Raw genomic sequence first — 121,896 nt, 5'->3', positions numbered from 1 at the left:
ACTGAAAAAAAWTTTAATGACTAGTAGTTTACTTACTCTTTAGTTACAGTTGTAGTTAACAACAATACACTGAAGACTATATGAAAAATTATGAGAGATTTTATATATAAACCTAATTTTGCAATTCAAGGCTYTATTTGAAATTTCTAATCAATAATTAACTTATTTTTTCTAAACATATCAATTGTATTAAATAATTGTATTATTAATTTCAAGAGGTTTATTCATTATTAAGGATATGATTAAAAGTGATAGCCAATAAAATTCATTGTAATTTTTCATATGCGATAACACATTGTTAACTTAATTTTTTTATATAAACTTTCATATATTGTAGTATACAGTCATTTTATATAATAATATTAAACAATTCAAATAAAATATTTARCGATTTAATCGACAAATATACTTATTTAATAAATATTTTTTTGTAATTTTTTTATGTTTCAAACTAATTGCTTATCAATTTGATTGAACTTATCATTAATAGGTTTGAGAATAAAACTTGACATATAGTTCTGGGAAAATCTATTGTATAACTAAAATCWWTTCCAAATAAAATACAAAAAMACTTTTAAAAATTATTTGACAATAATTTTTGACATATCTTAATGAATATTATTGACATAATAATGATTAGTAGAAATTCATAATAAATTTTCTTTTGTAATAAACTCTAACAATTATGATATCAATTTTTGAGCGTTTAGTAAGTTTTAATGATATGTGAGTTCAAACATAAACATATCCGTGTTGTTGTTTTGATAATTTTTTTAAAAGTTAAATCTATGTTTATTTCTAACATAAWATGTATAATATGAAAACATATTTTTTTGTAAAATTTATTTATTAAACATATTTTTATTGAGAGAAAATATTTTACAGGTAAGGCATTATATTATTTAATAAAAAATAAAAATGTTTTTATTGCTTTTAAAATGAATTTTATTTGCATCTTATTTATTATTTATTCATCAATTTATAAAAGTATTTAGATATAGATTTAATTAAGAAATTTATATAATAAATAAATAAATAAATATATTTTTWWATTTRTTTAGATGACTGTAAAATCAGTGATGTTATTGAGTGGACACCGCAYTCACAAAGTCTGAATTAWTAGTAATTTTTATAATTATAAAAATCTGAATTAATTTTCAATCAATAGCTACAAACACTAGTCAATGGTTTWCTCTGAGCTGTAAATCTCMTATAATTAGCAGAATTGAGTTCAATGAATATAATCTTCAATTTCCGCAGTTGTGTTCATACAGTAGGACTTACTCGCAAAGGCTTACCTATAATGTATACTTAGCCAACAGGCCGTCCTCACCGGTGTCGACAGTAGTTAACAAATTTCATATCAATGAGTCTCGATGTAATGGTATATTTATTATTATTTTTAAAAAATATAATCWATAATAATAATTTAATTGATATGATTTAATTTTATATTATAATAACTATTAATTATAGGAGATCTGGAGTCAGTAKCCGTTGGTATTATTGAAAAATGCARTTACAAACAGTTGRTTGGTCTGTCATTTTTGGAGCTCACCGATAGTCACAATCAGTATTCACACAAATGCTGTTCTTTGACTGGTTTTACACAACAAGTCGGACCAAAAACTATGATATTTTCCAAAATTGATCCAAAATTACTGAACAAACTATTTTTTGCTAATAATACTGACCAATTGATGGMYATATTTAATAATAAATCTCATACAGTGTGCACAGCGATCTCGTATTTTACGTATTCTCCGGGACTAATGGACAGTCATCTAATTACKGAACAGTATTCACCACTTAAAGCCCGTAAATTTAGTAAGTCTTTACTTATATCATAAGTTATATRTTAAGTCTAAAACACTATTACAGTATATTATAAAATAATTTTATTGTTGTAAAGCAATTAAAAAGTCGTTTACTGAAAGTCTCAAAGAGTGTGAATTTTTATCAGCAAAAGTCATCAGAATTATAGACAAACGCACAGTTATGACACAGGAATCGTGTAATTCAATGTACATTAAGGATCAGTTTGAAGAGCAAACCATTAATTTTATTGTCTACACGACTACCAATGTGTCACATGAAGTGACTGTTCAAACACTTTACGAAAAGATCAGTCGARTTATGGGTATAACTAAATATTATAAGTTTTATRACAAAAAAAACTTTTAAAAAATTATTTATATTTYCTATAAMTTATAGGCAGTTCTACTGAAACATTGATCGGTATAGTGACTAAAGGACCGACCAATTTGTTAGGTGCCGCATATCTAAGTTTGGCCAGTCTACCTAATCTCAATAAATATGACTGTCTCAGTGAATCGGGTGTCAGTAAAGTGTTTGGAACCACTGAAAGAATATTTGCTAATCTGGACGTTCAGAATCTAATRAATCTSTTAGACTTGGATGAGATCATTGAACAAATTCGTGGCACAAGAATAGTCGATTGTTTGGGTTCAATAGCTGTCACATATATGCCGGGACTCGTATCTAATCAATYGGATATTAAAACAAATCTTTATTTAACTTAAATTAATTTTATTAAAATTTTACTATAAAATATTTTTAATGTTATTTTCTGATTTTTAATGTTATAAGCTTTAGTATTACAGTATACGGTATATTATTATTAACTAGGTTAAATAAGTACATTAAAAAAATATTAAAAATTTTAATTGCATATATAATGCAAGTGATAMTAATAATAATATAATGTTTTTATAATAAAATGTTAAATATACTGTTTTTAGACTAATCAAATAAAATTTACTAAAACAAGAAAATACTAAAAAAAATCATTAATAGTATTATTGCAGATAATTTACAACACATTTGCACTCGAGTTCATAGACTTTTACAATATAACACAAATARTTACATTTTAAAATACATTAAGCCATTTTGAATTTGATAATAACTAATAGATTTATATTTTTAAATATTTATATATCTGTATTAAAATAAATGATTAATCATACAATGAGTTTAACAAGTATTGTATTCAGTATTTTATTATTTGTCAGTTCAGGTATATCTACATATAAATTGCTTTTAATTATTTTTWAAAATAAAATTCTRTATAATTATAGTTCATCTATCAWTACAATCGTTTCAAACTTTAAAGTTGGCAAATAGTGGTTTAAATAAAGATTTTATTGCCAGCTATACATTTGATGATCTTAAAGGTAGGATTTTTTTATTAATGCAATATTTTATTTATGTATTATTKAAATTATGTTTTTTATCATTTAATGTTAATTTAAATTTAAGATACAAATAGGACTGAAAGAGATCTATTAATATGCGATTCCGGTAAAAATGGACAGATTTTGAAGTTAGAGATCGAGACCGACAGCTCAGAGTATCCCAGACTTTGCGACACAAATAGGACTTTACAACAGTTTAGGATATCGGTTAACATTACGGTTAGAGGCAAGAGATGGCCGGTTAGCACAATACTAAATGTACATTATTTTCAAGAAACACGGGTTAATGGTATTGCAAAAACATAAAATATTATTTATAGAAATAATACCTTATTATCTAAATGAAAAGGTAGTGCAAAGGTTAAAGGAATAGGTTATGTTGAAAGTGGTGCCGAACCCCTATTGGAAACATCTTTCTATGTGGTCTATGATGTGCCAAATCTGAATCCATTTTCCTGTTTCTCAATTGAAGGTCTGACCAGACAATCGGGTGTCGGAGAGATTATATTTGCCAATATAGACAATCGACGACTCAATAGTTTAATTGATAAGTATACTAATGATCAGTTAGTGGCTATGTTTCGGCGCTATAACGTTGCCGACTGTATTGGATCAACAGTACTCAGTTACACACCGGGACTCATCAATGAACACATACTCGAYGAATACTATCCCATATCTAATACATTAAAAAGAGGTACTAATTATTTATTTGTAGMAACACTTGAATAATATTACAAAATTTTAAAACAATTAAAAAATAACAAACATTTCAGATACAACAGAAACTATTGGACAGTTTTTAGACGAGTGCGAAGCGTTGCCATCAAATGTTGTCCGCATTGAGGAGACGGCCCGATATCAGACWCTTGACTCKTGCGATGCCATCGATCTCTTTGAYAGATACGAGAACGATATCAATGAGTTTGCCGTCTATATTGGCAACAATGCCAATCCTAACAGGACTCAGGCAAAGATCCTGTACTCTAATGGCTTTAGAAATAAAGGTTTTTGAAAAATTTAAATTATTATCAAATAATTTAATAATATTGTAAAATATTGATMATTGTATTGCTATTTAGGMAGTTTTTATGGCATAGCTATCGGCATAATAATAAAAGGTCCGTTAGGACTGTTAGGTGATGCTTATTTGGAAATACTAGACTTACCCAACTTTAATCCGTACGCTTGCGATTCAGAACCGGGAGTCACACAACTGGTCGGTTCAACTGAGAAAATCATTGCCAATCTTGATGTTCAAAATTTGCTATCAATTATGGATTTGGATTCAATTGTAACAAAAATCAGAAGTAACCGTCTGGTYGACTGTTTGGGTGGCGCGACTGTGTTGTACAGTCCGGGACTGGTGTCCAGTGATGTACAAARCGGTGAAATACATGCCGCTGTTAAGCCACAAGAGACCACATCAAAACCTAAACTAAAAAACTATTTCAAATATGACAACAAAAGAAAAATATTTGTCGATAAACTGGGTTAACAATTAATATAATTATTATTAATATATAAATTACATAGAAATAAATAAAATWATTTATTTAATACTTGAATTTTGTGTATTTAAAAAATATATTTATTTTTATGAGCAAATCTCTATTAACTGTAATTGAGTTTATGWGGCAGAAAATTATTTTTTTTTGTAAAAACTAGTTTCTTGAGCATTTACACAAAAAAATTATGTCAATTGTGTAATTTTTTAATGATTAAAATTATGTTAAYAAAATAACAGAATTTTTTTTAACATAAAATAATATGATAGATACTTTAAAAATCACTAAATAAAAATARTTTTTCAATTATGAAAACAAAATTATTAGTTTGTATACTTTTTAGTTCACTTTACCTGGATTATGGTGCCAGTGAATTAGATGACAAATATCTACCTGATAATTTTAATGAAAAATAYTATTATCAACATAGAGGTATATTATTATATAATTATTAATGATAATATTTAATCAATAAAAATATGTATTTTTTGYAYAGCATGTCACACAAATTTCTCTGAGACTCTAATCTGTAATCACGATTGTAAGGCCCGGTTAATWAAATTACAGTTAGACTATAGAAATATACCAAATCCTAAGCTATGCGACTATCAGCGCAATTACTCAGCAAATCTGATCTATGGTATCACCACTAAGTATAGTTGGGGTCCCATTACGACAATATTAAGTCATTCATTTATTAATGAAACGAGAAAAAATGGTAACACCATTGATATTTGACTATTACAGGTAATTGTYAAATRTTTTTATTAATTTTTTATTATTATTATGAATAGGAAATCTGTATCGCATATCAATCGGTTATGTCGATGACAACAGTTGTGAGACAATTAGAGGCAAAACATTTTTGGCTGTTTCGGAAATACCTAATTTAGACGACGAAATTTGCTGTACTGTAGACGGATTGAAACGACAAACTGGTGTATCRGAGATCATATTTTCAACAATTGATAAGCAATCGCTTCAATTATTATGGACAACACAAACGAAAAGTCAATTRATTGAATTGTTTAAAAATACATCGTTAGGTGTGTGCTCTGGATGTGCAAAGTATCATTACGAGCCGGGACTTATGGAAGAAAAAGCATTACATGAAAATTTTCCGATACCTGAGCCCGAAACTACCAGAGGTATAKACWAAGTAATTGTTGATCATATATATATACCCTACTAATTGATGATTTGTAACATTAGAAACTCAATATTATTCTGAATATACGGTCAACGAATGTGAGTCCAAACTCGTGGCTCATATACTGTCCATCAAAGAGATAATGAATGGTAGACTTAAAGACTCGTGCGATGCCATACAATGTCAACACATATCCAGTSACGACAACGTTATTGTTAAGCTCCACATTGAAATGTTGGGTTTAAATAATACAAAAGTAGTGTCTGATGTTGAAGTCAAATTAATCTATTTTAAAAGCAATAGAAATAATGGTAATAAAAAATAATTCATAATTAATTACATCAAAATAATTWTATTCTGCTTTTATTTAATAATAATTATTTTCAGGATCKTATACTTCAACAACAATTGGTTATGTAACAGATGGGCCAAAAAGATTATTGGGAACGGCATATCTTGAATTTATGGATTTGCCAAATCCGGATCCCAGTGCCTGTGCCTGTGATACAGGAATCACCAAATTATCAGGAAGTGTCCAAAAACTGTTCGCTAGAGTCGACGTTCAAAATCTATTRTCAAGTGTCAACTTAAAAGATGTTATCAAACAGATCCGTATTAATAAAATTGCTGATTGTATTGGTTGTGTAACAGTTGCTTATAGACCGGGTCTGGTTTCTAGTCATCTAATCGCTCACAGACCTAGTATTGTCAAAGAGGATGAACAAGCAATGGATGTAATCACTGAAATGTCTTTAGAAACCAATCAAACACCTAATGAACAAACAMTAACTCAATCATCAAACATTGAAACTAATTAATTATTTTAAAAAAAATAAAATTAATAAATTTACTTAATAAAGTTTATAATTGCTAAAATTTATTTAACTGAATATATATTAYTTATACAGTATAATTTAATATTTTAAATAAACTCATATCAATGCACAATATTATCAATAAATATAATAAAAATATGACAGATAAAATATTATTATRTAATGCTTAAAAATAATAGTTTTAAAAATATAAGTAATTAAATACTGTATAAAGTTATTTAAACAACATATGGTGAACAATAATTGCTTTSRTTTAAATGTTGCATAAATGTTAGRTAACTGTYCTCTGATACCGTCACAGCTTGTGTTATATCCACATCYAAATCGTTAATGAATCTATGCCAGGCCCGTCTACCCTCAGCAGTATCTATAAAACGYTTAGCAATTGGCATTGATTTACAAACATTAGCACATTTGTCGACATCGGGGAATAAGTAGTCGAAAAAYRTAACCTCATTGGGATATAAAGCAAACTTTGGAAAGTATTTTTCAAATATTTTGTCCGGTAGTGAWKTCTTGAGTCGTTTGATAGCTTCGGGAACCGTTGGTTTGACTCCTTTAATCAAATCATTGATGGGTCGGACAAAGCGATCGTGAATATAGCAAAGTTCACCAAATCCTATCTGAAATGTCTCTTTTATAGAGGTATTGGTGAAATCGGTTAACATATCTGTCTCAATGTTGGCAATCACTGTCCTATTYAATTGAGAGTCATATTTGATGCCCAATCCATAGTTTTCTGGCACAAGATTAAGATCATCAGATAATTGCCAGCTCAGTAYAGACATATCGGCAGTCGTTGCGTGATATAAGTAAAAGATCGGATCGTTTGTGGCATAAATCCGACTGAAGTCACCATTAAAGCCCCCGACATAAAGATGTCCTTTGAAGTGAGCGTTGTAAGCGACGTCTAATGCAAATTGTGACCACAGTTTTGAGTAAATTGGATTCATTTTATGAATAAAATCTCCCAAATTMAATAAAATACGGCTCACAGTRTCCAACTGTGTATAACTGGCCAACATTTTCAATCCAATTATAAAGGTTGGTCCATCAAAACCACGTTGAATGACAGTACTGATCCATTCGGGTGAYTCCCAAACTGGTATAAACTTATCGTCTATCCATTGACGTCGTAAACAATGTGGTTCGGGATGTTTAACCATCTGTYCAGCAAACGGTCCGTCCSGTACACAGTAATCGTTTTGTGCATTACCTGCGCGACCAAAATAGTCCCAAATAATACTTAGGTGTGGTTCGGCATAATCGGTAAAGTAGTTCCAATAGGGTAGAGTCACACTGGGATCCAAACGCATCATCTCTTTTTCCATTTCATTGATAAACCATCGATGCCAAGGCAAACCTTCACCATATTTGTGCACTTGTGGCCAACTTTTCAGATGAAATGCTGTCATATAATCCATAAAACCGGTCCCATAAAGACGTTTAAACATTTCAATCAGTTTCTGGACTTCTACTTTTGACATACATTTAATGTCTTTACGTACGTGTAATCGTTTGCACGGTTGTCTTATTGGTCYCGTTTTAGCAAATCTTTTAATTAAATATTGTCTAACATTTTCGATCTCTTGTTCGGTAAACTCGGACTCATGAGTGCACTGTCGGTAAATCTGTTCGGAACAATGTCTGCCATTTATATTAATGTTTTGGTWATGAAATGGTTGTTGTTTTTGGGACAAACAGTTGTGTATTTGAATAAATAAAAACAATATTAAAACTAATTGAATAACAAAACTCATTATGAACTAAGAATAATAAAGATAATTATAAACAAAATGTTTAAAAAGCTTAAAATAATTATTTTTATATGATTATAATAAATTATTTAAATTTTATATTATTTAATAAAACCTTTTAAGTAAACTTATAATTGATAAATAATTATAATTTTTCAAAGATTACTAATATTAATCTATAAATAATAGTAGTATAGTGACTTAAACAGCATAGACAAATAAAAACAGAGTATTCATAGCCTAGGGTTTGGTGTATATTAGCAAAATCCTAGGCTATGAATACTGTGCAGGAATGGGGTCATAAACGTTAGATTTAGGGGGGTAAAAAAGGGTTAGATTTTCGGTAGGGGAGGGAAATTTTAGTAAATAGTTTAGGGTAATAAAAGTAAGGGGAGAGGGTAATAAAGGGTTTATACAGTATAACACACACACATACATACATAAAACAAAACAACTTACAAACAAAACAACTTACAAACAAAACAAATACATACAACATATACAACATATACAACATATACAACATATACAACATATACAACATATACAACATATACAACATATACAACACATACAACATATACAACACATACAACATATACAACACATACAACATATACAACACATATACAACACATACAACATATACAACACATATACAATAAAAACAAAAGATATACAAAACATACACAACACATATGTAGCACAACACACACACACACACATACAAACACATACAAACACATACAAACACATACAAACACATGCATACACATACAAACACATACAAACACATACAAACACATACACACACATACAAACACATACAAACACATACAAACACATACATACACATACAAACACATACATACACATACAAACACATACACACACATACAAACACAAATAAGTATAGTTTTAAACAAAAATATCTCCCAATAAATAATTTGCAGTATTTTTCCCAAACAACATAAATAAAAATAAATTAATATATATATATATATATATATAATTAAATAAATGAAATTAAATAAATAAAATCAAATAAATAAAATTATAAATAAAATTATAAATAAATTATTAATAAAATAAAAAAAATATTATTTAAATTAAAAACTAAATTTTTAATAAAAAATAAAAATAAAAACTGTTAGGATAAAAAAAATCCTATTTGAGGTGTTTATATAGGAAAGTGCTATAAAATTTATTAGCGCTTTTCATACTTTAAACACCTCACTCTTGGTCGTTGCTCACCGGCAGGACAAAAACTAAAAATGCGGAAGACACCCAAAAAAAGTCGAGCTAAGCACTCGACAGAAAAATAAAATGCATACCCAGTCGATGCTCACCGGCAAGACATTAAAATAAAAATGCGGAAGACAGATAAGAGTGAGGGGGTGAAACTCGCGTTTTGTTTTATTTTTATTAAATAAAAAAATTATACATATATTTAATATATTTTTTTAAAAACTAAAATTATAATAATCCCATCAATAATATCATTCCCTGACCGCATACATACATGGCCAACGATAGACAAAATGTTAGCATAAATAGAAAATACAATCGTTAATTTTGAAAACAATATAAATTACTTAATTAAACATATACTAAACATTTAATGTGTCTGTACTTTAAATCAACATTTAATTAAGTTTTATCATAAGACAGCTGATGCTATATATATGCTACTAATGATTTTAAAAATATTAGTATTAAAACTAGTGGTAATGATTATATATGAGTACATCACTAACTAACTGACAATAACAGTAAAATAATTGTCACTAATATTTTTTAAATTTATAATGATTTTAAATATATTTTGTTGTTGTATTGTATTTATCATATTAAATATATAATAAATATATTTTTCTCTGAAAAAATAATAACTGATATAACCTTTAGCGCCACCAAACGTGTCAAAAACATACATTGAATTTTAATTTATTATTTTAAAGCATATTTTAATTTTTTATAGGGTATATATATATATATATATATATATATTTATATATATATAGTATTTTATATAGTAGACTATATATATTATTATTATATATTAATTAATATATTTCTTTATTATAATTTTAAAATATAATATAATATTCAATATTAATATGTTGTTGTAATTTGCAAGCTTAAAGACAAAATTTTTATATTTGTTGTATTGAAATTATAGTACTACGACACCAATAAATTAAATAAATACAATGTATTTTTTAAAAAAATGTTTATTGAAATGAAAAATAAAATAAAAAATACAAATTAAATATATTGATTAATTAAAATTTAAAAAATAATATAAAAATTAATGAAAATAGGGCTCAATTTGCTGAGCTCTTTGCAGTACTATAAAATTACCACAAGATGAAACACTTGTAGAAAAACAATAATTACCAATAATAGGAATGTTATTTAAAGTATTAAAGGTGTGGTATCCCATTGGCTTCAGATCAATAGGTCCATTATTGTCAAAATGAATACTCGGCGTTCCATTGGAACCATTGATGCCATCAGTTGATTCGTAGCCAGAATCAATTGATTGTTGTTGATGTTGTTGATCACCAAAAATGCTGTCTTCTAGTGGTTCCAGTGGTTCAAAAGGTGGTGGCGGAGGATAGTCAGTAATTGGCGTTGACGATAGTGGCGAAAATTCTTGTCCAGAATATGAGCCGTACATCGGGTCCTTGTCTTCATCAAGGTCGTAATACGATGTTGATGGCGACGGTTGAGGCAAATACGGATCAGGTTGTTGTTCACGAATAGTTTCGAGCATTGAGTTGGCCGTTTGCAGCATATTGTTTAGTTGATTGAGGCATTGGACCGTAAAATTTTCCGAACCCCACTGCTCATCCTCTTCCTCCAACAAATCATTGGCATCAGATTTAATAGTCAAGTCCATTGGTTCTGTAATTTAAATAAAATAAAAAAACATTAGTAATTATTAATACAATTATAAAATATTTAAAACTTACCATTATTTATATCTGTGTTGTCATCAAAGCTGTCGTCAATGAATGGGATGCATTCAGTTCTTAAATGTTTCATAATTTTAAAATTAACAATTACAGCAACAGCAACAAATAAATAAAAGTGATGTGATCTATGAGACGACTGGAAAGCAACTGTTAACGTGTTATTTGTTTACAGCCGTTATATAGAAAATTTTTACACTATTAATGCTACAGCTAGTATATTTAGTATTAGCTTTTGTTTTATTGTAGTTGAAATACTTTTAGTTGTTTTTATGATTGTAAAGATGCTTGTACTATTAATGCTACAGTTAGTATATTTAGTATTAGCTTTTGTTTTATTATAGTTGAAATACTTTTAGTTATTTTTATGATTGTAAAGATGCTTGTACTATTAATGCTACAGTTAGTATATTTAGTATTAGCTTTTGTTTTATTATAGTTAAAATACTTTTAGTTATTTTTATTATTGTAGAGATGTTTGTACTATTAATGGTACAGTTAGTATATTTAGTATTAGCTTTTGTTTTATTATTGTAGAGATGTTTATACTATTAATGCTACAGTTAGTATATTTAGTATTAGCATTTGTTTTATTATAGTTGAAATACTTTTAGTTATTTTTATGATTGTAAAGATGTTTATACTATTGATGCTACAGTTAGTATACTTAGTATTAGCTTTTGTTTTATTATAGTTAAAATACTTTTAGTTATTTTTATGATTGTAGAGATATTTGTACTAATAATGTTACAGTTAGTATATTTAGTATTAGCTTTTGTTTTATTGTAGTTGAAATACTTTTAGTTATTTTTATGATTGTAAGAAATGTTTGATATTAATACTAAATGTACGGTTTGTCTTAACTTTAGTTTTATGATTGTAAAAAATGTTTGCGTTAGTAGTATTATTAGAATTGTTAGTCTTAGTCTTAGTTTTATGATTTTAGAAAAAGTTTTAAATTATTGATACTACTAGTACGGTTAATGTTAGCTTTATTTTTATTTTAGTTGAAGTGTTTTGAGTTATATTTATGGTTGTAGAAAAAATGTTTATACTATTAATGTTAGTGTTAGTGTTAGTTTTATTATTCTAGTAAAAATTGTTAGTTTAAATTATGTTAAGCAAAAAGTTTATTTTATTATAGTTAAAATTTATTATAGAAAAGTGTAAGCTTAATGTTAGCTTTAGTTATATAGTGTATGTTTAAGTTATTTTTATTGTTAAGTTTTAAATTCTTTTAAGTAAAATTCTAGTGAAAAAATCTGTTATATTTTTGTCATATAATAAATTTAAAAATAATAAACCAAAGATCTGAAGCGGTATATTTTTGTTAAATTTGTATAAATAGAGAGACTGTTCAACATTTATTTTCATTCTGTTTTGAGAAGTCAACTCAAACGTTATGCTTTAATTTTAAAGTATTTTTATAAAATAAAAATTGCTTATTTTTATAGTGTCGCTGTTCAACTCAACCGTCCACTGTTGTATCATCTGTTACTTGAAATCGCTGGCCATCCATCTGAAATTTCATCTGACGCTTTAAGTTCAATACTCAACGACGACTTGGGCAACATACTCTGGGATTTTGCTCGTCTGAGAGGTGATCAACAACGAGAGTTTACCATTGAAGAAGCTCGTACAGTCATCCTTGGCCATATGTCCCATCAAAATGGTTTCGATGTTGTTGGCTACCAAACCGTACCTGGAGACGATCCACGTCTTAACAGAAGACGTACAGGTGGACCAGCAAATGAGCCGGAAGAGCTTAGAAGCCCCCCCCAAATTGGCCGAGAGCGAATCATTGGCAATACATTGTTAGCATCTAAACTTGAGTGTTCTATATGCTCATATATGATTGTACAGCCAGTACAGGTATTTTTTAATATAAAAAATTAAATATTTTATTTAATTGAAACTTAAATTGAAAAAATTATTTTATTAATATTAGCTTAAACCTTGTGGCCATTTGTTTTGTTTGACTTGCTTAAACAATTGGATACGTAGCAAAAGTGTTGGTCTGGAAATACCTGTTGAAGTCAGTTGTCCTCTCTGTCGGACTAATTTTAACATCTGGACAGACAAAATATTCTCATATTTATGGAATGAAATTCTTGGTTCGTTTGAAGTTAAATGCATTAACACAGAAAATGGCTGCGATCACAAAGCATCAATACTTGACATTACAAATCACGAGACAAACTGCCCCCTCGAAACTGGTTCTTATGTGACATGTAATCTTTGTATGGAAGATTACTTGGCTGAAGAAAAGAGCTTACACAACTGCATCACAGAGTTGTCAACTGTGACATATTCCTTAGAGGTATTATATTTTATTTTAATATGACATATTATTGATTAATTACTAATAATTTTTATTTTAATAGAAAAAGTTGGTCAAACAAAATGAAATGTTACTTAATACTCTTCGACGCATAACATTATTGACTGAAGGAATGCAAAAAGTATTGCGGTCTCATCTTGGCCTTCAAAATCGCGTTGTTATTTTAGAAAAAGTAATCGCAGGGACAAAACGCTCTGCAGACGAAATCAGCGAAACCGAAAATCAAGCAAATAAACGAATTGATTCTGGCACTCAGACAGGAGACATTGAGAAAGTCGAACTAAACATCGAAATTGCTACAACTGATGACGAAAACGATTTAGAAGTGCTTAATTAATCTATATTTTATTAACAATTTAAAATCATATTTAATCTATTGATTATAATTATTTTTAACCACTATTATTATATATTTTTTACACATTATACAATCATTAATTTAATTAATTTTTATAATTACACTTTATTATTTTTACAATTATTATATATATTTTAAACATTTGATACTTATTTTATAAACTTTAAATATATTTTTATTATATAAATACTATTTTAATAAAATTTTAGTATTTAATCATTTAATAATTATTTTAAAAAAATTTAATTGTAACTTTTTTTTAAAAAATAAATAAATTTATTTAAAAAAAACATTGTGTTCTATTATATTTATTTTATCTTTTATAAATTATTAACTAATTTAATTATGAATAACCAACTTTGGCGGGAAAATTTAATTATTAGATCGGTTTTAAATGGTATTTTAAATGAAATTACTACTAATCAATCTGGACAAGGTAGTAGTAGTAGTAATAGTGATAATAATAATAATAATAATCAAGTGATATTTGAATGGCAACGTATTTCACAATCAAGTGTTCGTCAAAGTATTAGGTTTAGAAGAACTGAGAAATCGTATCAATACAACATTAAACATAATTTTGGTACATTTGAAGATTTATTTCAAATAGAAAATAATATTGATAATTTTTATGAATTATTTATCAACGAACAACTTCAGTCAGCCGGAGATAGCGATGTTTTCAGTGTTAATATTGAACATTCAGCTCTTACGCGCCATTTGTTTATACCGCCAACAAGTAAGTTAAATTTTAATAAACAGGCCTTATTTAATGCCATATTTGAGGTATCCCAAAGTAATACAACATTTTTATTAGACGGGAAAATAAAATTAACTATTAACATTACAAAAGCTATTAATGGAAGAGGTAGATGCGTAGCACCTATTACAATAAGTAATAAAGAAATCCGTGATAAAAATGTATTTTTAATTAAAAATAATGATAACTTCTGTGCTTTACATGCAATAATAGTGTGTATTAATAAATTTAAATCTAAAGAAAATAAATATAATTGGCAATGTATTCAAAGAGATACTAATAAAGAACGAACAGCTCAAGTGATTAATTTAGTTAAATTATGTAATTTTGAAAATAAAACTTGTATTACACTAAATGACTTTCCATTAATTCAAAGTAAAATTAATTATCAGATTATTGTTATTGATGATAAAATCAGAAATAATAGATTGTTTGTAGGTGATAACATAAATTTACCTAAAATATATTTACGCTACAAAGAAACAGAAACTATAAAACATTTTGATTCCATATTGCATATAAAATCGTATATGGGCTGCCATTATTATTGTGAGTATTGTCATAAAGCTTATTCTCATCCATATACACATATTTGTAATAACATATGTGATTTGTGTTTTTCATTTCCTAAATGTAGACTATTAGAAAAGATTAATTGTAATAAATGTAATATAAATTTTAATAATAATAAATGTTTTGAAAATCATATAACAGGTAAGAATCCTGTTTGTAGGAACATTAAAAAATGTTTAAAGTGTTTAGTGACTTATAATGGATTAAAACATTTATGCGATAGTCATAAATGCAAAGTTTGTAATGAAATATTTAAATTGGAAAATCATTATTGTTATTTAAAAACAGAAAATTTAAATAAAATTAAAGAATCAGATAAAAAAAACAAAATAATAGTTGCATTTGATATCGAATGTCAACAAAACAAATTTAATGACTTATTTGAACATAAACCTGACTTATTAATTTCAAACACTGTGTGTGATATATGTTGGAACGAATCAACTCAAAATAAAACAATTATTTGTGATGTTTGTGGTGTTTTTAATAACGTGTTTTTTGGTTTAAATTGCATAGAAGAATTTGGAAATTATTTATATTCTAAGTTAGCTTTAAATGCTGAAATAAATAAGTGTTATATTTATGTATTTGCACACAACGCTAAAGGTTATGATAATCATTTCGTCTTAAATGATTTATTTAAACGAAATTTTATCAATCCAACTGTAATTATGAATGGAAATAAAATTTTAAAAGCAGAAGTCGGAAATATAAAATTCCTAGATTCATTACTGTTGTTTCAACAACCTTTGTCAACATTACCAAAAGCGTTCGGATTTGAAAATATAGTTGTTAAAGGCTTTTTTCCACATAATTTCCATACAAATAATAACATTAATTATGTAGGAAAGCTACCAGATAAAATCTATTTTGGTAATGATTATATGAAACCAACACAATTAAATGAGTTTAACAAATGGTATGACGAGTCTCTTCGATTATTTAATATAAATAACAATTACAATTTAAAATATGAATTAATTAAATACTGTAACAATGATGTATTAATATTATTAAAATGTCTGCAAGCCTTTCGTCAAACTTTTAAAAATATTACAAATATTGACCCAATCACCAGATGTTTTACATTAGCATCAATTGGATTAGAGTTTTTTAAAAGTACTATTTTACCTAAAAATACTATTGGTGTTACGCCTATTAAAGGTTATCGGAAAGGAACTTTTTCAAAGATAGCTAATGCATGGTTAGACTATCAGCAGTTTATTAATAAAATTAGTTTAGATAGAGAAATTAAAATAAATAACTATTATGTAGATGGATTTAATAAGAAAAGTAATACTATATACGAATACAACGGTTGTTATTTTCATTGTCATACTTGTATTTTTAAAGATAAAAGAGATGACAAATGCATAAAAACAAATAATGAAAATGTATTATGTAGTCCTAATGAAATTTATAATAAAACTTTAGAGAGAAAAATTGAATTAAATTTAAAAAGAAAATTTAATTTTATAGAAGAATGGGACTGTACACTGGTTAAAAAAAGAAAAGTGGATAAAACAATGGATAAATATATAGAAAAACGTATAAAATATTATAGAAAGCAAAATCTTTATGGCGGTGTTAATATAAGAGAAAGTTTTTGTGGTGGTAGAACAAATAACATTAAATTTTATTGTGATGTAACTAATGATATTAATTCTAAAATTCTATATTATGACTTCCGGTCACTATATCCCAGTGTTTTAAAATACAAATATTTCCCTGTAGGACATCCAATTGTTATATCAGAAAATTTTGATTATACATTAAAGTCATATTTTGGGTTTGTTAAATGTATTGTAGAAGCACCAACAGATTTACGTATGCCAGTCTTGCCTATGAAAATTAATAATAAATTAATATTTCCTTTATGCTTTTTGTGTGCTAAAGAAAAAAATAGTTTAAATTGTACTCATAAATTAGAAGAAAGATATCTAATCAATACATGGTCTACAATAGAATTAAATTATGCAATAAGTTTAGGTTATAAAATTATTGATATTATAGAAGTTTATAATTATGAGAAAAAAACAGATAAAATTTTTTCAAAATATATAAACTTATTTTTAAAATTAAAACAACAATCTGATGGTTGGCCATCATGGATCCAGAACGAAAATGATAAATTAAAATATATCGATAATTTTTTTAAAAATGAAAACATTAAATTAGATTATAATGATATTAAAAAAAATTCTGCATTACGTTTCATAGCAAAATTATTTTTAAATACTTTATGGGGAAAATTAGCTCAAAGATCTAATTTAACTCAAACAACAATATGTACAGAATATCATCAATATTGGGAGTTAGTAAATGATAGAACAAAGAGAATTAAAGGAGAGTTACTTATTAATGAAAATTGTTTAATTGTTACTTGGGAATATATTGACGATGAAATGGGAAATGTTGGCAATACTAGTTTGGCAACGGCCGCTTTTGTGACATCTTATGCTAGAATTGAATTAATGAAATTGATTGATCAAATAGAAGTTATTCCCGGTAGGTTATTATATATGGATACAGATTCTGTTATTTTTAAATACACAGAAGGTGAACCTAAACCTAATACATCTGATTATTTAGGAGGATTGGCAGACGAAATACTAAAAGATTATGGTGATAAAGCAATATGTACTAAGTTTGTTAGTTTAGGTCCTAAGGTTTACGCCATGGAAATCTGGAAAAATAGTAATGAAATCAATCCTATTGTGCCTATTAAAGTTAAAGGAATAACATTAACAGAAAAAGCTTTAGAACTTATAACAATAGAAGAAATGATTAATATGGCAAATAATTATATTAATAATAACGACTCACTAAAATTAATACCGCAAATGTTAATTAGATCTAATAAAAAACATGAAGTTTATACTAAATACTATGATAAACTGTTTCGTGTTATGTCAGATAAACGAAAAATAGATGGAAATGATACTCTTCCATATGGTTATATAAAATAAATATCAGTATTAGATTTGTAATCAAACATGGAAGTTGTAGAAGAAAAACATTTAAAATTTAAACATCCTTTTACTTGTTTATCTGCAGGTCCATCAGGCTCTGGTAAAACATATTTAATAAGAGATTTGTTGAGATTTCATAAATTAACTATTAACAATTTGAATAAAATTGTGATAAATGTTGCATGGTGTTATGGTATTTGGCAAAATCTTTACGATGAGTCAGTAGAAAATGTTAATTTTAAATATATTGAAGGAATACCTGATACAGAAGACCTAGAAAATATAGACATTATAATAATTGATGATTTAATGACTGAAATTAAAAACAGTAAAATTATTATTGACTTATTTACTAAAGGATCTCATCATAATAAACAAAGTGTAATAATATTAACACAAAATTTATATAATAAAGGACCAATAGTACGTGATTTAAATTTAAATTCACATTATATAATAATATTTAAAAGTCCAAGAGATAAAATGCAAATAATGGCGTTAGCAAAGCAAGTGTACCCAACAAATTTTAAGTATTTTATGTCTGCATATGAATTGTCGACAGCTAGAGCACATGGTTATTTAGTATTAGACCTCAAACAAGATACACCTGATAAAATTAGGCTAAAATCTGATATTATTCCAACAAAAGAAAATAATTATAAAATTAATATTACTGGATTTATACCAAAATAATGTCTAATAATTTAAGAAAATGTATGAAAACTATGCATCTTTATTGCAACGCAAACTGTGGTAAAATTAAAAAATCTATTTTAACAGAAATGTCTAAAAATGATAACTACTTTAAAGCCATGCAAGAAATTATTTTCAACTTATCTAAAAATAATATAAAGATGACACCACAATCACAGAAAAAAATTAAAAAATATAAACCATTACTTAAAAAAATAATTACTAATCCAAAAACCAAAAAAAAGCGATCAAAATTAATAAATCAAAGTGGAGGCTGGTTACCTATATTAATCCCATTTGTTGCTTCTGTTATATCAGATCTAGTAAGTGGATAAAATGAGTTATGCTAAAAAAATAAAATTAGTTCCTTCAGGTCAGAATCAAAGTGGTGGTGCTATAGAAAATAGTCCAGAATCTGGTTCATTAATAGCAAATGTAGAAGAAAATTCTAATAAAAAGTCTAAAAATACTTTTTATGATAAAATTCAAAGATTTTTAAAAATAATATTAAAACTAGCTAATAATCTTGGTTATGATAGTGATTTACGTATTAAATTAAACAATGGCAAATATTTGGATAAATCAAATATTGTTGATTTACTCTCTCATGCTATGTCAGTTGGTAAAGTATTGTATGGAGAAAATGAATTCATTGAATTATTAGCTAATAGTAATGTAAATCCTGATTTAGTTATAAATGAAAATGTCAAGTTAAAGTTATCTCAATATTTAAATAAACCAAAACAAAATTTCCCAGAATCTAATGTTAAGACGTTAAAGCGAAAATATAGTGATGAAGATAGTAATAATAGTAAAAAACGTAAACTTTATGATATAAATGATAATAACATGGACTCTGAAACTTCAATGCCTAACCTTAAAAGGAAGCGTGAGATGGAGGCATATGAAATGGATAAATGGCGATTAAAACAAGAAAATTATAATAAAAAACGAAGACATGAATCTGATGATGAAGAAGAAGAGAATAAAAATAATAGCGATTCAGAAATTGATGAAACGTTAATAGACAGTAGTCGATGGGAAATTCCAAATGGATAATATTTTAAATAAAATATATTATAATCCAAAAAGTGCTGGATCTTTCTCAAGTGCACAAAAATTATATATAGAAGCTATAAAACAAGATCCTAATATAACCCTAAGTAATGTTAAAAAATGGTTAAATAATCAATTAGTATATTCTCTTCATAAACAAGTCGTTAAAAAGTTCAAAAGAAATCCTGTAATATCAGAAAATATAAATGAAAATTTTCAAGCAGATTTGGTTGATATGAAAGAATTTTCTAAATTAAACAATAATTATACTTATATTTTAACAGTTATTGATGTCTTTTCGAAAAAAGCCTGGGGAATACCTTTAAAAAATAAATCTGGTGATGCAATTGTCAATGCAATGAAAATAATATTTAAATCAAATACTCCATATAAACTACAAACAGATAAAGGCAAGGAGTTCGAAAATTCGTTGTTTAAAAAATTAATGAAAGAATATCAGATCAATCATTTTGTAAGTGAAAATCCTGCCATTAAATGTTCTGTTATTGAAAGGTTTAATAAAACATTAAAAAATAAAATGTTTAAGTATTTTACTAGCATTGGAAAAAGAAAATACATCGATGTATTACAGTCTATAATAAATTCATATAATAATACATATCATAGATCAATAAATATGACACCAAATAATGTAAATGAAAACAATTTTAAAGAAGTTTTCAAAAATTTATATGGTGTTAATACGAAAAGAGAATTATTGAAAAAATTTAAAAAACCAAAATTAAAAATAGATGACAATGTACGTCTTAAATACGATTCTAAACCACTAGATCGCGGTTATTATCCAAATTGGACAGATAAAATTTATAAAATAAATAACATAACTTTAAATAAAATAAAGCCATTATATAAAGTCACTGATGTAGACGGGACATTATTAAAAAGAAGATTTTACCCTGAAGAAGTTCAAAAAACAAATAATCTGTATAGAGTTGAAAAAATTTTAAAAGAAAAATCAGTAAATAAAATAAAATATTATTTTGTTAAATGGTTAAATCATAATTCTAAATATAATAGTTGGATTAAAGCATCTGATATATTTCAAGTTAATAATGGATAAAATTTCAATTAAATCTAACGATTTTACTCGACCAGATGTCGTTCTATTTACAGTACAAATAATTAGTTTGTTTATCGTTATTTGTGTAAGTTTAACAAATCTAACTTACGAATGGGGTAATCAAAATTTGTGGACAGTTATTCTCACAGGTTCATTAGGATATATAATGCCAAATCCAAAAATAAAAACATTAAATGAAAATAAAATTGATATAAAACCAACAAATTTATAAATATGAAAACATTCATCTTGTTGATAGTCATTATCATTTGTGTTCTAATAGTAGTTTACTTTAAACAAAACAAAATCATAAATAAGTGCGCTGGAGGAATTATAATTCCTGGAAATTCTACAGAATATATTGATTTTTTACCTAATATTATAAATGGCACAAGAAGAATTTTATATAACATTACCAAGTAATGTTAGAAACATTGGTGAAAATGAAAATACAATGTCAGATTTTACTACATTTTTAAAAGATACTCAAACTTTTAAAAAAGAAGAAAAATGGAAAGTTTCTATAGCTGAAATAAGTTATACAAAATCTTGGTATAATAGTTCACAAAATATGGAAGTCAAATTATGCAACGAAAAAGGTGTTATTATATCTGTTAATGAAATATTTAAAACTTTGAAACAAAATATGAATCAAATCAAAGAAATAAAATATAATACTACAATAGGTGAATTCGATGCAGTTGATGAACCTAAAATATTAATTCATAAAGGATACTATGAAAACCCTGAACTATTTATAAATGAAATAAATAAGCAAATGCATAATGCGTTGCATAATGTAGCTTTGACATATCCATATATAAAGTTTAATGAATACACTCAAAGAGTTGAAATTAAATCTGGTATATTGTATACATTAAGAAAAGATACGCAAAGAGAATATTTACAATATTTCCCTGTATTTGGCAAAGAAATAGAAGATATACTTGGATTAACATATAATGATGACAGTATGGGAGAGATATCTTTTCATAAGTACTTATGTAATCATGATAATATTTTTTTTAATTCTAATTATATACACTGTTTAGAAAACATTGTTACTAATGATGAATATCCTTACAAAAAGTATAAAGCACATAGATGTGTTCAGCTTAATGCTGGACTTCATTCGTTATTTGTGTATTGTGATATTGTTGACCATAATTTAGTTGGTGACGCGTCTGCGCAATTGTTACGAGTGGTAGAAATACCTCACAGTTATAAATTTGGTGAACAAATTAATATAATTTACAACAGTTTACATTTTGTACCGTTAGTAAATAACACTTTTAAAGAAATTAGAATTAACATTAAGGAAGATACAGGTAAAGATTTTCCTTTTGAATTTGGTAGAGTTATAATCAAACTTTGTTTTAAAAAATATGGATAATCCATACATTCTTTATTATACAAATCAAGCCGGTAGTGGTTTAAGTGGATTTGAAGGATATCAATATCAAAGAGGTCATGGATTTTTTGGAGATCTATGGAATAAAGCTATTAAGCCTTTAGGAAGATATTTAGGAAAGCACCTACTTGGTATAGGAGCTGATGTTGGTAGAGACGTAATTGAAGGTAAAAGCTTTGGAGAGTCAGCTAAAAAAAGATTCTTAGAAACTGGTGCTACTATATTAACCGATGGTGCTGAAAAAGCTAGATCATATGCACAGGCTGGTTCAGGTAGACGTAGACGCAGACGTAGACGACCAAAGAAAAAAATAGAAGTTAAAAAAGTTAAAACTAAAAGACGAAAAAACACTAGAAAAGTAAAAGGTAGGAAAAGAAAATCAGTTAAAAAACGACATTCAAAGAAGAAAGATCAACTTTTTAATTTTTAAATTATGGCTGCAATTCATAAATTATCCAGTGTAACAGCATTGAGTGAATTTGATATATTTGGAGTTCCTCCAACTCAAAATACTATAGAAAAAGATATTTTGACAGAACATAGACCAGCATCAGCAATTGATTCTAAAGCTTATATTGAATTTAATTTATCAACTGGAATTGACGAATATCTTAGACTAGATAAAACATATTTATATATTAAACTACAGATTAATATTGAAAAAGTTTTAAAAGCAACTGTTGTTGCTGCTGATTGGGAAAAAGTTTCACCAGTTAATAATTTATTTAATTCTTTATTTAAACAAGTAAATTTGATGATTGGAGATAGAATTGTAACATTATCTCATCAAACGTATCCTTATAAATCCGATTTAGAAATAAAATTAGGAAAAAATAAAGAAGCAAAAGATTCGTATTTATCATCAATTTTATGGATAGAAGATAATTTGGACGACTTAGAAGGAATTAACTTAAATAGAACTAGTTACATTAAACCATTAACAGGTGAACCTGATTTATCAAAAGGTCGAGAATTAGATTTAATTGGCAAGTTACATATTCCTATGTTTGAACAAGGCAAAGCATTACTAGGAGGGTGTAATATTTCGTTAAAATTAATCCCCAATTCCCCATCATTCTATATGATGTGTGACAGTAGTGTTAGAATATCTAATGTTGAATTTAAAGATGCTTCTTTATACATTCATCGGTCAAAAATTAACCCAGCCGTCGTCGAAGGTCATAAGATGGCATTATTAAAACCAGCAAATGTAAGATATCCAATTAGAGAAAGTTTTGTTGTTCCTATTACAATAAATAAAGGAACTATGGATACTATCATTGATAATGTACACAATGGCCAATTACCTAGAAGAGCATTCGTTACAATGGTTGATCATAGTGCATTTAATGGCTCTGAAATAAAAAATCCTTATAATTATAAAAACTACAATCTAAATTATCTGGCGTTCTATTTAAACGGTATACAGTATCCAGAAAAAGCTTTTACTCCTGATTTTGACAAAAATCTTTATGTACGGGAATATATAAGTTTATTTGAAGCAACCAATCAGGACAATATTGACAGTTGTATAACCTTAAAAAGACAAGACTTTCCAAAAGGAAACAATATATTTGCTGTTAATTTTAACCCAGATTTATCTTCAGGTTGCTGTGCAACAGGTTATGTTAATCCAATTAAACACGGTAATCTAAGATTACAACTAAGATTCAAAGAACCTTTAGCAAACGCTATAACGGTTTTAGTATATTTGGATTATGACGCATTACTTGAGATCGATTACGATAGAAACCCTATTTATACGTTCAATTAATGGATACTCTAACAATAAACAAACTATTAAAAACATTTAGTTGTTTTAAAGGAGTCTATAGTTCAGACAATATACCTAAGTTTGACAAATTACCTATAAACATTATTGTTAACACTGATCCATCTTATAAACCAGGAGAACATTGGGTAGCAATTTCAATAAACAAAGATGGTTATGGAGAATATTTTGACTCATTTGGATTACCTCCGCTAAAAGAAGATATATTTAACTATTTAGAAACTAAATGCAGACTTGGTTGGACATACAATAAAGTAACATTACAAAATATTAAATCTACTACATGTGGACATTATTGTGTTTTGTATATAATTTATCGTTGTCAAAATCTATCAACTCGCGCATACATTTCAAAATTTAGTAGAAACACTTTAGCAAACGATAAACTTATGAGAGAAATATTCAACAACTTTTCGTTAGCTAAGAAAGATTAACTAAAATGGATTCGGATAAAATTAGAAAAATCTGTGCAATTGTTGATATGCAAGGTTTTATGATTAGAAGTAATTTTTATCCTAGAGAACTTGCAATTGTTAATCATAAAATAAAGACCTCTTATGAAATTGAATGCAATATACAAAAACAAGAAAAAAAGAAATTTTGGAAATCATTACTTTATCAAACAAAAAATATTCATGGAATTACACTAAATAACAGTTTACCACAGTATTATTACCGAACAATAAAATATGACAATTTGGAGAAATTTCTAAAATCAACATACTTTTATTTAAAAACAGATGACAAACCATATTTAGGTGTAAAGAATCCTCAACTATTATATATTTTAGAGAATTTAGAAATTCCCTGTGTTGACCTATCTCCTGATGATTCATCTCAAGAAATATGTCCGCCGTTACATTTATTCGATAAATTAATAACATCAAATCAATATTGTTATTTACATGGATTTATAAATAAAGATAAAAGTTCAAAATTAATGAGATGTGCTTTAAGAAAAAGTTGTTTTATTTGGGATTATTTACAACAAAAAATTTTAGCTGAAAATTTATTGCATATGACTTTACTAGATGACAAATGTAAAACAACAAAAAAAGTTTCATTTGCGTCTGCTCATACTTTATTATAAATACAAAACATTACAAACAAATTGTCTTTATTTTAACTTTAGACTAACTAACAACCACACATAAACATTATTTGCAATGGATAAACAAATTTTTGAAACTATTTTCTCAGCAAATTTGTCAGAATCTGACAAATATGCTAAAAAAGTTTTGAGTTTAAAACGTAAGATAAGTGATCCTGAATTTCTTTTGGTCGACATTAGAGGTTCATATAAAAATCTACCAGCAAGACAAGGCATTTGTTTAACTGCTTTTGAATTTGATTGGCTAGCACGGTCATTGGCATTTTCAGGACAAATTAACGACACTGATAATCGTATACTTAAGAGTAAAAAATCGGCACGTGAGCTAATTATAAAACAATCTTCATCTACAAACAACTTTGTTATAATGCAAAACGTTAATGACCAAGGAAGACATATTACTTTACACAAACATGAAATAACTGTTTTGCTGGAAAAATATGGTTGTTTTTTTGATTTAATTGAAAAAATGGAATCTGGAGAAAACGATAATCATCTCTGCAACGATCACAAAGTTGGACATTGTGCACCCTTTGAAGTTTCGAAACAACCTAATTAATAATTATTTTTTTAATAATATTTAAACATTTTATTTTTAATTATAATTTTATAATCTATATATATTTTTTAATATTTTTTTTATTTTTAATTTTAATATGTAATCATTTTTTTATTTTAATCAATAAAATATTTTTTTGTAAAAAAAATCAGTTAGAGGATGTGTTATGTTATGTAATTTAGGTAATTAATACATTGTATTAATTGCGATTTTACAAAACATTTCTCATTGTTTAACTTCATCAGTTATCACATTTTCAGTAACTACCAATGAAATCTTCATAACTTTTACCACTCTAAAACCTTTAAAATTTTCCCTCCCCCTGAAAACTAAATCTCCCCTCCCAAAAAACAACTGTTTTATAACCTTGAACAGTTTTTCTAACTTCGAGTTTTACTAATACTAGCCAAACCTTAGGCTATGAATGCTGCTCAGTGAATGGCTATTGATCGTCTTCGTTCACTACTACTAATAATATATTGTTTAGGCCTGTAATTAGTAATATCAGTAATATTATAGACTATAAGTAACTTCTATCATAGTATTACATTGCATTATAAAATACAGTATTACTAAACCATTAATATTTAAACTATATATTTTATAAATTACAAAAGTTTAATTAATTTAAATAGATCTGTTAGCAATATTGAAATGTTATTGACATTATAAATTAACATTTATATTATTTATTAAAAAAGATTTAAGTTTAAGTATTTATTTTAAAAAACTCACAAAATAAATTATTAATTAATTAATTATTCAAAACAATAGTTTAGAAARTTTAGAAATATTATGATTTTATGATTGAGTATATATTTCCAAAAAAATTCCAAAACTATTTTTTAATTTGTATATATATTGACTAATAATTTATTAAAATTCAAATTAATAATATTGAGTTTTATTATAATTTATAATGATATACTGTAAACTTTTATAATACTACAGATTATAAATGATAAATAATTTATTTTAATTTCCATACAAAAACTGACTAAACAATTACAGATATTTTTAATTTTTATAATTTTAGATTTTAACGACAGAACAACTCTGAGATTTACAGTCATTTAATAGGTTAATAAATATACTTAACTATCGCAAGTCATGACTATTATACAGAAACCATCGCTGAAGGAACCGACCGACGATGAAAAAGAGGCTATCATTCAAATGAGAGATGCATTTCAATCAGAAGTTACCGAAAACCCAGATTTGTATTACAAGAAAGATGTGGAGCGGGTGCTRACCAACGACTGGGAAGTACATCGGTATCTGTTGGCAGCCGACGGCAACATMAGTGCTGGACTGACYCGATTGACTAATTCAATGAAATGGCGCAAACAGTGGTCGGTATGGGATATGTGCGAACAGGACTTTCCGCGAGAGTTCTATCAAATGCTACGCTTYGGTCGGGCGGACAACGGATCCGTTTTGGTGATAAGCAGAGCGCAGTTTTATATACCTATCGATGAATGGCGAGAGTTGTTCAAAAAGTTTTACATATTTGTCTTGGAATCGTTGGACAGACAAAACACTGGCGATGGCGTAACAATACTATTTGATTTGCGTGACTGCGGTATCTGTAATGTCGATCTCGATTTCATCTGGTTTTTGAAACCCATTCAAAGCAAATACTATCCAATGCTATTGAAACTACAGCTTAACTGTGACATACCGTGGGTACTGAACTCCATTTCCCAACTCATACTATCACTAATGCCCGAAAAGACGCGCAAAATCATGCTTTTTGTCAAACGAGAAGAACTACAACAGTATATTAGACCAGAGTATATACCGGTTTATTTAGGCGGCACTGGAAGTGATAATACATCGTGGAAACCGGACAACTGCTTGACCGCCGAGGAAATGGTCACTCAGAGACCCGAAATAACTGATAAAAGTTTGGCTAAACTCTTAAAACATATAAATCCTTTGATTAAATTATGCGATCCATAGTTTACATATTGAACAAYATTTTAAGCGCAYTGTTATTACTTTTATGTTTTTATATTTATTCAATAGTTTACAATTTTATTATATTTTAATGAAAACCAAATTAAGCATTACATATGTTTTSTATAAAWTTGAARTTACTTATTTATTAATTTTTAAATTTGTTTAATAGTTAGTCAATAACTGAAATCATGTAACATTACTGTAYAGTATAATCACAATGTTTTTATGTATAAATTGTTTAATAATAACAATATTTTTAAAAATCTGTTCATAAGTACATATATATATAAAATAGATATTAAGAAATAAAAATTTATTATACAATTCGAAAAATCAAATTATTCGATAACATTTAAAAATTGACTGAAAATTTTGCAATWAATTTCCAAACATTAGTTATGATGTTATGATARTATTTTGCTARCATTTAATAAATCTGTTATTTTAATAKTTCACAYATATTTTCAAAAAAATCTAATTTCTGATAAGTAATCATTTGTTTATTATAAAAGCTGATTATTAGAAAAATCATTTAAAACTATCAATACTTTAAAGATTAATYTTTATTAAAATRTGATTACGATWACTATAATTAAAAAYCATATCAYGTACTGTACTTACTATATTGATATATYAATATTTTAAATTAGAAATTAGTAAAAAAACTTTTAAATTTGTATTATTTAAAAAATCTAATACTATTGATAATAACAATGGGATCATCACCTGAAACCGTACTCTTGGAAAACTCTTCATTTCATAACCCAGTGCTTAATGTTAGCGATGCTAACAAAAAACAATYGGTAGGTTYTGTAATAAAATTATAAAAACAAAAAATATGTATAATTTTTATTTTATTTGTGCCAACAATAAGGTCAATGCTATAGTTAGTGAATATATATTATCAATAACTAAAGTTAAACGACTTAAACAAATGTTTGCTGAAGAAATGAAATTGGGATTACAGTCTAAACCTTTGCGTAAGTCATGCTTTTATATGATCAACACTTTTGTTACCACCGATTGGATCGACGGTACAGAATGTGGCGATTATCTGGCCATTGATATCGGTGGCAGTAAYTGTCGTGTTGTGCTCTGTCGGCTAAAACCCGATAGTGAACCGGAATTTCGGATTCAACACTACGGGCTAACTATAGCACAAAGACAGGGATCCAGAGCTGAAAAAGTAGGCATAATTATATAATTTTAKTGTCTAAATTGTTTTTGTATATAGTTTTTCGATCTATTGGCTCAATATATTGGCGACTTCATCGGCAAACAAACAGATTTAAGTGACAAACGTCTACCACTGGGCTTCACATTTAGCTTTGGTTTTGATCAGTTGGCTATTGATAAGTCTGTAATACTGCARTGGGGTATACAAACCAACTTTCCTGATGCTAATGGTAARTGCGCCGTACAGTTGCTAAGAGATGCTATTGCYCGACAATGTCTTAATGTGGATGTTGTGTCCATTTCCAATGACATCACTACTACACTCATGTATGGAATGTTTTTAAAAACTGATACATACGTCAGCTATATATTGGGCTCAGGGATGAATGCCGCTTATATAGAAAGAGTGGATTGCATGGAAAAGTTAGATCCGATTAAAGCGTTTGGAAGAAAGTTAGACGAAGTAATAGTTAACATTGAGGCCGGTTTTATGGGCGATGACGGCGCCATTGATTTTGTTAAAAGTCGTTGGGATTTAGCCATAGACGAGGAATCTATGATACCTCATAGTCTTGGGTTAGATTTTTTAATTTATTGTATAATAATTAAAATAATTAGATTATATAAAATTATAGATTTGAGAAACTAATCGGCGGTTTTTTCATCGGAGAGCTTGTCCGCCGTACTCTCGTAACTTTGGCTAAAAATAATGTGTTTATTGGCGGACACATTACCGACTGTCTCAGTGAAAAGTTTACAATTAAAGGTCCGGATGTGTCGGCTATTGAAACAGAAAACTTATCTAAAGATTCAGTAATTAAAATACTTCAGCGATTAGGCTATAATTCGTCAGAAATAACCACAGATGACATTGAAATTGTTAGATATGTTTCAGCTTTAATCAGTGTCCGTAACGCACAGTTAATCGCTTCGAGTATAATATCATTTTTATTACTTTAATAATAATTATATATTGAATTAAATAAATTGTTTTACAGCTATTGCAGCAATTGTTGAACGCATAGACAAACCACTGATAAGAGTAGCATTTGATGGTTCTCTCTATAAATATCACCCAAAACTTCATACATTGATCACCGATTTTATCGCTCAATTAGTTCCCATTAACAAAAGGGTTGAGTTATTTTTGGCCGATGATGGCAGTGGTAAAGGTGGAGCTCTGGTGGCAGCTATGGCGGCAAAAACTAAACAATTTGTTTAGTTAACCATTTAGTAAATATTAACAAAAATTAGCTCAATTTATAAATAAAATGATAGACTAATTTTCAAATTAAATAAACTTTATTACTATAATATTAATAATAAAATAATAATTATGTTAAATCTAGTAATGTTTTAAATAATTATAGTAATTATTATTGATTACATTTAAATGGTATAATTTATAAAATTTATATATAAGACTTTTCAATCAAATGTCTAAACGATAAATAAAAAAATAAATGAATTAAATGAAAACAAGTTTAGATAACATTAAACTCAATCTAAAAAATAAATAAACTGAAAAATTTTGTAAATTAATTAATAAAAATAAAATTTGAGACAATGAATGATAGACACAAATAGTGCAATCAATTTGATGAATAAGTTGTCTCTTTGGTTAACTGCTGATTGAATGCCATTTTTTGTTGAATTTGTTATTATCAACGGTGTAGTCGTAGTGACCGATGTATTGACCGATGCATTCATTACGACTTCAGTCGCAACGGAATCTGATTTTGATGGCAATGCCGTTGACTCAACAGATTGTGTCGAGACTTGAGCTGAAGGCAATAGATCATTGACATTACCACCATCAGGATTAGCTCTCATTTCTGTTTTTGGGACATTTGATTTAGAATCCGATGGATTTGTTAATGAATTTTCTTTAGGAGGCGGTATTTGTCCTTTGATTGGTATAATGCTATTATCGCAGGGCAACCATTGTTGACATATAGGATCATTGATGACTTTGATGGCCACCTCTTGGCATTGTTTGAGCAAAATGTTTTTCATGACGCACTTGGATCTAACCACTGGTTGATAGTTATCCCGAATTAATGACTGATAGTCTTCTGGTACTTCACAAAGGGCTGCACTCTGATCAGTAAAATCAAGTGATTATAAAAAATAATGTATGAAAACAATGAATTCAAAAGACAGTAATCCTTGACTAACCACTTTGTTGTCAATACACACGCTATCCATAGAYGAACAACAGTCGATCAAATTGGTGTCCTTTGAGCTAACTGTCCAGCTTTCAGTCGAACACTTTTTCAGTTTCTCTTTAATTTTGATGGTCTCGTCATTGCATTTTGGGTTCCACTCGCCATCGCACACAACTGTCCTTATTATCAAAGCATATAACAACCAAACTAGTGTTACAACCGATAACATCGACATTATCTTTGGCTGAACAGTAACTTTACAGATTTGRTAAATTTATTCAAAAAATAATCGTTAAAACATATCCTTTAAAATATATTGGAAAATAAATTTTTCATTTATAAGATCTCAATCTTATAGTTTTATGTCTCGCGTAAAGTCTATTAAATCTCAATAAATAATTTATTCAATAACTAGTTAGATCCATGTAATAAAATGTGTATCAATAGTTAACACGTGCAACAATACTCTCTCTCTCTCTCTCTCTCTCTCTCTCTCTCTCTCTCTCTCTCTCTCTCTCTCTCTTTACTAAAYAATGCWTTCACGCGCTATATAATATACAGTGTATTATAAAAAGTATATTTTATTAAATTATTTTTTATTTAATAAATTAAAATTATTAATAATCGCGCGACACATTAAAAGTAATTGTTTGAGTCACAGATATTTGACACAAACATTTCCAAATTATATAGTAGTATAGATATTTATATTTCTCTCTCTCTCTCTCTCTCTTAACTAAAAATTTTTAAAAATTCATTAAACAATGTTTTGCTCGCAATGCTATTATATTTGTAATACAGTAAATAAAYATACTGTAATATTTTTTTAAGTTATTACTAATAATAATAATTATTAATCGCTTTAAAAAGTATAATTATCAGATTCAGTGAATACTTTATTTTTAATAAATGTAGGAATAGGGKTGAGAATCAGTTATAATAATTGCTGTTTATTAAGCAAATTCTGTACATTATTTTATGTAATTTATATTAATTTTACAATATTTTTATTAGTTATAATAGTTTCTAACGTTTGATATTTTAATACTTTGTGATTAATTTAAGAATTACATGACAAAAAAATATTATAAAAAATATACTCTATACTGATAAACAATCATAAAAATTTAGTAAATTGAAACTGAATATAATGGTGTTATTTAAGTTGTTTATCAAATTGAATTCATATTATAATTATAGAAATATTAATGGCTGTTCTTTACTATAGCTGCCACTTGTTGTTCACGCGATTAATATTTAATACAATTTTAATGATAAATATACTAATGTCGCGTGAATTACAATTAATTTTTATTGTAAATAAATGTTAAATTAAAAAAATAAAATTTTCTACATAACAAATAAGTTATTAAATTAATTAACAACTTTAGGTTAGGTTAAGTTAACATTTTTGTAATACCATTATAATTAGCTTAAGGTTGAGAGGCGAACACCAGGTTATGTAATGGGACAAACACTAATACTTTTTAATAATTTATAATACCATAATACCAATACAGACATAACTTTCAATACAGACATATGATAGAAAACATTCTCTAATATAATGTATAATAAATTAATTGTAATTCACGCGACATTAGTATATTTATCGTTAAAATTGTATTAAATATTAATCGCGTGAACAACAAGTGGCAGCTATAGTAAAGAACCACCATATTAATAGCTATTCAACATATTTTGGTTGAGTCTTACTAACAAATCATTAATTAATATCTTAGTTTCTAACATTTATTCAACATTTAAATAACAACTATTACTATTCACCATATGTTGTTTAATTAATATTACATATCATATGTCACAATAATCATAATATGTACATTAATATACATGATTACACCTGCAAATTAAAATTTAATTAAATAAATATTAAAAAAAATAATTTTATTGATATTTTTAAAACTAAACCGTACACCATTGCATAACGTATACTAAATTGATATTACCAGTCGATATCATACACTTATTAAAGCATTGAATCTAACTATTATAGTTATTTATAATTATAATTTTAAACTTTATTAGTAATTTAGATATACATTACATATACATAATAATAAAAAATAATAATTATTGATAAAAAATATATTTCATTTTTAAAAACAATTTGATTTCGAAATTTAATAAATTGAAATTTATGAAATGGTATTATTTAAATTGTTTATTATAGATATTAATTTTAATGTCTATTCAACCGGATTTGGTATCATTTTGATTATTTTGCGATCAAATCCATTGAATTTTAATTATAATCTGAAATCKCTTTCTTTTTCTCATTTTTTCGATTATTCTTAACTTTCTGTTAGGAATTTATCGTCCATTGACTTCTATCATCAAATTTATGAAATTTATGAAATTTATCAGTTTTTTTAGTCACTTTTTTCTGATGGTTATCGTTGTCGTAGTCATCAAATTTAAACAATTTCTTTCAGTTATTTCCAATATTTTAATGATCTGTCAAATCCTTTGGATTTTATTTTATCTTTAAATTAAGTCTTTGTTTTCCTCATTAACACCTTTACAACAACTATTGTCAATATATTTATAAATAATTAAATATCCAAATCTTCTGCAAAAATATCTGAAATATCAATATAATGTCACAAATTATTTTAAATTGTCACTTAAGTTCAAAATTGTTTTATAGCATAAATTTTTGTAACACATTACATATTATTGTGTTAATATTTAAAAAATCAATACATATTTGACAAATAATATTTGTTAATCAATTCGTGAATTAAATTATTAGATATTAGATATACTCATTTAAAAATGATCTCTACGGTATTGTGTATTTTTAAAAATTGATCAATTATTATTTGAATTAAACAATAATTTTTATCTTAAATATATTTGTTATTTGGATTTTTGTTGTTGATAATAATTAAAGTATTTTTATAATAATTTATTTGTCAACAAAAAAATTAATTAAACAGTAGAACATATAAAACAATTTTGTATTTATCGGTTAAATATAGTTTAAATTTGTTTTTTGTTTTATTAAATTATTATAGATTTAGATTTATCCAATTTTGTATATGATTTACTACTGACCCTAAATCCTAACGACTCCATTGACTCAAGATTTTGGACGTTCAGGGGTTCCGTTTTTGGCATACCTGTGCTCTTCAATGCCTTTAAATTTTCTTTTCTTTCATAATATTCTTTTAATTTTCTTTTTTCTCTGTGTTTACGGCGTTCATCAAAACCTTTTGCATTAATTAAATTTTTAAATATAAAAGAATTCAATTAAACTTATATTAAATTATATAAATATTATTAATTGTTTTATAATACCAGTGCTCGTAGACTGTTGATCCTGAATCCCGTTTTCAATATATTCACCAGACTTTTCTAATTCAATTAATTTTGAATTTTCAATTGGTTTTGTTTTATCAGTTGAATTAAAATTTCCATTCATCTGATTGTTATTAGGTTTGTATTCATTTAACTTATTTTGTTTATTGCAACCTATTTTTATAAATGTAAAATAAAATAATAAATATTTTTTAAATAAATAACAAAAAAATAATATTTTTTTAAAGATTACCTAAATGATTGACATTTTTTGCTTTACTCTTTCTATTGTAGACCATAAAAGCCAATACTATAAGTAAGGCAATGATTATTATGACAATAAATACTAGAATCACAATAAGGGACAGTAGGCTTCCCGGTGATGACGTTTGGAAATTGCAATCAATTAATTTTTTCAAAATACACTTTAAAAGCAAATGAAATGATAAATGTTTTTTTTTAAATTATACATTAATTAAAAATATATCATTTATTACATTTTTGTAACAATTATAACAATATTTGAGTTGTTTGTGTGTGCGAAACACGCATACAATACCAATATTTGACTCTTCATATATTGCAATCAAATTGATATCATTTGACAATTGATTTATGAGAGACTGTTGTTTTTGTTTGCTATCTTTGTCGACATCGGAAGTCATGGTTAAACTATTATTTGAATATTCAATTTCGTATTGAAACACATTTCTTGTAATCAATCCAATTGTCTTATTGTATAATTGTCTGATAATATAGACTAATGGTTTGTCTAATTGTTTCGGTACTGTATAGGCTATGAATGAAACATTATTGTCAAAGTTGTCAAATATGGTCAGTTCAGGGATAGGTTGGTCTAACATTAGAGTTGTCATTGACTTCATAATACTACTACTATTATACTCAGATATAAATGCATTGGTGTTATTAAACTGCAAATGAGATTTTAAAAATAAATTGGATTTGAAACTTATTTATATAAAACTCAAATCTTGTACTGTATATATTATAACTGTATTATTCATAAAACATAAAATACTAACCTTCATAAATATGTAGTAAAATGTGTTATTATTTTGTTTAAAAGTATAGCCCATTTGAAAGTCATTATCAATAGTACCATATGATGGGTCATCCAGTGATAGTTTAGTGTCACTATAATCCAAAAGCCAATAATGTTTGTCCACAACTATGAGCCACATCTCAGATGAGTTAAGTGTATTGAGCCGTTGGACACCAAATACCGCATTTGTCTCAACTAACAGTTGATTACAAAAATTGATATCATTTATTGCCATCACTGGTAGGATATTCTGTAGTAAAACAATAACTACTGCTATGTTTTGATTGATCATAAAAGGCATTATTTTAACAAAAAAATCTATTAATTAAAACTTTAAGCTATTGTTTTAAAACCAAACATATGATGATAAAAATTATAACTAAAAAAACTTTTGATATTGAATTTCAGGTTTAATAGATTCACATTTATTCAGTAGAAAAAATACTATAAACAAAAATATTGAATTTATTGCATTTTTATAATTATAGATTGTAATTAAAGCTTATAGTAAATAATTATAAATTTTTTGAAATAATCACGTACTGTATTTTATTACTTGATTTATTAAAAAACATCCAATTGTTATAATAAATACATCAAAGTTACAAATAATGAAAAGTGTTTTTACTACTAATAACTTATTACAATTAATATGTCTAAAAAATATATCGATATATTTTTTAATTATCATAAAATTAACAGCATAGGAGTAATTATAACTTATAATTATAAATTATCTGACTATTAATTAAATATTAATACAAATAATTTATACTATAAATATTTTTAAATAATATTTTTTTTATTAATAACTATAAATTTTATAATTGTTGAAATACTGYACACTTTACATTWTAAATATTGGTGATATTCAATATTTCAATATTTAAAAAAAACTATAATGRTTATAAATAAAAATAATTAAATAATTAATTAAACAACATATGGTGAACAGTAATTGCTTTCATTTAAATGTTGCATAAATGTTAGATAATTGTCTTCCGATGTCTTTATTGCGTGTGTTATATCCAAATTCAATGCATTTTTGAATAGATCCCACACTCGTCTACCTTCAGGTGTATCGACAAAACGTTTAGCGATTGGCATTGGCTTACAAACATTGGCACAATTGTCTACATCAGGGAATAGGTAGTCGAAAAACGTAACCTCATTGGGATATAAAGCAAACTTTGGAAAGTATTTTTCAAATAATTTGTCCGGTAGTGATGTCTTGAGTCGTTTGATAGCTTCGGGAACCGTTGGTTTGACTCCTTTAATCAAATGATTGATGGGTCGGACAAAGTGGTCGTGAATATAACATAATTCGCCAAATCCTATCTGAAATGTCTCTTTTATTGAGGTATTGGTGAAATCGGTTAACATATCTGTTTCCAAATTAGTTAATACTGTCTTATTTAGATTAGAGTTATATTTGAGACCCAATCCATAATTTTCTGGCACAAGATTAAGATCTTCAGACAATTGCCAGCTCAGTACTACTAAATCTGCTCCCATCGCATGATATAAGTAAAAGATGGGATCGTTAGTAGCATACGGCATACTGAAGTCACCATTAAAGCCTCCGGCATACAGATGTCCTTTAAAGTGAGCGCTGTAGGCGACGTCAAGTCCTAATTGAGACCACATTTTAGAGTAATGTGGATTCATTTTATTATTAAATGCATTTATTTCTTTTGAAATACGGGTGCCATCATCTGATTGTGCGTAACTCATCAAAGATTTCAATCTCATCGAAACGGACTGTTTATCAAAACCACGTTCAATGACAGTACTGATCCATTCGGGTGACTCCCAAGCCTGCATGAACTTGTCATCTATCCATTGACGTCGTAAACAATGTGGTTCGGGATGTTTAACWATYTGTCCAGCAAACGGTCCGTCCGGTACACAGTAATCGTTTTGTGCATTACCTGCGCGACCAAAATAGTCCCAAATAATACTTAGGTGTGGTTCGGCATAATCGGTAAAGTARTTCCAATAGGGTAGAGTCACACTGGGATCCAAACGCATCATCTCTTTTTCCATTTCATTGATAAACCATCGATGCCAAGGCAAACCTTCACCATATTTGTGCACTTGTGGCCAACTTTTCAGATGAAATGCTGTCATGTAATCCATAAAACCGGTCGCATAAAGACGTTTAAACATTTCAATCAGTTTCTGGACTTCTACTTTTGACATACATTTAATGTCTTTACGTACGTGTAATCGTTTGCACGGTTGTCTTATTGGTCCCGTTTTAGCAAATCTTTTAATTAAATATTGTCTAACATTTTCGATCTCTTGTTCGGTAAACTCGGACTCATGAGTGCACTGTCGGTAAATCTGTTCRGAAAARTGTTCGCTATTAATATCTATGTTTTTATCTGATGTTTGTTGCGTTTGTGATAAACTAATTTGTATTTGTATTAATATAGTTAAAATAAAAACTATTTTAAAATACAATTCATTATTAAGTAATAAATTAGATCTAAATAAAATATTCAATTCAATAAAATATGGATTCAAAATTATTGTATTAAAAAACTATATATATATTATTTATATCAATATATTACAGTAATTAAAAAATATAGCATTTATTAAAGACAATTTCATTAAAAAGTAATTATTTTTAAAATCTGTGTAATTATTAATTAATATATAAATTGCGTTTCAATTGCTTAATACCGACAGGTTTTTCTTCAATAACTTTTGATAGGATTGAGATATTTTACTAAAAGTTATTGAAGAAAAACCTGTCTATCTTAAGCAATTGAAACGCAATGTAGTTGTTTTAATTATAATCATAAATACAAATTATAATTTACTAAAGTTTCTATTATTTAATAGATCCCACACTCATCTACCTTAAGCCGAATCGATAAAACGATTAGGAATTGGCATTGGTTTACAAACATTGGCACAATTGTCTACAATAGGGAACAGACAGTCGAAAAACGTTATCTCATTTGAATATAAAGCAAATTTTTGAAAGTATTTTTCAAATACTTTCTCTTGTAATAAACTCTTGAGTCTTTTGATAGCTTCGGGAACAGTTGGTTTGACTCCTTTAATCAAATCATTGATAGAGTCAACTGTTAGAGTCCCTGAACACCATATTGTTGAGTACTTTTATAAAAAGTATACAAAGTTCATAAAAATTTTAAAAATTAAAATTTCTTTAAATTAATACTTTAAATAAATTTTAAGACCCTTTTAGTACATATTATAGCATATTTTCTAAATATTTGAGTACTAAAATAAAAAAAACTGAGTTTCTCGGATCATATCAAACTGTATTACAAATGTTACATTTATTTATACATATATATAGTGCAGTAAATTAAAAAGTATTTAATTTGAAATAGTATTAATTAAAAATATATCGCTTTATTTTAGGCAAAAAAAAAGTTTGGTCACTATTTTGTTGATTTAGGTTTTATAGGTTTTGGTACATTTTGTTTGTATAGATGAACATATGGTTGGTTTCCCTGAAGCATATAATTACAGGACATATACATAAACTTATTGGTATTGTTGAATGTCTTGGCACAGCCAACATGTATACTAGTTTTCCACACAACTTGTGTAAAGTGATAGACGGGTTTGATTTCTCTACCTTTTCTCTGTTTAGTTGAATTATAGTCATAATCAACGATTTCATTATACCAGGCGTCCACTTGATAATTGCATTTCAATTTTCGCACCTCTTGTTCGGACCAAGTATTGGACTTACCGATAGACAACAGATTTTCACCGTAAGGATGCCATTTGGGATGTACTAAACGCCCGGTGCTCTTCAGCACATTCACTCTATACCACGCGTAGTCTATCAGCTGATTGTCAAATATAAAACATATAATTAATAATAAACTTAATTAAAGTTGTATTCAGATTACGTGTTGTGTGAGAGTCATGTTTGGTACGCCGTGTAGTGCACGCCATTTGTTATGAACGGCTACACAATCACGACTAAAATCAGTCATATTTGTCGGTGCCTTCGGATACGGATGACTACCCTTCGGTACACCACCTTTAGGCACGTCGTCGTCATTTGCGTTGATTGTTGTCAGCTCTCGGCTTATAAGTAATAATACAATCAACAAACATATCACATAATGTCTTATAATTTGCATTATATTTAATTAAAGTTAAATAAGTTAAATAAAACTAATAAAAAATTTTAAATGATAAAATGCAATAAATAAAACGTATTACAATATGGGAAATTTAATAAAATAAAACAAGTTTTGATACTGTACTGTGAAAATGCAAATTATATATTTTTGTGTAAGTAATAAACAATTAGTCATAATTTTTCTGAAGTTTATTTAATATTTATTTTATCAGTAATATTATCAATAGATATATACATTACTGTTATTGTGAATAACTTATTGAACTTATTGCTAAAACAATTAGTGACAAATACTACATTTATGTTTTGTCAAAAATTCAATATATGTTTATATAATATAAAATTGACTAAAAAATTAATTTTAATTTATCGAAAATATCTGTATAAGTTTAGTAAACTATTAAAATCATTTAACACACTAACAAAGATGTCTATTTAATTAATAAATTTTTAATTTATGCTAATTACCGTAATTTACTAGTAATAATATAGTATTACTTTTTACATTACTGTATAAAGGTTTATCAATTTTCATATTAATAGTGTACTTGTATAATAAATTTATTACTACAATATAAATAAATTGTAATATTTTGTTGGCTTTAAGCAAATTATACAGTATATGATATTTTTATGCTATAACTAATAAGACAAACATTAATCTTATGATTATAAGACCGGATTTTATTTCGCGCACAAATAAAAATTTAATTAAAAAGACATCACATAATAAGTATGATTTATAGAAAAAGATTTATAATTATTCCAATAAAAAAACTTCAAAAAAATAATTTAAAACAGCTTAATAAATTATTTTTGATATTAATTTTTAAATACAGTAGTTATTTACAATGTATTACAAACTATGATAAAAAATTAGACAATGTTTTAATGTTTTACATTTATATATACAAATGTACTAATACTTTGCTGAAGAAAAGTTATGATAAATAAAACAACAGTTAGATTACTAATAAATATAAACCTGTAATACAGTTAGATTTCATATACATTTAAAATTAAATTAAAAATAATATAGCGATTTATAGATTAATACAATTTTGGTACATTTTCTTTGTATAATCCGATAACATTACCGGGCGGGTCATACTGGCATATAACATACATAGTATGTGTTTTATCGCTGAATGATTTGGCACAACCTATAGTACCGGTGCGCTTCCAAACGACTTGAGTGAAATGGCCGGAAGTGCCTTTAGTGCCCGGCTTTTGTTTTCCTCTGTCGAAGTCATACAAGTCTATCTCGTCATACCAGAGCTTGACCGGCCAATTGCAGTCCAACGCAACCATCTGTTCCCGTGTGCCGGAAGATGACGACCGTTTGAATAGGTTTTCGCCGTACGGATTGCTGTCAATGTGGTTGAAGTCATTGGTTTTGGCCATATCTATGGCCCGACTCTGAGCGTACTCTACCAACTGTCATATTGTATAAAATTGTTATTTTTGTAAATATATTTTTTTACAATTTTATACTTTTTGTGAAACAGTCAGATACTGAGTTCGGTGTTTATATCGATAGTGATTGTGACTTACGGCACATTGACGGCTAAATTGATCCGGTGATACTGCCATTAAGTGATAAAAGTGTCTTAAATTTAATATTTAAAAAAAAAAATGATTTTCAACTTACTAATAAATATAACAACTATTGACACCAAAACTATAATAATAGCCATAACTATAACTATAAGAATTATATTGAAATGTGATTTGAAATCCATATTTACAGAAATTTAAAATTATTCAATATTTTACAGTAAATTATTTTATGTAAATATTTTTCTATTAATCTTAATAATTATGTAATCAGATTAATATATTTTTTTACAGTTAACATTTATTGTTTTGTCAATGTTGTAGTTTATATCTTAATTTAAAACTTATATTAAATTACGCGCGTAATTCATATTCTTATAGTTTGGAAAAACGTTTAATGAGTTTTATTTAGATATTTACAGTTTAATAAAGACTTTGAGCTCCGGGATGTCATATTGTTAAACAAATTATTGCATCTATTGTTGAGTTTAATTGGTTAAAGCGATCGACTTTTAAGTTAATACAATTTGTATTTACATTTCGACATATAATCATTATAGTGAATATATATACTACGAAATTATATATATATTATAATTTAGAAATAGTATAAAAAATAATTATTAATTTATAATACAGTAGTTTAATAAATATAAGTAAAGTTGCAATACTTTATATCTATACAGACTTTATTAATATAATTACTATAATACATGAAATACAAAATATATTGTAAATGATTCATATCGTTGACAATTATATCTTTTTATATGATTTATACTTATTACTGCTTATGTACTTAAAAATATGAAAATATTTCATAATTAAAACAAACATTAAAAATATTAATTACAAGAACTAAATAAACTTTGTTTTTTTAAAAACTAACTTTTCGTTAAACTGATAATAATGTGATGTAAATATTATAGTTATATTTACAGTACTGTACATTATGTATGTTATAGACAAAAAATAAGATATTTAAACATAAAATATATTCAAGGATTTTTATTTACATTAAATTTATTATATGATATTTTGCTTAACCTTTTTAAAGTAAACCGACTTTTCGTTGAGAATATGTTTTTTTGTTTTCATTGCAAAGTCACACAAATATCTCAAAAATACATAATTTTTATTTTCAATGAATCCATTCATTCATTTTTCAAACTTATTTTTTCATATAATATTTATTCATTTTTCTAGTGATTAATCTTAATATCTTTCAAATTAATATATTAACAAAACTTCTAAAATTGTGTGTTTATATATTCATTTTTTTCATGCATAATATATATAAAAATTATGAAACTAAAAACGTATTGTACACTAATTATATTTATATTATTTAATTGTCATTCAATTTTGACAATAAGACTTCGTGGTGTAACTCTTGAAGTAATAAAATAATTAAATTTGTWTTTAATATTTGTATAAATGTTTAATTATTTAATTACATATAAATTTAATAATATTTCTAATCATCATTTCGTTAACAAACTATTAGGTTATACCCTATGTTTATGTCCGTAACAATGAGTTTCATGGATATTGTGTCGATGTTATGAATGAGATCTCAAAGATTGCTGGTTTCAACTATAGCTTATATGTGGTTCCCGATGGACATCACGGGTCAGTATCGCCGGTCGGTGCCATCAATGGCATAATCGGCGAGATTTTTAATAAGGCAAGTGTGCAGTAATTGATATTAATTTATTGATATTATGTTTTTAAAGTTATTATATATTGTCTACATTAGGCGGCAGACTTTGGTTTGGCTGACCTGACAACCAGTGATAACCGTAAACGATATGTTGACTTCAGTCGACCCATAATGAACTTAAGTGTGTCGGCATTGATCCACACGACAAATGCTGAACGAGTGGACCGTTTTCGTGATTTGTCAAAACAAACCCGAATAATGTACGGCACGGTTAGGTCGGGCCGTTTGCGTGACAAGTTTGCTGACGCTCGGGACAGTTACTTCAAAAAGATGTACGACGTTATGAAAGTTCACAATACGTTTGTGGCCAACGCTAGCGCTGGTATCCGATTGGCCAAAATCGACACATTCGCCTACATATCGGAGTCGGCAAACAACGAGTTTATTGCGGCCAATGATTGCGATTTAGTTAGCATTAAAAGCTATAGCGACTACTTTAAGCTCAATTACGCCATAGCACTGCCYAAAGGATCGCCTTATTTATCAAAAATCAATTATGCGATACAAGTGCTCGAAACGGAAGGACTGTTCAACAAATTAAAAGCTAAATACTGGAGAACTCAATGCAATTTGTCTACCGGTAGTTACTATCTGTCGGTACAGACAAATGTCTTACTATTTATTATGATATTATTGTCTCTAATATATTCAAAACATTGAATTCAATTTAATTTATTGTTTTTTTTTTGATAAGTTTAACGTTTTGTTTTATTTTTCTAATATATGGATAATTGTACTTAAATTTGAGAACAATTTTTTGAAAATTACATATCATTTATAAAAAAAATTGAGACTAAAATAGTGTGAAATAATTATATTTACGGTGAAAAATCAGTTAAGATTGTTATGTTAAATATAAAATAATTTTAATTAAAAATAAAAAGCAATCAAATATACTAATTAAATAAAAATTAGTGTCTATTTTCAAAAATAATTATTGAAACAAATTATTTGTTTTAAATTTATGAATAATAAAAAGTTAATGACTTATAAGTATTATACTAATGATTAAAACAAATACTTTTAAGAAATAATGAAATTTTTTGGTTAAGTTTTTTGTCTTAATTCTTGAATCGTATGTTTCATTAGTTTAATAATCTCTTCTTTGTTATCAATTATCTGCTTTTCCTTTGATAACAATTCATTTCTTTGTAATTCAATTGTTGACTCGTTTTCAAAGATTTTCTTATCTTTTGATAATAATTGTTGATTTTGTATCAAAATCTTTGATTCCTTTTCTTTCAATTCGTCAAACAATTCATCTAAAGATGTCTTTAATAGTCGAATCTCTTTGTCAGCCGATTCTAATCTATCATTCAATTGTGTCAATTGTGAGGACAGTTGTATTTTATCAAATAATGTTTTATTTATCCTAATTCTGTCTTTATTATGRATAATGTTATGAACTAAACTTAAACTATAAGTRCAAATATTAGGRAYWATATAATCATATYTTTTCGTATGAATTAACAAATTTTCGCAAATTTTAATAATATAACTTTCGTAASCACTAAGAAAAATAGCATTTGWTAAGAAACTTAATAAACTATTCATTAAAGGCTTTATATTTAAGCCAAAAATCAAATCTGAAACAAAATTGAAAATTAAAAAAAATATGTACAATAAGTAAATATAAATACAGTTTTATACATTGAGAAGTTGATTGAGACAATTGAAGAGTCGTTGTATTTGATAGACTGACCGCACTTTGGTTTGCAGTGATCGWCACATTTGACAAATCTGTGCTTTTGGTTACTTCAATACTGACCGTCACATTAGACAACAAACCAATCAATGAAATAAAAATACAAATCATAAGATAGAAACACATTTTGACAATAATTAATAATATTTTAATRTTTTCACAAAATTATAATATTATTAATATTTCAGATATTATTATTATATGATTGATATAATTTAGAAAATATTCAAAATATTAATATGTTTCACAAAAATGTTTTAAATAAATTAAATTTAAAATCATTAAAAGTAATGATATATTGTATTTTAATTACTATTTATAAGTATTTTATTGAAAAATTAAAGTCAAGTTAACTGAACATAATGTTTAATTTAAACTAAATTTTACARAACTTAAAAATTCAAAAACATTGAACTAATAATCTAATAAACTTTTTGTATTGTATTATACCATTGTATTTGAATTGTGGTATATATTATAGTATTAAATCATAAATGTTTGTAATTAATATTAATAATTTAAAATTTGATTTAATATTAATATAATTATTAATAATTTCTCACATAATAATCATTATATCAAAAATATTTTAATTAAAAAAACACTGAATATCAATAATAATATTTTCATTATTTATTTTTGATCAATACTTACTCATCATTTTGAATGTTAGTTTTRATTAATTTATTAAACGTGTTGTTCACAGAATATTCATTAAAATTGTTGTAAWGTTTAGTTAAAGTTTGATTGGTTTGAATCAAATTTAAAGTATAATCTATTTCTTTATCTATAATATGTTTAAATTATTAAATTAAAATATCTTTTTTAATTATTATGATATATAATAACATACCAAAAGGTTTTGTATAAATATTTGTAAAAATAAAGGMATTGATGAAAATTATAATATTTAATTTAAWCATAATTTTAAGTAGTAAAAGATAATTAAAAAAAATATTCACTTTATTAAAATTAAATTTCAATAACGTTGTAATATAATTGTTAATTAATATTTTAAGTATTAATTTAATTATATARAGTAAAAGTTAATATCATAACAATCAAATTATAAATATAATTTAATTAATATTTTCATTTTCGTAATTATAATTATTATTTTTTTAAATGAATCACTTTTATACTTAGTATTAGCACTTATGTTCATTTAGTCACTGATATGTTAACTCTCTATTTAGTTATTGATGTTTTACATTAATTTTTCAATAAGATTATTGTAACTAATAGTAGTGCAAATAAACTAGCATAAATTTATTAGTATATTATATTTACAGGTATGTTATTATAAATAAATAAAACTATATAATTATAATTTATAAATATAACTAAAGTGCAATTTGTTTAGTATACAGTATAATCTCTCTYTCTCTCTCTCTCTCTCTCTCTCTCTCTCTCTCTCTCTCTCTCTCTCTCTCTCTCTCTCTCTCTSTCTGTCATTATATTTAAGGATAAATTAAATCCGATTTATTCTTTAAAAAAATACAGATCACATATCCGGTTGATTAGAAAAATTATAAATTACAATACATGTGATGAAATGAAAATTCCCGCATGAAAATCATAAAAATATGAAAAATTAACATTTTCATATGGTAAAATCTCGCATTTTTATCAGCCCTGGTAAATTAAATAAGGGTGTGGGAAAAATAAAAAATGGTGAATATAATGACCGATATTTAACAGTAATCTATTTAAAACRGTATATTTAAAACWATTACCGGTAATTAATTAGTTATAACTGCGTTTATAGTGAATMACWTATTTGTATATATTTACAGTATTTTTATTTTATAAAAATCTGTAAATAGATAACATATTYAAAAGGTTTGGAACGATTAAAAACGTCTAAATACAAGGGGTGGTAAAACTTGAAAATGTATAAAACAGGGGRKAAATTAAAATTTAAAGTCACAAATATTTTTTAATATGRCTAAAAATTTCATTATTAATCATGACTTACATATCWCATATGGGGAATTAATCGACAATTAACGGTAAACTTAMTATTTTTACATTAATTATATAAAAGAGTGGACAGATGTAGAGTTTTGAYTAATAAATTGTTAACTTTGTTTTGRGTTATTAATTGTTTCATAATTATTGATATATATTTTGCAAAAAAATCTGAAAATGATATATTTATATAATATATTATAATAAATCATTTTTCACTACTCAATAATACTGTATTACTGGTATATAAAGATCAATTTTTTTAAAAAATCTAACAATTGAAAGCAACCAATATACTTTTTAAAGTTACTTTTCATAAATATTTTAGTAATTTCAATTAAAATTTCAATAATTTATTTAGACAGTTTTAATATTAATATTAATAATTAAATATAATAATAATTAATTTTAGTTAAAAAACTATCTATCAWAAATGTTATTATAAATATTATAAMTTAATATTATTTGCTAAATTAAAATATTTTAATATACAAAAAAATAAGTTTAATAATAGCTTGTATTTTTATATAACTGTATTACTATAATATTTTACTTAAAAGTCCAATTTTAAAATATTTATTTTCTAGATATTATATAGAAATTATACATTTTCATAAATGCATTATTAACCTTTGATATTGAATTTTTGAATTTTATAGTTTATTTTTAGTATCTACAGTACAATTGAATATAAATACTGTCATAAGTTTATGAATTTTGCAATCAATGGTTTGCAGAGACTGATWACTACACTATATAAAACACGTGGAATCTCATCAACAATAGGACAYATAAATTAAAGTTTTAACAATAGGAACTCTCATAATTAATTTATATGAATTTGATGGGAAACTATAGTTTTTAAGAGAGAGAGAGAGAGAGAGAGAGAGAGAGAGAGCACATGGGACATAGGGAGGACTGATATACAATAGGGATATCTAAATTGCTTTCACATAGCATTYATATTTAATAGAGTATCATATATTGCTAATACATTTCCTACCATTTACACTGTCTACTTTATCTATACTATAATATATGAACAAATATGTAATAATATATAACTTTTATACACAAAATTAAATTCATTTAAAGTTAAAAAAAATGTTTTATAATAATAATATATAGAATCGATATATATATATATGAATATTAAAGATTAAAATGAGTTGATACGTCTGTTTATACATATTTACAAATTTACATAAAATTCTAAAAATGACTAAAATTTAAATTAATATTATTTAAAAATTGGAAACACTTTAATAAGTTATTATTAATAACAAATTTTTTAATTTCTTATAATAATATAAATTTASACTATAATAATGTATATGTTGCAAATTAATATAAATTTTTTAAAAAACTGATAATAAATTTCAAGGATATATTTTACTGATCTATTAAACTATGGGAATGTTGTATTCAATTTTGATCGCCATTTCTATCAATTATATAAATAATATTTACCACAAAATATCTCTATCTTTATGTTTAAAGTCTTGTATACAACTAATGTCAGTCATCATAACTCATGTCACAGTTAAGTCTAACCGTCCACTAAAATCCGGTATTTCTATTGTTGTCAATATGTTTTGCTAAAAGCTATTAATTTTTTTGCCTAAACTACTGTACAGTAATAGTACAGACATTATTTTGTGGTAAGTATTCAATTATTTGTACATTGGATTCAAAACGCTATTTATTTATATATTTTATTAATCATTTCGTATTCAATACAAAGAGAAGTTATTATTATTATTACAGTACTTACGAAAAAAAGTGATTTTTCAGTTTCTATTACTATTTCACTAAATATATCACATTTTTATATAAAATATTTTACTTATATCTTAATAATTTTTTTCAAAACACATATCAATAATAAATGGTAATTATGTGTTCATTCAAGTGTCAAAAATTAGTGTTATAAATAATGTTTAAATATTGTTGTTTAGTAAATCCTAACACATGTGATCTATGGGTGAGGACAGTTATATGAGGGATAGACAGCTAAACACGGAAAACGTGTGATACTGAGTGGAAAAAGCATATTTCAAGTGGTTATGTAATTATTAGGCACACGTATAAATGATTACCACTTCTCTATCTTACTGTCATCTATAATGAAATATATATCATATTATGGTTTGGGGAGAGAGAGAGACAACCCTACTTAGTATTACTACAAATGTATTTTCACTGACAAATACAGTGCCAATGACTAACAGTGAATACACCGAAAATAAATGTTATATAATAAGAGAGTGGAACCCATAGCCAGTGGGAACAGAGCAGGCGTTATATGGCATCAGATTTTTTCTCTCTTTCCTCTCTATTCTTGTCAATACCCAAACTATTATATACTTCGCTGAAAAGGACACATCATTTTATGTTATTTCGCTAACACACACACACATACATACACTCACTCACTCAATACAAGCAAAGGGAGAAACACAATCTCCCATTCCCTGCACTTCATTCAACTTATCAAAACAGCCTCCCTATGTAATAAATCGCACAATCTCTCTCTCTCTYTCTCTTTACCTCCCGTTCCCATTTGTTTCTATCCCCAGTACTCTTAGTTAGTCTCAGCCACTGTCACACAACCACTGCTGCAATACTCTACTACTGTTCATCAACTCTATTGTTGACTCTCCTCTCGCTCTCTAACTCACTCTTTATCTCTTTCTATCCATCTCTCTCTCTCTCTCTCTCTCTCTCTCTCTCTCTCTCTCTCTCTCTCTCTCTCTCTTCTTTCTGTTTCGGTTAACTATACCCTCTACTCATTGAAAAACATATACTCACCCAAAAAGCTAACGGAATATACAGTATAACAGTTGTGAGAATCAGTTGTATTTTGCATACAATACCTAATATCTCACATAAAATAGATCCCAAAATTTTTCTCATACAAGAAATCCATATTTTTATCTCATTTGTTATTTTTTTATTGTATCTACAATTAAGCTATTGGTAAACATTAATTATTTTAAATTGTTAATACATCGATCAACTCATTACTACATAAGCAAAAATGTATGCCAATAATTGTATTATCAGTACTGCTATAATATTGACCACAATTGTAATGTGTGTCCAAACGTTAGACAACGATGGAAAACCTTTAAGAGGTGTGACTATTGTGGTATGTATTTCATTGTTAATTAACTGATTCAATATAATTAATCTTTTATTATTTATTTGGTGTAATCTAACATAACTAATATATATATATATATACAGTATATACTACTACCTGTGTACAGTATGCTATATAATGCAGTATTGTTTACAATTTCAAGCTCTGTTAGCTTATATGCTTTACTAACATAATACTGTATATCAAATGTTAACATGATCAGTTAAATAAATCATATATTGTTACTAAACAAATATTATATAATAATACTATTTTTTCTATGATAATATATTACTATATTATACATAAACTTTATTTGAATTATATCATATTGTATTATTATTATTATTATTATTATTAATATGTAAAAATTCTAAATATAATAATAGATATTTTTTAAAATTATTATTATTTAAGATAAAATTAAAATAAATCTCAAATTTCATATAAATGTTTAAAGAATATTATAGATAAAAAAAATATAATTTTGAGTCTAATAATGTACATTCTATGATAATTAATAATTTTTAACAAAATATAATTAGAAAAATAAAAAATATTACGAAATTCAATAAATAATATATATTTCTATTAAACAAAAAATTTTATAAATAGCATAAAATAAATATTTATATTTATTTATTTATTATAATCGATAAATGTTAGGATAAAAACAAATCAACTAACATAACCATTAAATATAGTTATAAAATAAATATAATATTTTCAAATAAATATGTTATTACTATACATATAGCAAATAATCAAAATAGTCTATTATCTTGAATGACATATTAAGCTTTCATTGTTATTATATTTTTATTTACATTTTTAACATAATATCAAATATATTAATTAATTTTACTTTAATTTGTAAAAAGCTTTATATTAAAAAATATAAGTTATTTATTATAAATAAAAGTTAGTTGAAAATATTTAATAAATATTAAAAAGTATAATTGAAATATTATTACACATATTATTAAAATATTGATATTTCTTAAATACAACATAAATCAATTATTAATTATTTATAAAATTAGATTTTTTATAGAACTAAATGCTTTATAAAAATGTATAAATAAATATCAAAAACATTTGAATAAAATTAATTACATTTTTTTGTTAGTAAAGTTTTTTTAAATTCTATATATTCTATAGTTTAGTATATTTTATAATACAATATTATAAATGTATAAAATATCGATTGAAACAAGTATTCTTTGCGTTTCAAAAATAATGAAATTTTACTTTGTTTTTGTGAGATCTATGTAATGATTAAAATTTTATTTTTTTTGTAATTCAACAGTTACATTATTGAATTTTAACTATGTTATTAAACATTTAAAATAAAGTTATTAATAAAGTCGTTACATAGCTTAAAGTCACATGACATCATTTTCACATATGCTCAAAAATACCTATATCATTGATTAAATAATGCAATAATGGAGGCCAAAAATCTTAGTAAGGCTTCTTATGAAAAACTAAATGTAAGCATTAATTTGACGAATAAAAAATGATGGAAAGAAGTAGAGGTTAATGTAAAAGACAGAAAATAGTCTGAAAAACTACCTAATTTTAATACTAAAATTTTGAAGGATTTAGTGAAGTTATATCCAGACTTTTGATGATAAAAGATGAGAAAGATATTGGGTATTGATTTATGAACTATTATAAGACATTTGGACTCAATTCGCTGAAGATATGTGCCATTAATTTAAGTACTAAATAATTTCACTTCTTAACTATAGGCCACTTAAGTGAAAATAAACCAAAATTTTTTATACAATTGAATTATAATAAATTTATAGGATTTATTAAAACCATTGATGAATCATTATATTCACCATATATTGCTTTGTCAGATTACTATTTATTTGAATAAATAAAAGACTTCTTTGATAGTGAAAAAATTAAAAATCTGGAAGGATTCAAAAAATCTTTTTCGGTTCAAAATCAGATGAAATGGTTTACCAAAAATAATCAAAATTTGACCAGTGATTAAAGAGATGTTATAGAATTAAATGACAATTTTACAATTTATTAAATTTCATTAACTTTTTCAATAAAATGAATTTAAACACTTTTATTTTACACGCAAAGAATACTTGTTTCCATTAATATATGGAATAGTATAGATTCATAAAAATAAAATACAAAAGTTTTATCAACATTAAATATACAGTTTATTTTGTTGAAATGTTATTTATATGAAATGTTTTAAAAATAAATATTTTCAAAAAAAACTTTATCTAATTAAAACTAAATTATTTTACATTTTATCATTTTTATTAAATAAAAAAATAAAAGTATTTTAAGTAATCTTTCAAAACATAAAAAAGAAACAAAATATCWATAAAATRARAAAATTTTGGTGTTATTTACTTAWTTTTTTTTAAATCCTTGACTTAATATTGTGTAAAATAAAACTAAGTAAAATTTATTTAAATAAATCTCTATTATTGCTTATTCTTATAATCTTTATTTGATTAAAATATTTTATATACTTTTTACGTAATTAAAAATATATATATTTCTTYTCTAATATGTTTTGCATATTTGTATACAGTATAATAAAAATTATAATATTATTTGATTTGATAAGTAATATTGTAAAATTATATACTATACATACTTTAAGTAAATCTAATCAACAATAATGCTTCAAATCATATAAAAATTTAATGACTATTCTTATAACAAAATATATTTATTAAGTCATTTAAATGTATAAAATTCATAAATCAATTTTGAAGGCCTAACCTATTGATGAWTTACAAGTAGAGGCCCAGTATTTCCTTTATTTTGTGTATCAAAATTGTAAGAAACAATTTTTATAGTTAAACTTTTGAAACATATTAAATAATTAAAACAAAATTATATATTYATTTAAAGCAATATTGTATTTGATATGTAATATTTAATTAAAATATAATTAATTTTATTATTTTGTAAYTAATAACATAMCAAKAAATAATAATAATWAATATATMRATAAAACATTATGTAAATTATATTCAAATTATATATTAATTTGATTAGGGTCACTTTGTTGAATTGAATTAAATAGAATTAATAAAATATAATAMTAATAAAAAACTATTTTACAWTAAATAAGTAGACAAATATTGAATTATAATTCTTGTTACAAACTGTATATATATTTAAAAATTTGTAAATTATAAAATYWGTTTKTTAAGCAAAACTGATAAATAAATACAAAATAATATAATTGAAATAATTTGTARAAGTTTTAGTGAAAATATTAATTTTAGCTATAATAACTAATTTAATTACTGTTTTTATAATAATGATTTTATAATAATGATTTTATATAATTATACATTTGTTAATACAATTTTGGTTTAGGCGTCGTAATATTTTTAGCACTTTTTAACAAATCTAGAAATGTTCGCAATGTTCGCATGTAGTCATTTAAAAAAATAATAATGATTTTATATAATTATAAATTTGTTAATACAATTTTGGTTTATAGAGATTTGAACCAAATGTTTTACCCATAAATAGATGGGTAACTATTTGTTGGGTWCTAATGTAYTGAAAATTCATTAATTACTAAATATATTAAATATATMTCTGAATAATAGTTAATAAAATTATTGCTTATGTTATAATGTTTCTAAATTTAAATTTGTACTTTACATATACAGTTAGTAATACTCCTAACATTTTTAASATTACTCTAAACAAGTATTATTAACTAATAAAAATAAATAATGTTTATRCAGTCATATGAATGCCATTATTTTTAGCATTTTTTAAACTCAAATTTGTTACATCACTTCATCAATATTTTATCACTTTTGAAAACATATGGTTTGTTTGAGATTGCATTTTTGATTAGACAAATGTAATTATCTAAAAATCATTGGGTTTTACTATTTTTATTATTTTGACATTTTCTGTACAAATTATATCTACATTTATAGTTAATTATAATTTACATACACATACACATGCAAATACACATACACATACACATACACATACACATACACATACACATACACATACACATACACATACACATACACATACACATACACATACACATACACATACACATACACATACACATACACATACATACACATACACATACACATACACATACACATACACATACACATACACATACACATACACATACACATACACATACACATACACATACACATACACATACACATACACATACACATACACATACACATACACATACACATACACATACACATACACATACACATACACATACACATACACATACACATACACATACACATACACATACACATACACATACACATACACATACACATACACATACACATACACATACACATACACATACACATACACATACACATACACATACACATACACATACACATACACATACACATACACATACACATAATATATATATAAGTTACAAAATTTAATCTTTCATGCTGTGTACGGAAATATATTTCAATTTATACAAATAGTAATATTAATTAATAGACAAATTAGATTTAGCATGACTATTTTTTATACATCAATAAAGATTTATAGATATCTTTATGTATAGACATTCAAAAATAACAAATATAAAAATTTATATACAGWATAATCATTTACTTTATTTGAAATATTAATTATTTTGAATTCAAAATAKTTTTCAGAGTTTAAATTATTTAATAACTTAAAGAATCKGTTAGTTTAGTTGAAATAATTATTGTATAATCACTACACAAATAYATGTATCTCYATTATTTAAGTACAGGTTTATTATAATGACTATATATTTATTGATTATTGTATTATTTAGGGATTTATTGTATATCATCAGTCATAATAAATGTAATACATAAACATTAAATCACTTTTAATATAATAAATTAATGTATATCAGTATAAAACATTGACAAATATTGGACTATTTTAATACAAATATTATTTATGTCATATCATACAAGTTAATAATATATAGTACATTTAGATTATATTCAATGTTAAAGTTAAGGTATATAACATTGTTTGGGTAATATTTTAATAGTAGAAAAATATAGTATATAGGATCTACTAAAAGATCGGCAAAACTAATCCAAAACTAATTACAAAAAGCACGCAAATMACTGTTTTTATTGATAATTCAATGTACTACATAAAATACAGTATATTTGCTTACATATAATACAGTACATATATACAGTATATTTTTAAAAATTAAATTTAATAATAGATGCCGTCATTATTTATACTAATAATGTAATTATAAATAATTATYAAAATTAATTTTCCTTTTAAATGTAATTTATTTTATAGTAATAATAAATTAATTAGTAAATAGTATTMAATAAGTTGTATTACTGTAAGTWAATATATTTTATAGAAAATAAAATTATTATTTTTTTTATAATACAATAGAGTCCACCGTTTGTAATGAAAAGTCGGGACAACCAGTTTGAGGGCTTTACTATCGACTTATTGAAAGAAATTGCAAAGATTTTAAAGTTTGAATACACTCTCTATCCKTCACCCGACGATCGTTACGGCGCTACCGATAGTAAAGGCAAACCGTCCGGAATGATACAGGAGTTGTTTATGAGGGTTTGTACACATCWATTATATTAATAWTTTAATTAATAATTTAATTTCATATATTTTATTTTTAAAAAAATTTATATTTAAATATACAATTAAATTATAGAGAGCTGAGTTTGCAATCGCCGATCTAACCATTGGTGAGATCAGACAACGTTATATTGATTATAGCGAACCGTTTCTCGATTTGGATTTAAGTATTTTGATTAATAAGAAAAATATCGGTAATATTACATCGTTTGAGGATTTGGCTAATCAAACACGTATTAGATATGGCACTATAAGAGAGGGCGAGACATACCGKTCAATGAGTATGTCGAGCGACCCGACAATTATCCGCATCAATAACTATATATACAGTAATGCCTTCAATTTGGTTAACTCTAGAGAGGAAGGCGTCCAAAATACACTCAATACTGAATATGCATTCATTCAGGTATACAATGATAATTAAAATATTTTAAAATATWAATTATTTATTATAAATTAGATATATAAATAAAGTTTCCATAATTTATCAAATATTCTAATTATATAAATTTATGATTTTTATTTTTGTTTGTTTATTATAGGAATCGGTAGCTAATGAGTACGCGGCCGATCAAAATTGTGAGCTAACCATCATTCACGACAAGAAAAACTATTATTCTCGACAATACGCTATTGGACTGCAAAAAGGATCGCCATTTAAGCCAGAGTTTGATCGCGCCATCAAACAACTCAAAAGTGACGGAACGGTAGACAAACTAAAGAGACGGTATTGGAAGACAAAGTGTTTGTCGGGTGCCGTCACCGCCAAACTGGATATTATTACTACAATAAGTCTGATTGCGTCGGCACTCATATCATATATTTTATTTAATTGAAATATATTTATATTTATTTTTAATTTTCGTTTATTGAGTTTAATTCTCGATTATATTTTTATTGAAATGTTTTCTTAATTTTTCTATTTGTATTTTTGTTTAATATCATAGAAGCAAATTTACAAACTTATATAAATAATTTTATAAACTATAATTATGTTTACATAAACATTCAACTGATATTATAAAATATAAAATTTATGTCTAAACTTGTGAACTAATGAATATAATACTCTTTAATGTTTAATATCTTTTTTATTTTATTTCAAACATTTCTGTTTCAATTTTGAGTGATGTTTACAATTAATTTTTTCAGAATATTTAGTTATATTTTTAATTATTATAATTCTCACAAATATAGATAATATAAATATTTTTGTTTTAAATTTATGATATTTTTAAGTTTAATTGTTTTTAATAGTGTGTAACAAATTTATAAAACAACTTAATAACAACACTATATATAAATTAATAGATGACTGAAACTATATAAAAGTTGAGCATGCTAATTGAGTGAATCAATATAATATTGATAATGTTGGCAATTAAGTGACAGTTTAATGGTATATTGAAAAATTAATCTTAATTATAGCTGGTAAAATAGCCAATGCTATTAAATATTTTAATTATTTTTTTAATAACTTTACACAAATATTTATAACTTAAAATAATAAGTTATAATTGCTATTATTTACCATACATTGCCATACAAACCGTAAAATACCTTACAATTTATACAAAATATTTTTATTGTATTAAATTAATTATTTAATATAAATATATATAAATACCATTGTGTCACAAATGTATATTTATCATAATAATCTATTTAAAATAATATAAATATAATGAAGATGTACTGATGATAAAAAATTTAAAAWATATATATTTMTATATATTATATATTATACAATCAATAAAATTGCCAGATTTGCTATAAATTAAGACCAATTTTGTAGTTAATAACATTAAAAATAATATTAATAATWGAAATTTGAAAACATTATTGTAATATAAAAACATTTGAAAAATTTGTCAATAAAAATCTAGCATTATTATTCGCTCAACATAATTTGCAAATACAACATTCAATATATATAAACAATATTTTAGACAAATATCAATAAATATAAATTTATTAATGTATAACACATCGTAYTGTATATTCATTCAATTATTGTTAAACTGTTAGTTAAGACATAATATATTTTTACAAATAACAAAATACTATAAAAGATATGAGTTATGCTATGCCTAATAATATWTAATATCTAAATATAGAGAAATTTWTACAATAAAAAAATATTTATTAATTAATTCTCTATTTCCAAGACAAACAATATAAATATAAAATTAATAAATAATATAATGATAGAAATAAAAATATGAAGTTTATGATTGATGAACAAATTACATGCATAATTGTTATACAAATTGTATCTAATAATTGTGAGTATGATATACTGATAGTAATATATATATATATATATTAAATATAAAATTGTCAAATTTAATTAGATTGAATATGTACTGTATGTTTACTATGTGATTGTATCAGATATGATAAAATAAAAAACTATTCAAGTTTTTTATAATTTTTCTATTGATATTTATGGCAATATATAATTTATGTCTCTTAAATAATATGGATCTCCCGGTGCTCTATCAGCGTGTGGATAGTAATTGGAATCGACAATCGTTAAGAGAGCCCACTCATTGCACACACTATAACATTAAACCAAAAATAGATTTATTAATCAAAAACATGAGTATAATTAAGGTTCAAACAAACTATTATTTTCAAAAAGATCTAAATTTTTTATAAACTAATTCTTAGTGAATCTATTAAACATTTATTTGTATTTTGATTGTAAACTAATAAAACTTTGTAATCAACTCTTTCCGTATACCCGACACATTAGTAATCATATGATTGACTTCAATGTAAAATAAGTTGATATAACAGTATCATTCATAAGGACTAAACTAATGCATCAAATATAATAAAATATCATTGAATAACACATTTGCACTCAAACACTGTTCAAAATGTTTTGAACAATTTTTCAACCAATTGGATAAATATGTGTAATATTTAATTAATTACTTTATATTAATTGATTTATTTGATCAAAACAATTAATTAACTAAATATATARTATATTAATATAGCAGTTATTGTTATTAAGTATCAATAAAAACTACTAAATTATATTAAGTACAGTATATTTAAATATTACTTAATTTATACTAAARGTAAAAATAATAAATCAAGAAAAATGTGTTTTTGATGACAAATTTTGTAATAAATATGCTTAATAATAAAATTATATTTTATATAAATACCGAATAATTTTTTAAAAAGTATACAATAATTTTGTTTAATATATTGTTTAAAGAAATTTAAATTGTATTAAAACAATATTTTACTAAAAATGATTCAAATTCTTGTATTAAGTCTATTCATATGTTTGGGTAATTATTTTTTATTTGATAAAATTATATACAAAATAATTTTAACATTAATTTAATATTTTTTATTTGATTGTCAGTCACAGCCAATCTGTCGGAAGACAAAGAGTTCATACAATGCGCTAAACAAAGAGTTAAAGAACTGACGAATTTGTCTGAAGATCAACTGTTTGCACGAACTCAACAAAATCTTGTCGATGCCTCAGAAATGGTAGCAAAACGAGCCTCAGCTGCCAAAGCACAGGGATTAGTTTGTTACGACATTTTTAACAATGATTACGGAAAGGGAGTTATGGCTATTATGGGACCAACTGGTGAACTAAAGGTGTTAAACACTACTCAAAACCAAAAGGTAAAATCGTCGGCAATTAAAGAGATCGCAACAATGACTGAGTATATAATGTGTGACGAGGCTTATCGGGCAAAACATATCAACGATGAGATTGAATGCAATTTGCTTGAAAAAGGCGGGTTAGCTCTGACCGAGTTCAGTGCCAGCCTTCCCATCATTGAATCTGTTATGGGTGTCGGTGGTTGTCTATTGAAAGGTGCTTCACCACCCATGGCATCGGTTATTACACAGGTATTATACTGTTCAGTATATATCATGTATTTAAAATAGACTAATTATTTTTTAAAATGTATTTTTTTGTAGATGAAGAATCTTTACGGAGAGTTATATTCTGCTGGCAAACAGTGTTCCCAAAGTCAGGATCTGCCGGATGACCAACACTGCCGTAATCTTAAGATGTTTACCCTTGAATTGCGTCGATTGGGAAAATTGGGTTCATTGGTGGGCGCATCTAAAATACCAACTCTTTTCTAAATATAAAACACTTATCAATAATACTGTATAATTAAATGTAGTTTAATTGTGTCTTCAAATAAATATTTTTAGCATATTTTTATTATATATTTTTAAAAATAAGATGTATTTTATTAATATATGATGTTTTAAAATAAATCATAATAATTAAGTAGAAATCATTATTATTATTTTTAGAAAACATTTTTAGATATTTAATATATTTTTAATAATTAATAATCTATAAATTATATAATCCAATAAATGCAACATTTTTATATTTAACAAATAATTATTAAGTAACTTTTTATACAGTATATCTAAATATCAATAAGTTAATTAGAAAAATATTTATACAATTATAGTTATTGTTAAATATAATTTATAAAATTATGATTAAATTGATGTATTTATTAGTTAACCATCCCTCGTAATAGCTAACAATTATCAGATTTAATAGTTTAACATTACATTAAACTGCACAATATTATAGTATTATATATTAATGTCTGTAATACAATAAAATCTACTTTAAGTGATTAAAAAGTTATTTTTATTATTATAATTGTTGTCAGAATAGTGTTTCATAAATTTTATTAATTGCTTTATTCAAAATCAATTCAAAATAAATTTTAGATAAATTAAAAAATTATTAAGTTTAAATGAAATTAAAATCAATTACAAATATTAAAATAAATTAAGGCTTAATATGTGGTGTGGGATGTGTTTTCTGTAGGGGTATCTCGCCTTTCATCATACGGTTGCCGTCGCCGACAAGTCTCAGATAGAAATCGGATGACACGCGCACACCRTCGGCGTCGAGGGTCAAAAAGTACTGATCCCTCGGAATGTCGTTATTGGTTTCGGCCGCCTTGGCTATGGCTGATCCCTCATCGTACTCGTCAAACATGGCTATGTAGACATTTTTTATGCCCAACTCACGTATATTGACAAACTGTTGCCACATGAAGTCTCCGTGCAGACGGGGGTCCTCATTTCGTGGGGGGCGCATCCAATTTGACCAGGCAAATCCAGGGTATAGTACCGGTTGATAATCTAATTTTTCAAATATATCAATTTCATAATTATTATAATAAATCACAAAACAATAATACTATTTATACTCTATATGTAGAAAATTTCTATTTTTAAATTATCAAATACTCTAAATTATAATTATATACCAATATTATGTTGGCTAAGAAATTCGTGGTCGTCCTTCAAAATTGGTTGATATGACTGTGCGTCCAGTGGTGTCTGCATACTACCGACAGCCCAGGGCTGTAACATATTGAGTTGAAGAAAGACTTCCCTATATTTTTGGTCATTGCGCCAATCGCGCGGTACACCACCGATCACATAATATCCCTGTTGTTTGAACGTATTAATCACCCGAATCATACCAGCGATGTCTTGGGGACGGTCGCCAAAACCGAGTCCCCAAATACAGAGTACAGGTTTACCATTTTGATGGGCGTAGGCCTTGGAGTCGAACAAACCCAAAGGTTTCAGATTGTTTTGCAAGTCTTCGGGTATTTCATCGGCAAACTTATCCCAACCGCTAATATCCCACATAATGTAAAACTTGCGATTATGGTTCTCAGCGCTGGTCATCACTTTTTTGGCGATACCGTTCAATTGCTTTCTAATTAATGTCACAATTATTTTTTTATATAATATTACTAATTATTGTAAAATACATTAAATATAATTTTTTTGTTCAGTTTATTTTATAAATGTTTTACCCATAAACAGGATCTCGTTTGACGCCTCCCGCAAACCTTTGAAGAGCCGCGCAATCGATGTTATTCTCTTTCATCCATCGATAATGTGTGTCTACTGTCTGGTCGTCCCACGAACTAAACAGTTTTGCCGGTTGTCCGTTGCCCAGTGCCTGATACCCGGTTTGATATGTATGGGTATACTCACTAACATCAGGCCATATCTCGAATTTTTGATGACCCGGATAGGGAKGATCACTGTTATCCACCCAATGAAACCATCGGTTCATTGGTGAACCGTCATTTTTTGCGGAAAACCAGCCCTGATAGCCAACAACAAGCTTTCCAACCACATCGCCAACTGGACTGTCTGCCGAAATAGCCGTCACACATAATACACCGATTAATAAAARTTTCATTTTTATTACAGTATTTTCTAATCAATTATTTTTCATTTGGTATAATTTTATTTTCTTTAATATAATTTTCTATAAGATGTCTATTTATATATAGTGTGTATGCAAACTAATTAATCCAAGTGCTTATGAACTTTTTGAAAAACAATTAATTAATTTTTAATAAGTAARTCATAAATTAGTTATTTGTTGTAATTAGTTGTAAGTAATAGTTGCTAAGGGGTCGTACTTAAAGGATTTTAAYAACATATAAGATTATTTAATAKATTTTATTTARACTCTAACACATGTTTAAAGAACAGACGTCCTTTAAGTTCTTTACTAACATTTTATTTTTTAATTTAAAACTCTACTTTTTTATATCAGTTTTTAATAATTAATAATTAATTGATAATGATAATAAAAAAAAATTATTATTGTATTTTTTATAAATTAAACAAATAYATTTGATAGTATAATTTATCATTTCTACAACATGTGAATTTAAAGTTTTTGTTTAACTGCATATTTCCATAAAAAATTACAAATTTAACCAAAAAAATMATAACTTGAAATAATCATATWAGATATATATATATATATATTGTCAATAATATTATTTATTWTCCAYAATCAACCAAGTTAATATTAAATAGGTTATTAGTCTAGCTGCTATAAGTACAAATATATAAGTTAACTTGGCAATTTATCAAAAATTGTARTAAACAATAGAGTCTAGTATTTTATTTTGGCTCATCTACTCAATAATGTTGGCGAGACTACTAATAGTGAATTTTTAACAAAATTTATTGATATATTATATAATTTTAAATCATAAGACACACTGACATAAGATATCTATTTRTAAAAAATARTAGTTATAATTAAACCCATCTTTTTATTTAAAGTCATAAATTTTTCAGACTATTAAATATAAATAATTTTATATATGAGATTTGTAAAAATATTACAATTTTTAGTTGAATTATTTATATAAAAATTTTAAATTATAGACACTAATAATAATAAATTGTATATTGCAATTAACATAAAATTGTTATTATATATACATTAATTATTTAGTTACTTAATTGGGCGTCACATGCAATAGTGTGCAAAAATACATTTATATAATTGAAGTATTTAAATGAATTTAAATTTTCATTTGAAACAATTTTTTTGTTTAATATATTTGATAATAAATCACAAAACATGTTATTCACATAATAATACAAATTCTATAAATAACATACAAATGTTGTGACAGAATCTGTGCAAAGGATTTGATGAGAGAAAGAAAAATAATCTGTTAATAGCTTTTGGAAGAAACAGTCATTTAGTGTTCAAACACCAGTACTTTAACACCAAATAACACTTATAATTGCAATCAATAGTAACCACAAAATGCCAAGAGTTTTAGGCTTCAATAACCGGCCGTCTGTTCCTCATATGATAACAGCGGAAACGTTTGACCAGCAATCGGTTCAACGGTCACTCAACTCGCGGTATAAGAAAGTGTTCGGCAAAAAGGGTGCGACCATACAGTTGGCCGTCAACTTTGATCTGTTGTGTCCCGAACATCAAAACAACTTCAACTGTCAAATCATGCGACTGTCCATAAATGGTATACTAATGGATGGTATGACCATTGACTACAATGGTCTGACCTGTTATGATGCATATGTACCACATAAGAGAAAAATTCGTGTACACGCATGAAATACAGTATTATTCARTTAATAACCATAATATGCTGTCTCTAATGATTTTGTGTGCAATTTAATAAACTGTGTAAAAATTATTGTTTAAAAAAATTGAAACAATTTGTGATAAATATTGTAATAATGTTTTATTAAACTTTAAAATGCAAAACAATGTGTTTGCTTTACTATAGTTTACAAAAACAAACAATAATTTAATTATTTATAAAATTTTGTTTATTGTTATTAAAGTTTAWTCAAAGTTGTATAATATGTAAACTATTTAGTGCTGAGATAAACATAGTTTGCTTTAATTTTTTTGATGTGATTTCTATGTAAATTATGCTATAAATAGGACATYCACTAAATATACTGTTTATTTGTTGAACAACATATTAAGGGCAAGTATTAAAATAACATTAAAGTCATATCAAACACAAGATCATTGAATAATAATATTGCTTTTTTTATTTTTTCAATGATATAATTAGGTTCAATCAAATTAAACTATGTTTATGAAAAAATCAATCATGTATTATTTATTTGTATATTAAATTATCAATAATTTTTGTTAATTTATGTATTGATAACAATATATAATTTTATATTTTTTTAGTAATTGTGTTTATATTTATTAGGCTATCAATCAATACTATGATATAAATACTTATTTTTTAAAATTATGATACAGTATTAATRTTATAAATTATAATATTTTGTAAATAAATTATAACTTAATTACAAAATGCTTCAATTTAGAATACAAAAAAATTAAAAAATAATTTATATTTACAAATTATTATTATTATTATTATATTGCTAAATTTGTGCAACTTAAATGAAATAAATAAATAAATAGTTATAAAATAAAATAATTATTAATTAAATTATATAAAAATATTTTATTATTATTATTATCGATAATAAACTTATTAACTGTAGTTCAGTATAATATGAAAAAATGATAACTAATCCAAATAAATGATTGGATTAACACTACTAACAATGACTACCGATTCATTGAAGATTCCGACGGCGCCGACGAGCGATGCCATCGTTGGGTTTCCAAACATAACAGTCCTTCTGTAGTACACACCTGTGATTATGACTGTCTCTAACGTATCCTTCGTTACAGAAGCAGCCGCGCAGACAAATGGTTGGACAGAATTGGCGTTTAGTTTCATCGAAACATTTTCGTGAACATTCATTACCGCATTGACTGAATGTCTCATTACCGCCGCAAACCTCAACTAATTATTAGACAATTATATAAATAATAGGTAAACAAATTGAATAATAATAATATGAGTTTTACCATAATTGGCAAACTTTTCGCACTGTCCAGTACTCGGATTTCGGGTAAAACCAGTATTACAAACACATGCGGGAACTGCCGGTTCATCCAGACATTTAGGACGTGGATTGGTTGCTGATCTGACACAGGGAGCACCCTGTTCATCCCAGTATTCATTGGATCCACATTTTTGCGCTTAATTTTTATGAAAACAAACTGTAGTCATGAGTTTWGCAAAATTAAAAATATTTGACAATATTTACGGCATTTATCAATGGGTACACACGTGCCATTGAGGGACATATCTCTTACAAAACCATAGTTACAAAAGCAGCCTCTTTTGCAGTGATAATTATTGTTACAATGCGGYGGTGTATTGCGATAGTTGGAACAGGTAGGCTCACAGTTAGTACCGCAATCACGRAAGTGCTCGTTTGATGCACACTCTATAATATATATTTATATATTAAATGGTCAGTTATCATGGCAAATATTTTTTTAATAAATATGATATGACAAACTTGGACATTTATCTTTGGGAATACACGACCACTTTTGATGTTCCTTCACGTAGCCGGGCCTACACTCACAGCCCCGATAACAGTAGTGGTGGTCACGACAGGGGAGTCGGTCGGGTTCCTCACAACTTGCCGGACATGTATTGCTACAGTTGTGCTCGATTTCGGTGAAGGTATTACAGTTTAGATCAGCAAACATTGGGCGCTCTGTACGAAATGGACGATTAGTATGAGGTATGGGTGGTCGTGGAAATCTAGTAGGTCTCAGATGTTTAGGAATRGGAGGTCTAGTGCGAGGTGGAGGCCTAATTTTCATAATATTCAATTGACTATCACTATTATATGTTAATCCTATATTAATTATTATGATAAATACCAAAGCTAAATGTAATTTCATTATCATTATATTATATTATACCCTATAGTATATTAAATAAATTTTAAATTGTAAAATATTAAATATTAATAAAAATGTGTTTGATAATTTTATTAAAATCATTTTCTCAATTAATTAAATGCTAAATGTTAAAATATATTTAATATTAAATAAAATAAAATATRTTTATATATAATTTATTGGTAAATAAATAAATTTTTGTAATTAAAAGTAATAATAATAGTTTGGTGTCAGATGTCATACCATCGATGATGACCTTGTGTTCAGTTGACGTATCGTTTGAATCACTTCCTACTATATCATCACTACTGTCCTCTATCTCCAGTTCATTATTACATTGAATAAATAGCACATTATTAGTCAATAAAATAATTGACAGTAAAAACAATAATAAATTAATTAAATTAAAATTTATTTGTTGTTGTTTTGACATAATTTCAGTTCACTTAATCGGATGACAATACTATTGTATTAAATTTAATACAGTATTTTGTATTATTGTTAATATTATATTAAGTACTGATATATATATATTAACTTTATACAATTTTTAAATATAATTTTTAACACTTATATTTGAAGCAAAAAACTTGTTTGATGCCAAAAAAAAATAGTTGCAAACTAACATAACACTAAATATATATGATTATGAAAACGATATTAATATTAACAGTAATTATTACTTTGATGTAAAAAGTTTTGCATATTTTAAACAGTTATTTAAAATTATATTTTATAATTTACTATTAAATAAAATGAATTATCAATGTACCATGAACAATTATTAAATAAACGATAAATATTTCGTAGTAATTTTATAATTTAATTGACATTGATATAAATTTAATGATAATATTGATTATATTTTTTTTTATAAACTTTGCAAACTATTTATAAGACACAAAATATTTTTGATAAATACTTTAGTTTCTTAATTTACAGTAAAGTATTACTTGAAATCCATGTTTAACGAGGAAATCATAAATAATTTTTTCACTGATTTTACTGATAATTATTAAGTTTGGATTTCAACAAAAAAAAGTACATTAACTAAAACTACTAATAATAYAATAATAATAAAAAAATAACTGTTTTCACTCATTTGAAAAGTTGCTATTTATTGAAATTATAMAAAAAATACTGTATTTTTTACGTAAAACTAGTTGTCGTCTCCCGTTGTGTGTAATAAAAGTCAGTTGTCAGACAAGTCARTGTTTTTTTTTGCAAAAAAAWTCATTGAATGTCTTATTAAATGTTTGAAGAGATTTGCATCACAACTAAAACATAACAGTTATATAGTATAGACATTGAATTTTTCAATTGAGATATTATTACTGTAGTTTCAAATGATATAACTCGTTAAACCAGTCCTAATAATAACTGTTTAAAACTTTCACAATTAATAATTTTTATTTATGAAAAAAGTAAACACTAGTTTATATACATATTATACATAATTTTRTAAATGTGTAGACTATGATTACATAATAATGCAACGAAAACTAATTTTAATAATTTTTGTTTGTTTGTCATTTCAAGGTTGAGTATAATTACATAATACAGTACTAAACAATAATACTGTATAGACTTAATTCATTTTTATCCATAAAATATATATAAATTGTTAATCAATAAACTRAATCTTATTTATGATTTTTTAAAAATAAAAAAATTTAAATGGATTTTATTTTACACTTGAGAATAAATATAATAAAATATTATAATTATCACATTAAATATGATTTAGAAATTTTTATAAAAATATTTATCTGATTTCTTTGAGTATAAAATATCTTTCCCTAAACTGTCGTTTTGGTAATTGTTTTTCATCTTTTTCGTTGTCTTCTTCGGTCTTAATTTCGTTTGTTTGCATTTTTCCTCCACCATTAGCACCGGYACTTCCGCCACCGCCACCGCCTTTATCGGTGTTGTTATCTTTATTATAGTTAACTGTATCTCTATTAGCCAACCAATCGTTTTTAATATCAAACAAACTTTCGTCRTCTGAAGACAAATATGTCTTATCGGATGTGTTGTCATCACTTGATTGTGAGCCATGTATTGCCACCAAACCTTTAGCTTTGGCGCAAATATGTCTTTCTTTATCGATTGTCAAAAATTCATCACAATCTGGACAGAAATCATAGTTTGGTAATCGAGGTGACTGTTCAGGTGCTTCGGGCATATCCATGGTATTGKGTGGGGGYAATGATTCTGTAAATAWATATTATACAAGTATTTATAGTCTGTTTWTAAAATTAAAATTTATTTGTTGTTTACCAATATTTTCAAATTTCCATTTGTTAGCATTTATGGACATTTCCTCATTGGGAAAGGTATTGTCAGGTAATGTTTGTTCTGACCGTTTGTTTAAGAGAGTCCGTCTTTCATCTCGACGTTGTTTATCCTTTTCATAAACATTTCTCAAATCTCTATATAAACCAATAAAGGGAACGACAAGCCATCCCCGACCCGATCGTTTGGGACCTCCTTTGACATTAATAGCCCACTCTGTCGATGTCTTCCAGTATTGAAAGCCGATGAGTGTAACGATATGAACAATGAATAGCGACAGCCATAGACTGGTAATTATGTCGAATTGAAATGATATGAATTCCTCAATACGATGGGCACAACCCMTAGAGTTGATTGAATGAACTCTAAGACCTTTGATATCATCGTTTAGACAAAAATCCAAATATTTGAATTTACAACAACTGAATGGCACAGTATTAATGGTTTTGGTTGTCATAATCTTTGCCCAATCCTTATAATCATGAGCTCCACAGCATTGATATGATAGCTGTAGTTCATCAAAGATATCTTTGTCGATCAAATCGGTAAAATAAGCGTCCATTTTAACCAACAATCCTTTGGCAAACTCGTAAAACATTGTATTACTAAAATACATGGTATAGATAAGCATTGCCGGTATTATAACCAACGATGAGAGCAGGTATGTATAGAGAAGACTATGAAAGTATGATTTTTTAACTAATTTCTTTAYCCTTTCATCGGATCTGTGAGAACAGGCATTCAATAATAATTTATCAAACATTGATTTAAACTGTATTTTCTAAGACATACCGAGAGATGTTTAGTACAATACAAAGACACGTTTGTATAAAACTGATAATCAGTACAACTAATATATTGATTATAGTGAATGTGCCAAATGATAGATTAGAAAATAAATGTGATTTTGTATTGAAATAAAAGAATACATATATATTGATAGATAAAAGTGTGGTCACAGATATACCCGACACTAGATTTCCKATCAATAAAATAAAGAGTAATATTTTACGGTAAAAGGCATTCAATTTGCAAATCAATATTTGACCCATTATTCAATTAAAATAATGATAATRTTTACTGAAGTTYTCAAAAGTGCATTAAATACTATATATTTTTAGTTAATATTTAGATAAAAAATGAATTATTTAAATTTTTAATTAAGTTTATGAAAAAATTGTTGAATTACGAGAAAAACAATTATTTATTTTTGTTGAAAAAGTTGTGTTTAATTACAACAATTAAAAACATTTAAGCTATAAATGGCAATAAATTCCTGTGTAGTTATGAATTCAAATATCATATATCAGTCATTAAAATTATTTACTTAATTAAATTCATGCTTTTAACAATATTTTTTTAATTAGTATTGAATTTGAATTTAAAATAAAATTAATTACATAATATTTCTTAATATTTTAGTTATCAAACAATAGATAAGTCTTTGAATTGCAAAAACATCATCCAATTGTCATAATATAAGACATGGCTGTCATTCAGGAGGTGAAAGAGTTGCCGAAAAACGAGACCGTATTGAGGAAATGGGTTTATTATGATCTGATAGTATGTATGGCCACTGCCATAGCTGTAATCATATGGTATAGCATACGATATAACAAAGCTCACGATGACGACAGCTATTCCACTCCGATGTCTATCCTTCATATTATCGGATATGTGGCCTACGCTGTGGTTACCGGTATCGCTATGTACGGCACTCACTCTCAAAACAAGAAGTTCTTGTGGTGGTTTGTCATCGGCTGTCTGGCCGTTATAGTCGGCGAAATCGTCTGCTTCTTCATCAATATTGTCATCAGTAGTGAGTGAAAGTGCACTAAAAAAGACAATTACCCAACAATTTTGGATATAATATTACATATAATTTATAACTTTATATAATTACTGTTTTATAGGAGAATCACATAAATATGGTATTATAGTGTACGTCCTGAAGGTATTGGTTCTGCTGGTTGTCATTGTGTCGGCTATTTTGGTCTATTTGTTGATACGATTTATCCAAAAGTCGGTTCCGTCTGACATCGAAAAAGCCGATAACATTAAACCATCGGCAGCCGCTACTGCGGCCAATCAACCACCGATATCTGCTAAGGCTGACAAACCACCCGCTGCTCCCACCGCCGCCACCAACAAACAAAAAGCTGGAAAGGCATAGACGTTATCGGCATAACTTTCTAATGTCTTACTAATGCTATTATTATTTCTATTATTTATTTTCYAATGACTATATATTATATTAATTTATCTAATTTATTGCTAAATTGTATTTATTTGYTATTGTGTTTTCATTTCTATTTAGAGATGGACAAATAGAAAGTTTCTAATAAATTTCCCTGAGAAAGTTTCTAGAAACTTTCTCAGGAATAAATTTCTATAGAAATTTAACTTTATTATTATACTATGGGATCCCCATATCTATAGATATTATACAAAATGGGATATATATATATATATATATATATATATATATATAAATATAATTATTTAATAATAATCAGTTTTGTAAAATTTTATTCATCATTCTAATATACAGTATATAGTTTAATATAATTAAATAATTAAATTTTTTACTTTAATTAATAATTAAAATACTAATACTTATATTTATATTTAATTATTACTTGTAAAAACAATGTAAAAACAAGTTAACAAATATCGAGAAAACAAAATTAACCATGGTGATCCCATAGATAGAAATTTCTTTTAGAAACTTTCTAGAAATTTCCCTATTATTTTATAAATTTCTCTTTTTTGCCAACACTATTTCTATTACAATAATCTGTAAAATTATGTGTTTTTCATTTTAGATGTTTGACTTATTAAACATTAAGTATATATTTTAATATCATATTACTTAACAATTAATAATTAACTTATTATCTTTTAAATAATTGTTGTCACTATATGTTAAAATCTATTTAATTAATAGTTTGTCTTATCAACTCATGAGTGTTACATTTAATTTTAATTATTAATTAAATTTTATACTACAAATTATTTATTTATTTAAGATTAATACTATTTATAAAGTTTTAAAATTTTATATAATTAGTTAATATTAATTAGCTATAGTTTTAACAATCCAATCAATATGTTTAGCAATCGGCACCCAAATGGCTCCCTTAACATCAGCCACACAAAGCTTGTCTCCTCCATATGAACCCAAATATATACCAATTAATACACCACGGGTTTGGTAATAGTTATCAGTAAACTGTACTAAACCAGCCCCGACATCACCCTATATTTGAATATTAAATATTACATTAAAATTAAACCATTAAAACATTATATATTTATATATATTTATAGCTAACTTCACAGCCGAAGGGTTGTAGAACTGATGGTTTTATACACAATAAGTTTTTGGACATATTATATATGGATTAATAATAAATTCATTGGTCTGTAGTGACTGAGCCAATTGAGTTGTATATGTTTTGTCACCGGTTTCCTTATTAACATGTTTTGTAGTGAAAATCTCACCCCAACCGGCCATTGTTGTCAGCTCTAGTTCCTCATTAAACACCGTATGATTGGATGGTAAACATATGGTATTTATCATAATTGGATAATTAAATCCTTTATAAGTATTGATCTCAATCTTGTCCGGCAATCTATAAAGTGCTATATCGTTGCCATCAAAATCAATAAATGGATTATACTTTGGGTGTCGCCATATGTGATGCAATTGCACCCGTAATCTCATGCCTTTCTCGCGGCTCTGACTGTCGCCTATAAACACATGTACTCTCGGAAATCGATTACTACCGTATTGACCAAAACTGTTTGAATTAATTGTCTAAATTATTATCGAAATCAATATTAAAATTAATGTTTTTGTATATATTTACGCAAAGTTACACCGGGCGGCTGTCATAACCCATTTTCTACTAATTAAAACACCGGTACAATAGGAGGCTTTTAACGTCAATTGACCATCATATTTAATGAGTACAGTCCAGGGAGACTCTCCCCGATCAACACTATTACCTTTGAATATTCTCGGATCAGTTAGATTCCAGTTTATATTTCCAAAGGCATCAACATATGGATAGGGCGATACCTTATTTTTGTAGCACTTTTGTTTGGGTATTATATCAATGCGATACATACCGTACTGATATCCGCAAAATATATTACTCACACCCGGATAGTAACCTATTTCCACAAATATACCAACGATTGTTGTTGTTGTCAATAATCTAATCAATACTAATCGATACAATAAATTCATTTTGAAAGTTCAATCTAAATGGTTAAAAAACTTTAATATTTCAAGTAAATCAATGCTAGTGTATAACCCCTTTGTCTGTACTTAATACACATACAATGTAGTATTAAATGAATATAACAGCCGTATAAATAATAATAATAATTTAGTTTCAAATAATATGAGTAAAATAATATAATTTAATACTACGGTATATGATTAAAATATTACCGTAAATCTCGAGATTATAAGCATTTTTAAATTAACTGACACTAACTTATTAGTAAATTAGTTACAGTTATAAAATTAACAAAAATATAACTTAATTAATAATTTATTATTATATATTTTACATATATTGAATATACAGTATTACATTGTATTACAATATTGTGTATTATACATTACCGGTACTATTTATACAGTAGATTACAAACTACATGATGTTATTATAATAGTTTCTGATAACTCAAATAACATTATTGATTATGTCATTAATTTATTTATATTTAATTAATTTATTTGGCAAGTTAAACAAAGTTAAATAAAATTAAATAATAAATGAGTTTAATTTGAAATTTAATTTTAAAAATAATTTATAGTTTTAATTGAATGTCGTTTTCACGCCAAAGTTGGCGACTATTGGTCAATACATTCGGACAAATGTGGTCTCAATGAATCGTCAAACAACGTGACCGTCGTATCAAATCGTATAATCGATGGACAGTCAACACGTTTGGGTGAATTTCCATGGATAGTGTCCGTACAGATTCGCAGACAAAGTGGCGATGAATTTATAGACTCCTATTGTGCCGGTGCTCTTATAAACACTAAATGGGTGCTCACAGTAGCTACTTGTCTACAAAATATAGAGTATAACATAACCAGTGCTACTATTGTATATTAATATAACATTCAAAGTACATTCAAATAATTTGTTTTATGTTTATAGTTTAACTATTGATGTCATACAAATGTTTATTGGATCAAATCATCGACAATTAGGCGACACGTATTACGCGCAAAACATCACAATCTATAATAATAAAAACAATACCAGAATGTTGGACAATGATATAGCAATTATCAAACTGTCCCATAAGTTTGCACCGTTAGTATTCAACGACAAAAATCGATACTATTTTAAAGTTAACACAATATGTTTGCCTAAAGCAAATATAACAAATGTTAACCGGGAACCGGCTATTTTTAGTGGTTGGGGTGCAATCGTTAAAGAGGGCACAAACATGACGGATAACTTAAAGAAAGCCGAGTATCTCATTGATAATAATTACAAACAGTGTAATAATAATAATATTTGTGTTAATGAAAATTGGTATATACCTTGTTTTGTAAGTACTATATATTTTGAGTGTTTAACAAATAAAATTTAGACATTTTTTCTCTAAATTAATTTTAAATCTATTGTAAAACTCTTATTAAACACAGGGAGACAGTGGTTCGCCGTTAATACAATATGACGGCGAAAGGGCAGTACTGATAGGGCTGTTCTCTCATTCGGTGCCGACAAACACCGGTAACTCTACAATTGATAATCAATGTCATCCCGGGTGGCAATACTTTACACGTGTATCATATTATGTCGATTGGATTATTGATACAATCAATACTATTGAATATCACGATAATGAGGAACTGTCTAATAAAAAGTTGACTCAACAGAGACCAAATGTTTTATTAGTTATTGTCATTTTCCTAATAATTGTCTCATTATCGCTGATAGCTGTGATACTTGCCATCAAATGTAAGTTACAAAACTATTTTAAAACTTGACATTATTTTTATGAAAACATTTTTGTTTTTTTCAAATAGTTAAAAGTGATTCAGAACGTGAATAATGTGAATAATTTTTTTTATTAATTTTACAGATAAATTATGTGATACCAATAGTTTTATAAAATATTTTTAGATTAATATAAGATTTAATGTTAATTACTTAAATAGTAAGAGATGATTTTAATATAAAAATTTTTGTTGTTTAAAAATAATATTTTGTTAATTTTTTAATCTATTAAAAATTTGATACATTTTTCTAAATAAACAATTTTTTATGATTTAAAAAAATATCTTTTAGGTTAATAAATGATTTACAAAAATACAAAATATTTTTTTGTCATTGAATTTATTATAAACATTAAAAGTTTTTGTATATATTTATAAAAAAATAGATAAAAACAAATATAATATTACCAGGGTTATCTATCTATATATTGGCGTAAAATAATTTTATAAATAATTTTTAAGTATAAATTATTCCAATTGTCAAGTTCAAAATTTTAGTACAAATATTTATATAATAATTAATTTCTAATTAAATACATTGTTTGTTTAAAAACCTATAATTAATAAATATTTATTTAATTTGAAAAATTGTACAAGTAATTATTTTATTTATACATATATTTTTATATTTGTAATGAAAAAATTTAATTTAATTTAATACAAGTACTTCATTACATTTGAAATCTCAAAATTTTTAGTATACCATAATCTTAAAATAAATGTTATCATAAATAAATATTTTGAAATGTTTTAAAAATATTGTTTCGTGACTAATATGGCCTCATATTGATTATTATAATATTAAATATAAATAAAACATTAACTTTTATTACATTAAATGTTATATTATTAAAACAAATCAATTAATAACTAAATTAAATTATAAATATTTATCAATATGTTTATAAGTAATAAAGTTTGCATAAATATAATTTACCAATATCATTTATCAATTGAAAAATAACAACAAAAAATAAATTATATTGATTTCTTATTTTAGAATTAATATAATATTTTTAAATCATTACCGGTTAAAATGTTATTCATATTGTATATGAGATTAATTTATGAATATATTAATGAAATAAAACATTTAAAATCAATTAATAATTAAATACTTATATAAACTAAAATAAAAAGACATAAAATATTATAAATGATTTCACGTTTTTCAAGTAAACTATTAAAAAAGTAAATAATAAACATTTAATACCGAGAAAAACCATTTTTTTCTTATCAGTCAAATTAAATCAATCGATAAAAATAATCGATGTCTGGATTTTTAATTAAATTTTCTGAATTTCAAACGTATTATAACTGCTTTTCAGAAATCCGTTCCTCTTTTGCAACGGCGCTGACTGAGTACTGTTGACTTTGTCGGCTATCAGATCCTCATCATTGCCAATATGGTTGTCCTGTATATCTCTGGACTCAAGTTTTCGGTAACCGTTTCGAAATTTTTTCGGTGATTTTGTTAATTCCGGTGCAGTTGTTATGATAGGTGACGGAGGTTTTGGAGAGGGGTTTTGGGCAGTGATTTCATTGGACACTGGAATGTAGTAGTCGTCGGTCTTGTTTCTCAAACTCAGATAACAGTTGATGCATAATATGGCGAAACCGATAAATAGTAACAAAAATATGAGACAATATTTAGAGAAGAGTAGACTTTCGTCCAAATGATAGGAATATAAATTGTTTGGACAATAGTTTTTCGACTCTGTTTTGATGGATGAGTCGCCAACATAACTGTCCACTTCTGGACTTTTATTATTATTATTATTACTTTCGGTGTCACGAAACCCAAGTTTGGCGCACATGCGGTCAATAATGCGGACAAACATTAGTCGAGCGTAGACTTGACTGTTATAAGTGGCGATACTATAGTTACGGTCAGTTTCGGTCAACTCAATCAACTCAGTTATATTGAACTCAACTCTGGCCTCTTTGTAGATATTGCTGTACACTTCGTAGTGACCAAACCTACGATGTACTGAACAGTTGTCCGGCGGTGTCGGCGCCACAAACTCTATGGTATATTTAGTACTCTTGCCGTTGACACAGTTGACATCAAACTGAAGTACATCGTGTTGGACATAATGTGTGACCATTGCCTGCTCAATGCCAACGTTAATGTGCCGAATCATAGTGGACGTACCATTTGGACACTCCCGATGGGCTGTCCATTTCCATGTCTTATCACTGTTTGAGCCGGTAATATCAAAATAGTCGGTATTACGTATACTCCTAATTAAGTGACCGCTATTGCCATTAATGGCCAGACAACAAACACCGCGATTGACACTAATTAAGTACATTAACAGACAAAACAGTTTTATATGAAACAAATTATTTAGTTTTGACATTTTGTTTGACACACTTTTAAAAGTCGGGGAAATTATTAATGATTTTATTAGTTCATTGAGTTGTTATTTAAAAAAAAGTTATGAAAAATATTTTACTGTTTTATGATGTGTTTCACACAATTTAGTTATAACTTATTACTGTACCTCTATTTTATCAATTAATTGTATAAGCAATTGTCATTTATACGTTTAATAAAAATATTTTTTAAAAATATTTATAAACAATAAAATATGCAGTTTTTGCATATTACAAATTGGTTAACAATGTTGCCAACAATTTAAATTAAATTATTAAATAAATGCAAGTTATTTTGTTTTTGCAAAACAAATACAAAAAAAAAATTAATATTTTTTATTATTAAGATACTTATGAATCATAATTTACTGTTTATAACTGTAAGCATTACTTTATTTCTCCTAAATATATTCAATATTGTTATTATATATTGTTTCTTATATTTTGAATTATTTAAACAAATAATATATATAATCAACATATGCTTGGAGACACTTCACCAGTTTTTATCAAATTTTTATAACACATTTTATATAAACAATGATTGACTTCACAAAAAATAAAGCTAACTGTTATGCATTGATTATAATACTGAATATACTGTATATGTATCATACATTTAATAATATCAATAAATACGATAAAAATAATTTTGTCTCTAAATTTTTATTTGATGTTTATATAGTTTGCCCAAAAACTTTTCCGTCGTTTTGATAAATAATATATAATTTATATTTGCAGTTAATTTCAGTATATTATATACAAACAGTCATCACATGATGTCATCAATAAATTTGTTGTTTAGACTAATTATTTTATAATGTTTTTTTTAATTAATAATTTATTATATTTTGTTATTGTTATTGTATGTTTGCTACTAATATTTAATATGCATGAAACTTGAATTGAAGTCCAATTGAGCCTATGTTATAATAAAAACTGTGACAATTAATAAAATATAACATATAAATAGACTGACCACCCAATTTATTAGTAAACCTGTATAATAGTATGAAATTATTATTTTCACCTGTATTTTCCTGTATATTAAATATTATATTCCTGTATGTTAACCTGTACTTAAATAACTATATATTCGTATATATTTATAATATAAATTAAGAAAAATTTAATTTAGATACTATAATTATATAAAAAGTTGAAATTATTTTATATTGAACATAAACAATTTTACAAATATTTATAAATTTTTTATATTTAAAAAAAATATTTGAAATATTTAAACTGTATATTAAAAATACAAGCAATTTTTTACTAACAAAACTTAATTCATAGTTATTTTATACTTTTATTAATCAATTAGTTTTACATATTTTAAAACTGTATATTTTATTATACAGGTTAGCCCTTTCCTGTCACCTGTATTAGACCCTTGATTCCTGTATAATACAGGCGGCACCTGTATGGGTGGTCAGTCTACATATAAATAATAATTAACACACTTATTTAATTATTTTTATACTTGTAAATTACTATATTATTATATTAATATTATACTGTATATATATATATATGATATTTGATAATACAAATTTTTGCGGCAATCCTTGTAAAATCAAATATTTTTATATAAAAATAATTAATTTTTTAATAAATAAATTAAACAAATACCAAATACATGTAATTTACGGATATTATATCAAGTATTTAAAAATTTGAAATATTTTTTGTAACATTAAAAAATTATCTAAACATTATAATATTTAAATTTAAATTGCACTATAGTTGCGTATTTTTACACCAATTGAATATAGAAGTCTAGCAATTGATAAAATTTTTAATTAAATATCTATAAAATTAAAAAATTAACATTTGATCAACAATTTAATTAGCTATAATTTATATTTGCTAATATAGTTTTTATATTTTGCCAGTTTTTATACGGTGTTTAGATTAACTATGTTTATAAATTGTGAAATGTTCAAGATAATAATAATTAGTAAATTAGTATATATCTAGAATAATCATATTTCTAATATAATGACAACAATTTGACGTCAATTGGTCGTAACCTTACTATAAATAAACTTGATTATTATTATTATTATATAAATAATCAATTAAATAATATAAAAAATTTATTTTTAAATAATAACAAAATAATATTTTCAGTATAATTAAAAAGTTACTAATGTTATTAAACTGCAAATATAAACTTTTATATTGATTTATAAAGCYTTTTAWTATTATTTTTAATAAACAGTGCATATTATACTCTAATATATTGTAATATTCACATGTCATACACATGATATAAATTTACATATATAAATGCCTGTAAATTATTATAGCTTTAAGTACTAATGTTATTTTTATTTAATAATGGTTAAAATATACATATTTAATAAAATTATAATTTTACTATAGGTATTTACTATAATATTACTTATAATACTCAACTTATAATATAATGTTCAAAAATGCAATATATATAACAATAATTTATAAAACATTTCACTTGACAAGCAATAATTTCCATTAATGACTAATTAAATAATAGTATTAATAAGCATAATATATTAATTACAATATATTATATTCAATAAAGATACTATTAATAATAATAATAATACAAATTTTAATAATTTATTCTAATTAGCAATTTTAAAAATCATTATAGTATTCAAAACTATATATTTTAGAAATCTAACAATTATATAATCATAATGATAGCATGTGATAATAATAAATTAAAATTTGTTAATAATTATAATTAACATTCAATAAATACCAAAATATAACTATTTATTATTATTACTATTATGCTAAACTTTTCTTAAATTGCCATTTTATAAAAGTTATAAAAAAGTAAAAGCTTTTAAAATTATATTGATATTTCAAAAATATACCAAGATAAAACWTTTGTACTATTGTTTTCACTGTTTGTGTATTGTGCGTTGTTTTATACTAAATATAATTATAAAATATTAAAGTTATAACTATACTTAATATAAACTACTTTAAGTCTCTTAAGTTTATAAAGTCTACATACAGTATAAAAATTACTTAAAATCTAAAATACATGATCAAACATAATCTAATGATTTTTTGTAATTTTCTTTAATATAATTAAATTTTTAGATAATAATAATTTACTTATCTAATGTTAACAATACTGTAAATAAAATTATTAACTAATATTTTTCTGAATTAAATATATAAAACTATTTTTAAATATATTTATAAATTATAGAATCTATAGATTTTGAAGTAAAGTCAACAAATTATTTTAGATTGTGCTAGTATAGATGTCACTATATTTTATATTAATTTTTGTAATATTTCTAAATACTACTGTATATTTAAATATMTATATAATTTATTTAATAAAATATTTTAATTTTATTACAAAAGAAATAGTTTGAAACTGTTTTATATGGAATATATGATTAAATATTTATTAATATTACTTAATTACTAATATGTATGATATAATTAAATTCTATATATTTTAGCTAAATTTAATATATAAGTTGTTCAATATCTAATTATTACTTACCGTAATTTAAATTGTTAATTTTATTCTAAAAATTAAATTAAGTGTGACATCAATTTTTATAACTTGTATTTTATATGTTAAGATTTTTTAATAAATATGATAATATTAAATTAGAAAAAATTAATACAGTTTGTATACAAATTATATAATAATCTAAAAATTAATAAGTAATTAACCTGTAAAAATTATATAAAATCATAAATAATCAAAATTTTGGTGTTTTTAAAATTGCTATATCAAATAATATAACACTAATTTATTTAAAATCAATTATGTAAAATATTATAAAATTTAATTAAATTGATCAACAAAAAGTAATTTATTTAATAAAAAGTAATTAAATTACATTAAATATATTTTTGAATATAAAAACTAATTTGTCATGTATTCAATAATACTCATTAATATATTTAATGCATTTTAAAAATATGTGTCACTTAATAAAAATCGATTTTAATTAGTTAATTTAATTAACCTCAAAAATAACATAAAATGATTTAAACTTTTCTTTTACAAAATTTATTTTTTAAACTAATAATTTAATTAATTAACATTATATAATAATTTATAATAATATACTTTTAATAGAAAATAATATTCTTATTTGTCATACAAAAAAAAGTTAGATAAATAGTTAATATAWAATGACTTTAATAATAGATATCTTATATATAATTTATTTTTAATAAAATAGATAAGAAATCATAAGAAAGTTTAATCATTTGGTGAAATTTTTATTTGTTTTTAATAATCTTATTAATAGCTCATTAAACGATTATTGCAGCAAAAATAAACATAATTTTTTAATGTTTGGTTATTACCCTAATTAAAAATACTGTATAACTTGTAATCAATATTATTTATATAATCTGTAATCAATATTCTAATTACTAATTATAATAGTTGAAAAATATAGTATTTATAAATAAACAATAAATATAATTGTTTTATTATTTACATTATTACTAACATTTTGAAATTGATATGCATTTAAACTTAACTATCAATATTAATGGACTCTGATGATAAAGTTTTTAATTAGATTTGCAAAACAATTGTCAAATTATACTTTACACTAAGTTTGCACTAACAACTAACTTAAACAAATATTGTTTTATTAATAATTACTAATGTAATTAAGATAATAAGTTAAAAATGTAAATTAAATATATAAATTTAAAAGTATTATCTTTAAAWATATATATATATATTTTAAATAAAGTACTAAACATAGTACACGATTTAAAATAATACTGTACATTGTAGATGTATATTAATTAACTTATAATTTAGTTTTATTTATATTTCCAGTATTGATTCAATAGTTATATTAAAAGTTGAAATTAAATTAATTTAATAAATATTATTAAAAATTTATAGTATGTACTAGAATTATTTAATTAAATGATAATTACTATTTTAAAARCTTAACATTGTATTTATTTTAAATAAAAAGTACAAAAATAATTCATTTGAACTATTTGTACTATTATAATATTTTATTGCATTAATTTTTTAATATAAAAAATATTAGAATAAAAATTTCATAAAATATAATGGAATTAGTAAAATATTAATAAATCATATACTTATATAAACTAATTAACATTATTATTATTAGTTTGTAAATTATAAAAATATAAAGAATTAAATTTGCATTTATCAAATAAATTTAAACATTTTCAAAAAATATATCAAATATAAACTAAGTCTGAAAATTTGAATTAATAATTTTCTGTGTAATTGCAAAAACAAATGAAATATATTTATTTATAAATTAAAATCAATTAAAGAGAAAATTAATTGCTGTTAAATATGCTCTAATGTTATGTATAATATTGAATGCCCTTTACTACTGGTGCACAAAGTAAAGGGAGAGACATACAGTTGGATAGCTTATGAATGTTAGCAAACTATATAAATTAAACATTGGGTGAGTGAGTGAGTGAGTGAGAGAAAGAAAGAAAGAAAGAAAGAAAGAGAGAGAGAGAGAGAGAGAGAGAGAGAGAGAGAGAGAGAGAGAGAGAGAAATAAAACTTTCAATTGCTATAGTATTTCGTCAGTGACTGACTCTCCTCTAACACACAGTAAGTCCTAACCACCAGAGCTAACGTTTCACAGTATAAACATAAACTTGGTTTAGTTGTGCTCCGACTCTAATAACTAACGGATGTACAGTATTTAGTCCATACCTGTGTAGTACCAGTACTTCAATATTACTAATAATAATTATTATTTTATTTATCGGCATTAAATTGCTTTCACATGAAAGATATATAAAACTTTTTAATATTGATAATATGATATATAATCTTTTTTTATTCGTATTTTAAATAAATATTAATATATTAATACAATAATATCAAGTGTTAAACATTCGTTAAAAAATAAAACCGTTTTCAATAACTGTTTAATAAATAATTTGTTGATTTATTAATTAATATTCATTCATGTTTTAAATACTATAAAATTATTAACTATTCAATAATTAAAGTTCAATATATACTATTTACGTATATTTATAATATTTTTGATCGTAATGCTCTAGGTGCATTTTATTAATTGTCAAGTATTAGTATAATATTTAGCAACATTGTCAAGGTAATTTGAAAACATAAAATAATATATATTCATAATTTCAATTGTGCTTAATAACAACTTATGATATAAATTGTTACATTGATTTACTAAATTAAAAGGACTTACTTAATACACAAAAGTGACATGGTACATTTTATTTGACTATAATAATTATTATTAGTATTAGTACTGTATTAACAAAACTTATAGATTGTGTAAAAATCATTTTTCGATAAACTGTTATCTGATTTCTCTGACAAACAAAAACACTTTGTTTTGCTGATAAACTTTTGCGACAAAACTGATGTCTATGTAATGATGCCGTGCGTTGCCAACGAAGCTTGCGATGAGCACCGGACGGTCAGCAACAACAATGACAGACCATCGGTCAGTCCCGTGACTTGTCTCCCGAAGACCACTGAAAAGCAGAAAAACATATATAAACCTAAATATCACGCCTTCTCTATTGAATCTCTGGTCGGAAACTTGGATAAGAATAAGGCCAACAATAGTGAGAACACATCCGATGGTGAGTCCCATGAAGACGACAAGTTGTCGCGAAAGTCGTCCACAGCATCGGAATCATTGACATTAATATCCACTTCTTCGGCAACACCATCGCGAACACCGACACCCAGTAATGAAAAGCAATCGGCGAATGGCCTCAAAATACTTAAAGACAACAAACACCACAATAATAATATTAATGACAAAAATTTCATGATTGACGACCAATATTTAAACTACAGTATTAACAGATTGTCGCCCTCATCGATAGCTGCCAACAAAAATGGTATTTTAAGATCATATATGACAACCAATCATCTCAATGAAAACAGACTCACTAGTCAGCAACAGATAGAAACTATTACTACTACTCCCGGTGCTCATCAATACAGTAGTCACAAAAAAACCGATAACAATAACGGAGCCGTCATTAATCATAACTCTATTGCCATCAATAATAATAATCACAGCAATAGTAAAACATATGATCACATATTGAATATGAGAGTCAATATGAATAACGGCCACAATATAGCTAACAGAGCACACAGTCCATCGGCACTGACAGCTCATCATCATATGAGTCGATTTGTCGGCGGAGCCGGTAGTCATCCCATACAATCATCACCGTATGTCAGTAATCAGTACTATTGTAACCAATTGTATTGCCGTCCATTTGAGGACCGGCTTATCGGAGCCGGCAATCCATTTATACCACAAGTTTGCGGTATGTTTTTAAATATGTTTTTATATCTATCATTAAATTTTAAATAAAAATTTATAATTATTTGTTTTTAGTTATAATTAAATTAGTTAATACAATAATTAAATTTGACTATTAATATAATTATGTTTTGTTGCGAAATATTATCAATAATTTGCTACAAACGTATGGTTTTTTATTTTCCATTTATTTTTATATTTTTAATTAAATTTATCTATTATTAATTGTACCAGTGTACATATACTTTACATGCATAATCAATGTGAAATATTATTATTTATAAATATATATTGCACTTGAATTTGTGCAATTTTTTCCCATAAAATACAAATATAATTTATTATTAAAACCCATTTAAAATTGAAATTTTAGTTTATATGTCTCATATTATTATTGTTATTAATTATATATTGTATATTATAATGAAACGTATTTTAATTATTTTGTTATTATTATTATTATTACCTTTAAAAAGGTTATTATTTGCAAGGATTATTATTGAAAATTGAATGTGTAATTTGAGCTAGCACAAAAAATGTTATAATTACATTTATTACATTAAATAATAAAACTGTTATATAGTATATATTATATTATTATTATGAAAAAATGTTTAAAAATGTTGTTATTTATTATTATACCCGAAAGACTTTGTGTGAAAATTTGCTAAATTTAAATGCAATAAAAATTTAATTACATAATAAAATTATATTATTATTGTTGTTGTAGTAGTAGTAATAATAGTTTGTAAAAAAGTCATAATTGTCATAATATTTGTTTGCCCACACATTTTTGCATATTATTGATATTATAATGAGGTTTTAGTAATGATATATTATTATTATTACTATTATTGCTGTTATTATGTGATCTACTAGTTATGAGGAAATGTTAATAATATATTATTTAAAATTACCAAGTTAGGTTTATAAAATWATTTTATATTTTGATAAAATAAATTGAGTTAAAGTATAATAATATACTTTAATTGCATTTAATAATATTAAATCAAATATAAGTAAAAATTTATAATTTAAATGTTATATTGCAAATGAAAATATATATTTATTTAATTGAATTATGAATTTGTTTTTTCTAAGTGTAATATATATTTTTTACATATTTATCACATCAATCTTAAAATAATATTTAATCATAATTTTTTTGTATAAATGTTTAATATATAAAAAAATATTTATATTTCCTTTTTAAAGTGAAAATAAATTGTCATAAAAATAAATGACAATCAGCTTATAGTCGTTTTGTTAATTAAAAATTATTTATTTAATAGCTTTTAAAAATTTATATATAATATAATTAACGATTATTTAGTCATTAATCAGCATTTAATATTTACTTAAATATATATACATATACTGTATTTATAAGCATACTGTAAATGCTATTTATAYGGTCAATACAATGGACATTTAATATATAAATACATATATTAAGTACATTAAAACCTAAAATTGATWTATTACAACAAAAAGTAAAAACAATATTTTAAATTTGATCATAATAAATGATTAGATTGTAAATTAGCTTAATAACAACAACAAAAATAGTAATAGTGTATAAATACCTAATATCTAATTAATTTTAGATCTACTGTCTATCACTTAACTAATTATAAAATATATATCCATAAAATTCAAGGTCTCATTAAAATTGTGAGTCTCTCTCTCTCTCTCTCTAACCTCGAAAGGAGTAAGTAATTAATTAATTTTTATTAACCGACAAATTAATAGATAATACAGCAAATTATTGACGTAATTTTGATTACATGGTAATAATTTTGGTTTAAATTTAGAAATTAACATTTCAAAAATAATTTTTAATTTTGATGATAAACATCACATAATTTTATTTAATTGCTATTTTAATAATCATTTATTTATGGAATTTTTTTTATACGATTATATTATACTTTATTTGGCAACTATAATGAACTCAATTTTGTGAAGCAAATGTGATAATTGAAATATTTAACAAAACACATTTAGATATTAAAGATTGTATTTTACATAAATATACAGTATTTTTTCCTATCAAATGTAATAAATACAGTATTTATATACATAAAACATTAAATAAATTTGATAATTCAATATAAAATGTAATAGTAATGTAATTTTTCAAAGTAATATATTTAATTTTTAACAAAATTTTTATCTTTTTTCTTTTTAAATAATACATTACCTAACTAATTAATTTTACGAAAATATTACTAATTTATGGAAACTGCTAAAATAGGAAATATCTTTAATTATTTTGATTATAATATTATGTTTGATGTATAATCGCTTTTAACAAGCAATTTAATTTATCATTTGCATTAAAATTGTCTTTTACAATATAAAGTTATTTTTATATTTATATTACTCTAAATCAATAATAAAATAACTTTTACTAATATATATATATAATAATGAATTACTAAATGAGTATTATTATTTTAATTATATTGAATTTATTATTATAAAAACTAATTGCAGTAAAATTACTTTTTATTATATTATATATTATTATTTATATATATATATTGATAAATGTACATATTATATAAATTTCTAATATATTATTAATATAATTGCAATAATTTTACACATCATATTAAATATCACTGCTTAGGTACACATTAACCAAATAATAATTATTTTGCTAAGAGTACTATTTTTGTGTTTAAAAAAACGATATCGTATAAATTATTTTATATACTTATTATAATACAACTATGTTATATCAATAATATTGAATTGCAAACAAAATATAATATTATATACACACACTAATCATTAAAGTGAATATTGAATAAACAAATAAATGTCTAATTATATGTACATTTAATGTGTGTATGTGTATGTGTATGTGTATGTGTATGTGTATGTGTATGTGTATGTGTATGTGTATGTGTATGTGTATGTGTATGTGTATGTGTATGTGTATGTGTATGTGTATGTGTATGTGTATGTGTATGTGTATGTGTATGTGTATGTGTATGTGTATGTGTATGTGTATGTGTATGTGTATGTGTATGTGTATGTGTATGTGTATGTGTATGTGTATGTGTATGTGTATGTGTATGTGTATGTGTATGTGTATGTGTATGTGTATGTGTATGTGTATGTGTATGTGTATGTGTATGTGTATGTGTATGTGTATGTGTATGATTGAATAAATGTTGGCAAAAGCGGAGCAAAAAATTAATTAATTGAATAATTATTTAATGTGCAGATCATTTCACAAATTAATTACATTTCCTAATTTAGATTAATAAATGTACTGAATATACTGTGTATATATATATATATATATATATATATATATATTGTTTTATAAAATAAGCATTAATATAATTATTTTAATAGTCGTAATAATTACTCAATTGCAATAACTAATTAAAAACATTGACATCCAGGTGTTTGACTATTATGGGCTATTAAAATGACAATTGATTGTATAAAAATTGAAACAATAAAACTATTTTTAAGAGTATTTAAGATAAATGACTTATTGACTGGAGTTTAGTGCGAATAATTTAAAAATAATTAAAAAATTCACACAAATTATAAATTTAAAATTCAGACACAAAAATAAAGAAAATTAAAAATTAATTAACTTTTGGCATTTTTATTAATATAGATAATAGTTAAAAATACATTTTTATGTACTGTTAATAGTCTCTTCAAAATACAATTGATTGATAAGTTTGTCACGAAATGTTTAAATCATTCATCAAATGATTGTCACACATTAAATAATATTAAACAAAATATAATTGCCATCAATAATACAATTAATTGAGAAAATTAGTTATTAGTATTGTTGTTGTTGTTGTTGTACTTATAATAGCGATTATAATTGATGTGTATTGTCATCGTCTAAATGGATGATATTTTGCGATCATTACTGTTATACAGTATTACTYATACAACACACACACACACACATATATATCAGGGTTAAGTAAGGGGGGGGGGGGTAGGGGGGTAAGGCCAAAATACCCCCCCCTAAGATCGAGAATTTGGGATTTTACCCCCCCAGACTTTTTGACCAAATTGAAAAAATTGTTGCTTAAAAACGAGGAGAAATGACCCCCCCCTAAAATTTCGGCGCCGAAGGCGCCGAAATTTTTTTAAGTTTTTAAAAATTTTAATTAAAACTATTTTAGTATGTGTTTTTGTTTTTAAAATTTATATAAATCTAATTATTGATTATAAATAAGTAAAAAAGTTAAAATAACGTCATCAAAAAAACATAATTTTAATTAAAATATTAAACTAAAAAATTAAAAATTACATATTTGTTGAAAAGAATAATCATATTACATTATAAATAGAAGTTTGAGATAGTTTAAGAAGTTAATAAAACAATAAATACATATATTATAGTTTTTAAATTTTATATAAGAATTTTGAAAATATTTTCAATTTTATAATTAATATAGATAAAACTTTAACGAAAATTGAGTTAAGTAATTAGTATTCAGTCAGTATTTGTATAAAAATAACATATACCTATAACTATAAACATTAAATATTTAAAAAATTAATTATTTTAAAATTTAAAAATTACTAAAATACTAAAAAAACTCATTAATACTTTTATCAACTATTTTAATCTAAAATACACATTATTTTATTATTCGTTAAAATTTAAGTTTTTATTAATTTTTAAAATTTTTTTTAAAAATTATTTATTTTTTGTTAAAATTTAAGTTTTTATTAAGTTTTTTATTAATTTTTAATTTTTTTTAATATTTTTGGAAATTTTACCTATTTTCCTGGGAACTTATACGGGAACTTATGGGAATTTTCCTTAATTTACATGGGAATATTCGGGACACACCCTTGATTTTGGATTTTTGAAAAAATTGCCGTTTAAAAATGCAATAAAAATCTTACCCCACCCAATACCCCCCCCCCCCCCCCAAGATTTTTCGAGAATTTTGCAAATTTTACCCCGGTCTACCCCCCTAAAATCCAAAACCTTGCTTAACCCTTATATATATATATATATACTGTACATACATTAAATAGTTTCAATTATAATTAGCAAAAAATAAATAATTATACTATATGTGTGGTGTTACATAATTAACTAGTACAATTTAACTAGAAAATTGTTCAAATTATATAGTAATTAGACATACAGTTCAGGTAATACAATATAATTATTGATTGATTCAGGAAATTTATTAGTAAGCAAATGATTCACTAATTTTTAATAATATAATGATTTAAAGATGAGTTACTCTAAATACTTAGAAATATCTAATTAAATAAATTATTTATGAAACAAATTTTTATTCATTTATTTATAAAATACATAATTGATTTGAAAAGTGTTGTAATTTAGTATAAAATTCAAATCTGACTTTTATTGTTATCATATTTCATATATTGTTTTATGTTTGTATGAATCACTCAAAACTATTTTATCAATCAATTAATCACTAAATAATTACATTTCACTCCCAAATCTACTATCTATAAACACATCGAAACGTATAATATATAAATATATATATATTTAACTCTTTAAATTTATTAAACTAAYATTCAATTCAAGGGCTTTTCAAATAACATTATTATTATATTAGAAAAATAATTTTTTGACGAATTWTTTAAWAAAAACATAAAAACATATTATTTTAATTGAATTTTTTTWAATTTAATTTATCGATAACAAAATTTATGTAATAATTAAGCAACAAATCAAAATTAATTAATCACTATTATTATTATTATTATTATTTTTACTAAAATGGTTTGTTTGCCAAATAATATTTACTATATGTTTACTGTCACACTCTATTACATATTGTTTGAATACCGTATTACTTATAATTACTTTTATACATAATTTTTAATGATTACTCATGATTTTGGAAACACATTATTATTTTTATTTTTTTAAAGTGTCATTGAATTTGAAATTATTATCTAATTATTAAGTGTTTATTATTCATAATTATATAATGTATATTACAAATTGAATGATGAAATTGCTAATTAGTAGTTTTTATGTTTTGTTTAAATATAGCACCTATTTATTGTTAAATATTATAAATTATATATAATTTTAAAAAGACTAGACATTTAATAATAGGTAATTAAAGTGTTTATAAATTTAACAATAAAGGATATTACTTTGTAAAATTAAATAAAACTTTTAATAATAAAATTTACCATTAATATGAAATGTTTTTTTGTGTTTATAATATGCAAATGTAAATTGAATTAATATTTTAAAAACAAAAAATACTATTTTTATAGAATTATTTTCCCTCTAAAATAGTATTAATTTAATTAATGATGTTTCCATAAACATTATTATCAATTGCCAAATACATAAAGAAAATTGCATCGTAAACATGCAATCACACTATATATTAACTGTAAATTATCTATAATATTTATTTTTATGTTCAAAAAATATTTTTTATATGCTAATAATAATATGATTCATTTAAAAATATATATATAAAATAAAGGTTTGCTTTTTCTAAACAAAATGACACCAATTTGTTAATATTAACAAAAATATTTTCATTGGAAAAAGTTTTTTGAATGCACCGATTATTTCGATGTCATTTATCATAACTTATTAATATTTAGCTCTATTAATAAACTGCAAAACAGTTAATTAATTAATTTTTAATGCAACCTTCAAGTGTGTGTGTGTGTGTGTGTGTGTAACAGTGGGAAACAAACATATTTCAGTGCATTTTAGTAATTGCATAAATTTGGGAAATTGTATAATATAATTAGAATTGTAAATTGATTATTGATTAAAATTATGTATTTATTTATTTATATTTATTGCAAATAATTTTTATTGATTAATATAAACATTTTAAGTTATCTCATAATTATTATTTATAATATGCTATAAAAACCCAACCTTATTATAATTTGTTATATTTGAATTTTGGGATTAAAATTAACAAAAACTACAGTATATAAAACAATTGATTTTTTATATAAACGATATAATATTTATATTAAGCACTTTTTATTTTTATTAATTCAATTGTTATTCATGAATGGTTTCTCTAATAAAAACATGTTTTATGAAAATCAATTAAAACAAATAACAAAAAAATGAATATATTTTAATTAATCATATTTTCTATAAAAGACTTTACAAACAATTTATCATACAAAATAATAATAATATATTAATAATAAAAATAATAATATATTAATAAAAATAATAATATATTAATAAAAATAATAATAGTAATAACCTAAATATGAAACAATTCTTAATTTATATAAAATTGTTGAAAATTAGTGAAGGTTTTACAACAATTTATTGCAATATATATTTGAATGTGTTATCTTTAATAATGATATTTATTTTATAGTTACATTTTTATATTTAAATTAAAATTATAATTTATAAAAATATAAGTAAATATCAATATTTATATTTTGGTTTTCAAATTTATATATTGTTTAGTGTTTATACTACATATAAAATTACATATACGGTATACAATAATTAAAAATGTTGTTTAAAGTGTTAAAATTGTTTTCACACATATGAGTGATAAGTAATGCAATAATTGATTATATGCTTAAATAGCGTCTAATAATAATTATGATAACAACTAATTGTTGATAAATTATTACATATTATAAATATATATTATATGCAATCTACATAATAACTACATAATAACTACAGAATTATAATTTATATACAAAATTCATAAATAAAACATTGGTAATTAAATAAATATGATATAAAAATAATTATAATGAATAAGTAAATAGCAAACTCATTAAATAAATTATAATCAATAGCCAATTATAACAAAAATTGTTAAACTATTAATGAAAACTAACATAAAAATATTACCAAACAATAATAAATTATTGTCATATTGGCACTGATGTGTAAAAATTGCTATTCTTAAAAATACAACTATATATTAAAAAATTTTGAAAAATAAAAGTTATGTGAAATATAAAATTTCAATTAATAGTGTTAGAAAAAAATTAAAAGAGGAAACGATTTAAAAATATAAGCAATTTATGTGAAGTGTTTGTTAGATTAAACATCAATAAAAGCAATTTTATTTTATTTATTTTTATTTTGTTAAATTAAAAACAGCTTTAAAATAATTTACTATTATAACAAATTATTAATTTAAAAAGTTTTTTGATTTATTACTACATTAATTAATATGCAAAACAGTGTAGATTATCGTTAAGTAATTAATTGAAATTATTTTTATATTTGTGTTTCGTTAAAACATATCATAAATCTAAATATTTGAAACATTATATTGCATTGAAGTTATATTTATGTTATATTATTTACCTATTCATATAATTTTTAAATAATCTAAATCTATTATATTTATGGGTTTTATTTAATTATTCAAAGACCATATAATATGGTTTAAATAAAAAAAATATTTAATTAATGTAAAGCATGCTACTGAGGTTATTATTTAGCAATATTATTTTTTTAATTTGCAAAATTTACATTAATTCACATTTTGAATATTAAATTAATTAAATAATTTTCTTATAATCTACATTTTYAGTATATTTTTATATATAAGTTTAATAAAAAAATATAGATTTTAGTTGTGCCTATAAAATTTTATTGCAATTTGTGTTTTTCATATAAATTTGTAATTAAATATTATTTTACTTATCGGTTATAGAGTATATGTATGTATGTGTGTGTTGTGTGTGTGTGTGTGTGTGTGTGTGTGTGTTTCAAATGTAAATATTTGCATAATATATTAAATTATATATTATAGTATATTTTACATGAGAACTGATAAATTTACAGCAATTGTTTGGATTCATTAGCATTTAATTATTGTTATCAATAAACTGTTTACTATGTTTATCAATTGAAKTATAGTTATTTGAATTATAAAATAACTATTAAAGTTTAATGTATATATTAATTGTTTATTAATGAGATATTAATATGTAGTATAGACTATATATAGTATTGTATTACTGTACTACTTATTTTACTATAGTTTTGTAATATAATGATGTTAAAAAATTTTGTTTAAAATTATAGTTTTATTTGAGTTTAATTTTCAATTTTCTAATAATTATAAATGTTATTTTTAGATATTTTAGATATTAGATTCTTACTATATAGTTATGTGACATGTTTTATGTAATACATAATTTGATATATACAACATATGAGGTATTATTAAATCATGTTTTTCAATATTTAATTATACTTAACAATATTTGTGTTATTTTTCAAATAGAAATTTATTTGCCATTAAATCTATCACATGATAAATGTTAATTAGTCTTTATATAATTACGTTAGTGTTGATAAAATAATATTTATCGACCAAATATAAATTATTATGTATACATTAGATTAGAGTTTATGTYATAATAAAAATCTAATTATGACAAAAATTTAATTATAATTTTAAAACTAAAATATCTACTCTATAAGATATTATAATTATATCAAATTTAATAAAAATATTTTACATTAAAAATTATAATTATTTAAATATTAACATATTTCTAATCATATGGGAATATATTATTAAAAATAATRTCGACTAATATATCTAAATAGTATATCTCAATAAAACTGTACATTTAGTATACAAATAATTAACATTTATAGTATGTGAGTTTGTTATTATATAATGTATGATATATACTGTACATATACTAACAGTAGGTACTAATGAATTTATAATGTGATAAAATATTACACACAAACGCACACAACATATAATTTTATTAACATATTTTTTGCTTGTCTTACATTTTGATCAACAAAAAGCTAAAAGCATTTTTTGATATATAATTTTTAATACATCTACCATTAGATTCACTCTTACCTTAAAATCTCTCTCTCTCTCTCTCTCTCTCTCTCTCTCTCTCTCTCTCTCTCTCTCTCTCTCTCTCTCCTGAATACCTCTATAACTATATAAACATATATTTAATATTAAATTATATCTTAATAGCGGATAGAGACACAYATATATGTATTATTTAGATAAAATAACTATTAATTTTCAATTAGTCACTACAAAAAAATAAATAATATTGTATAAGTAATAGATATATACAGTAATAGTTTTTTGGTAAAACAACTATTTTACAGTAATTGTATATAATAAATAAATATAATTTTTTAAATATATTWTTAAAATTACTATATAAWAGATTTTTAGGTAATTTTAAAAAATATATTTTACTATTTAAATAATGTTATAATATTTTGATTGAATATCTGTGTTAATAAAATTAATGATTAAAGTRTGTGATAAGCACCTAGTGTGTACAATATTATATATTTTAAATATAATGGTATACAACATAAATATATAACAGGTTTTTTTGAAAAATATTAATTAAAATAATAAGTTTACTATTTTTATATTTAAAAATAATTATGGTTGTTAAACATTATCAAGGTCATCAATCAATTAATTAAATAGAAAACGCTTAATTAATTCATCACTATTTCAAAACCGATAAAACTTATATTTAATTTATAAATCAATAAAATAAATTATTGATATTTTTATAATAGAACATAATTTTTTTATTTATTTAATTAATGAAATAAAAAAACTGAAAAATTAAAATTTATTACATGCAGTTTGAATATAAATTATATTTTAAAATACTAAATATTTTTTGATAAAATGTTTAATATGCATAATGAAATTTTTATGTATTATACATTAAAATAATATTTATTCAAAAACTATATATATCTTATCATAGATAATTAAAATTAATTATATATTGATTACAAATGTATTTGTAAATTATTATCAGCATTTATATCRTTTACTTAAATTTTAATGATACTTTTTGAATTAATTGATCAAATATTGAATAATAAATGTTTACAACAGGTTTAAWTATTTTTTCTCAAAATAAAATTTTGGCAATAGTAATGATTTAGTATCACTAATTAATTAGTTTACATTTTGAAGTATTTATCAGTTTTATTTTTTTATTGACACTGTATGTTGTATGTTATTACATGATTTCCAACTTATTTTTAATTTAACAGTATTGGCAATACTGTATTGCTAACCAAAATATTATAATGCAAATATATTATATTTAAATTAATTACAGTAATATTTTAMAAATAAATAAAGTTTGTTTAAGATATGATAAGCGCAGTTAAAAACTAATTATTAATCTAATTTTATATAATAATAATAAATAATATGAATTTTTTATTATTATATTTCAATCAACAGATTATAAGATATTATCGGAAAAAAGTCCAGATCTGTGTTGTCAGCCGTCGGCCACAACGGCTGCAGCGGTGTTTGGCAACGGYTACCGCAAACCCAAGCGTATCCGTACGGCCTTCAGTCCGGGACAGTTGTTACGACTCGAAGAGATATTCGAGAAGAACCGGTATGTCGTCGGTTGTGAACGAAAACAGTTGGCCAGAGATTTGAAACTCAGTGAGACTCAGATAAAGGTTTGGTTTCAAAATAGACGAACTAAACATAAACGAGAAAAACATCAACAAAATGGTCCGAAAAGGACGGCCGGAGCCAACATCGCTGCCTTCATGAATGGTCACTATATCGGCGGAACGTCGGCTCTACATCTGACTAGTGGTCATCTGAGTGGTCATCACAGTCGGGACAGCAATAGTAGTGATGTAGACGACGACGAAAGTATGGATGAAGAGTATATCCGAAAATATTGATGTTTTCAATGKATAACATGTTTTCAATTTATATAAATATCTAATTTTTGCTAATATTTTAAAACACAATATTTAAATATTTAATTTTAAAGAAATATGTTTACGACTCATATTATTAATAAGATATTAAATAATGTGAAGTTTTTAAGTTTATTTTTATATACAGTACTATTATTATCATTAATTATGTATTTTTAATTATATAATATATTTATTTTTATAACTAATATAACTAAGTTTAAGTTTAAATTTACATACTGTATAACATTTAATAATGTAAATAATAAAATATTTTTAAAAATAATTATAATTGTGATAGATTTTGTTAAAGATTGTGTGAATAAATACAGTAAGTTTTACTTCAATCTAAGTATCAAAATCATTAAAAAAAATCAAAACATTTTTCAATTATTTAATTAAATATATATAAATATATAGCAATAAATTAACTATTAAATAAATGTTATTATTTATGAGAAAAACTTGTAAAKTAGTTTCGCAATAAGTTGTWATCTTTATTATTTATAACTAAGCTTTTTATTAAATTTTATTTTAATAATTTAACTCATTAATATTTATTACAGAATAATATAATTATTAATAAAAAAATAAAGAAATTTATAGATTTTATTTTATTAACCAATTTTTATATAAATATTTTATTRTAATTACAATTTATGTTTTATAATTTATTAAAATAATAGCCTCTAAAATATTGGTTTTTGTGTCATTATATASTTTATATATTGTCATATAATAGTTGTTAAATTAACTTATCGTATATTTTTATCAATTATTTATAAAATAAAAATATTTATTAGAGGAAAATTATTAATTAAATATCTATTTAATAACAACTATTCAAATCATTTAARTGATAAATCTATATTATAATTTTTTCAATAATGTAATTATATAAWATAATTTATTAAATATTTGATAAACAATTAAATGTTTACTAAAACACTTATTAATTATATAATTTAGGTCATTATTATAGGAAAAATTATATTAATAAATAAATTGAAAATCTTTATAATTATTTTTAAAAACAAYATATATTTAATTAKCAAAATTGCTAATTACATTAAAATTTATTATTGATTATTGTTTTAGAGCAAAAAACARTACTATTTAACAATTAGTTTAATTAATATAAATCAATAAAAACAATTTATTACTGTACAACAATCAATTTATAATTGTCTCTAATATTGATGAATATAATTATTATTATTATTAAACATTAAAATTAGCATTATTATACTAAAACCTAATATCATTTTTTAAAGTACAGTAGACATCCAATTGAAAATTATTTATACARACTAACACTATTGTTATTAAATCAAATCACATATTATTTATTTCAATTTATTTAATTATCAAATAAATGGTTTTATCTAAATTAATGTTTTTAAACAAATATTTTAATTAGATTTACAAATATTTTAATTAGATGATTTAATAAATATGATATTAAATGAATAATATTAGAAACATCTCTCATTAAAAAATTATCCAAATAGCTTAATTTAAATTTTATAAATATTAAATAATAAGATTTATTTATACTATAAATTTATAATAAAAAATGATTTACTTATCTAAATTTATTATATTTCATAACTTACTAATAATAACTAATCTAATGTTTTACATGTATAATGTTTATTTAAAAAGATTTTTTTTTATTAAAAACAAATAATTTAATTAAAACTAAAATATAATATTTTTTAAAATTGGTCAAATAATAAAAAGATTTAAACAATAATTCACTATAAAATTGTTTGCTTCAGTAATTTTGTAAAATATGATTAAGTAAACTAATTATATTAAAAATAAWGATTAACATTTTTTTATTATTTAATTATAAAATACAACAACAAAAAGTGAAAGTTTTGTATTAATATGATAATCAAAACACTATAATTGTGTATAAATTTTGAAATTTTATTCATTAAAGCATTTTCTTATGTGAATTGGAGTGAATTTTATGACAAAAAGTAATGTTATTTTGAATACAAATTTTCACATATTATAACCTAAATGCAGCAATTATGATACATAATTTTAAATTAGTAATAATTATAAATCATGCAATTTATCTCCACATACACAGCAAAATATTAATTTATATATAATTATATCCTTTTGTATTATAAAGATAGTGTTTGTCAAATATTGAGACACAAAATTTATGATAGCATAAAAAATAATCATATAACTAACTTGTACAACAAAAATGGGAAAATTTCAATTTTAAAACAATACTAATTTATTATATAACCAAAAAAATAATATGTAACTATAGCTAACCCTGAAAGTGATGGTTGTATGCACTTTGGGTATTAATATATATTTATTTTGTATTTTACTAGTATTTTAATTTGTTTTATTGCAATATTTTTTATATAATAAAAATAAACTTTTTTTTTTTCAAATAAAACGTGTGTTATTTAATGTTCCCAAACCTTGAATTAAATATGGATAACAAGTTTTAATTACTATAATATATTTAACATATTTTTTATTTTTATTATTTGTTTTTAAATACCTGGCTATCCAATTATTTTATTAATCTTAAACATTATTCACTTAGTTTGTATAAACTGTATAATAAGATAAAATATTTTTACAAATAATTTTTCCATTATATCTTTATGTAATAAAATGTTTCAAATGTTTTATAAAATTCAATATAAATTACTAATAATTTATCAAAAAAATATTTGTTTAATTTTTTGTCTCATTTGTAACGTTAATAATAGATTTTTTGAGTAATAATATCAAAACATTTATTAGATAAAACACATATCGTTTACAATATCTGTTAAACAGTTTATTACAATCTTGTAATTTTGGCCAAACCTATATTGGGTTTATATAACTATTATTGTATTACATAAAAATATAATCAATTTCAAAACATTTATCACTAACAGGTGTGCAATTCATAATCATTTAATATACAGATATAATGAATGTAATTAATAGTAATAAAAGTAAATTACTTTAATTATGTTTATAACATTTTTAAAAACTTTAGTAATTAGCAACTGATTGTTTCATTGAGTTATATGTTATGAAATTTATATATTACTGATAATTCTGTACTAAACGGTACTAAAAGTTTATATAGGAATTCCCCGTTTTATATATTATCTCTAATACAATAGTGATATTAATAGTTATAACTTTAACACTAATTACAAATAATATTTGAAAATTGATCATAAAAATAATTTCAATAATTTAAAATTCCTTTTACTTAATTAAAAAAAATTTGAATATTTAGTTCAATGCTGAATAGATATACAACTTTATAAAATAAAATTTATAATATTTCTTTAAATATGTACCAATTGTAATGATGACACCAATATATAATATAATTTGATATTTAATACATAGAAARTATTGAGGAAAATATGAAATTAATTTTGTTTAAACATTATTGTTTAGTGTTAGAAATATGATCTTGAAACAATTAGATTATTCTAATTTATAAAGTTATACTTTATTATCTAATGGTTAGAATTTTTTCCAAAGTATAGATATTAAATAAAAATTTTAATATATTTTTAAAAATTATTATCAATATCTTAATACATTCAAATAAATATTTCTCTAATTTAAAATTTTACAGTTTTTTTAATTATTAATAATCATTTGCTAAATACTTTCTTTATATAATAAATATTTTTTAAAAAACTATTTAATATAATTGAGAGAGAGAGAGAGAGAGAGAGAAAKAGAGAGAGAGAGAGAGAGAGAGAGAGAGAGAGAGAGAGAGAGAGAGAGAAAGAGAGARAGAGAAAGAGAGAGTTGAAATTAATAATGCTTTGTTTAAAACATTAATTTTCAAATGGTATTAGGGGCTGTTCACATATTATGTTCGCACTTTTAAGAAATCTAGACCCCTCCCTCCCCTATGTTCGCAATTGTTTTCATGTAATCATTTTAAAAAATTACCCATTTAAAAATTCACTCCCCTCCCCATCGTTTGCAAAAGTTCGCTTTGGCCGACTCTCCCTCCCCTCAAGTGCGAACGTAATATGTGAATCACCCCTTATCAAGTTAAATTAGTTTTATGACTAAATTGTTTGCATAAATAAATTAAGCGAAAATACACATACATATAATTTTAAGCTATTATAATAAATAATATTAATGAAGACTTTAAGGCAGATAACATTATCATTATTATAGAGAAAATCTTAAAAGAAAAACTATTTAATAATTTAAGCGAATAAGCCCTTAGAGGACATAAAACTGGGAGAGATATGAAAATAATAAAACAAAAATAAAACAAAAGCAAAAATTTATTAATAATTTTTGTATAACATTTTCTGAAGGGCAGACACAATATCATCAAACAATTTTTATATTACATTAATATATTATCACAAAATATTTAATTAGAAATTTACTAATAAAGAGACTCGTTTTAGTAATTAGCTCTCTCTCTCTCTCTCTCTCTCTCTCTCTCTCTCTCTCTCTTAAAATTAATATCTTTTTTACTAAGAAAGTGGATAAACAATAAAAATAAAAAAATATTTGAAGTTTATTATAATTAAAGTGGTTTTGTGTGAAAATACAATTTAAATTGTATAATAGCTTTAAAATATATATACTGTAATATAAATAGTTATAAAATTTATCCATTAATTTTCAATAGGGACAGCATGTCAAATACAAAATTAATATACACTTTTGTTTTCATAGATAAACTAATTTATTTAATAAATTCTTAATCATATAGTAGTAGTTGATATAAATTTATTTTTGTTTAAATATAAGGAATATATATAGTATTAAATAACACATTAATTTTATCATAATACTGTATATAATTTATATATAGATTTATATTTAAATATCCTATAATCTATAGCACTACTAACAATAATTTGCTTAAATCCATGATTTTAAATCAATAAATCGTGATTTAAAAAAATAAATACTATTTATCATAATAAATATTTTCAATAATTATTGAATGTAATGACAGTTAAAGATTTTGAAATTATTTAAATAAAAGTGAATATTCATGTATTGATTTTTATTGACTAATAAATGACTGATGTATCTGATATTCGTCTTAAAATAATTTAGTTTTTTATTTTATTTAAATTTCTAATAAATATAKATTTTTAATACTTCATTATTTAAATCAAGCAATAAACGTTTGCAATCAAATCAATATAATGTAGTAATAATTATAGTATATAGTGTATATATATATTTATATTTATATATAATTTATTGATTAATATTTAGATTAAAATAATCTTTTATTGATAATAAGTAAAAAATTACTGAATATGTATTTATACAATTTATTTGCAATAACTTTATTTATTTATTTAGCATTTTTATTCAATAAAATTATTTTTAAAGAATTTTAAAGAAACTATTAAAAAAATGCTTATTCAACATTAAATGGTACATTCATATTGTGATATTGTATGATACAGTATATTCAAACACATATGTTTAACACTTATAGTGAATCACATTCAATGATATTTTCAAATATAAGTTATCRTTAGTATTGAAAATGTTATTTATAATAATAATTATCTAAATGAAGTGTACGGCAAAAATATGACACCAAATACCAGCTAAAAGTCTTTAAAGTCATAATTATATATAAAAAAAATTCTAAGAAATACTAAATTACTTCAAATGTTTAACTGAAACTACGTTTTAAATAACATTTAAGACTATTTAGTTAATTAAAAATTACTTTTAGATTAATTAGAGGACAAAAAAAGTTAATTAATGCCAGTCAGTAGTATATTATTATACAAAAAATAATAATAGTTTAATATAAAAATAATAATTGCAAACAAATTGTGACCAACAATTTTTTCCCATTCGGTGTCAATTGTATGCATTATTTTAATATATCATACATTAAACTAATAATTAAAATTAATAAATGGACATTACATTTATCAATTTTTTATATTTTATTATTTATACGATATTTAGTGATTTTTTTCGACAAAAAATGCAAACCGGGTATTTTTTTAAATCCTTGACTATGATAAATATAAATATTTATTGTCTATTAAGTCATTTATAAAAACTAACATTATTTTTATGACAACTATAACCATAAAAAATTAATAAAATATCATTTTAAAAAATACACTTAAATATTATTTGTAATAATTAAATTGCTTAAAAAAGTTAATTATTTACTCATTTAATTAATGGTCATTAAATGTGTCATATATTTTAAGTGAGAGGAACGACACTTAGAGTTCTTAAGAAAATGAAAGTTAAAAGTCTCTACAAAACTAGCCGTTTATATGATATTATATAAGGCTTCCACTTACCGACTCTCTCTCTCTCTCTCTCTCTCTCTCTCTCTCTCTCTCTCTCTCTCTCACTCACTCACTCACTCACTCACTCACTCACTCACTCACTSACTCACTCACTCACACAAACACATTGCATATTTAGCTTTTAGCACTCAGTTTTTCAAATGAAAAACATAGTAATAAATCGTTTTCTACTAATATTTACAAATGTTATATCCGTTTTACCAGTAATTAAGTTCATAACTTCATCTCTATGTTAATTAGTTTTTAGCAAATATTTTTGTTTGAAAAAAACTTATACATGTAATATAAAGATTTAAATGCTGTATTATAATCATAATAATGAATARTACTTATTTTTTGCTCAAATAAGTTGTTTGCATAAAATTCACTAGTTGTGTATTATTATTATTATTACTAAAATTAAATATAAATATATATCTATTAATGAAATCTTTAAAAATAAATAAAAATATTTAATTTTGGGCACAAAAATGTCTTTATTATCATCGACGTTATGGCTAAATTAGTTTCTATGCAATAAACATTAATTTTAATAGTAATTGTATCCTAAAATGCAAAATAATGATAATAATAATATAGCTAATAATAAATATTTAAATGAAAATGCCATAAACATAATGAATATAAACTTATAAATTGTATAAACTTTTATATTATTAGAATATGACTTATTATAATTGTATAATCTTAATATTAATAACTAATTAAGTTATTTAATATTTAATGAGTTTTAAGCGCATCAACAAAAATAGTTATTTACTAATTAATGAAAATGCAATTTAAACTATATTATTATTAAACATAATTATTACATTACTATTAAATATTTTATTATGCAAAAACTTTATTCATTATTACAATTTATTTATACTGTAATTATTTTAATTATTATTGCCATTAATTATAGATTAGCATAAAAATTGCTTATGTTAACTCATTTTAAGCATTATAAGACTTAAAAACTTGCAAAAAATATTTTTGTATTAACTGTGTGTTTATTTTTATTATTTTGTTTTGATTTTGTTTTTATTTATATTTATATTTATACAGTATATTTGCAAAATTTCTAATTTAATAATCACATTATTTTAATCGTTATTATAGTTATTATAATAGTTTGCTCACACATATAATGAGTTGAAAAAACAACAATAAAAACAAACAAAAATCAAAATTAACTCCAATATTACAACACTCGCACATTCATTGCAATCTCATTCAAGATTTAATTTATTAGTCTAACGTTCATTAAAATTATACAATTATAATTGTGAGCACTTAAATAAATTTTGTATAGTATTTACACTATTATTCAATGAAAAATAATAATAATAACAATAATAATAATGCATTTATATAAACAAAACAAAATCATTAGAATATTCTGAAAATAATTAATTTTTGTCTTATTTTAAAAGTAATATTTAGTTGTAAACCCATATGATTACCAATCATTAGACACAGACACATACACACAGCCGCACACACACACACACACACAGCACACACACACACACACACACACACACATACATAAACACACACCTTATATAATAACATTTATAAAATACATTAATTGTTTATACTTTTAGACTAAAAGATTATTTGACATCTAATTATAAATGCAATTAATGTTTACCCATGATAATGYTATATTATACTAAATTATTATATTAAATGTTATTTGGGAACCATATTTAGCAATTTGAGAAAACAAATGTTAATTACGTAGACATTTGAATTAAAAATAAAAATAACATGCTAATTTGGGTGTGTATATGTATGTATATACATAATATATTTAAATGTATATAAATTAATGTATATATTTAAAAATATAAATAATTAGATTTCTAAAAAATGCCCAAGATAACTACTTTTATATTTAACATTAATTTTTAATGAAATGCAAACTAACTTATTTTAACATATTAGTTAATTGTTGTTATTTTATATATTTTTAAAAAATAAATTTTAAAAGTGTAAATCATTGTCATAATATATAAATTGCACTGTACAGTATTATGTACATAAGATAATTAGACATTACATACATAAAAGATATTTAAGCTTTTTATAAATTTATAAACAAGGTTAAGTAATTAAAAATATAAGCTTAACTGACCAATTGTTTTAATTTATGTGCGAAAATAAATGGGTTTTTATATAACAAACATGAATTTTAAAGCACTAATTATTAAAGATTTTTTATATTGAAGTTTATTAGTCATAAAGTAATGTTTTTAAAAAACTAATAAAATGTAATTATTTTTTTTAAATACAATTTTTGGCGTATGTTTACCATAAAATAATATGTTTTTAATAATTTTACTATTCATATTATTTTAATTTTCTGTAATTAAATTATATTTAAGTAATTTAATAATTATAAGATTTATAATTTTAATGTTTACTGTGATATATTATGAGAATTTCATTATAGCATTTAAAATAAGATAAAAATATTATATTATTTTTTAAATTAATTAATAAAAGAATTAATGTTTTTGAGTTTAAAACTATCAATATTTAAAATGTATAATATATTAGCTAATAATTAATTAATTAATTATGTTTGTTTTGTGTTGTTTATGTTAATGTATTTTTATTATAAAATTACATTCTAATAAAAGCACATASWGTTTTTTTGCGAGATAAATAAATTACAGTACATAAACAGGATAGTATATTATTTATTTTGAAACCCCTGTGTAAATTGACTAGTTTTAACATGGGTTAGTTGACAATAAATTCACCAGGCTAAACTAAACATAAAATTTTCAGAAAACTTTATTTTTGCAACTGAAATGTGCGACTTCATTAAAATGTTATGTTTTTGTTACAGAAAACATTATGATATATTAAAAACCAATATATATATATAGTATTATTATGAACCATATCTATAACATGATATATCAATTTTTTTATTGTTTAATATATATATATATAAATATTATTAATTGCAGAATTATTTTACTGAAAAAATCCATTATTGAAATAAAAATAGTGTTAAAATAATGTTGATAATAAATAAAAATTTGTAAAATAATAAAGAAATTTCTATAAAGTTTTTAAAGGAAATTTCTGTCTATGTGATCCCTATGTTAATTTTGTTGTCTCATTTTGTGTCATTGTTAAGTACAGTTAAACTTAATATATAGTTTATTATTTTTGTTAAAAATATTAAATATTTATATAATAATATTTTTAATTTAGTGCATTTTGAAATTAAGCATAAAATTTTTTCCATAAATTTTAACAAGGAAAATTAAATTTATTAATGTTAAATTATTTTTTAAAATTTAATTGTAGTATTTAATTCTTATTTAATAATAAAATATTTATTAAATTAATTTATAAAAAGATTATTTATTGTTTACTAAAAAATATCAATATCAGATTAATTGTTTAATAAAAAAATATTTATTACAAAAAGTACTAACTATCCAAATACACTTTTAAAATAATTTAATTATTAATATATTTGTTTTTTAAAAAACTTTTAGTACATTTACAAATTACAATTACAAATTAAAATCAAGTGCAGAGACAATAAATAAATTAGGTTTTATACTCTTAATATAATTTTAATTTATTTGCCCGTTAATTAACATTAATTAGTTTTTTTAAATATTATAAATAAAAAACTAATATAAATAATTTATGTATTAGAAATTAGCGATCACTATTTAAATAAGTAATTTTTATTAGTAAACATTATACTAATATGCTAATAAAATTTATTTTATATTTTATTTTAATATGATTTATGCAAAATAAAAAATAATAATTCATAATATATTTTAAAATAAAACATAACTTTATTTTAAGAACACTAATTTATATATTTTTAAAATTAATAATATTTTTTCGACTATAGTAATTACAAGAGGATAACTATTTGAAAAACAAAATCAAATTTGCATTAATAAGATAATTGTCAATAAATTACAATTTATATAATATTCTTTATATAAATTTATATTATAGTTAGTTATTGTTATATAATACAAAAAACACAAGTGATCTCTTAATTTCATATCTTATTAAAAAAACTCATTTTATTTTTAATTATTTATTTAATTTATGATTTTGTTAGTTAATAATACATAAAATTTTGTTTGTTTGTCATGTGGTAATGGCTCAATATAATATTCATGCATTTTATATAAATTGCTTTATTTGGCAAAAGTAATTTAAATATTTTGTTTATAATCAATAAAACTCAAATTGAAGATTAAAGGGGGAAATGTATGCAAACAGGGATTGTAAATGACTTCAAATAACAAACAAACAAAAAAGATAATTAGCTAATAATTCATGTAATCTTTCTCTTAGTTTTAAAAATAGCATACAATTATTATAAGTGGATATTTTTATAATGGCGTTATGCAATAAAGAGTTTTTACAAAAAAAAGTTAGGAAATTAATTTGAGAAATTTAATCTGATTTCAAATAGATTACTTAAAATTTATAAATTAAGATAATTAATAAATAATATTTTAAAATACTAAATCATAATTTGCAAATTATTTAATTATTATATATTATTATACTGTATAAATATTTGTTATACATATTTCAATTATAAGTGACCTAGTAAATTTTTTTTTAAAAGTTAATACTATTTAATTTTTATGTTTAATTTTAACTAAAATGTAAATTTTGATATTATTTTTTAATAATTTTTATAGTTTGTCTACAAATAGATAATTATTTATTATAATTTTAACTATTATGTCTATTTTGTTTTTAAAAAACCTTTATTGATTTTATAGTAATTATTCAATATATGTTATAATCAATATCAAACAAAAAATTCACTAACATATAATTAGCTATAATAAAATTTAATATATAAATATTTATTGCTAGATTATTATTTTTGCATAATTAAGCTATTAAACTAATATGTTTATGTCATGTTTAATGATATAGTCAATCCTTATTATTGATTATTAAATAGGTGCATTTTCTAACCAAAAAACTATCTTATATCTTATATCTAAATTTAATGACAACAAAAATAAATAAAACATAAAAATTTTTAATAATCAAAAGTGTTTTAAAAATAGTTTTATGATAATTAATATTGTTATGATTATACTAGAATAGCAATAAAAAGTTTACATAATTAAGTTATTAGTTAATTAATATATACTGAACATAAACTAATGCTTCATTAAACAATAATGCTATTTTTTAATAATAATATATATWTTTAATAATTATCTAACATTTAATTGATAAAATTAACAAAAATAGCTAGCATTGATAAAACTAATATTTTATTTTATCTACTGTTTTATGTAAATGTTAATATAAGTTATAATATATCAATATATCGATTGTTTTAATTAAATTTATTTGTTACAAACAATAGACATAGGTTAATCTTACAAATTATAAGTACAATAATCAAAACTAAAGTACCTGAGCAAAAACATTAAATATCAATACATACTCATAATAAAAATTGATTATTAAATCAATTTTTATATTTAATAATATTATGTTAAATATAAATAATCTATAAGTAAAATACATTAATAGTTAATATCGTTAAATTTGTGTCACTATAAGACGTTATGTTTAATTTATTTTATATTTCAACCCCTTTCCCAAAAATTTGTAAATACTAAATACTAATCCATTTATTAAACATAAATTATATCTAAATTTAATTGATCCCACTTTTCCTCAATATGTATAAACTTGTTATTTGGATGACTCATTATAAATTATATATTGACATTGAAAAATTGCATATGTATTCAAATTATAAAAATAATTACTTAAAAAAACTCATAATTATTTTCCAATAACATTTGTTACTTGTTTTAATAACATTTAAATTGATTATACGATAAAATGATAACAATTAATAACAACTACAGTATATTATTAATGCTAATACTTTTGTACATTTACTTTATATGCAATAGAAATGTTAATAAACAATTTATATGACTAGAAAAATCATTAAAAAAATTATAGCTAAGTTTAATAACTATTATTGTAATGTTGTCTAAAATGTTAATAATAAATATTATAATAAATAAAATAAAATGTATGAAATCTTTTCAATTAAATTTAATTATTATGTTTACTTCAATAATTTAATTTATTATTCATTAGTTAATTTACAAAATATAAATTGCTGAAAATTTAGAAAAATACATTTATTATATTTTTGTAACTAAACAAATAAAATTTAAAGATGCTAAAATAAAAATTATCAAATTGAAATGAAATAATTTATAAAACTATKAAACAGAAAATATTATGTTAWTTTTTTTGATACAATAAATTAATAAAATTTAATTATTTAATAATAGTTTTTAAAAATAATCTAAACATTTTAAATTGTTGACTCATAGATCATACTACTGTATTTAAACAATATAATATTAAATAATACAACAACAAAAACAATATTATGACTTTTTAATTAAATCACGTCTCAAAATTTATATTTGTTAAATTCATTATAACTAATTTTAATAAAACATTGAAAAAATAAAATTTTAATTAATAATATTTGTAATATAAGAGTCAAAATTAGTCAATAGTTAAATATTGTATAAATTCRATATTTATTGAGTTAAATAGGCAAACTAAACTGTACAGTATAAATATCAATTTGATAAAAATATTTAAACTTTTAACATAAGATAAGAGTCATACAAATAGTTATATTTGATTATTAATTGATAGCAATGTTTGACTATAATATAGTCACTATATTAATATATATCAAAGTTTATTCAAATGATTAAGAATAGTGATACTAATCTTTTAAATTAAATACAGAGTTTAATTAAAAGGTTTCAAAAATGCAAATAAATATAAGATATATTGAATAAATTAGTTTTAAAAAACAGCTGAAAATGTTAAATATTAAAAATTTTCTTTTATTATGATAATTTATAATAATAATAATAATTTATTAACATTTAGAATTTTTTTATATTGTTTGTGTGTTTTTTGGACAAATAATTAATATATTATTTTAATAATTATACTATAAATTAAATATTTCACTAAATTATTCAGTAATGTTTAAGCAAATATGGGATCAGACATTAGTTACCTTTACGGATGATAATCAACAACAAAGACAACAATCATCGGATAAAAAGGCCGATCGACGCAAACGTAAACGATATCAGCCGTCACTGAAAACTCTGTTCAAAGATCTATCATTGAGTTCAAAGTCTAACTACAATAACAACAACAACACCGGTATTACTGATGACAATCGGAAGCCAGTGTTACACTCATTGATTGATCAGAAAAAAAGGATTATCTATAATCAGTTGCTTACCATTGATTGTCGACAAGTGAACACACAATTGATTGTCAACTCGGATGTGGGCATCAAAACCAAGTTCATCATCACTGGCAAAGAGGTACACAAAATATGGGCTATTATTCAATCACCCAGTGGTTACAGATATGACACAAATAGCCAGTTGTATGAAAGTGTGGGCAATAGAATCATAGTACGGGTGCCGAATGCCGAACCCGGAATCTGGACGATTAAATTTCAGGCACCGGAAGCACTATTTTCCAAACAAATAATACTACCGATTGAGATGCGAGTTACTAGTCATCTAAGATTTATGATGACACCGATGATGTCGTGGTCATCGTCTACATTGRACTCAACCATGTTTTGGCAAAACAAAGATAACTATAGCAAACCTAATGGATTGGTTAAGCAGACAAAGAAAATGGATTTTAACTTTTCATTTACTCCAGAAGTACTTCCAGAGTCTAAGAGTTGGCTAGTCTTCAATAATAATGAAAATAAAAGACTAATGTCAGTACAGTTAGCAATTAATACTGATGTTATTCATAATGAGATAAAAATCAATTTATTGTCTTTTTATGATATGATAGCCAAATGGATAACAGACAACAATTGGTCAAAATATAATCAATTGTCCGCCGAAGATAAGAAATGCATATTAAAGACCATTAAAGATTGCACTCAATTTATTGCCACCGATGACCACTGCAAGACTTACCATCAAATTAATGAATATCAAAACCAATTGACACAAGTTTTACACAAACTTTCGGTTATTTGATTTGACATTTAATTTAGTAATTAAACATATTTTTTAATTAAAATAGTATTTATAAGTTTATTTTTACATATATTTTTGATAATTTACATATCATTGAAATATTTCATTTATATTTATTGAATGACCATTTATATTTTTATGAATAATTCAATAAAAATATTTTTAATCAGTTTTAAAAAGTTATATTAATATATACTAAATTATTAAATGGTACATGGTAAATTATTAATTATTATTGTTGTTTTATTGAGTACATTAGTGTCATCTATTGAATTACAAGAAAACAATTTAGATTATCAAAAATATCGTATATGTTATGTACTTTTACTGTATATATAATTTTAACATTACCCGTAAGTATTATAAAATATGATTTATAATTTAATATCTGTTTATATAGTTTTAATATATTTAGAAAATATGATAAATAGATTATAATTTTTAATAAAATTAGTTTATTTGTTATTAGTATAAAATGTTAAACTTTATTAATTGATTACAATTTTCTATATAATTTTATTTGTAACTTACTAAATAACTAAATTAACTAAATCAAATAAAAATTATAAGTAAATTAGATTAAATATATCTATATATTTATTTTTGATAATTGTATATTTATTTGTATTTTAATTGTAAATTTATTTTATTTATTACTATTTCATCGATTATAAAAATTATAATAATAACTTTAAATCAATATGTTTATAAATTGTTAACAGTACTATAAATAACATCTATAATATTATATATATAAATAACTAAAAAATATATATAAATAAACTGAATATTAAAACTATTATTAAATTATATATAGTATTATATTTTATATTTATTTTACTAATCGATAGGTATTGATAACGTCGTGACCACAAAAACCAAAGTCAACTATAAATTTCAATACAAAATAAATGTACGCAAACTCAACAATTGTCTTGTATTTTGTTTAAATAATAATAATAACAATAATATCCATGTTTTTATGGTTATTGCTGATAATAATATCTTTTTAATTGGTCAATATATATATATTAATGTTGGCAATAAATATTTATTGTCTAAATTATAATTAATTTGTATAAATCAATGCTAAATAATATGACAATATATTTAATATATTATAATAATTGAAAATAATTTGCCAATTTTCAAGAATATTCTGTATAAAAGAAGTGTATATTAAAATTAAAGAAAATAATGTGTAAAACATTTCACAAATATTTCTTGATAACCACCACAAGCTTCGGTATGTGTGGTGGACTATACCTGTTATGTCTGACCAAATGGTTGTGGCCGTACCCCATAAGAGACTATACTAACGGATCGTGGGATTGGAGAGATGTTCCACTGTATACTGGATTAACTGGTAAAACATCATTTTTACAGTATATAATGATTATATTTTTTTTTTAACTATAAAATATATTTAAATTTAAATTATTTGCATATAGCTATAATATTTAAATAGATATTTTTAATACATATAAGTACTTTAATTAATTAATAACAATCTATTTGATAATTTTAATAATTTAWTTTGTATTATTAATTTTTAATAGACAACATATTAATTTAATATTTATTATTTATAATAGTAATTGTTGCCAACATAACAATCTTTTATAAAAAAGATACTATTAATAATACAATTGTTTTCTGTATCATTCTCTAAGTCATTATTTTTAATAAATAATATTTATTTACTATTATTATTATTATTATTATTATTACTATTACTATACGAATTAATTTAGTATAAATTATTTATTAAAAAATACACTATAATACAGTGGTATATAATTATTTACTCAATAGTTTTTATTACACAATACATTTAGTAATAGTTTTATTAACTAAAATAATAAATAAATGCATTTAATTGATATAACTTGAAATTAATGTAATTTGTATTTGAATAAAATTTGTAGGTTTTATAATATTTTCACCTGGTATATTTATTGTAATACGTGCCAAACCCAAAGAGCTAACCTATTACGGCATATTCATGATTATACCGTTTATTTTGAGCATAATATGTTTGATTTTGCAAATATTGCAAAAAGACTTTTGGTTTGACCCGACGGACTGGTATCTCATTGGTGTGGCCTTAGGACTGTTGGCTGTCATTGTTAACCTATTTTTGTTTGTACACGAAATCAAAACGTACGGTCARTACAATCAGCAACTCATCTCTAATACAAAAAATAAAAATGAAGACACAGTTTGAGTAATGAATATCTAATATATTCTAAAAAAAGAGTTTGTATTATATTATTGAACAAATGAATTGCATTATCAGTAGATATTTGTATTGTTTATTATTATATCAGAAAATAAGTCATTAATTGAATTGAATAACTGATTGAAAACCAAAATGAATGAAAAATATAAATGTAAATATTTGTTTTTTCCATTTTGACATTTTATCTCATTTATTACTAGTATATCGTAAATATATATCTTATTTATAAAATATATATTGTCTGTAATTTTGTTTTTTACAAATATWTATATATATCAATATATACGTATTTATGATAGTTGAATGCAATAAAAAAAACATTACTGTTAGGATATCAATAATTGATTTTTTGATATGTAATTCAAACATAAATCGTTTAGTTTTCAAGAAATATTTTGTATTAGATATGCAAAGAAAAAACTAATTTATATCATCAAAAAATCAATTGTTAAAAAATGCATATAATGCACATATCAATTTTTTATTTAATAAATATTCAAATGCAAGAAAAAACATATTAAATATATAATTTTTATGTCAACATTTGGTGAAAAATGCAAAAAAAATATTATTACTATTACTACTACTAATACTACTACTACTACTACTACTACTACTACTACTACTACTACTACTACTACTACTACTATTATTACTACTACTATTACTACTACTACTACTACTACTACTACTACTACTACTATTACAATTATTATTATATATTTGTAATGTGTTAAAATGTTTATTGCTTAAATCAATAATCTAGAAACAAAATCTATATAAATATTGTGCAATTGATGGCAATGTTGTCTAAACAGTTGGATATAAGAGCACCGGAACCCATCAGATCCGCTAACAAAGTGCACTCCAATTGTGTAATGAGTGACTGCCATACCATACAATTAGATATACAACGACCCGTTATAATGAACATAAAAATCAATTACCATTTATAACAGTTATAAACAGTAATGTATAGGAAAGAGTACACATCAAATGTTTGCATCATATAATAAATACAAAAGTATTAATATATTTTATATAATAATAATAATAATAATGAATTCATAGCATACGGTATATATTCTGTATTTATATATAATTTACGCTTATATTGATAATAATTTTTGCATGAATTTTGACAATTTTTTTATTAATATTTTATTTTTTAAAGAAATATCGTCTATTAAATAAAATATTACTAGACTTTATTGAAATAAATTTTAATATTTAATATTTATTTTGTTATAAGTCATTGATTTTATAATATACAGTATATGTATAAACCATTTGGTATTAAACCCTATGTTTGTTATTTATATATTAAATATATATTCCATACAAATATAAATTTGTTAACTCATGAATCGAGAATCGCTATTAAAAATGCAATTACAATAACTGTGAATAAAATAACTGTATTCCGAATCATTTAGTTTAATGAATATTCTCTTAACATTGTTATTGTATTTATCATTATAAAAGCAAAAATAAGTCATGTTTTCACTAATATAATACAACATTTTGTATATATTATGCTATAAAATATATGTACAACAATAACAATTAAATCAATGATATAAACAACACATCASTAGCAATAATAAAAGAGGAGAAAAATATAATAAAATACCAATATTTTTGCTATTTTATCATAAGTTAATTGATTTTTTAATGTATAAATATATAAAATTATTAATCTATTATTTATAAAATATTAAATGAGAATCATAAAAATTATTTTCACTTATTTGTATAYTAATTTTTTTCAGAAAATTTAAACATAAAATGAGTTTCACATAAAATTATATTAACAAAATATTTTCTTACATAACATTTGCTTTATTTAATACAACATATTTTTTCATCAACAAATTGATTTAATTAGCTGTGAAGTCTATCAATATATACCCGCATTTTTGAAAAAAATATCAATAGTTTGAATAATAGTAATGCATACATAAAGCCTACAGTTTACAGCCTAGAGTAAAGGCATACATATATATAATACATACATATTATATATATAATATTAATAATATTATATATATTATATACAGTAGTTGTGGAATAAGTGTATGGACTGTAGAGATGGGCAAATAGAAAGTTTCTAATAAATTTCCCTGAGAAAGTTTCTAGAAAGTTTCTCAGGAATAAATTTCTATAGAAATTTAACTTTTTTGTTATACTATGGGATCCCCATATCTATAGATATTGTAAAACTATAAATATATTAATGAGACAATACTACTATACATATAATATTATATATATAATACTGTATAATACTATATTATACAAATGTGATACCTATATAAATAATTATAATTATTTAATAATAATCAGTTTTGTAAAATTTTATTCACCATTTTATTGTATCATAGTTTAATATAATTAAATAAATAAATTTTTTTACTTTAATTAATAATTAAAATACTAATACTAATATTTAAATATTACTTATAAAAACAATGTTAAAGATAACAAATATCGAGAAAACAAAATTAACCATGGGGATCCCATAAATAGAAATTTCTTTTAGAAACTTTCTAGAAATTTCTCTATTATTTTATAAATTTCTCTTTTTTGCCAACACTAATGGACTGTGAGTTGCCTGTACTCAAAGTACTTGACTTTGTAAGTGTTATATATTTTATCATTTTAACAAAAAATAAAAAATGACAGCACTGGTAGCTTRTTGTTTAAGGGAAAGCAATTATAGAGATAATTATCATTACTATGATAACAAAGTTTTTTCCACTATATTTGTTGCCTTCAGAAATGTTTTTATTATATTTATTATTATTTTGAGTTTCACTTTTTTTTGGTGAAAGTTTTATTTTGTTGTTATTTTGAGATTAAYTTTTTTGATTTCTCGATTTTTTTTCAAAAGCAAATAGCTTATATTAATAATAATTTTATTGCAATGAAAACATGATATAAAATTAATGTTTGCCTTACWTTGTTTGATATAATATAATAATTTTATTACACAAAAGCTATAATACAAAACTAATATTCATATTATTATTATTGTAACTGTTGTAATAGATAAATGTTATAATCTATATTAAAATTGYTGATAATAACTTTTGAAAATAACAATAACAATTGTGATTGCAATTATATCATTATCACTCATACATTCGCTATTATATAAATTTATTACATATGGAAATAATAAAAATTTATATTTAAATAAATTATTTACATAATCATTTGTATACACAAACTGTTTCAAATTTTTTTTTGTATCAAAAAGTTCATTATATTTGCATTCAACTRTATGCACACAAATTCAAGTGCTACAGTAAATCATTTTTTTGAATTATAATAATACAAATGCACTTTAATTTACATTTTGTAATAATTTACTATATTTTTCTTTATACATTTTTGYTGCACTCAATTTTAAGATTATTTTCTTCAAAAAAAAAACTATATTTAGTTTACATCATTTATATAAATGTGAAATAACTATTATATATAAATAAATTGTCATGATAACAAAATGACAAATGTAAATTTTGTCACAGAAAAAAAAACAATTTTTTATTATCTTAAAATTACTTATTGTATTACACACGTTACTGGTGTTGTATAAAACTAATGTTCACCAACTTTAGGTTTTTTTCAAAAAAAAAATTGTCTACAATTTTGTTACGCTTTAATCTATCAATAATTGTGTGAAAAATTATACGGAAATGCAGTGCAAAAAATAAAAAAGAGAGGATAACAAAAATTTTTAGTGACCTATTTTGGGTGTGTATTACACTAAAAACAACAATATATCCACCAAAAACTACAAAAATAATAATACTGAATCTTAAAATCATTTATTAATATATATATATAATATATAAATAATAATAATAATAAAGTAGTTTATAATACTGTACAATATTCAAGTGTGTAATAATGTAATGTATTTTTCTGAAACAAAAGTACTCAACAGACTAATCTCCGGCTTTATAATCATAATAAAAATAACATAATAATAATAATAATAATAATAATAATAATAATATATATATATATATTTTTTCATTATTATTATTATTATAAGATTTAATAAAATGAAAGGTTTCTTAATTTTTGGGTTTTATTTCTCTTTTCCCTTAAAATCTATATTAAAAAGCTTTTCAATAATATGAAAATGATTTTTTTTTGTATAAAAGCGATGGAATTATAATTTGATTTTTGGATATCAAGTCAAAGAATATTCTTTAATAATCATAAAATGTTTAGACTATTTGTTTAGTATAAAGCAATTAATATATTAAAAACCGAAATATATATATACGTATGAATAAAATGCAGATTACTTTATATAATGCAGTATATTTGTAGATAATTTATATATACAGTCAACAATAAAAATAAGGTTAAGAAAATATTTGAGTTGAATCTAATAAAAAACTAATTTAATATAAATTTTCACATTTGATAAATTCATGACATATCAAATGGCTTATATTACTTATGAACACATTCAGCATTTAATGTTAACATTTAATAAATCACTATTATTTTAATATTAACAATACTATATGATATTCATTGTAATGATAAATAATCATAATAACAATKAATTTTTATTAATTAATAATATAATAATAATTATATAATCTAATATTTTACTTATATTTTAATTAATTTAAAAATAAAAATATTCAATATAAATATAATTATTTATTTTAATGCAATAAAAATTTATTTCTAATAGTAAATAAAATATTTTATTTTCTGATTATAAAATTATATATCTATTAAAAAAATTAAATATATATAATGTTCAAAATAATAATATAAATACTATATCTATATGAAATACTACTGATATATATATATAAAGTTATATAATAAATTCAATATATTATATAAACTTTTATATTATATAATGGTTAATATATTTTCCATTAGATAATATTGATTTTCTGCCAAACAGTACATAATATATACTGTATATGTTATTTAATTTTGAGTCTACCGGTCAGCATAAAAACCATGGATCAGGTATATCCTTGCCCTAAGCTAAACACATATAGACTATAAGCAAAATTTGTGTTTAAATAAATATATTTTAATATTTTATCTTATTGATTGACTATAAATATTTTATTATAATAGATTARCTGTATATTTWAAAACAATGAAAACATTTTCATAATGTAAATAAGTAGTTTTTTGCAATAAATTTAATAAAATTGTTGGTAAATGTAATTAGGTCATCAATTTGAAAAAAWTCACTTAATTTTATTAAAGTAATAGGATTTAAATTGAAAATTTTGAGGAATATAATGATTTACATTATTTATTTAATACAAAAAAGTGTAATCTGTTTATTGAAATCTTTGAAATCCAATATCCTGTAAAAAACAACAAAAAGGTGTTTAATTTAAATATATTGAATATATTATATATACACACAAATATATATATATATAGTATATTTTTATTATATTTGTAGTTAGATCTATGGGGAAAACAACATATGCACCAGTTTCCCACCAACTTTCCCAAAGTTATATAAGTAAAATAAATTGTTTATTTTGTATCACAATATGTAGTAACTCTCTCTCTCTCTCTCTTTCTTTCTCTGTCTGTCTTTTCTTGTCGTTTAAAAGGGTTTACCGATAAATATCCACAATATGTAGAAAACACATAAAAATCAATTTCAAACACACGGACGATGTACTGAAATTTTTTTGTTGTATAAAATATGTATATTTCTTGGAAACACCTCTACAGTTATATATAATATATTAATATATAAATACTGTATATATCTATTTCAAACCAAAATGTATACTTTAGTATAAAAATATATCTAATTTGTAGACTTTGTACAACATTTGCAGTGAATATAAATTATTTATTCTCTATGTCTAAGTATCACTCTTTTCTTAAACTATCAGTCTCTCTCTCTCTCTCTCTCTCTCTCTCTCTCTTCTCTCTTCTCTCTTTCTCTCTTTCTTTCTCTCTCTYTCTCTCTCACCCACTMACTCACCCTATAATAACACATCCATAAGCAGTCAAATGCACTTTAATACTCCTTTCCTTATAGTTTTGAGAGCTTCGAGAGATTTTCCAGGAGATGCTCATTCATATATCCATATATGAGACATACATTGTATAAAATTTTGTAATAATATTAATAATGCGTTCAATTCTTTGAATATTTATCCATAACTTATTCAACGATTTTTCAAATGAAAAACAGTTAGATTTAAATATAGGAACAAAAATGTTTTTAGTGATATAGCAAAACAAATATTAATATATATATATAATATAAATACAAAATCTTATGTGAATATGTGAACAATCAACACATGTTATACAATACATGCATTGTATTTGTTTTAGATATGGTCACTAAAGATTCAATGGATTATTTATTTTTTGTTTCTAACAAATTCTAATTTATTAATTTAGCATGTTCGTTTTTATAGAAATTTATACATAATGTTTTCATATTTATAATTATATAGTAATAAGTCATACCATAATATATTTTGTATTTTTAAAAATACTTGAATTCATTTGTTAGTAGTATACTAATGTAAACTATTCAGTGTATAGTATAAAACATTTAAAATAAGCAAAACTTATTTTTCATAAAAATATTATTTGAACTGAAAAGAGATTCGTAAATACTTTTTGAATCATTGAACTTATTTTTATAGAAACATAATATAAAATATGTGATATTTTATAGTTTCAAAAAACGTTTCACGTTTCGGCATTTTATTTACAGTATAATATTGAATGCCCGGAATCGGCTCACATGTAAAATTTGAAGTTATATAAATTTTTATATTGCTTATTTTATTTTTGCTGTTCAAAGTCAATACATAGATTTTATCAATAAAAGAATTTTATATATAGTATATTAAATATATACAATATATATATATCATATTTCAGTTTAACACTTAGTTTGTAATATTGAGAGTCAATTGTAAGCTAGACTTTTGTATATTAGCATTGATATGTTAGTCCTGTATATAAATTTATATATAGAATAGAAGTATATATATATATATATATAGTATATATATAGTATTTGATTTTCAGCGTTGAAAGACTATTACATAAAAATTTGCAGAATATTCTTGACATTATAGAGTTTGCTCTAATATATTGATCTCAGAGAATGAAACAACACTACTATTCAATGGCGCGCACAATATATTTGTTGGTTGTGCTATAAATATAAGGGACAGTTAGCTTTACACACACATGTACTCTACTGTACATTCATTCATACATACATACAGTAAAATGCTGTCTCCACTAATAGCAACTAAAATATTGGCCGATTCTGGCATCAGATTCTGTTTGTATGTGTATTTCATTGCTAAGTGAAGTCTCTCTTTCTCTCTCTATATTAACACAATTGCCACTCATTCTCTCTCTCTCTCTCTCTCTCTCTCTCTCTCTCTCTCTCTCTCTCTCTCTCTCTCTCTCTCTCTCTATGTCTCTCTCCACTGACAACACCAAAAATAACATCAACATAACCGCCACAACAATCAAAACATCAATAACTCCAAACAACAACAATACCAACAATCTAAACAAAAATATAGACTTTTATATATATATAAAGTATATAAAAAATAAGTGACGGTTTTTTATGCTGTATGTTAACTAACTTTTTTCATTGGGTGTTATAATTCATAATATTTCCGAGTTTTCTAAAACATTGTTGTGTTTGAGTGTGTTTTTATATAAGATATATGATATTTATATCATATTTTAGAATAGGTTAATAAAATTTTGAAACTATTTAAATATAAAAAATCATACTATCATAGTATGTAATATCATCAAAACAAAGTATGACAAAAGTTATTTACGAGTCAATTGTTATCATATTTACYTCAAGCATCATATTTGGCTCAACACTGGCATCGGTACTAATATTATTGTTGAAACCCAATAGCGTCCAATTGTTTGGTATGGAGTCCAGTATAATCATTTCGGTAATTATTGTTTTATTTAAATTTATATATTTTTCCTTAAATAAACAAACAATTTATTTAAATTTTTTACAAATATCTCTTACATGTATGCATAATAATACTTATAATATCAATTTAATAGCAGTTAGTAATACAGTTTTTAGTATAATACAGTAGTAGTCAAACTCAAACACCATATATTATGTACGAAACATTATAATACTGTTTATAATGTCTTTTTAAACTTAATGACACTTAGATATTATCGATCAGATTTTATGCCATTAAAAAAGAAAGTCTTATAAAATTTTTAAAGAGAAAGAGAGAGAGAGAGAGAGAGAGAGAGAGAGAGAGAGAGAGAGAGAGAGAGAGAGAGAGAGAGAGACTGCTGTGTCATTTAAAAAGTTGATAATTTTTCATATTTTCATTGATTATGTCATTAATTATAATTAAAGATTTCTAGAGTACGAAAAAATAGCAAAACTAATTGTTAATTAATATACAAATTTAGAAAAAAATTATTATTCAATTCACAAATTAATTAACTTGTTTTTAAAAAAATAAATGAGTTTTATTTTATATATTGTTACATATATTTATATATACAGTCTATACTGTATAATTCAAATTATTATATATTTAGTTTAGTTAATTACATTTGATAGCTATCTACATAAGTCTGGCAATAAATTATTTTTCCGACAGATATAAATTATTATTATTATTCATAGTAATAATGAAAATACAGCAATAATGTTGTTTCTATGCAAATGTTTGCAGGAATTTAAATACTATTTACATTTTACTGCAAATAAATAGATAAATTTTAGTAATAATAGTTATATTCAAACTATTCAAAGCTTTTAAAAACTTTTAATTTTATTTCAATATTACATATATTAGTTTAAATATCATATATACCGTATATATATCGTCATCACATGGCTTTAGGAGAGGAAAAGTGTTTAACTTTTTTATTATACCAATTGAGCCAATGATAAGTACAAACCATTTATATAATATTCACTGTTAGACATATAACACACATTTGCTATCATCTCTTTATATAATAATAACGAGTGATACGATACATACGCGTGTGTTTGTCTACTTTACTTTTCCACAGTATATACAATATATGTTTCCTACTGTATATTAAAGTGTTAGTCCCAGTGCTACAAGAGTTAAGGGATGTATTACTGTAGAAGCAGCAGCACTGGTATCCAAAAAAAAAGACTTGACTCTCAAACATATACACAGACATTCATACAATCATCATCTCTCTCCAGGGATTAAAATATAGCCGACAAATATTTATTGCAAAACACAAAAGTGCTTTCAAAGGCAGCCAAGTGTTGTGAAGTGTAGGTCTGAGCCCTTCAGTATAATAGCACCGGAGCATTGAATTATTAACACATGAAAATAAAAAATATGTGTTGTTTGAGAAAAATATTAGACAATTGAATGGAAGGATTAGAGATTAGAGATAACTTTCCTTTATTTAATATCATAGCATTACTTTTCTCATCACACAATAGTGTGGTATTAAATCACAAAAAGGATTTTTTTTGCTTTGATTAATACCAAAGAGTTAGGATTCAGCAA

General features: G+C 23.6%; 18 protein-coding genes across 20 annotated transcripts; 10 read left to right on the top strand and 8 right to left on the bottom strand.

Moving 5' to 3' along the window:
• Positions 1-1,061: 1,061 nt before the first annotated feature.
• On the top strand, positions 1,062-2,577 carry LOC128958733 (uncharacterized). Of its 2 annotated transcripts, none has more exons than XM_054304664.1 (4): positions 1,062-1,378; positions 1,477-1,827; positions 1,913-2,140; positions 2,215-2,577. In XM_054304664.1, exons 2-4 carry the CDS (start codon positions 1,632-1,634, stop codon positions 2,541-2,543), a joined length of 753 nt encoding a protein of 250 aa, XP_054160639.1. In that variant the 5' UTR covers positions 1,062-1,378; positions 1,477-1,631; the 3' UTR covers positions 2,544-2,577. The 2 variants fall into 2 exon arrangements, with proteins under 2 accessions (XP_054160639.1, XP_054160631.1); XM_054304656.1 differs by having other exon boundaries at positions 1,062-1,384.
• Positions 2,578-27,138: 24,561 nt separating this feature from the next.
• On the top strand, positions 27,139-28,209 carry LOC128958716 (motile sperm domain-containing protein 2-like). The gene has a single exon (XM_054304631.1). The coding sequence runs from the start codon at positions 27,265-27,267 to the stop codon at positions 28,114-28,116; it is 852 nt and encodes a 283-aa protein (XP_054160606.1). The 5' UTR covers positions 27,139-27,264; the 3' UTR covers positions 28,117-28,209.
• Positions 28,210-28,829: 620 nt separating this feature from the next.
• LOC128959687 (hexokinase-1-like) lies at positions 28,830-30,540 on the top strand. The gene is made up of 5 exons (XM_054305692.1): positions 28,830-28,919; positions 28,991-29,302; positions 29,351-29,868; positions 29,928-30,226; positions 30,291-30,540. Exons 1-5 carry the CDS (start codon positions 28,830-28,832, stop codon positions 30,512-30,514), a joined length of 1,443 nt encoding a protein of 480 aa, XP_054161667.1. The 3' UTR covers positions 30,515-30,540.
• Positions 30,541-30,834: 294 nt separating this feature from the next.
• LOC128959676 (uncharacterized) lies at positions 30,835-31,779 on the bottom strand. The gene is made up of 2 exons (XM_054305681.1): positions 31,471-31,779; positions 30,835-31,392 (listed from the first exon to the last, which is right to left on the bottom strand). The coding sequence occupies exons 1-2, from the start codon at positions 31,693-31,695 to the stop codon at positions 30,835-30,837; spliced, it is 783 nt and encodes a 260-aa protein (XP_054161656.1). The 5' UTR covers positions 31,696-31,779.
• A 2,168-nt stretch (positions 31,780-33,947) lies between these two features.
• On the bottom strand, positions 33,948-35,083 carry LOC128959664 (uncharacterized). The gene is made up of 4 exons (XM_054305670.1): positions 35,038-35,083; positions 34,785-34,958; positions 34,542-34,696; positions 33,948-34,011 (listed from the first exon to the last, which is right to left on the bottom strand). Exons 1-4 carry the CDS (start codon positions 35,081-35,083, stop codon positions 34,003-34,005), a joined length of 384 nt encoding a protein of 127 aa, XP_054161645.1. The 3' UTR covers positions 33,948-34,002.
• Positions 35,084-36,780: 1,697 nt separating this feature from the next.
• LOC128959653 (uncharacterized) lies at positions 36,781-39,578 on the bottom strand. Its single transcript, XM_054305659.1, has 2 exons — positions 39,470-39,578; positions 36,781-38,193 (listed from the first exon to the last, which is right to left on the bottom strand). Exons 1-2 carry the CDS (start codon positions 39,512-39,514, stop codon positions 36,781-36,783), a joined length of 1,458 nt encoding a protein of 485 aa, XP_054161634.1. The 5' UTR covers positions 39,515-39,578.
• Positions 39,579-41,038: 1,460 nt separating this feature from the next.
• On the bottom strand, positions 41,039-41,999 carry LOC128959643 (uncharacterized). The gene is made up of 4 exons (XM_054305648.1): positions 41,980-41,999; positions 41,640-41,677; positions 41,483-41,574; positions 41,039-41,425 (listed from the first exon to the last, which is right to left on the bottom strand). The coding sequence occupies exons 1-4, from the start codon at positions 41,997-41,999 to the stop codon at positions 41,039-41,041; spliced, it is 537 nt and encodes a 178-aa protein (XP_054161623.1).
• Positions 42,000-42,813: 814 nt separating this feature from the next.
• LOC128958709 (glutamate receptor ionotropic, kainate 1-like) lies at positions 42,814-44,089 on the top strand. The gene is made up of 3 exons (XM_054304618.1): positions 42,814-42,943; positions 43,053-43,232; positions 43,305-44,089. The coding sequence occupies exons 1-3, from the start codon at positions 42,851-42,853 to the stop codon at positions 43,926-43,928; spliced, it is 897 nt and encodes a 298-aa protein (XP_054160593.1). The 5' UTR covers positions 42,814-42,850; the 3' UTR covers positions 43,929-44,089.
• A 4,282-nt stretch (positions 44,090-48,371) lies between these two features.
• LOC128958692 (glutamate receptor ionotropic, kainate 4-like) lies at positions 48,372-56,576 on the top strand. Of its 2 annotated transcripts, none has more exons than XM_054304607.1 (5): positions 48,372-48,486; positions 49,918-50,095; positions 55,526-55,708; positions 55,809-56,138; positions 56,275-56,576. In XM_054304607.1, exons 2-5 carry the CDS (start codon positions 49,985-49,987, stop codon positions 56,566-56,568), a joined length of 918 nt encoding a protein of 305 aa, XP_054160582.1. In that variant the 5' UTR covers positions 48,372-48,486; positions 49,918-49,984; the 3' UTR covers positions 56,569-56,576. The 2 variants fall into 2 exon arrangements, with proteins under 2 accessions (XP_054160582.1, XP_054160574.1); XM_054304599.1 differs by having other exon boundaries at positions 48,372-48,605.
• Positions 56,577-58,989: 2,413 nt separating this feature from the next.
• Positions 58,990-59,869, top strand: LOC128958751 (uncharacterized). The gene is made up of 3 exons (XM_054304673.1): positions 58,990-59,043; positions 59,121-59,623; positions 59,696-59,869. Exons 1-3 carry the CDS (start codon positions 59,004-59,006, stop codon positions 59,864-59,866), a joined length of 714 nt encoding a protein of 237 aa, XP_054160648.1. The 5' UTR covers positions 58,990-59,003; the 3' UTR covers positions 59,867-59,869.
• A 673-nt stretch (positions 59,870-60,542) lies between these two features.
• Positions 60,543-62,022, bottom strand: LOC128959634 (uncharacterized). Its single transcript, XM_054305636.1, has 3 exons — positions 61,591-62,022; positions 61,030-61,490; positions 60,543-60,901 (listed from the first exon to the last, which is right to left on the bottom strand). The coding sequence occupies exons 1-3, from the start codon at positions 61,983-61,985 to the stop codon at positions 60,543-60,545; spliced, it is 1,215 nt and encodes a 404-aa protein (XP_054161611.1). The 5' UTR covers positions 61,986-62,022.
• A 2,656-nt stretch (positions 62,023-64,678) lies between these two features.
• LOC128959626 (zonadhesin-like) lies at positions 64,679-66,259 on the bottom strand. The gene is made up of 5 exons (XM_054305624.1): positions 66,114-66,259; positions 65,477-65,680; positions 65,219-65,401; positions 64,977-65,150; positions 64,679-64,911 (listed from the first exon to the last, which is right to left on the bottom strand). The coding sequence occupies exons 2-5, from the start codon at positions 65,670-65,672 to the stop codon at positions 64,679-64,681; spliced, it is 786 nt and encodes a 261-aa protein (XP_054161599.1). The 5' UTR covers positions 65,673-65,680; positions 66,114-66,259.
• Positions 66,260-67,635: 1,376 nt separating this feature from the next.
• Positions 67,636-69,049, bottom strand: LOC128959616 (uncharacterized). Its single transcript, XM_054305613.1, has 3 exons — positions 68,958-69,049; positions 68,151-68,890; positions 67,636-68,084 (listed from the first exon to the last, which is right to left on the bottom strand). The coding sequence occupies exons 2-3, from the start codon at positions 68,794-68,796 to the stop codon at positions 67,636-67,638; spliced, it is 1,095 nt and encodes a 364-aa protein (XP_054161588.1). The 5' UTR covers positions 68,797-68,890; positions 68,958-69,049.
• Positions 69,050-69,571: 522 nt separating this feature from the next.
• LOC128958761 (uncharacterized) lies at positions 69,572-70,401 on the top strand. The gene is made up of 2 exons (XM_054304686.1): positions 69,572-69,984; positions 70,079-70,401. Exons 1-2 carry the CDS (start codon positions 69,651-69,653, stop codon positions 70,336-70,338), a joined length of 594 nt encoding a protein of 197 aa, XP_054160661.1. The 5' UTR covers positions 69,572-69,650; the 3' UTR covers positions 70,339-70,401.
• Positions 70,402-71,581: 1,180 nt separating this feature from the next.
• On the bottom strand, positions 71,582-72,500 carry LOC128959604 (serine protease easter-like). The gene is made up of 3 exons (XM_054305602.1): positions 72,038-72,500; positions 71,631-71,968; positions 71,582-71,589 (listed from the first exon to the last, which is right to left on the bottom strand). The coding sequence occupies exons 1-3, from the start codon at positions 72,418-72,420 to the stop codon at positions 71,582-71,584; spliced, it is 729 nt and encodes a 242-aa protein (XP_054161577.1). The 5' UTR covers positions 72,421-72,500.
• On the top strand, positions 72,473-74,255 carry LOC128959594 (venom peptide isomerase heavy chain-like). The gene is made up of 5 exons (XM_054305592.1): positions 72,473-72,497; positions 72,999-73,269; positions 73,349-73,748; positions 73,846-74,161; positions 74,230-74,255. Exons 1-5 carry the CDS (start codon positions 72,473-72,475, stop codon positions 74,253-74,255), a joined length of 1,038 nt encoding a protein of 345 aa, XP_054161567.1.
• Positions 74,256-82,795: 8,540 nt separating this feature from the next.
• Positions 82,796-95,624, top strand: LOC128959583 (homeobox protein SMOX-1-like). Its single transcript, XM_054305581.1, has 2 exons — positions 82,796-83,912; positions 95,161-95,624. Exons 1-2 carry the CDS (start codon positions 82,994-82,996, stop codon positions 95,622-95,624), a joined length of 1,383 nt encoding a protein of 460 aa, XP_054161556.1. The 5' UTR covers positions 82,796-82,993.
• A 13,418-nt stretch (positions 95,625-109,042) lies between these two features.
• LOC128958724 (uncharacterized) lies at positions 109,043-110,138 on the top strand. The gene is made up of 2 exons (XM_054304644.1): positions 109,043-109,811; positions 109,892-110,138. The coding sequence occupies exons 1-2, from the start codon at positions 109,045-109,047 to the stop codon at positions 109,926-109,928; spliced, it is 804 nt and encodes a 267-aa protein (XP_054160619.1). The 5' UTR covers positions 109,043-109,044; the 3' UTR covers positions 109,929-110,138.
• Positions 110,139-121,896: the final 11,758 nt, after the last annotated feature.

The sequence above is a fragment of the Oppia nitens genome, unplaced genomic scaffold (genome assembly GCF_028296485.1).
Source record: "Oppia nitens isolate AA-2021 unplaced genomic scaffold, nextdenovo-longstitch-racon4-pilon3 scaffold13_pilon_pilon_pilon, whole genome shotgun sequence".
NCBI classification, from domain to species: Eukaryota; Metazoa; Arthropoda; class Arachnida; order Sarcoptiformes; family Oppiidae; genus Oppia; species Oppia nitens.
This window is presented reverse-complemented; position numbering and strand designations above follow the sequence as displayed.

Bases quoted from the DNA above. Each gene is read 5' to 3' on its own strand.
- LOC128959664 (XM_054305670.1), bottom strand. From the start codon at position 35,083: ATGGTCTACAATAGAAAGAGTAAAGCAAAAAATGTCAATCATTTAG. The intron at 34,959-35,037 runs GTAATCTTTAAA...TTATAAAAATAG, and splicing joins AAAAAATGTCAATCATTTAG to GTTGCAATAAACAAAATAAG. The intron at 34,697-34,784 runs GTATTATAAAAC...TTAATGCAAAAG, and splicing joins TCAACAGTCTACGAGCACTG to GTTTTGATGAACGCCGTAAA.
- LOC128958751 (XM_054304673.1), top strand. From the start codon at position 59,004: ATGATTCAAATTCTTGTATTAAGTCTATTCATATGTTTGG. The intron at 59,044-59,120 runs GTAATTATTTTT...TTTGATTGTCAG, and splicing joins AAGTCTATTCATATGTTTGG to TCACAGCCAATCTGTCGGAA. The intron at 59,624-59,695 runs GTATTATACTGT...ATTTTTTTGTAG, and splicing joins TGGCATCGGTTATTACACAG to ATGAAGAATCTTTACGGAGA.
- LOC128958761 (XM_054304686.1), top strand. From the start codon at position 69,651: ATGGCTGTCATTCAGGAGGTGAAAGAGTTGCCGAAAAACGAGACCGTA. The intron at 69,985-70,078 runs GTGAGTGAAAGT...ACTGTTTTATAG, and splicing joins CATCAATATTGTCATCAGTA to GAGAATCACATAAATATGGT.
- LOC128959594 (XM_054305592.1), top strand. From the start codon at position 72,473: ATGCTAGTGTATAACCCCTTTGTCT. The intron at 73,749-73,845 runs GTAAGTACTATA...TATTAAACACAG, and splicing joins ATTGGTATATACCTTGTTTT to GGAGACAGTGGTTCGCCGTT. The intron at 74,162-74,229 runs GTAAGTTACAAA...TTTTTCAAATAG, and splicing joins TGTGATACTTGCCATCAAAT to TTAAAAGTGATTCAGAACGT.
- LOC128959604 (XM_054305602.1), bottom strand. From the start codon at position 72,420: ATGAATTTATTGTATCGATTAGTATTGATTAGATTATTGACAACAACA. The intron at 71,969-72,037 runs GTAAATATATAC...TAATTCAAACAG, and splicing joins GCCGCCCGGTGTAACTTTGC to TTTTGGTCAATACGGTAGTA.
- LOC128959643 (XM_054305648.1), bottom strand. From the start codon at position 41,999: ATGACATCCCGGAGCTCAAA. The intron at 41,678-41,979 runs GTCTTTATTAAA...AGTTATGGCTAT, and splicing joins ATGACATCCCGGAGCTCAAA to TATTATAGTTTTGGTGTCAA. The intron at 41,575-41,639 runs GTAAGTTGAAAA...ACTTAATGGCAG, and splicing joins AATAGTTGTTATATTTATTA to TATCACCGGATCAATTTAGC.